The 144,179-nt window shown below is 43.8% G+C and overlaps 3 protein-coding genes across 4 annotated transcripts; 1 reads left to right on the top strand and 2 right to left on the bottom strand.

Annotated features, from left to right (window-relative positions):
• Window positions 1-40,203: 40,203 nt before the first annotated feature.
• LOC138803064 (transcription initiation factor TFIID subunit 9-like) lies at window positions 40,204-49,450 on the bottom strand. The gene is made up of 7 exons (XM_069986894.1): window positions 49,375-49,450; window positions 48,659-48,740; window positions 45,813-45,949; window positions 44,757-44,891; window positions 43,234-43,315; window positions 41,816-41,929; window positions 40,204-40,620 (listed from the first exon to the last, which is right to left on the bottom strand). Exons 1-7 carry the CDS (start codon window positions 49,435-49,437, stop codon window positions 40,454-40,456), a joined length of 780 nt encoding a protein of 259 aa, XP_069842995.1. The 5' UTR covers window positions 49,438-49,450; the 3' UTR covers window positions 40,204-40,453.
• Window positions 49,451-52,280: 2,830 nt separating this feature from the next.
• Window positions 52,281-56,540, top strand: LOC138766456 (growth hormone secretagogue receptor type 1-like). The gene is made up of 2 exons (XM_069944049.1): window positions 52,281-53,079; window positions 55,847-56,540. The coding sequence occupies exons 1-2, from the start codon at window positions 52,281-52,283 to the stop codon at window positions 56,146-56,148; spliced, it is 1,101 nt and encodes a 366-aa protein (XP_069800150.1). The 3' UTR covers window positions 56,149-56,540.
• Window positions 56,541-66,161: 9,621 nt separating this feature from the next.
• On the bottom strand, window positions 66,162-142,369 carry LOC138766222 (fibronectin type-III domain-containing protein 3A-like). Of its 2 annotated transcripts, none has more exons than XM_069943641.1 (26): window positions 142,235-142,369; window positions 102,816-102,953; window positions 92,928-93,018; window positions 92,450-92,526; window positions 91,331-91,556; window positions 90,269-90,541; window positions 87,122-87,180; window positions 84,974-85,131; window positions 83,985-84,044; window positions 82,586-82,724; window positions 82,448-82,501; window positions 80,947-81,068; window positions 80,187-80,361; window positions 79,440-79,526; window positions 78,869-79,007; window positions 78,711-78,779; window positions 77,208-77,326; window positions 76,623-76,728; window positions 75,523-75,698; window positions 73,096-73,209; window positions 70,743-70,892; window positions 70,381-70,664; window positions 68,824-69,036; window positions 68,312-68,478; window positions 67,410-67,531; window positions 66,162-67,292 (listed from the first exon to the last, which is right to left on the bottom strand). In XM_069943641.1, the coding sequence occupies exons 2-26, from the start codon at window positions 102,924-102,926 to the stop codon at window positions 66,975-66,977; spliced, it is 3,609 nt and encodes a 1,202-aa protein (XP_069799742.1). In that variant the 5' UTR covers window positions 102,927-102,953; window positions 142,235-142,369; the 3' UTR covers window positions 66,162-66,974. The 2 variants fall into 2 exon arrangements, with proteins under 2 accessions (XP_069799742.1, XP_069799743.1); XM_069943642.1 differs by having other exon boundaries at window positions 92,928-93,003.
• Window positions 142,370-144,179: the final 1,810 nt, after the last annotated feature.

The raw sequence follows: 144,179 nt of genomic DNA, 5'->3' as shown, positions 1-144,179 counted from the left end.
TTTATAACACTTAGGAAGCCACTGTATGTGTTTTGGGTTAATTATTCTAATTTTATGAAATACTGACTTTTGAGTTTTTCTTGGCGGTAATCCATAATCATTAACTTTAACAGAAATAAACGCTTGAAAAAGTTCACCCTGTATGTAATGGCTCTATAGAATATATGAGGTCACTTTTTGAATTGAATTACTGAAAAAAAAAAAACTTTTTGTTGATATTATAATTTATTGCAAACCACTAAAGATGTAGCCAGGAGCCTATTCTGTGATGTTAGGGCCCATCAGCTTTTTGTCTATGAAGCCCCCCTACCCAGGAAAAGAGCAGCGCAGCCGAGGCCATGTATTCTCAGATAGTCCCTGCTAATCTGCAAGTTTAGGACGGAATAGACCTGGTTTCCTGCAGCAGAGACAATACAGACCGTGTATCAGAAATCCTGCCTGGCTGTTAAGGACACATCCCACCTCTATTTGTAAGGCTGTATCAGGAACTGTAGGGGACAGGGAACTTCCTACTGCTACTCATCAGAAGTATAATAGATTAAAAAAATATATATTTGGCATTAGGCCATGGTCCTGAGCCTAGGACGAGCAGTGTTTAAGGGGCAGCATTTCAGGGAGTTAAAAAGAAAAAAAAAATTGGTAGAATCTGCTAGATCGCTTACTGTCATGGCCGCAGCGGCGTCCCGTGCTCCGGGACGCCGCCGCAACCGCCATCCAGGTCAGGCAGCCGCCGGGGTCCTGGTGCAGGGACCCGGCGCTGCTGTGTGTTCGGCCCCTGGGGGCGCCTCACCTCGTCCCGCTCCTCCTTCCGTCTGTGCCGGCCGGCGCGCGCGTCCCCGCCTCCTAGGGCGCGCGCGCGCCGGCTGTCTCAGATTTAAAGGGCCAGTCCGCCCCTAATTGGTAGTTGCACACAATCACTCCCTATAAATCCCAGCATGCCCTGTCCCCTGTGTTGGAGCCTCTACATGCTTCCCATAGCGTTTGGCCCAGCTCCCTGTTGTTCCTGTTACCTGTCCGCTACCTGGTCCCTAGTCCTTGTCCCTGATTCCTGTCCGCTACCCGGTCCCTACTCCTAGTCCCTGGTTCCTGCTTCCCGTCTCTCTGCTGTTCCTGTGTCCAGCCTGTCACCTGCGGTACGCTTACACGCCACTGTCAGTACCTGCTCCTGTCACGCCTCGCCTGCCGTCACCAGCAACCAAGCCAGGGGTAGCGACCTGGGGGTCGCCTGCCGCAGCAAGTCCATCCCGCCTTGCGGCGGGCTCTGGTGAAAACCAGCGGCCCCTTAGACTCCGCTCCCTGGTGAGGTTTGTGCCATCGCTGGTGCCGGTCCAGTGGATCCACTACTCCGGGCGTTACAGTAGGCTCCAACCATGGATCCCGGCGAGGTGCCTGATCTCCGTGACGTCGCCAGAGTGGTCGCTCAACAGGCTCAACAGATCCAGCAGCAGTCGCAGCAAATCCAGCAATTGACTGCCGCCCTACAGCAGCATACTACAGGCCAGCGCCCACCACCACCTGCAACCACCTCGGGACTTCGATTGGCCCTCCCGAATAAATATGGAGGTGATCCCAAGTTGTGCAGGGGATTCCTGACTCAATGCACAATGCATATTGAACTGTTAAGTAGTCAGTTTCCCACCGAGCGCTCTAAAGTGGCCTTTATCATCAGCCTATTGGAGGGTAGAGCTCTGGCCTGGGCCACGCCACTGTGGGACCGTGATGATCCTGTTGCTGCCAATCTCCGGGCCTTCCTGGCCGAGTTTCGCTCCGTCTTTGAGGAACCTGCCCGTGCCACCTCAGCCGAGACTGCTCTTCTCAACCTATCACAAGGGAGCTCCTCTGTCGGTGACTACGCCATCCAGTTCCGCACCCTGGCAGCTGAATTGGACTGGAATGAGGCCGCCCTAATAGCCACCTTCAAGAAGGGTCTCTCCAGCCGAGTGAAAGACGTACTCTCCGCCCGCGATCTTCCTCCTTCTCTAAACGATCTTATCCTACTGGCTACCAGAGTCGACAACCGGTTTTCCGAGAGAGAGGAGGAGGTTCGGCAGGAACGACGACTGAGCCTGCCCCGTCGCCTTCCTCGGCTGGCACCGGTGTTCCAGAGTCCCGTTGCTCCCATACTGCAGTCGCCTCCAGAAGTCCCTATGCAGGTGGAACGAGCTCGCCTGACTGCTGATGAGAGAGCCCGCCGCATGGAGCTGAATCTCTGTCTCTATTGCGGTGGTGCAGATCATTACCGGCAGAGATGTCCCCAACGTCCTCAGCGTCCGGGAAACGCTCGCACCTAGGTCCGGTGGGAGAGGCCTCCCTAGGTGTGAATGCCACCTCTCCAAGGTTGACTATACCCGTCTCCATCCAGACACCTACAGGGCAAGTTTTCCAGACTTCTGCCCTCATCGACTCTGGCTCTGCTGGCAGTTTCATCTCTGCTTCTTTGGTCCAAAGATGGCGGCTACCCGTGATCCAGCTAGCCCAACCCCGGTCCATCTCTTCGGTTACGGGGGAGATTCTTACCGAAACTGTGCACTGCCAGACGGCACCCCTAGCCCTCCGGGTGGGCGCCTTACATCAGGAGAGGATCTCCTTCTATGTCTTGAGCCATTCCTCCTCTAACATCCTGCTGGGCCTTCCTTGGCTGCAATTTCATGCCCCTAAGCTGGACTGGAGAACTGGGGAGGTTCTCAGCTGGGGCCAGGACTGTCATAACCGGTGTCTGAGATCTCCTCAACCCAAGTGCTCTACGAGGTCTCCTGCTAATGACAAGCCTCTAGCCGGCCTACCAGAGGACTACCAAGATTTCGGTGATGTTTTCTCGGCCAAGGAGGCGGACTCTCTACCACCTCATCGGGTCTATGATTGCCCTATAGACCTTCTTCCCGGGGCATCTCCTCCACGTGGTCGGGTATACCCTCTCTCTGTGCCCGAGACTGAAGCCATGTCCTCCTACATCCGGGAGCACTTACAAAAGGGCTTCATTCGTAAATCCACGTCTCCCGCTGGCGCAGGATTCTTCTTTGTCCAGAAGAAGGACGGTTCCCTTCGCCCATGCATAGACTACCGGGGCTTGAATAAGGTGACTGTTAAAAACCGCTATCCTCTTCCACTTATTCCTGAACTATTCGACCGTCTTCGTGGAGCTAAGATCTTCTCCAAGCTGGATCTCAGGGGAGCGTATAACTTGATCCGTATTCGTAAAGGAGACGAATGGAAGACCGCTTTCAACACCAGAGATGGGCACTACGAATACCTGGTCATGCCATTCGGCCTATGTAATGCTCCAGCGGTCTTCCAGGAATTCGTGAACGACATCTTCCGAGACCTCCTCTATGTCTGCGTCATTGTCTATTTGGACGACATTTTGGTCTTCTCCCCGGATCAGCAGACTCATGTGGCACAAGTGCGTCAGGTCCTCCGAAGACTACGGGCCAACCATTTATACGCCAAGCTTGAAAAGTGTGTTTTCCATCAGCGCAGTCTTCCATTTCTTGGCTATATCGTCTCCGACCAGGGTCTACAAATGGACCCGGCCAAGCTCTCAGCTGTCCTCCAATGGCCACGCCCTGTGGGACTTAGAGCAATCCAGCGTTTCCTTGGATTCGCCAACTATTATCGGCAATTCATCCCTCACTTTTCTACCCTGGTCGCACCCATCGTGGCTCTCACTAAAAAGAAGGCGGACCCCAGACGTTGGCCTCCTGAGGCCGAACAAGCCTTCAATAGCCTCAAGTCTGCCTTTGCCTCTGCTCCTGCCCTAGTCCGCCCGGATGTCTCCAGGCCGTTTTCTCTCGAGGTCGATGCTTCTTCTGTGGGCGCAGGAGCCGTTCTCTCGCAAAGGGACACAGCAGGCAAGACCAGAACCTGCGGGTTCTTTTCTAGGACTTTCTCCCCTGCCGAGAGGAACTATACTATTGGGGACCGTGAACTCCTGGCCATTAAGTTGGCACTGGAGGAGTGGCGTCATCTACTAGAGGGGGCTAAACACCCCGTTAACATCTACACGGACCACAAGAACCTCCTCTACCTCCAGTCGGCTCAACGCCTCAATCCCCGGCAGGCCAGGTGGTCTCTCTTCTTCTCTCGGTTTAACTTTACCATCCATTTTCGTCCAGCCGAGAGGAACCTAAAGGCCGATGCATTATCCCGAGCATCCGATGTCATGGGGCATGAGGAATCTCCTCGTCACATAATACCTCCCGACCGCCTAGTACCAGTTGCTACTTCTGCTCTGCAGAGACTGCCCCCCGGGAAGACTTATGTGCGCCCCGCGCTCCGTAGACGCATCTTGAAGTGGGGGCATTCCTCTTTGGTGGCCGGGCATCCAGGAACTCAAAAGACTGGGCAATTGATCACCCGTCACTACTGGTGGCCCAATCTCCTCCAGGATGTCAAGGATTTTGTGGCTTCCTGTGCAGTCTGTGCCAGGAATAAGTCTCCCCGTCAAAGACCTGCCGGCCTACTTTTGCCCTTGCCAGTCCCGGACCATCCCTGGCACCACATTGGGATGGATTTCATCACCGACCTACCACCATCTGCGGGCAATACTGTTATTTGGGTGGTGACGGACCGCTTCTCTAAAATGGCTCACTTCGTGGCTCTTCCTGGCCTACCCTCTGCTCCTCGTCTGGCTCAGTTGTTCTTCCGACACATCTTCCGCCTGCATGGACTTCCTCTTCACATTGTGTCCGACCGAGGCTCTCAATTTGTCTCTAAGTTTTGGCGTGCCCTCTGCTCGCAGCTCCAAGTAAAACTGGACTTCTCATCAGCCTACCATCCCCAGTCTAACGGGCAAGTGGAGAGAGTCAATCAGATCCTGGGTAACTACCTACGGCATTTTGTGTCCAGCCGCCAAGACAACTGGTCCGACCTCCTTCCATGGGCGGAATTCTCCTATAACCATCTGGACTCGAGTTCCACAGGCAAGTCTCCTTTCTATGTGGTCTACGGGCATCATCCTCGTCCTCCTCTGCCTCTCTCTCCATCCTCTGGGGTCCCAGCCGTGGAGGAGCTGTTATCTGACCTGCAGTCGATCTGGGAACAAACTCGACAGTCCTTACTCAAAGCCTCAGAACGCATGAAGGACCAGGCTGACAAGAAGAGAAGACCTGCCACGAATTTTCGTCCAGGTGACAAAGTCTGGCTCTCGGCCAAATATGTTCGACTCAAGATTCCCAGCTACAAGTTGGGTCCCCGATTCCTTGGTCCTTTTTCGGTGCTGAAACGCATAAACCCTGTCACCTACAAACTCCGCCTGCCCCCTACTATGCGGATTCCGAACACCTTCCATGTCTCCCTCTTGAAGCCTGTGGTCCTCAACCGGTTCTCCGATCAGTCTCCGTTCTCTGTTCCACAAGCCGTCTCAGACGACGTCTACGTTGTTAAAGATATTCTGGCCATGAAAACTGTCAGAGGGAGACGTTTCTTCCTGGTGGACTGGAGAGGATTTGGTCCGGAGGAGAGGTCCTGGGAACCCGAGGCTAACATCCTGGATAAAGATCTCATCAAGGGGTTCCTGCAGGCAAGAAAGAGGGGGAGGCCAAAGGGGGGGGGTACTGTCATGGCCGCAGCGGCGTCCCGTGCTCCGGGACGCCGCCGCAACCGCCATCCAGGTCAGGCAGCCGCCGGGGTCCTGGTGCAGGGACCCGGCGCTGCTGTGTGTTCGGCCCCTGGGGGCGCCTCACCTCGTCCCGCTCCTCCTTCCGTCTGTGCCGGCCGGCGCGCGCGCCCCCGCCTCCTAGGGCGCGCGCGCGCCGGCTGTCTCAGATTTAAAGGGCCAGTCCGCCCCTAATTGGTAGTTGCACACAATCACTCCCTATAAATCCCAGCATGCCCTGTCCCCTGTGTTGGAGCCTCTACATGCTTCCCATAGCGTTTGGCCCAGCTCCCTGTTGTTCCTGTTACCTGTCCGCTACCTGGTCCCTAGTCCTTGTCCCTGATTCCTGTCCGCTACCCGGTCCCTACTCCTAGTCCCTGGTTCCTGCTTCCCGTCTCTCTGCTGTTCCTGTGTCCAGCCTGTCACCTGCGGTACGCTTACACGCCACTGTCAGTACCTGCTCCTGTCACGCCTCGCCTGCCGTCACCAGCAACCAAGCCAGGGGTAGCGACCTGGGGGTCGCCTGCCGCAGCAAGTCCATCCCGCCTTGCGGCGGGCTCTGGTGAAAACCAGCGGCCCCTTAGACTCCGCTCCCTGGTGAGGTTTGTGCCATCGCTGGTGCCGGTCCAGTGGATCCACTACTCCGGGCGTTACACTTACAGATCCTATTAAACACAGCATTTGCTAATATAGAACTGCCACCTCTGTCCATGACAGCATATGTAAAGAGTAGTAAAGTTCCTGACATGGACAGAGGTGGCAGCAGAGAGCACTGTGTCATTCTGGAAAGAATAACTACTTCCTGCAGGACGTACAGCACCTGATAACTACTGAAGACTTTTAAATAGAAGCAAATTACAGATCTATTGAAAGATTATTATTTTTTGCCAGAGTATCCCTTTAATACATGCACTTAATTTTTGAATTTTATGCAAAAATTTATGCAATTGTCCCATTCATCATGAATACGGCTGTCAACAATCTATGTCCATGCTGCATAATTAACCCCATTGGAATGAATGGAGCTGATATCCAGTTACCAGAACTTGGCAAAAAAAACTGTCACATTACCAGACGTTACAATGAAATTCACAAGCCGGTGTCTTTCTAGTGTTAACTCCAGCCATTAACTCTGTTTACACATCTTGTTCTTCTCTTTTTTTTCAGAACAGATTGTTTGTAGAAGATCCCAGCTACTAAAACATAAATGCTACTGGCAACAGCTCCAAGCCGCACGTTTCTTGCCTTCTGTCTTGGAATATGGTAACCTTCATGGGAAATAGGTTCTGTGCGCCACGCTGCATCCCAGCCCGATGCTTGGCAGATGCAAAACACAGCAGACTGAGCTCTCGTATAGTGAAGGCCTCGGAAAAGGAGACAAACATATGCCTCACAGGAAGGGCGGAGGGGACTTGAGCGTGCCATTGTTTGATCGCTTATATAACACACTGTAATACATTAATATTGGCGTATATTATGTCAATCAGTGTCTTTGCAATATTTGAAAAAGAGCAGTAGATCAATGTAAAACATGTGGTTGTGCGACTATACTGACCATGTCCGCAATTCGTCCACAATCCTCAAAACTTCATCCTCAGTGCATCCATAGTGTCATCCATATTGCCATTCGGATCATCCAGATCTGTAAAAAAGGAAAGTACTTGTTAGGGTGGGTTCACACATAACGGAATCGCAGCAGATTTCATCCGCTGTGATTCCTGGTACTGTCAGTTTGAATAGGATTGCGTACTCGCAGAGGAATTTTCATCCCGCTGTGAGTATGTAAATGCCTTCCCCCTTAACTAGGGCCGTATTTACCACTAGGCACCCGTGGTCTGGTGCCTAGGGCAGCACCTTGTAGGGGGGCATTACCAGGGAGCAGGGGGAAGGAAACAACTTTTTTTTTGTTTTTATTTTTTTAAGTCTCCCACCTCCTGTTCAGACTTCCCAGTAAATGTGATGACTTTTTGAGGTAGGGCAGGTGAGTGGGGGTATATGGTGGTATTGGTCAGGTCTGGTGTGGCGGTGTTGTCCAGTCACAGTATGGCAGTATTGGTCAGGTCTGGTATGGCGGTGTTATCCAGTCGCAGTATAGCGGTTTTGGTCAGGTCTGGTGTCGCTGTGTTATCCAGTCACAGTATGGCAGTATTGGTCAGGTTCAGGTCTGGTATGGTGGTGTTATCCAGTCACAGTATGGTAGTATTGGTCAGGTCTGGTATGGGGTGTTACCCAGTCACAGTATGGTGGTATTGGTCAGGTCTGGTATGGCGGTGTTATCCAGTCACAGTATGGTGGTATCGGTCAGGTCTGGTATGGCGGTGTTATCCAGTCACAGTATGGTGGTATTGGTCAGGTCTGGTATGGTGGTGTTATCCAGTCACAGTATTACGGTATTGGTCAGGTCTGGTATAGCGGTGTTATCCAGTCACAGTATGGTGGTATTGGTCAGGTCTGGTATGGCGGTGTTATCCAGTCACAGTATGGTGGTATTGGTCTGGTCTGGTATGGCGGTGTTATCCAGTCACAGTATGGCGGTATTGGTCAGGTCTGGTATGGCGGTGTTATCCAGTCACAGTATGGTGGTATTGGTCAGGTCTGGTATGGCGGTGTTATCCAGTCACAGTATGGTGGTATTGGTCAGGTCTGGTATAGCGGTGTTATCCAGTCACAGTATGGTAGTATTGGCCAGGTCTGGTATGGCGGTGTTATCCAGTCACAGTATGGTGGTATTGGTCAGGTCTGGTATTGCAGTGTTATCCAGTCAGAGTATGGTGTACTTGCAGCCCTCGCTAAACAATCGTCGGGCTGTGGAATAGGCCCAGTAAACAAGCGCTCGTTTACATTGTTGATCGGTCCCTGCTCGGCCCTTGGAATAGGACCCTAAGACTGATCAGGTATCAATATGATGTTCAGAAACTAGAAAATCATGATGCTAATTGGTGAGTGAAGAAAGGGCGTCTGCAGGTGTAGTGCCTAGGGCAGCAGCAGATGGTAATACGGCCCTTAACCTGCTAGCCACCGCAGGTTAAGGGGGCGGCGTTTACATGCTCACAGCGGGGTGAAAATTTGTGGCATGGATACACAAAAAGAAAAAAAAGGACCTGTCCTAGTACAGACTATAATTGTGTCACTAATTTACCCTTAGAAGTCGATGGGAACAGCAGTAATTCTGTAATTTCTACAGAAGAAAAATCTGTAACATCCGCAAAAAATACGAATCACCTTCCCATTTTTGCAGATTGTAAAGATGAGGATTACGGATGCACTACGAACAATTTTCTTTGTGGTTCTAATGACAGCCAACCTATGAGAGCCTTTAAAGGGCCCAGCTCTATCTGAACAGTGCACCTATCTAGGAATGATATTATATCCCATTAGCAGGGTAACTATACAAAGATATAGTAGATCTATATTGTACAGATGGTCTTTATTCATTGTTTATATAGCACCAACATATGTGGAGCTATAGTTGCCTGATGTTGTTGGTTGTTATTTTTACATCTACATTTCTCTTTGATACCCAGGACAGGACTGAGATCACCGTGGCAAAAAGTGTTAGATAGTGGTTGTTTGCCTAAACAGGTTGGGGGAGATTTATCAAACTGGTGTAAAGCAGAAGTGTCTCAGTTGCCCCTAGAAAACCAATCAGATTCCACCTTTCACTTTTCAAAGACTCTGTCAGGAATGAAAAGTGGAATCTGATTGGTTGCTAGGGGAAACTGCGCCAGTTCTACTTTACACCAGTTTGCTAAATCTCCCCCATTGTATCTTGATCAATGGATGGATGGATGGATGGATAGATAGATAGATAGATAGATAGATAGATAGATAGATAGATAGATAGGAGATAGATAGATAGATAGATAGGAGATAGATAGATAGATAGATAGATAGATAGATAGATAGATAGATAGATAGATAGATAGACAGATGATATGAGATAGATAGATAGATAGATAGATAGATAGATAGATAGGAGATAGATAGATAGATAGATAGATAGATAGATAGATAGATAGGAGATAGATAGATAGATAGATAGATAGATAGATAGATAGATAGACAGATGATATGAGATAGATAGATAATAGATAGATAGGAGATTGATAGATAGATGAACAGGTCTAGAGATGAGCGAATCGTGTTCGGGTTCGAGTCCATCCGAACCCGAACGTTCGGCATTTGATTAGCTGGGGCTGCTGAACTTGGATAAAGCTCTAAGGTTGTCTGGAAAACATGGATACAGCCAATGACTATATTCATGTTTTCCACATAGCCTTAGGGCTTTATCCAACTTCAGCAGCCACCGCTAATCAAATGCCGAAAGTTCGGGTTCGGATGGACTCGAGCATGCTCCAGGTTCTCTCATCTCTAAACAGGTCATAAAGGAAAGACTGAGATTTCTCCTTTTTTCAAATCCATTCCTGGCTTTGGCTTCCAAAATCTGTCAGATAAATCTCTCTGTGTAAACGCACCAATATAGATACATAGATTGGAGATAGATAGATAGATAGATAGATAGATAGATAGATAGATAGGAGATAGATAGATAGATAGATAGATAGATAGATAGATAGATAGATAGATAGATAGATAGGAGATAAATAGATAGATAGGAGATAGATAGATAGATAGATAGATAGATAGATAGATAGATAGATAGATAGGAGATAAATAGATAGATAGATAGATAGATAGATAGATAGATAGATAGATAGGAGATAGATAGATAGATAGATAGATAGATAGAAGATAGATAGATAGATAGATAGATAGATAGATAGATAGATAGATAGATAGATAGATAGTTGAGTGAAGGAAACACTCTGGTTACACACAGTCTATACGTAAAGCCATCTATGGGTTATTTTCTACCACATAGCGCAATAAAGACCATCATATATTAGGCCAAGACCTTTATTAAATGTATTCTTTATTATAGAGTTAATTCCTATATAAACATCCTGTCTGTATATAAACCAAGAGCCCCCCCCCCCCCTTCCGGGGCTAATAATTCATCTAATTAAACTCCCGCTAAGTTACACAATCTAAGTTTCCTCTAAATATTCTTATTTGTTAATGTTTTATCAATATCTCCATGAACACCATCCCCAACCCAGTGAGAAGGGAGAGCGGATCCCAGTCCTTTCATAGTGTCATCTGCCTCCTTAGAATGTCACGGATGATTTCCATAATAATTATTCCGATAAGTGACAAGCAGAACGCAGCGAGAGGCTTCCTGGCGGCCGCTACAATCTCGTGTTTGTGCTTCCAGCTGGGATAAGGATTAGGGAAATCTCTAGTAGGGAAAATGGCAAGAAACAAAACACTTGTGTACAAGAGGTCCGGTCACACTGTGTCCTGGAGGAGCTGATCTCCGAGGATCTCATGGCTATGGCAGACTATATGGACGAAGGAAACAGCATAGCATATGAGTCATAGAAGAAAGTATATAGCAATTTTCCTGATAGGATGCCCCCCGGGGGACACTGGTGTATTGCGTAATATCATAAAGCCACACTCTACGCTTTAGGATTAGTCATCACTATTGGTGGGGTCTGACTCTTGGCAGTGTTCATCATTCAGAGATAGATTTAAAGTGTTATTGTCATATAAAATAAAACATTTTTACTTCTCGGAAAAACCTGTCAAAAGTGTCGAGACCTCCATCAATTTTTATAACAAGTCAGGAGAAGCACTCCTCTCCCTATCACTCTCCTTGCTGCAGCAGATAGATTCCACAGAAAGTGTATGGAGTGTATGGATCTACCGTAGAGAAGGAGAGAGAAGAGCTGAGATAAGTGCTTCTCCCTAACCAGATGCCATCAGTTCTGTAAGTTCTGATTAGTCTAAAAGTTCTGATTAATTTTGCTATAGTCTCCCCCAGTTTTTTCATGGTACACACCCTTAAAGAGAATGTATTGCCTTTCTTTTTTTTCTTTTTTTTTTTGTTTACAGATTATAGTCAGATACTGAAACACATTCTTTTTTCTAAGCCCCATAGACAATATAGACAGGACACTTCCTGTTGACATAAATGGTAGACATCACTGAGCATTCTCTTTGACCTTTAAAGAAGTCATTCCACAGGGGGGGGGGAGGCTAAACTGTGATCTTCATCTTCTAGTGTCACCATTTGCTGTAATTCTGTACAGATCACTTTCCAGCTGCCTCCTCCTTATCAACACAGACAGAACAAGAAATCTCAGCTTTTGATTTTGGGGATTGTGTGATACACTGGAAAATCATGTCTGATTCATCGAGCCGCATAACTTACAGGACTTAAAGGCGTTATCCAGGCTTAGAAAACATGGATACATTCTTCCAAAGACTGTGCCACTCTTCTCTCCAGTTTTGGTGCGGGTTTGCAATTAGGTTTAAGAGAAAGAAACAAGTGCGTCCCACCACTATTGTTACTTCTTGCATAGAATGTTGTCTATGGCACGGGCGGAGAGGTGCATGGCCGTGAATGGGCACGAGCTACGGAATCCATTGGAAATTCTCCGTAGTGTGAACCCAGCCTTTAATCTCTGAGTAACATGTTTGTTAGCAGAGTAGCATTCTGTGGCCACAGCGCTCATGATCAGCAGCAGATGGTAGCAGAGTCCGCAACTAGAAGAGGTCTGTATGCGGAGGCAGTGGATTGTAGTTGCTGGGATGTAGTTGATGCTAAGTGTAGTAGTAGCTTCTGTCTTAAAATTCTATACGCGTTTCGGAAAGAACTCTTTCCCCCAGAACTCTTTGCAATTAGGTTTTTTCACAATAGAACTAAGCGGCAAAATACCAGCCATACTGGAGAGCAGAGTGGTGCTGTTTCTGGGAGAAAGCAGCCATGGACAACCAAATTGAAGGATTTGTTGCCTTGGTACCAGATATCACTGGACATATCCTAGGTTTTATGGAGTCATTGGCTAGACAAAGAGGAATTGTTTAAAGGGACCCGGACGCATACCCGAGGTGCTGCCAGTGTAGTATAGGTGTGTGTCCCCTTGTGTGCATGGTCCCTGTCTTCAAAGCATCCGTTCAGTAGATTTTTTACACTCTTTACAAACACACTCAACCCAAGTGTCAAAGAGGAGTAGTGGCTTGGTGTTGGAGCAGCCCCTCGGGACGCCTCACCAATACTTCCTCCTCCTCGTTTTCCTACATATTTACCCTTTGGCCTTCCTCCTCCTCCCCGTTTTTACCATGTTGTTGCACCCATGCGCCATTTCTAGCAAGGGTCGCACATGCCAACTTGTCAGCCTGCGCCGAAGATTCCCTCGGCAGTGCACTCCAGATAACGTTGTTCGCGCATGGTCCATAGGGCATGCACGCCCACACGCTGACAGCCATAAGCCAATACCCTCAATTGGAATGCTCGCCACTTGTCCGCCCTACAGCACATGCGTGAATGGTGTTGCTGGAGCATGCTGTTGAGGGAGTCATCGGCGCAGGTGCAAACTGGCAAGTCGGCATGTGTGGCCCTTGCCAGCAAAGGCGCATGTTGACAACAACATAGCGACAATGGGGAGCAGGAGGCCGGCCAATGGAAAAATAGGCAGGAAAGCGAGGAGGAGGAAGTAGTGGTGAGGCGTGCTGAGGTGCGGCACAAACGCCAAGCCACTACTCCTCTATCACACTGAAAAGTGTGTAAAGAATCTACTGCACGGAGACTATGAAGACAGAGACCATGCACATAAGGGGACACACACCTATACTACACTGGCAGCACCTCGGGTCCGGTCTGGGTGCTGAGAGATTCCCTTTAATATTAGGCTGCGTGGTATATATAACGATATACGACGTACATACTGTAGAATTGTACGACTTTGGCCGCTTATTTTATTTAGCAGCATTTCATCGCATTGTGCACCCGACATCAGACCTTCTTACTTCCTGAGAAGATTAGGAGAGAGAACTGATGCCTGTCTATGTCATGTGCATCACACTACACCTACCAGATCTCCTCCTTTTGTTTTAAATAACCTCTCCCCCCATAATTACTGTGTGCAGGCAATAATAACGCTGACAGCCCTGATGGAAACCACCTTGAGTTTTCGAGTAATGGAATTCAGTGATTAAATGGAACTGGAATAAATCTATTATTTCTCTATGATCTGATCTATGGCAGAAGGAAACTAAGAACATTCAGGAAAAATGCCCCTTTAAGGATTTACCCTCTGTATTTTAAGGCTTTTATCCTAACACCAGAGATTTTTATTTACTCTCATTGATGTTATTTTTTTTCCTTATTGATGTATGGTATTGTTACATTATTTTATTTTTATCACATTTTTTTTTAATTTTTGCTAATTTATATTAAAATAACAGGAAAAGGACAAGAGAAACAACTAAGGCTGGGTTCACACTGTGTTTTTGCAGACCGTTTAACGTATGCATTTTATGGGTAAGAAACGGATGTTAAAACAGATGCAATTGTGTGCATCTGTTTAGATCCGTTTTTCAAAAAAAAAAAAAAAAACGGTATGAAACGGATCGTTTTTTTTTAACATACACAAATATGTGATTGACCATGTTTTTCTGTACGTTAAACGTAACCATTTAAAAAAGGAATACATTAAATGGTCTGGAAAAGTGTGGTGCAGTGTGAACCTAAGTATACAGCGCATATAATACTGTAGTGTCCCTCTATGGGTGGTTCAGGTGTCACGCCAAGTCATTTTAGCTGCATTCTTCACTGTAGCCACTAGGGGGAGATTTATCAAACATGGTGTAAAGTGAAACTGGCTCAGTTGCCCCTAGCAACCAATCAGATTCCACCTTTCATTTTCCAAAGAGTCTGTGAGGAATGAAAGGTGGAATCTGATTGGTTGCTAGGGGCAACTAGATCAGTTGCCCCTAGCAACCAATCAGATTCCACCTTTCATTTTCCAAAGAGTCTGTGAGGAATGAAAGGTGGAATCTGATTGGTTGCTAGGGGCAACTGGGCCAGTTTCACTTTACACCATGTTGGATAAAGCTCCCCCTAGGTGTCTCACTCCTCCTGTGCACAGCTGCAGTACATGTAAAAGATTATGCTATGTTATGTGTATTGTTTTATTGAGCAGACACTCTATACACTTCTTTGCTCTCCTCTCTCACACTTCCTGTCACACCACCCTATATGGAGATTTCCTGTAAGGTGGGTACTGTATTTTTAGCAAAGTTAAACACTGCTTTAGTCGGGCCTCTGTCACCTTTGTCGCCGCACCCGGTCCCTCACTCGCACCTCACAATAGTCCGGTGCCCGTGTGTCCGGGGGTGGGTATGACCACTCCTGGCCACCGTGACAATTTGCTGGGTCTGCTGATACGTCCAGAAGAAGGAAAAGCTTTAAGTGGAAAATTAGAATCCAATTATTTGTCTTCTTCTGACTGCAATAATCTCCCCTCACAGCCTCTTTGCTTTTATTCACCGGCCAGTTCTTATATCCATAAAATGTCTCTGAAAATATAGACGGCCTGGACAATATGTTCTAATCAGTCATTTATTACTCCATGATATGGATGGTGGTCACGTTACTTTACCGGAACAATTATTTACATTTTTTTCCTTCAATTAAAACTATTGAAAACCAAAATTCCATAATCTTGTGATAAATAAATCATAGTTGTAAAAATGATGAGAATGATTTTATTTATATATATATATATATATATATATATATATATATATATATATATACACTGTATATCATGAGAGTACAGCATCTGCATCAGATGTAATTATACTAAAGAGGTGAGAACTGGTTTTGGCAGGAAAAAGGGGTACTCCGGCAGGGAAAAAAATCTTTCAAATCAACTGGTTCCAGAAAATTATATAGAATTGTAAATTACCTTTATTTAAAAATCTTAAGTCTTCCAATACTTATCAGCTGCTGTACGTCCTGCAGGAAATGTTTTCTTTTCAGTCTGACACAGTGCTTTCTGCTGCCACCTCTGTCTGGAGCAGCAGCAAATTTTCATAGAAAACCTCTTCTACTCTGGACAGTTCCTGACATGGACAGAGGTGGCAGCAGAGAGCTGTGTCAGACTGCAAAGAATACACCGCTTCCTGCAGGACATACAGCAGCTGATATGTACTGGAAGACTGGAGATTTTTTTTAAATAGAATTAAATGACAAATCTATATAACTTTCTGAAACCAGTTGATTTGAAAGAAAAATATTTCGCTGGCTAACCCCTTCAAAGGCACATCCAAAAAAAAGGGAATATCGGTGCAGATTCTCTATACAAGCAATGTGATGTTATAGAAGTAGGAATATGAAAGGTGAGTGTGCTGTCTAAGCAGGTAGGCAAGAAATCCACACTCTGGGGAGTCAGAGTGGCAAATGTTTTTTTTTTCTTTTTTACCCTTACATTTACATTTTTACATTGAGTGACAGCAGTATGGGGCGGCACAGCATCTCTGCTGCCACCAATGGCTGTGTCAGGAACTGCAGGAATACGCAAGGCCCAGTTACATACCACTAGCTCTGCAGCTTTCATTGTTACCAATACTGAGCTTTCCCTTATATCTATTCTAATACATATAAACACAACGCTGAAGTGAATTTTCTCCCAGTCTTTCCTGATTCTTCTGTCGTTCAGTAGGGAGAGTGACACAAGCAGGGACAGCATCTGAAGTTAGTTAGGCAGCAATATTCACAGTGGTAGTCAGTCAGTGTAGGGAGGGAGAGCTGACCGAGTAGGGCTTAGAACGTTGGGAAATTGTTAGTGTAGGGAGGGGGACAGAATCCAGAGTTTTAGCACTATAAGGAGTCATTTCTTAACCCTGTAGTGACCAGGCGTCCTCTGTGGAAAAAAACTTAAGAACCCAACAGTCCTTTTTAGGGCTAGTTTATTTATTTATTTTTATTAATCTCTCTGTCTGACTCTGATGATTGCGAGAACGTAACCAACACTACTTTTGTGTCCGTTAAAAAAACGGATCCGTTTTGATCCGTTTTTTTTTACAATGGAAGTCAATGGAAAAACGGATCAAAACGGATGCACACTAATGCATCCGTTTTTTTCCATATGTTTATCATCCGTTTTTTGCAAGAAACGGATGAAAAAAAACGGATTGCAAAAACGCAGTGTGAACCTAGCCTTATACTATGCACCTGTAATTCCTCCGCTACTACGTAATTTACGCTTTGCACCTGATAATCTGTACGCATGTGCGCTTCTACTGTACGTTCGTTATTTGTTGGTGAATGTTCGGCGAACATGAATCGATCACAATCTTTTTTTTTTATGTTCATCTTCGGGATCCGAACTGAAAATCGGGATGTTTACTTTATAACAAACCTGCAGTACAATACATAGAGCAATAGTTTCATTATTAGTATCTTTAGACGGCTAATGAAATCGAAAAAGTCGGGGAGATCAGGACAATATATAGAAGGTGATTGAAAGGTGGGAGGGGACGGGACTTTGTAGTTGTCCGATGTCAGTGTCAGAGTGACGTTATTTGATTAACGGTAAATAATTTCTATTTCCTCGGAGCGGTGAACAGTTCTATTCTGCACGGATGATTCATTTTATTTCCCATGCATTTATTATAACAGTGCAGGCATAATAACATATCTGCTTAAATTATAGACACCTTCAAAATAGGCTTAAAAAAGATAAAATACAGCTTCAGACTTTGGCAATACTTAAAGGGAAAAAAGGAACTATTCCCTGGTTAACATGCGGCTGAGAAGAGTATGACAAGGAGCAATCTTCTCCATGATCTATTAAAGGGTCCAGAACTGGTGTCAGAGTTATGTAAATCACTTACATTTAAAAAATCTTAAGTCTTCCAGTACTTATCAGCTGCTTTATGCCCTGCAGGAAGTGGTGTATTCTTTCCAGTCTGACACAGTGCTCTCTGCTGCCACCTCTGTCCATGTCATGAAGTGTCCAAAGCAGTAGAGGTTTTCTATGGGGATTTGCTGCTGCTCTGGACAGTTCCTGTCATGGACAGAGGTGGCAGCAGAGAGCACTGTGTCAGACTGGAAAGAATACACCACCTCCTGCGGGACATACAGCAGCTGATAAATACTGGACGACATGAGATTTTTAAATAGAAGTAATTTACAAATCTGTATAATTTACTGACACCTATTGATTTGAAATGAAAAGCATTTCACTGGAGTACCTCTTTAAACTTTAAGTGAATGCGTAACATGGAAGGTGCTAAAAAACTCAAGGAGGAATTGCTTCATAGAGGAAGATGTTGCCAACTAGGTGATTGCTTAAGACTAATGTTGAGAAGAGAGGCCAAACTGTTCGGGTTCGGCAAAGTTCTCCGAACCTGAACAGTTTGTTAATTGACTCCCTGTGGCTGCAGAGATTACAGTCCTAGAGAGTTCTAGAAACATGGATACGGCCGTAGGAAATAACTCGATGGAGATCAATGCAGTGTCCATCTGCATGCATTGATCCAATATCTCAGTACTCACCTAGTCAGGCAGCCATGGGAGGCCTAACAAAGGCCTCGGGCCGCCATGACAATGGATCAGCTCCATGCTATCTCATTATGGGAAGCCAATCTGGCAATTGCTCTGTTAGCTATTACTGGAAGCCCCTAACTGCTGAAAGCTCTTGAATCTGAAGCCCTCTCCATAACCTCTTAATGGCCCCATGTTATGGGTTGTTAAGGGGTTAATATTAAAGGACTAAAGAATTAAAAAAAATTACTAAAAGAATCTTAAAAAATATGTCCCCAGACAACCCCTTTAAATTTCTGAGAAACAGAACATCTTGAGAATTTCTCTCCAACACATCTATTTTCAGGTTTTGGGATTTTTTTTTCGCATAGTAAATCTATTTCCTGTTTATTTCCCACCATCTTGACGGAGATAGACTTTACTTTTCATCAGAGGAGAAGCCTTTGATGACCTTGAAGTCACGTCTGGGAGTGAATTGGCAGACATTACCTCTGAAGTTCCTCATATCTGAAATTCTGAATAAATAAAGAAGAAGCCGGAGATGATTTATATTGTTTACAATTCTAAACACTTTGAATCTGTGAGATTTCACTAGTCCGCCACCCGTGCCGTAATTCTGATAAACTATAACCGGGCATGATACCATTTTAAGGTGAGGCCGAGGAAAGAGTTTCCGAAAACATTACCATCTCACATAACGGCTCAACCGGAAGGAAAGATCATTCAATGGGGAATATTTATCAAACAAGGTGTAAAGTGAAACTGGCTCCGTTGCCCCTAGCAACCAATCAGATTCCACCTTTCATTTTCCAAAGAGTCTGTGAGGAATGAAAGGTGGAATCTGATTGGTTGCTAGGGGCAACTGAGCCAGTGTCACTTTACACCCTGTTTGATAAATTTTGATAAATGTTTTTCTTTCAAATCAACTGTTGTTACAAAGTTTTATAGCTTTGTAATGTACTTTTATTTTAAAAAAAGAAATCTCCAGCATTCTAGTACTTATCAGCTGCTTTATGTCCTGCAGGAAGTGGTGCATTCTTTCCAGTCTGTCTGTCTGTGACTGGAACTGTCCAGAGCAGGAGAAGTTTTGTATGGGGATTTGCTGCTGCTCTGGACAGTTCCTGACATGGACAGAGGTGGCAGCAGAGAGCACTGTGTCATACTGGAAAAAATACACCACTTCCTGCAGGACATACAGCAGCTGATATGTACTTGAATACTTGAGATTTTAAAATTAGAAGTAAATTACAAATGTAACTGTAACTTTCTGACACCAGTTTATTTGATACAAAGCTGGAATACCCCTTTAACACCTTAGGAGCCAATCAGTAAAGACCTCTTGAATGAAGTTAATACACAGGACAAGCACCTACATCAGAAAGGCTAAAAGGCAGAGTAGACTGGGCATAATACCCACACACATCCTAATGCACTTTACTAAAGGGGTACCTGATCAGCTATTGCTATGTTCTGTATACAACAGGAATTGTCCCTCCAACTACTGTGGAGATAGTTTGTTCAGTATTAGGCTATGTTCACACAACGTGCAGTCAGTGCCTGCAGAGGTGTCCTGCCTCAGTTGCACAGTATCTATGCCGGGTTGTGACAATGTAAGAGTTGGTATGTAGTAGAGAAGACCCGGCACTCACCAAGTTAGTTCTGCTGTTTTATTGAAGTGCAGGTAACATCAGGTACATACAGGACTCGTTTCGGTAGTACCACTGAGCTGATGACAGCCATGCTTGGCAGGAAACGCGTCCTTGTATGTACCTGATGTTTCCTGCACTTTAATAAAAAAGCAGAACTAACTTGGTGAGTGCCGGGTCTTCTCTACCACATATCTGGCTAATACCACCTCTACTACATACCCACTCTACCACCTCTACTACATACCCACTCTTGTCATTACGCGATATTTCGGAGGGGGCTCCTCCTTTTTCCTCCTTAGGCTGGGTTCACACTACGTTTTTTTCATCCATTTTTTGCAAAAAAAAGGATGAATGTGTGTGATCCGTTTTTCCATTGGATTCCATTATTTAAAAAAAAGATGAAAACGGATGCACACACATGCATCCGATTTTTCCATCCGTTTTTTGCAAAAAACAAATGATAAAATCGGATTGCAAAAACGTAGTGTAAACCCAGCCTTAGTATACGCTTGAAAAAGGAGGAGCCACCTCCGAAATGTTGCGTAATGACGCTTCCACCTGGCCTCCCAGCTGCAATGGATGTCTCTGCCATCTAGCCGGTACTTGGAAACTAAGAAACATTCCAAACGCAATTTTTGTGTCAGTATCTTCATTATTGGAAAGTTTTTGTTCTTTGGTGCCGGAACTCCCCATTGTGCCCATGATCTGCCATATGGTGTGGAAGGATGTTGCGTTACAAAACGATGACCTTAAACTTTTGTGACTATAATCTTTCTAAAATGACTTTCTCCGCTTGGCAAAGTGTTACCCACCAGGTACTTATCCTCGGAAACATGTTCAATCAGCGCCATAAAGTGCACGGCTTCACACTTGGAAATAATTACTCCTCTATACAGATTAATTCCTTTTTAATTAAAGCCGCGCTTGTTTTTTTTTTCTTGGTGAGGATAGCTGGATAGCATCTCCGCAACAAATAACCGGGGGGCTGAATCCTCTCTATGGGATCACCCATCTTCATAGAGTCAAATGGCGGTATAAAAGAAATGCATTTAATTCACGCTTTGTGTATAAAATAATTCTATAATTAACGGGTTTCATTTCCCGATGCGGAATATCCTCATTTCTAATCTGTTTTCCTTTGCTGATTGTCGGATATCAAGCTAAAGTGGATTATAAGTAATTATATATCATGTACTGTTTACAGATATTACAAATGACCTTAGAGCCCTAGAATAACAAAAGAGATGTGTATATATCGAGTAACCTTACAATCTACAGTAAGTGATATACTGAAGGCTGGGAGTTCTGGAAACACTTTCAATAAACAGTTAGGAAATACTCTGATATTCTATACATAATAAAAACAATTTGTCTGACCAGCTTTTAGAGCATATTGAAAGATGGCCTAGCCCCCTTACTATCTACCTTAAAGGGAATATGTCACTAGGTTTATGCTGCCTTAAATTAAATCGGTGTATTACTTACATCATTTTGTTCAGCCGTTCTCCTAATATGCAGGAGAATAGGAATAGGATTAGGATAGGGAATTAGAATTAGGAATAGGATTCTTGCCACACCCCCTCCCCCCGCCCTCCAGCTGCTGATAGACAGCATTGATGGATAACTACCAATCAGCAGCTGGTGGGCGGAGTTCACTGCTCCTCATGAATATCCAGGACTACTGGGTTCACTCACATAATAGAGAGGAATACATCGTGTCCATGTTATTCAGGAGGAGATCTCTGGATCAGCTGCACAGAACAATGTAAGTGATACATCATTCTGTTCAGCTTCTCTGTCCCTAGTTTATGTTACCCTGAGATAGGACAGCATAAACCTACCGACAGAGTCTCTTTAAACTTCTCTCTTCTTCTCTCTTTTCTCCATGAGTCCTGGTGACAAGAATGGTGCTGTCTCTGGAAGAAAGTGGATATAGATGCATAAAAAAGATTCATAGATTTTATAGGTTCATAGGTGCACTTTCTGTTTTCTGTATGTCATAGAGAAATTGATTGTGAGAACGAGGGGAAGGAGACAGCGCTAAGCGTGATCCTCTCCTGGCTCTGCGTCTGGGAGTTGGGTTCCTAATGTAAGCTCCTAATGGAGCCCGACTGACGCAAAGCGAGGGTCGGACGGTGCTGCTGCTCGTTCTCATGATCAGTATGGGTCTGAACACTGATCAAAAACTTTGACATGTCTCTATGACTTGAGTGTGACAGCTTGCAGGTAAATATTTTTCAAAGCTTTGTTGCCCATCCAGGTACATATAGCACGTGACGTTTTGACCAGTATGGTCTTTATCTAGCATAACATACTGGTCGAAATGATGAGGGCTTTATGTACCTGGATGTGCCAACAAGGCAATAATAAATGGAAAATCAGCTCACCTCCTAGGTTCTTGAGGCTGCGGCACATCCAGGAGGGTGGAGAAGTCTGGCAGCAGCCAGCCGCAATCCCAATGTAACATAAAATAAAAGTGATGGTTTCTGCACAACTGTCAGGACTCTTGCTCGGCGCTCCTCAGTTCAGACTGTGCGGCCAAGAAGGCGCTGAGTTTGTGTTTCTGTGCAGTTTCCTGAACCCTGTCTGAACACAGTTGTATATCAGGTTTGTTCAGCCCCACCCGTCTTGCTTGTTATGCCTTGGCAGCTGCAGGGTTAACCTGCTGCTGTGCAGGTAAGCTGTGTTGCGGATCAGGGGCCGGTCCAATCAGTCCCTGATCCTCCATAAATAGTATTTAGCTCCAGCAATCCTTGCTGGTTATTGTAGTTCTATTACTCTTGTTCAGCTTAGTATTGATTCTCTTTCTGTGTTTGACCTTTGGCTTTGTCTGCTTTGACTATCCTCGTTTGCTGCCTGCCCTGAACCTTGTGCCTGTATCTGGACCTTCCTCTTGCCTGACACTTTGTACTTCGCTGCCCGCTGCTGCCGACCCAGACCGTATACTTTGATTACATTGTGTTTGTTTGTCTGTCCTGTTACGTGTTATCCAGCTATTTCAGTGCAGGAACCGGCACCGTGGTTTCCCACAGTCGCCTAGGGCTGTCTTGTGGCAAGTAGGCAGGGACAGTGAACAGGCTCAGCTTACTGCTCACTGTTCTTGTCTTGTCTGCCTAGCTTGTCAGTGTCCCGGTGCTAACAACAACAAAGAATAATTAAAAAGTGATGTCTTTGTTTCAGATCCAAAAAACATTAAAAGTTCATGTTCGCTGCAAGGAACCTACGTGTTTTGCGCACATGCATGCTTAGTCATGGTGTAATACACACAAGTTAAAAACAGGTAGTGTTTAATGCTTCTAAATTATTATTATTATTATTATTATTATTATCATCATCATCATCATCAGGGTAAATGTAAATTTAACAAAAGTTAAAGTGTCTCTGTCATTTAAATTTTTTTGCAGAAATCAATAGTACAGGCGATTTTAAGAAACTTTGCAATTGGGTTTATTAGCTGAAAAATACAATTTTATCATGAAAAAGCAGTTTGAAGCTCTCCCCCTTGTATTCATGGTTCTCTCATAAAGAGGGAAGGGGTGGAGGGAGATGAGGCACCAAAACAGGACAACAAAGAGTTAATTTACAGCTACATCACCGGGCTATCACCTCTGAAGTCAGCACTGACCTCTCTGACCTCTGAATACCGACTTTTACACAGGTCCCACTGTATAATCCTTTGTTCTCTGCTCTCTGCTGGTGACTAATCTCCCTCCTCCCCTCTCCAAAGAATAGACAGGGCTGGACTGATGTAAAAGAGTCGAGATTTCCTGATAATGAGCAGTGAATGAGAGAGAGGAGGGAGGGGGGGGGGACCTGGGGAAAGGCTTTTTGAATACAGATAATGGCATATTTGCCTAATAAACCCAATTACAAAGTTTCTTAATAACATCTGTACTATTGATTTCTAAAAAAAAAAAAAATGACAGTGACACTTTAAAAAGAAATTCAGATTGTCAGGTACATCCAGCCTGGACGGACACAACAGTTATCTGAACAATTTACAAGCCGAGGGATAGAGAAACTGTAGATATGACCTGATGAAAGAGAAGACAAGCCGATGTAATCAGCCAGACAAGCCAAACATATGTGCCCAGCGATTGTATCACCAAAGCCAAGGGGATTCCTGTACTAACAATGCATGTACAAGAATGTTTAACAATGAAGGAATAAAAAAAAAATACCAAAAGAAGTTAAAAAAAGAAAAAACAATATGACTTGTATGTGCCAGGAAAACAGGAAAACAGAATATAGATTCAGTTTAAGACTCGGTTTATACACAGTAATATAAAAGCTAAGTAATGCAGGGGTAATTTTAAAGCAAATTTACCATCAGGTGCATTGCTTCAGTTTTTTTACATTAATGAATCGCCAGAGGCGCGGTCCTATTTTTGAACCACCGCTAGGTTCCCACGCAGGGCACTGGTCTTTTTGAGAATACCAGCGCATCCCGACACACTAGGGGCAGGCCTGCCAGCCCCCAGTGTGACAATCTCTGTGACATGCCTCCATTGATTCTAATGGAGCCACGTCACAGAGGGGAGGGGGTTTCATCCCACTGGGGGTCAGCAGGTCTGCCCCTAGTGCTCCGGGCAGGAACGGGTGTTCCAGGCCGGCACCATGAGCAGGAATCGGGCTGCCATTCAAAAAAGGACCGCGCCACCGGCATCCCCGCACCGATTCGTTAATGTACAAGAACTGAAGCAATGTTTCTAAAGGTAAATTCACTTTAAGTGAAAATAAAACAGTAAACAGGAGAAAAAAAAGGCCGTATTTTGCAAAAGCCAGTTGTAAATAGTGAAATTAATGCTTACTAGAGTTGAGTAAACTAAACTTTATAAACTGAGATTCGTTACGAGCTTTGCAAAAGGTTCGGTTTGTTATAGAACAAAACTTTTTGCAAGGTTTGTAATGGCTTCGTAAAGATGGCGGCCACACATTTTAATACCCATAGAAAACCAAAAAAAGAGCCTATGCTTACCTTTTTGCGTTCTCCTGATGTCCTCCTATGGGTCTCCCATGTCCCCTGCTGATTGCAGCCACCTTCTACCCGCTCAGCCAAGCACCAATTGAGACGCGACAGCTTTGTGGCCAGTGATTGGCTCAGTGGGTTGTTACCAAGTAAAGAGTGACAGCCCCCATAGCCAATCGCTAACTAGGATGAGACAGCGCCACGGCCAGTGATTGGCTAAGCAGTCTGTCACTCTTATTTCAGTCAGGAAGTGGAGGCTGCTGCGATCAGTGGGGAACACCGAGGAAGTGCAGACAGGTAAGTATTAATGAACCGCACTAAAAAGCTAAAAGCCTGCAATCCTTTAGCTATTTTAGTTCTGTTTAGCTGAACCTGAACTTTTCTAATGCCTACTAATCTTAGGAACTGAAACAAGAGGGCCTCCAATCCATTTGTTTTTCTGGAGATAAGCCACCATAAAAGATGCCAGGCCTCAGCCTTCTTCCCTTCCCTCATTCAAAACACAAGCATTTGGCCAACAGCTATCTCACCTGCACACCCTATTCAGTCAGCTTAACGTTCGTGTGTTCAGTATAGGCAAGATGAGACACTAGCAGGCACCTCTGGTGGTGGCTTATCTCCCTTAGAACAAAATGATTGGGTGCTTAAAATCCAATGTACCCGATCTTTGTCACTGATCAAACCGGGCAGGAAACGTGGTGCAATGAGGGCGATGGGACCATCTCCAGCGTACAATATTAGCAATATTTCTAATAACTCATGGAGCGGGACTTGGATTCTATTATGCAGAACATAACTGGATTCTGCATCGTGGGGCTGATCTGCCCATCTCGCATTGGCTTCACTGGATTTCTGTTGTCATGTGACATCTAATATTCCATTGTTCATCTCTCCTATTTGACAGGTACGTATGACTATACTCCTAAGAAAAATTTGCAGTGAAATCTTTTTGTTCGAGTTGCATAGCTCTAATGAGACTACAATTTCTTCCTATGGCTGGGGACAGCTGAAGAGTGTTATATATTCCAGTTCCATATAGCTACACATGCTCTTGGGGTGTTCTTGGGGGGGGTGAAAACCTATTTTCTGAGCAAAAATGATTATATCCTACAAGTACAATTATGTGAGGAAGCAAAACGATGCGGGAACATGCAAACTATTTATAGCCAAAAATGTGTTCTGTTAAATGAAATGCAAAATTAATACTCACTATAGAATTTACAGAATCCTTATGTCGGAAAAAAAAGTTAATGTTGCCTTGGAAGTACTGTTCTATTTATTTCCCATGGGTTTGCAATGAAAGTTTTTTTTCTGTAATGTTCCCTAATAAGTAGTCTTTTGTCAACAGCTTGTTCTTATCACCTCCTCGGGGAATATGGTACAGTAGGTGTGGACACTTTAGTTCTGCTCAACCTATAGAAAATAGAACAGATGGTAACCAACATATCATTTTTGAATGTGTCACCTCACATGTGTCACCCTGCGGCTGCGTTATGTCAACCACACTTAGCCGATCACGTTTAGTGGAAATTATTAAGACAAAACAGAGCACTACGAGTCCTGTTCAGAACTGACATCATAGATCCTGGGGCCTAAACATATATGTTATGCATACAGTATGATGTCCCCCCCCCATATGAGTTATGAAGAGATGGTATATGGAACACAGGCAAAAAGAAAAATTTGGTCAGCTCTCCTACAACAGTATTCACACTAGGCAGGAGCACGTTAGTACATTTGCACAATACATTTTCAAATAGTGTGAACCATCCCACCACGTTAAGGTGGCCCTTATGCCCGGGATGGACCCTACACTGTACTTTGGCCTCTCCATGGCATGTAATATGCCTATGTTCTGGGCATGCAGGATCCAACTAATACTGGCAAAAATAATAACCACCTGGGTGGGATGGGTTAAGTGCGCGACCAAGTAAAGGCAGCCACTTCCCCCATCTGAAACACAAATTTGGTCAGCTCTCCTACAACACCATTGACACTAGGCAGGAGCACATTGCTATGGCTGAAATTGCAAACACAAAAAGTGCAACAGCTCACAACTAATGGCAAGATAGAGACCCAATGAAGATATAAAAAAAAAAATCCATAAAAATAATGAGGCTCTTGGCATACCATTTGAAAATAGTGTAAACCATCCCACCATGATAAGGTGGCCTCATGCCCGGGATGGACCCTACACTGCACTTCATGGCCTCTGCATGGTATATGGAACATATGCCCACAGTGAATAGGAATAAAACCACCCTATTCTGTTGAGAGATCATAAAATATCAAGGAAGGAAAACCCTTTTAAAATTCATTCTAAGATGTTACACCATTGAATCGTGGTGGACTACCAAAGAAGTAGACCTTGTGGTTGCTTTGGGCCACTTGGAAGGAATTAGCCCATCTCGTTTGTGATCGTTTATCAACTGTTTATCGTTAAAAATCGATTCGTTTAATAGGACCTTTAAAAGGAGAATTAGCCATACTGAGGTGGGTAGGCAAAAGGCTTGTTTAGCTGGGTCTCTGTGAAAGTGACCCCCAGAGTCAAGCATTACCCTAGAACAGGGGCAGATTAACTTTACCATAGGCCCCGGGCTGTTCACCAAGCCTGGGCCCCCCCCACCCCACTGTAACTATGGCAGCACTAGCCTGTCGTTCATAGTACAGGATAGATAATGTCATGATGTCCTGATTTGTGAAAAATTGCCATAAAAAAAAACTGTGATTTTTGCAAATCATGGCGGAAGTGTAGCCAGGAGACAGTACACCGCTGAAAGTATAAGTCTTTTGGGTGGTCATGGGCCCCCCAGGAGCTCAGGGCCCCGGGCTGCCGCCCAAAACGCCCCATTATAATCCACTACTGCCCTAGAATAGTCATTAGAGAAGCATTGAAACTCACCTCAGTCATGTAAGAAACATATGAATAGGGCATCTCTCATACACTGAACCATATTTAAAATAAATCAAACTGTCCCTGTCACTTAAAAAAAAAAAATGTTGTTCTAGTAGATAAGTGATGCAATGCTGATCACAGTAATACTATTGTTATGAAAATCCTTTGTACCATCCACAATATATAAAAAAAAAAGAAAAGGGATTTCCTAATCAGATAGTTTGGTGCACTGGGGGTGGTCCCAAGCCCCTCCCCCCAGTACACTGGGAAGGATTCTTGCGACAATTTGGCAAAACCAGGACCTACAAATGCTGCAGTCATGTACGTCTATGAGAAGGCGTACACAATGAGCAGCCGTAGCCGTACAATGGGGGCTTCGAAACACCCCACCCCACCCGCACCAAACTAGCTCATGAATGGCAAAACATAATTTTATAATTATAACATCACTGTGATCAGCGTCACAGTATCTACACATTCTAAAAGGTCCGTTTCGAGACCTGCGGTGCCACTATCCCTTTAACTGTTGGCATGAAATGACTTCTGCCGAGCTGTTCTCCCAGTTTCATTCCAGGCTATGGCATGAATCAGATTTTACAACCAATGCCCGATTAAAACTTTCCTTAACTTCAAGCGTATCGCAATTGAAAAGCCAATTTCAGGGGGAATACGAGAACATAAAACTTCCTGTTCCAGTTGGTTCTCCCCTAGTTGGATATATGACTTCTTTTACACCTAGATACAATTGGCTCCAATACAGTCGAACGTTACGACTCTCTTGCATCAAAATCCAGCCAATGTCTTGTTGTCATGTCCGCCTCTTCTGCTATATTTCCAGTGTTACCAGCCTTCCCCAATATGACAGGTTGTTAATACGTTCCGAGATTTACGCCTCCGTTCACCGGGATGCTCCAGTAGCACAATGCAGGAGCCTGAGGATAAACCCGTAAATTTCACTGGACGCCAGATTCCTTGGGAGGTATATATCATGCTGACTAAAATGAGATCACCTTGTAATAAAATCATCCCGTCCAGACTATCTTTGCCAAATTATGGGACATGATAATATCTGTTAGAGATACTGCAGTCCTGCATCCTCCCGATGAACGCTTCGTCCTGTGCTCCTCTTTTTTTTTCTTTATTAACTGAGCTCAGCTGAGCAAAAATCATTTTGGCAGACAACACCACTGCTGAAAAACTGCAGACCGTATTACCCTATGACACGGTAGATTAAACAAGGTTTGGAAAAGAGGAAAGTGATAGAAAAATGAAGACTTGCTAAAATAAAATGTAGAATTCTAAGGGCATGTGATTGCTATGGGGCCCATTGTGGAAGGGGGTCCATACTGTCACATTGTCTGCGGCCTTGCTGCACACAGATCTGTACAGGATGGATATCCTCCATTCATTGCAGAGTCCTCTCGTTCTCTGGATTCTTAGGGCTAGTCCAGGCAGTTGGACCACCAGTAACCAGCTTGTTATCCGCTTGACCAGGGATGGGCAATTTATTTTCCTATGGGGCCACATTACACATTTTCCACCTCAGGGCACCTCTACCAAATAATGTTCTACAAAATTCAAAAACTTCATTCAGTGACTCACAGGAGACATCTTTTTTCTCTCCATCCGGCCCAGGCCTCCATGACGATTTCTTCCAGCAACAATTCATCTCTTTAGAACCTTCCAAACACCTTAGGCTTCACATTTTTCCTTCAACTTTCTACCCTTTTTCCTATCTATAAGGTCCCATACAGTAGTAATCTCGCTGTTTGGTGTCTTGCGCAGTAAATTGAGTAGGTATGTGGGTTGCCCCGATAAGTAGGATCCCCCATATAGTAGTAATATCCCCTTCTAAGACCCTCCATATAGTAATAATGGCCTCTGCTGTGCCCCCATATAGTAATAATGTACCCTGCTGTGTACCCCACATAGTAATAATGCCACCTACTATGCACCCCCACACAGTAATAATGCCCCCTGCTATGCCCCCATAGTAGTAATGCCCCTACTCTGTCCCCATAGTAATAAGGCCCCTGCTATGCCCCATAGTAAGCACCTGATGTGCCCCATAGTAATAATGAACCTGCTGTGTCCCCCACCAACATAGTATTAATGCCCCCTGCTGTGCCCCCAAAGTAATAATGCCCCTGATGTGACCCTATAGTAATAATTCTCCCTGTTATATACCCCCGACTAGAGATGAGTGAACCATACGGATTTCTGGTTCGTATGAATCAGAAATCTCGGTGGCTGACTCCCGCTCTCTGTTCCCTCCGTGCATCGGGTGGATACATCGCAAGGAACGCCTAAAAAACTGGGATACAGCCAATGCCAATGGCTGTATCCCAGTTTTCCAGGCGTTCCTTACGATGTATCCACCTGCTGCACAGAGGGAACAGAGAGCGGGAGTCAGCCACCGAGATTTCTGATTCATACGAACCAGAAATCCAGCTGGTTCGATCATCTCTACCGACGACCACCACAGGAGGCCGACAGGTCCTGCTGCACTATTTTGTGCCATATGTGCAGCCCGCTCACCCTGCACTGAGTGCACCGAACATAACAGTGGCGGCACATCCCTACAAGCTGCACGGCTGCTGCAGCTTCTAGGGATGCTGAAAGGGGGACACGGGCTGGGCAGAGTAGTTCAGCGGTTCACATGTGGTCCCCAGGTGGTACGAGGCCTAGGTCTGCTCTTGACAATGGATAGGGAATGACAAGGCCAGAAGGGAATATGTCTTTATGTTTTTATATTATAATTTTTGTTTCTCATATTCAAAAAACTATCACTGTAAACCCATCATTATGAAAAGATAGGAAAAAAGAAATGCAAAACTGTGCTGTGAACCCGGTCTAAGGCTTGGTTCACACTTGTGTCGAGCTCTGTTTGGGTTCTGTTTATTTTGAAAGAACGAAAAACCCAGCGGACTTCAATAAACTCATTGAGATCTTTCAGGATCCATCAGCCTTTGTTGGTGTCCATTCTTGAACAGACCATCCGGCTCTCTTATGTGGTTCCAATCGGAACCTGCAATGGACATAAGTGAGAACCTAGCCTTAATTTCTCTATCCAGCATTGCCGTTTGGGCCTACATTATATATTCCTCCTTTGAGTTAATTATATACACTTCGAGAAGCCTGGATCACTTTTTCCATGATGCCCGTAAAGATAAGATGTCAGATACTTGATTGGTATCTATATTGATCGAAACTTTATATTCAACATCCTCGGATGATAAAGAGGAGTAAGACTCTGCTTTATTGATTCCTGAATAATAAAAAAAACTATTTGAGGACCATTTGGGTTTATGTTGAATGACAGGAAAATCTGAAAATGGGCTTTGACTCCGTCTACCTCTATTGCTCTTGCTATAATGAAGTGCAGCGGGCCAGAGGAGTGTGTGAATTAAGCTGTGATTGCATAAAGCCAATGGGTGAATTTATTATGTCATGCTTCACCACCACATTCTATTAAATGCTGCTTTCTTTCAGCCATTGTTCATATGTTAACTATAAAAACCACTACTACATTTCAGACAGGTGATATTTCATGATGAGCTGCAGAAATCCCTTAATACTGGACCCTGGCATTATAGATGTATTATTTTATCACTTTTTTTTTTCTTCTTCGAAATCTACCAATATAGTATTTAATCACTTATTTACTACTAATCATATGTTGAACAAAAAGTAGCTTCTAGGGCAGGAATCCTTCGGCCCTCCAGCTGATGCGAAACTATAATTCCCATCATGCCTGGACAGCCGAAGAAAAGCTTTGTAAAAACTTTACAAACTTACAAACTCAATCTATGTGTTTTTTTTTTTAAATAAGATATTGCCTATGGTCCAAAACATGTAGTCCCTCACTCACCAAAGATCCACCGGAGCCAACTAAGGGCCCTATTCCACCGGACGATTATCGTTTGCATAATCGTTAACGATTAACGATCTCAAACGACCGCTATTGCGAAAGACCTGAAAACGTTCACTCATTTCCATGAAACGATAATCGAATGATCGTAGTTGCGATCGTTTTTTCTTTGCTATTGCGTTCGTATCTATGATGTCTTATTTAATGCGAACAATTTGCGAACGTTTTGCGAACGAGCAACGATAAAAATAGGTCCAGGTCTTATAAAGCGATCAACGATTTCTCGTTCGGTCGTTAATCATTAACTGCATTTCAACCGAACGATTATCATTTAGATTCGAACGATTTAACAATAATCGTCCGGTGGAATAGGGCCCATAGAATGTTTAAGTTCTTTAACTTTTTACAGGCCTTATGTTTGGCTATGGACGTTAAGTCCCACCTGACAATTCCCCAATGCTCATTTTACTTGTGGTATAGAGAGTGCAATACAGACAAGCATCCGGTGAAGGACTTAATCTAGATCATCTGCCACCAAACCAAAGCTCCTTCAGCAGACGATGCCAGCTTCATCCTGTCAGAGACAATTACAGGGCCGGCTTATAGTCCCACTGTAACATGTAATTACATTTTCCTTTAGTTTCTCAGAAAAAGGCATTTGTTATTTTGCCTCCTTGTTACATTCCGCTCTTGCAGAACCAGCAGACTGTCTCAGAATGCAGATGACCACGGCGAGAACATTCTAATGTGAATCTATCACGAGCGGGAGACTTGTAATTATAGAACAGATGAACATGGTGAATGCTAAATACATTGGTGGCTGATCATTCAGTGTCATCATTTTTATGCGATTATTATGCCATTACGGCCAGAGAAAGTCATTGGAATACATGAATACTAGGCAAACCTAACAAGACATCTGTTCTGTGTAATGACCGAGAACGAGGATGAAGGTAGGCAATGGATAAGGCCCTTTTACATGGCCTGACGCAGAGCCACAAAGGAGCGTCGATCAGTGAGATCAGCGTTTGTTTGATGCGCCTTTACAAGGCTCGATCAATCATGCAGCCAGGCTATTATTTTTATCATTGGATCATTTGTATAGCTCTTTAACTTTATCATAGTCTGGGCCAGTCTGTGCAGAACAGAAAGACATCACTTCCTGCGTTTGGTCTTCTTTTTTTTGCTGTTACTAAAGACTAAATGGCCTTAGTGACGGACGCTCGACTGCAGCTTCCAGTAAGTGAGACACCTAGTGGCCATCTATAGAAAAAAATAAATGAAGAAGATTGCAAAGATGTAGTATATCCCTCTGATTTACTACTATTTATTGGTAATGACCGTGTCCATTATGGCTTAAACATATAAGGGTATAAGTTATTATGTCATTTATGTTAGTATAAGAGACCTGGACCAACTCATCTGAATACATAGATCTGATTGCTTATAGTCCAGATAACCAGACGTACAAGAGATAAGTGACTTGGTAATATCTGTCCAGTCCCTAGCTGTAACTCTTACCTACAGTGTATTATACCTGCAACTAAACTCCCCATACCACTTTACAGAGGCTCCTTGGCCCAATGACAGGGGTGGGCTGGCCCAGCCACCAGCATCAGGACCCGGCCCAGGACCCCTGCTCCAGGGAGGGCCCACTTGGCTGCCAGGTGATGTCACTCATGCACTCTCAGAATGGGGAGAAAAACCAGATGCTGAAGGACTTCATCGCTGTGCAGCTGGTGTATAGCTTTTTTTAAAAACTAAATTACACAGGTTGATGCCTTTATGAGGGTAGATAGTGTGTGGGGGGTGCTAACTAATGCCTAATGGGGATGCTATCTACTGGGGTGAGGCTAGGAGCTCTGGTTAACTAGCACATGGATTACCTTCAACAGGGGTTCCTAATTTGGGGGATACAGTCTACTGGGATGGGAAGGGGACCCCAACTACCAGGAGGATGACTACTGGGGTAAACTACTTACTGGGGTGGGATTAAATACAAGGAGGATGCCTGTCTACCAAAGGGACTACCAACTAGGAGAGGAGTAGCGTCATGGGGGATACTACCTACTGGAAGTCTACCTGCACAGAGGGGGTCTTACTACTATAGTGGGTACAGAGGGGCCCAACTACTACATGGAGACAGAGGTACCTAAGTACTATATTGGGGCTCAGAGGCGGCCTAAATACTATGTGAGGGTACAGGGGAACCATACTACTATATTAGGCCACAAAGAGCACTTATAATAAATAGAGGCACAGAGTGGGGTAAAATCACAGGGGAGGCCTAAATACTATATAGGGAGACAGAGGGGACATCAAATAGGCACTGTTACAGCGGTGAGAAATACAGATGGGAACTTTGTATAGTGGTAAGGATTGTGCTTAGGCCAAGAGCCTAAAATGTTTGGCAGAATCTGCAGAAACAAGGCATCCCCAGGAGGAGTCTTCATGTTGGGCCAAATGGAGAGAAAAAGGAAAAGCGAGCAACTCCAATCACAGTAATTACCCCCTTAGTCACACTGGATGTAACTGCACTGTTATCACTGTTATCACTGTTATCAAGGGGTTATCTAGGTTTAGCACAACATGGCCACTTTCCCCCACAAAAAAACAGCACAACACTGACTGTGCCAATTTTCGTTTTTGCGTTTTTGTTTTTTCCTCCTTGTGTTTAAAAGGCCAGAGCACTTGCATTTTTCCACCTAGAAACACACATGAGCCCTTATTGTTTGCGTCACTAATTGTACTTTGCAATGACAGGCTGAATTTTTGCATAAAGCACACTGCGAAACCAGCAAAAAATTCAATGTGTGGTGAAATTGAACAAAAAAACGCATTTCTTTTATTTGGGGGGAGGGGAAGGGTATTTGTTTTTACGCCATTCGCCCTGGGGAAAAACTGACTTGTTAAATATGTTCCTCAAGTTGTTACAAACGATATCTAACATGTATAACTTTTCTTGTATCTGATGGCCTGTAAAAAATTCTAACCATTGTTAACAAATATATGTTCCTTAAAATCGCTCCATTCCCAGGCTTATAACGCTTTTATCCTTTGGTCTATGGGGCTGTGTGAGATGTCATTTTTTGCGCCATGATGTGTTCTTTCTATCGGTACCTTGATTGCGCATATACGACTTTTTACTAATAACACTTTTTTTTTTTTTTTTACACTTATACTAGAAGCCCCCCTGTGGTTAGGGCTATTCCCCCTGGGGGACTTCTAGTATATACACTCTGATCTCTCATTGAGATCTATGCTGCATAGATATGCAGCATAGATCAATGAGATTGGCACTCTGCAGCTGCAGCCGAAAACAAACGAGTGCAAAGCCGGGATCAGCGCCATCTAGGCGGAGACCCCGGCCGGCACCAGACACGGAGATCGCTCCTCCTGGACAACGTCCCGGGGGGGGGGGGGCCACTAGACACCAGGGAACGGCTGCAGAAGGTAATCGGATGCAGCTGTCAACTTTGACAGCTGCATCCGATTACCTGATTAGTGGGAACGGCGATCGGACCATGCCCGCTAATAGCCGCGGTCCCGGGCTACACGCAGCACCCGGGATCGCAGCAGTTCAGAGCGGGGTCGCCGCGCCATGTACGGGTATGTCATGCGTCCTTAACCCTTTAAGGACATGGCCCATTTTCGTTTTTACGTTTTCGGTTTTTCCTCCTTGTGTTTAAAAGGTCATAGCACTTGCATTTTTCCACCTAGAAACCCGCATGAGCCCTTATTTTTTGCGTCTCTAATTGTACTTTGCAATTACAGGCTGAATTTTTGCATAAAGTACACTGCGAAACCAGAAAAAAATTCAAAGTGTGGTGAAATTGAAAAAAAAAACGCATTTCTTTTATTTGGGGGAAATGTGTTTTTACGCCATTCGCCCTGGGGTAAAACTGACTTGTTATGCATGTTCCTCAAGTCGTTACGATTAAAACGATATATAACATGTATAACTTATATTGTATCTGATGGCCTGTAAAAAATTCAAACCGTTGTTAACCAATATACGTTCCTTAAAATCGCTCCATTCCCAGGCTTATAGCGCTTTTATCCTTTGGTCTATGGGGCTGTGCGAGGTGTCATTTTTTGCGCCATGATTTGATCTTTCTATCGGTACCTTGATTGCCCATATACGTCTTTTTGATCGCTTTTTATTAAATTTTTTCTGGATTTGATGCGACCAAAAATGCGCAATTTTGCACTTTGGGATTTTTTTGCGCTGACGCCGTTTACCGTACGAGATCAGGAATGTGATTAATTAATAGTTCGGGCGATTACGCACGCGGCGATAGCAAACATGTTTATTTATTTATTTTTTTGTTTACTTTTATTTAAAACCTGGGAAAAGGGGGGTGATTCAGACTTTTATTAGGGGAGGGGGCTTTTTACTATTAACAACACTTTTTTTTTTTTTTTTACACATATACTAGAAGTCCCCCAGGGGGGCTTCTAGTATATACACTTGGATCTCTCATTGAGATCTCTGCAGCATAGATATGCTGCAGAGATCCATGAGATCGGCACTCGTTTGCTTTCGGCTGCTGCAGCCGGAAGTAAACGAGTGCCGAGCCGAGGACGGCGCCATCTTGGACGCGTCCCCGGCCGGCATCAGTAACGGAGATCGCTCCTCCGGGACAAGGTCCCGGAGGAGCGATCTCCCCCACTAGACACCAGGGAAACGTTGCCTCCGGTAATCGGAGGCAGCTGTCAACTTTGACAGCTGCCTCCGATTAGCTAATTAGCGGGCACGGCGATCAGACCGTGCCCGCTAATAGCGGCGGTCCCGGGCTACACGCGGCACCCGGGATCGCGGCACTTCAAAGCGGGGCCGCCGCGCGGCCCCGCTTTGAAGTGCAAGTGAGGACATAGGACGTACCGGTACGTCCTATGTCCTTAAGAGGTTAAGAGGTTAAAGTGTCACTGTCGTATTTTTTTTTTCTTTAGAAATCAATAGTACGGGCGATTTTAAGAAATTTTGTAATTGGGTTTATTAGGCAAATATCATGCCATTATCTGCATTCAAAAAGACTTTCCCCAGCTCTCCCCCCTCCTCTCTCATTCACTGCTCATGATCACAAAATCTCGACTCTTTTATATAAGTTTAACCCTGTGTAACCTATGGAGAGGGGAGGGGGGAGGAGGGAGATGAATCGGCACTAGAGAGCAGAGGACAAAGGATTACACAGTGGGATCTGTGTGAAAGCCGCTATTCAGAGGTCAGAGAGGTCAGTGCTGACTTCAGAGGAGATAGCCTGGTGATGTAGCTGTAAATTAACGGTTTGTTATCCTGTTTTGGTGTCTCATCTCCCTCCACCCCTCCCATCTCCATAAGAGAACCATGAAGACAGGGGGAGAGTTTTAAACTGCTTTTTCACGATAAAAATGCATTTTTTTTTTCGGCTAATAAACTCAATTACAAAGTTTTTTAAAATCACCTGTACTATTAATTTCTGCAAAAAAAAATAAAAAATTAAATGACAGGGACACTTTAAGTGGAATTGAGCTTCAATACCACACAAAACCTGAGGGCAGGGGTGGTGCTGTTTCTGGAAGAAGGCAGACTTGTTTTCCTAATCCTGAATAACCCCTTTAATTTTTTTAATGGTTATATATGTGAAATGTAGAAAGCACATTGCTCTCAATCCTTATTCACTATGAGTATTGTAGCAGAATATACAGTATCTTTTAATATTCAGAAAGCATTGTCGTCTACTGCGGTTCCCTATGGTTAATATAATTAGTTGGGGGCCCACTCACACTCACTCGCCCCCACTAGGCTGAACCCCTAGCTATGCCTCTGCCATCACATCAATATTCATGACAGCGGAAAGAGCTGGGGCCATAAGGATTCTAGTTTTTTTTTTTCAAGAATCCAACTTGAAATGTAGTAAAGGGGAATAAAGAAAGTGAATATTACTGAGGGCATCAGGATAAGGCAGGGACATTATATCAATCTGACAATGTATTCATCCGCTATGATCAGAAACACGGACACAAGTCTCCTCTCCATGTAACCCAATAGTTATCTGCTGGTCATATCCATGGAATAATACTGCCACCTAGTGTTAGAATATGAGATACCATGATAAGAAATGAGGAATATATTAACAGTTATAATGACTAGTGACCATTATACTTTATAGGGAATGAGAGATTTACATATCTGACAATGATCCCAATAATCTGGTTATGTGATACCGTAAGGTTTATGAGAACCGCTCTTAGATTGTTGCATCAAGTACATGTCACTTACAGCCTCTTATGCTGCGTTTACACGGAACGATTATCGTGCGAATGTGCACGATAACGATCAAATTCGAACAATAATGGTACGTGTAAACGCAGCGAACGATCAAGCGACGAGCGAGAAAGCGTTCATTTTGATCTTACGTGTTCTAAAATCGTCGTTCGCAAAAAATTTGTTCACCGATTTTACCTATGTGCGAGATAGGCTTAAGCGATCGCAAAACGATTTTTCCGTACGATATATCGTTACGTCTAAACGCTGATTGTTCTAAAAAAAAACATCGTTCTTTCGATATCGTTAATCGTACGATCGGGCGAATTATCGCTCCGTGTAAACGCAGCATTACTCCAGGTTATCTGCAGGTTGTCAGGGATCAATGATCTACAACAGGGATGGTGAACCCTCGGCCCTTCAGCTGTTGCAAAACTACAATTCCCATCATGCCTGGACAGCGAAGCTTTGGCTGTTTAGGCATGATGGGAATTGTAATTTTACAACAGCTGGGGGGCCGAGGGTTTCCCATCCCTGATCTACAACATGGAAGTAGTGACACCGTCTCAGAGCTGCTACATGACAATACTGCTGTCCTCTACCCATCCCGAGGAATCACTTGCCTCTCCTGGGCTCTGGTATATTAGGGCACTTTAAAAAATTTTGATTGGTCCAATCGCAAGAAGGAGCAGGGAGGGGCAGGTGGCTAAGCACCTCACTCCCTGCTCTTTGTGAGTGCGAGACAAGATGGTCCCATATACCTAAATGGGCATTGTCTCAAAAGAAAAAAAAAAAATTTTTTATAACACTCAGACCACGACCCATAATAACTTTTGACATGTATCTGTAACATGCCAAAAGTTTCTTTCCATGACAGGTACTCTTTACATTTGGAGTACCTCTAATTTAGAGCTAGGAAGAAAAAACATTTAAAGCGAAACAATCAGCAGGTTAGACAAATGTAACCTGAGGATGACGTCTCTTACCTTCATCCTCGGCGTTGTTCCCGTGCAGTTAGTAGTTAGCTCCTTATGATAATCAGGTGGTTTGGAGCACTGAGGCGTTGATTTATGAGAGGCGGGCCCGCAGGGGGAGGATCAGTGATCGGTAGCCCCGCCCCCAGTGCTTCAAACCACCCAACTAAGTGCACGGGAACAGTGCCGAGGATGAAGGTAAGAGACATAACTCCGTGCACAGAAGGGTTAGGGTGCCTTTACATAGAGACAGATTTTTGAAGCCAAAGCCAGGAATGGATTTAAAAAGAGGCGAAATCTCAGTCTTTCCTTTATGACTTGTTCTCTGTTTATAGTCTGTTCCTGGCTTTGGCTTTAAAAATCTGTCAAATAAATCTCTGTGTAAAGGCACCCTTGGAAAAAAAAAAGACTGATACACTAGCATGGAATTTACTTAGACGTGCGCCAGTCCTAAAGCCCCTATTACACGGGGGGTGACATTTACAATGTCGCTAGATCATCCGGGCAGCCCATAGAGGATAGCGTCGGTCTGCTGCCGCCGCTCCTATTCCACAGAGCTACGGCAGCAGATCTCTGCTATCACTGTCGTTTGTCTTTCAAACAGCAGCAACGATCAACCGACATCGTTTATATTGACTGATCGTTGCCTTCTATTACACAAGATTATTATCGGCCGATAATTACGTGTAATAGGGCCTTAAAGCGAATGTACCATCAGGTACATTCGCTTTAACCTGACCCACGGATAGATCGTCGCCGACAAGCCAGTGCCGCGGTCCATTTTTTTGAACCGTGGCCTGGTTCCAGTGTATGCCGCCGTTCTATCCAAGGGTACCAGGCCGGGGCTGAGGCACTGGAGGCGGGCCAGGCCGCTCCCAGTGCTTCAGCCCCGGCCCAGTACCCATGGATAGAACAGCGCCGTACACGGGAACCAGGCCACGGTTCAAAAAAATGGACCGCGGCACTGGCTTCCCTGCGCCGGAGCTGTTCTATCCGTGGGTCAGGTTAAAGCAAACGTACCTGATAGTACATTTGCTTTAAAGAGACCTGTCACCCCCCGTGCCGGGGTGACAGGCTCCCGACCCCGTTAGATCCCCCTATACTCACGTGATCCCGCTTCCTGATCCGGTCGGGTCACGAAGATATGAGCGCCCGAAGCCCGGCACACGCTGACAGGAGAGTCTGATGCCCATAGAGAATGACGGAGCATCGGACTCCCCATTCATTCTCTATGGGCATCTGACTCTGCTGTCAGCGCGCGCGCCGGGCTTCGGGCGCTGAAATCTCCGTGACCCGACCGGCTTAGAAAACGGGACCCGGCGGGATCACGTGAGTATAGGGGGATCTAACAGGGGGTCGGGAGCCTTTCACCCCGGCACGGGGGGTGATAGGTGTCCTTTAAGGAAACTCACTAGTGTACAATGGTGCCCAATTTATCAGGTGTACAACACTATAAATCCAGCACATCCAATGTTGACTGTGTAGGCATCAAATCTACATCAGCTCCGAGTCAGAACAGGTTTCAGCTCACACCTACTTGAAGGCCTAGATTCTAATAAATTTTCCATATTGAGAAAACTTTGAGAATGATACCACTTGTCCCATATTATACTCTTTAATATCTCGGATCTCTGTTATCACCAGAAACACTTGTCCATATTCATATATTACTTACAGCAAATTAAAAAAGAAATTGTGAAGGTTTAGATGAGGTTTATCTTAATCCGTGTTTCAGTCTTTATATATATTTAAAAAAAAAAAAAAAAAAAAAGGGCCATGATTTGTCACAAAAAGTTAAAAAAAGTTCTTCCACCTTTCACTGCACACTGTACAGATTGTTCACAAATACAATGTTCATATGGCATCATAGTCCTCGTCATCTTCGTGCTTCCGTTTTAAGGCGTTGGATTCAATGCCTGCGTTCTGGGAGGACACCATGTTAGTCGTAATGAGAATGTTTTTAGAGCCGATCAGCGATGGGTTGATCAGGACGTTCTGCACCGTGGGAGTTGTAGGTGTTGCTGGAAGATAGAAAAGAAAAAAAGTTATACTTTGATAGAAAACAGCCAAATGGCTATAAGGTGATCCTAATATATCCAATGTAAGGACTGAGGATTTTAAGAAGCTGTAGATAATAAAGGGGCCGCCAACGCACTAAATACTAAATATTGCATTACTCTGCTCACACAAGCAACATTTTAGATTTTGAAAGGTTTACAAATGATTCTCTTGCTGTAACAGACTTGTTATGGCGCCCCCTGGTGTTCAGCTAATTTATAGAACATACACTGTAAAAGCAACATGTTACAGCGCACCAGGCTCACTCCTGAGAACTCATACCATCAGGAAATACAGCTGGGTGAAGCACATTACATCGCGCTTCCCTCCCAGTCAGTCCCTCGGACATGTCAAAAGCTTTTTTTTCGCTTTTATGTCATCGCACATTTACCAAGTGCAAAGGGTCTTACAGACTTTGTGAGTTTATAAAAGTACATTAAATGTCCATAATGTGAAAAGCCATACAACAAGACACACGTTCCAATTGTTTTGGTAATTTCTGCCCCTTAAAGTGTCACTGTAGTTTTGTTTTTTTTGTAGAAATCACTAGTACAGGTGATTTTAAGAAACTTTGTAATTGGGTTTATCAGGCAAATCTGCCATTATCTGCATTTAAAAAGACTTTTCCCAGGTCCCCTCCCTCCTCTCTCTCAGTCACTGCTCATTATCAGGAAATCTCGACTCTTACATCAGTCGGGCCCTGTATGTTCTATGGAGAGGGAAGGGGGAGATTAGTCGGCAGCAGGGAACACAGGATTACACAGCGGGAACTGTGTGAAAGCCAGTATTCAGAGGTCAGAAAGGTCAGTACTGCCTTTAGAGGAGATAGCCCGGTGATGTAGCTGTAAATTAACTCTTTGTTGTCCTGTTTTGGTGCCTCATCTCCCTCCACCCCTCCCCTCTCCATAGAGAATCATGAAGACAGGGGGGAGAGCTTCAAACTGCTTTGTCGCGATAAAAATGCATTTTTCGGCTAATAAACCCAATTACAAAGTTTCTTAAAATCGCCTGTACTACTGATTTCTGCAAAAAAAAAATTTAAACGACTTTAACAATTCTAGTATTAATACACAGCCTGACATGATGCTTCTTAAAGCCTAGCACGATGCAATCCATGTTACTATGATGATATATTGGAGTTACAGAATGTATACTAACCTGTTTTAACTGTAGTCTGTGAAGTCGGGATCTGGACTGTGAATCTTTGGCCAGTAAGAGCCACGGGGGTGCCGCCAACTTTAGAGACGGACACTGTCTGAGCTGCAGGGGTGCCTGAGGTGACAACAACCAAGTAACTCAGAATAATAATAAAAGATTGCCATGAAATGAGATAATAGATTAGAGTGCAAAGCTCGGAAACATTTAGCGGCATCATAGAGAATGAGGTAAGCACTCCATTCCTTGCGGAGTAAGGCTACGTTCACACAACGTTTTGCAACAACGGCCATGATTAATACTTAACTAACATAGTACTGGAGCTAGAGGGAATCCTGGCCGGAGTGTATACACATAGTATAAACTCAGCCCAGATATACTCAGCCCAGAGTCGCTAGCGGTCGCACAAAGAACTGACAGGTCAGTTTTCTGCGGCCGCAGAGTCATGTCAGTGCACACAATGGAGCGCACGGCTCCAGCCACATGCTCCATTGTGTTCAGCGGTGAATTTGGATTGTGCCGGCATCCCAATTCATCGCAAATAAAAAACATCCGGCCGGTACTGCGGTACCGGCTGGAATGATCTTCTCAAACACTGGCCGTTCTGTGACCCGTCCAGGTCACAGAACGGCCGGTGTTTTACAAAGTGTAAACATGGCCTAAGACTGCATATCTGTCCTTGGGATCAGTGCTGATCCCATCGGTCAGACCCCCAGTGAACAGCCTTATCTTATGAATATGGGATAACAAGCTGAGATGGCAATACCACCTTTAAAGTGGTAGTTCACCAAAAAAAAAAAAAAAGTTTTCTTTCAGATCAACTGGTGCCAGAAAGTGCCAGAGAGTAGTAATTTACTTCTATTAAAAAAATCTCACATCTCCCTGTATGTATTAGATGCTGTATGTCCTGCAGGAAGTAGTGTATTCTTTCCAGTCTGACATATTGCTCTCAGCTGCCACCTCTGTCCATGTCAGGAACTGTCCAGAGCAGCAGCAAATCCCCATAGAAAACTTCTCCTACTCTCCAGACTGGAAGGAATACACCACTCCCTGTAGGACATACAGCAGCTGATAAGTACTGGAAGACTTGAAATTTTTTTATTGGAAGTAAATTGCAAATCTCTGGCACTTTCTGGCGCAAGTTGATTTAAAGGATTTTTTTTTTTTTCTAAACTACCCCTTTAATAGAACAGCATTTGAGCATGCATGCTGCTGCTTCATTCACTTGAGACACAAAGGACACACTGGAAGCCCACAATCAGCTAGTTATTCCCTAGTTTGTGGGTAGGGGATAACTCCAAAACCATGGACCTACACACAGACTACACCACACTACAATACGAACTATAATGTCGCAGATTTGTTTTGTTTCACCCCTTAAAATCAATCTTAAAAGGGCAGCGGCCAGCTGTAATACTCACCTATCGTAGGTGTACTGGGTCTGCTTGACACGGCTCCCACACTCAATCTTGGGACAGTTATTCTGCTCGCCGATGATGGGATCTGTTACAGAGAAAAGCAATATAAACATAAAACCTACACAACAATACACCAACCATCTACAGTCTTCTACAAGTTCTTCTGGGTGGAAATAACTACAAGTTTACTGCCGTATGAAGACGGACCTTGCAGACATACTTTTCTGGGAAGATAGTAGAAGTGGCTAACTTGTCCTTAAAGTGTCACTGTCGTATTTAATTTATTTATTTATTTTGCAGAAATCAATAGTACAGACGATTTTAAGAAACTTTGTTATTGGTTTATTAGGTAAATATGCCATTATCTGCATTCAAAAAGCCTTTCCCCAGGTCCCCCCCCCCCCCCCCCCCCCCCCGCTGCCTCATCTCTCTCATTCACTGCTCATTATCAGGAAATCTCGAGTCCTTTACATCAGTCGAGCCCAGTGTAACCTATTGAGAGGGGAGGGGGGAGGAGAGAACAGAGGGCAGAGAGCAGAGACCAAAGGATTACACAGTGGGAACTGTGTGAAAGCCGGTATTCAGAGGTCAGAGAGGTCAGTGCTGACTTCAAAGGAGATAGCCCAGTGATGTACCTATAAAATAACTCTTTGTTGTCCTGTTTTGGTGCCTCATCTCCCTCCAACCCTCCCCTCTCCATAAGAGAACCATGAAGAGAGGGGGGAGAGCTTCAAACTGCTTTTTCATGATTTAAATGCATTTCGGCTAATAAACCCAATTACAAAGTTTCTTAAAATCGCCTGTACTATTGATTTCTGCAAAAAAAAATGTAAACGACAGAAACACTTTAAATACAGCAACTTACTAATCCAGACTTCAGTGTAAAGCATGAGGGATGGATAGAGCCGTCTCTATATTGGTCTACCGCAGGGGCACTTATTCTCATACACGTATAGTTATTCTCCTAACCATTCTTCAGTGCGAGATGCAGGTTCCCGCTGGGCAGCACAGTTGCCAAAGCAATTATATGAGACCCAATGAGTGTTGTGCATAGACCCATTTCTAACTAACATGACTTCTATATGCAAAGCATCGTACCGTGGCACAAAACGTATGGACCTGGGTTTTTTTTTTTTTTTTTTTTTTAAGTCTGGCGTGAGGAAGGAACTCAAGCTCAGAGTTAAAGGGAACCAGTTATCACGACCATACTGATTGAGGTCGCAGCGGCAGCTGTTTCATCATACACATCACTCTGTGTCCTGTCTATGGCTCAGACAGGTGAGATCCTCAATAGTGTGGAGTAGACGTCTTCAGGAAGTCCGCTCAACACTAATCCTCACCCCTGCCCTAATACCAGGACACTATTTCTTACAAGTGAGGAACTTAAATTAATTGTAGAATAAGTATAAGAAGAACAACTTCTTCCAAATGCAATACAATTTCTAATATACAAGATAGGTTCCCAGAAGGAATCCCTGTGCTGTTAATGTTCAGATCTCGGCAGATGACCGTTCCCATACACATACCTTCTTCTGTATATTTTTCAGTCTGTAGTTTGGAGCAGTCAGGCAGTATCTATCTGGCGGCAGCCTGGGTCCAGCATATGGTTTTATTAATGGTAAAGGTGTCTGGTTCTTTTGTCTTGAGATTTCTAGTAAAAACTGAGGAAGGAAAAACAGAATTTCAAATTCAGCTTTAGGCAGAATTCCACATTAATTTTAACCGTAAAACAAAAATACTTTGCGTTACTCTTTTTTTGGACGATGGCAAATATAACCTGTATCTCTCTAATGCGAAGGTGTCAAACCTTGGCTCTCCAGCTGATGCAAAACTACAATTCCCGTCATGCCTGGACAGCTAAACCCTAAGCTTTGGCCGCTCAGGCATGATGGGAATCGTAGTTTTGCAGTGGCTGAAGGGTCGAGGTTTGAACCCTGTGTTCTAATGATAATAGACGGTCGACTGCTCCTGCACCAACAGCTCCAGGGATCCCCGCCGGTCAGTATACTACACTAATGTGATGACAAATCATACTCAACTTGTGACTACAACAATCACTGCATGCAATAGTGACAAGCTGGTTACGTTCATAGTCGTGCGTCACATCAACACAGACTGGATGCTGTCCATAAGTCACAAAATAAACAACAGCAGGGAATGTGTAAGGTAAGAAACTTGTTATATTAAGCAAGTATGGCTGTCCAGGCATGATGGGAATTATAGTTTGCAACAGGGGGAGGGCTGAAGGTTCCCCATCCCTTTACTAAGCATAACCACTAATATACTGAAATAAAAAGCTGCACTCCTTACGATGGCTATACAACTTCAATAACAGTCAAACGTGCCTGTGTTCTGTGTAGGAGCGGTAAGCCACAACCAGACATCTCTACTGGTGGCTTATCGTTCTGAGAACAAAGGGTTCAGGCAGTGAAATTCCATTACACTTGACCCCCAACCTCCACAGAAATCAGCGTCAGTGATAACACGAGTGTAGACTGTAAATGATAGAACACAATAAAGGTAGACTACCGATTCATCCTGGATGCTCAGCTACACAGAGAGATATAAAATCGGCTACTCACGTCTCTTGGAGGAGGAGAGGTGAATGACTGGTCTGTCCTACACTGGATTGCTAGTCTGACATCATCGGCGTCAATATTATTTTTCTTGGCGTGACTGGAGTAAATCTTGGCATCCTCCAGAATTGTGGTCACATATCCTGAATAATATAAGCAAATATTGTGTTACAAGAGGACACATCCAAATATCACATCAAGGGGAGAATGCTGTACCCCAGAAACCCTAGTACAGGCAGACGTGCTACCGCATACACTTAAGTGATGTGTGTACACAAAGACAGTGGGGTCAGGAACAAATCTCATGTCCAAAAAATACTTTGCCTATAGTCTTACAGAAACGAGAAGCTGCCAGAAACATATGGCACCTGCTCAGACAATGTGTATGGAATGGTTCTTAATGGGGTATTCCAACCTCAACTTAAGTTGATCAGTGGGAGTCCAACCACTGGGGCCCCCCACCAATCCTGAGAACAGGATCACACTTGTCTCCACCACTGCCTTCACTCCATTCATCCCCTATGAGACCACTGAGCATTTGCTTTCATCACTCAAACGTTCTGTGGCCCATAGACAATGAAAGAAGAGCAGTCCACGGTAAGACGTTATAAAACAATGGAGAGGTCGCCCATGACTTCCCATGTGGTAATTTGCGATTTGTTCACAACTAGAGATGAGCGAACCTGGAGCATGCTCGAGTCGATCCGAACCCGAACTTTCGGCATTTGATTAGCGGTGGCTGCTGAAGTTGGATAAAGCCCTAAGGCTATGTGGAAATCATGGATATAGTCATTGGCTGTATCCATGTTTTCCAGACAACCTTAGAGCTTTATCCAAGTTCAGCAGCCCCCGCTATCTAAATGCCGATTGTTCGGGTTCGGATAAACTCAAACCCGAAGCCTGATATCAATGTTATATAGATTTGTAATTTACTTCTATTAAAAAATCTAAACTATTCCCATACTTATTAGCTGCTGTGTGTCATGCAGGAAATGTTTTATTTTCAGTCTGACACAGTGCTCTCTGCTGACATCTCTGGCCGAGACAGGAACTCTGTCTGGGTTTTCTATAAATCCCCATAGAAAACCTCTCCTGCTCTGGACAGTTCCTGTTTTGGCCAGAGATGTCAGCAGTGAGCACTGTGTCAGACTGAAAATAAAACACCACTTCCTGCAGGACATAAAGCAGGGTAGTGTCTAAATCCCATACCACAAAGGGACCTCACTGGGTGCGCGCACACAGCTCCCAGGCAAGCCCCGCCCCGGCCGGATTTCATTGGCTGCTCCACTCAGGGCTTCCTATCAGTTAAAATCAGACCCTGCCGGACCCCAACCCTAATCCGAGCGTTTAGTATTAGGGTTAGGGTTGAGGGTCGGATTAGGGTTACGTCCCACTGATTCTCATGTCTAACCCTCCCCACAGCCCCAACCCTAACCGTCCTGATTAGCACCAACCCCGAGGGTTAGGGTTGTTGTGTGGGAAGGGGATCGTTAGATGATTTTAGTAACCCTAATCTGACCCCTAACCCTAATACTAAACGCTCGGATTAGGGTCGGGGGTCCGGCAGGGTCTGATTTTAACTGATAAGAAGCCCGGAGTGGAGCAGCCAATGAATTCCGGCCGGGGCGGGGCTTGCCTGGGAGCTGTGTGCGCGCACCCAGTGAAGTCCCTTTGCGGTATGGGATTTAGTCACTACCCATAAAGCAGCTGATAAGTATGGGAAGACTTGAGATTTTTAAATAGAAGTAAATTACAATTCTATATAACTTTCTGAAAGCAGTTGATGTGAAAGAAAAAGATTTTAAAACCCCTTTAAAACGTCCCTGTCATTAGAACAAACTTCTGACATGTTATAGCCACATGTCAGAGGGTTGTATTGGTGGATGTCTGGGTGTTAGGACCTCTGCCGATCTGTCCCTTTACCTTTGCTCTCACTGCTAATGCAGCACTGGACAGAATTATAATGGAGACTGTAGAACTGCTGGCAATCACGTCTACCAAAACTTACATGGCCTCCATTATAATTCTATCAATTGCAACATTAGCAATGAGAGCGGAGTATGCTAAGCGCTTCTGATCCTTTGTTCTAGTGATCGGTGGCAGTCCTAGCACACAGACATCCACCAACACAAACCTCTGACATGTGGATAGAACATGTCAGAAGTTTGTTCTAATGACAGGTACACTAAGGGTAAACTCACACGGGCGGATCCGCCAGGAGTCTCACGCACAAAATCCGCAATACACGTATTATTCTTACTATTATTATTAATATGTGTATTGCAGATTAGCTGCGGATTTTGTGCGTGAGACTCCCGGCAGATCTGCCCGCGTGAATTTATCCTTAAAGGGACTTTACTTGACGTATTGGGCCAAGATGTATGCAAAAAGGTCACTTCTTTCATATATATTGGCCTCATAGGCGCATACGTTAAAGAGGTACTTCGGGCTGGGGTTATTTTTATTGTACGGCCAGGGAAGGGTTGGATATAAAGGTCACCGGTCACATACCTCCCCAGTTCCAGCGCCGGGTCCCGGATCGCACCGCCCCGTTCTCCTGTGCGGCTGCCGCTTCCTGGTTTGAGCTGTGATTAGAGACGTGACGTCTGAAGCCACAGATCAGCCATTCAGCGGTCGTAGCGGAGTCCCGCCTCAGCCGCTGAATGGCTGAGCTGCCTTGAGACGTCACGTCTTTAATCACAGCTCAGACCAGGAAGCGGCAGTGGGACGGGAGAACGAGGCGGCTGGAACTGGAGAGGTAAGTGACCGGCGGCCATACACTGAAAATAACCCCACCTTGGAGTACCCCTTTAAGCAGATAAGACAGAGCACAACTACTAAGATTTACTTACTGTATGTGAACTCCAGCATCTGGTTAATAACCCGAGGTTCGTACTCTGTGATGCCCATATCCTTTAGAATCTGCGCCATCACCTGTAAGGAGAAGATGGAGTAAATATGACATATTATTAGGTGACGTCCCTATTGTCCTCATTCACACTGTTCTGGTTTGGTGACCCGTTCTCCTCTTACACGATGCTAGAAACATGTTGTATCCATGTAATACATACACAAATAGTCCAGGTCCGCGGGCTCTCAGTGCATGCTGGGAAGGTTACATCTACACAGTCACAGGCTGGAGCCCACGGCTTTGCATGGACGGACAGGCGTCGCCCACTAGTGTCGCTCTGGTCCTGAGTGGACACAGTGTTTTGTGGGACTCCAAAGTGTCTACAATACTGATGAATAACACAATATTCTCATAAATGGACTGAACAGGGGTCACCTGATGGCTATACGCTGTCTATTGAACTTAATGGAGCCGCCCCTGCAGTATAACATGTAAAGACGTGAAAGTAACCTGATGAGCACAGCTATCCAGGCATGCTGGGAGTTGTAGTTCTGCACCACATAGGTGAACAGTGCTGATACTGAACCAGACTGCCCATCACCTGGGAGAAATAATCATCATATGGACAAGCCCTCTAAGCAGTGACTACTAGGGAAAGAGGTGGAGTTAACTCCAGTGCTCCCAGGATGCATAACACCCCCTCCCCAGCCCCTGCACCTGAGCATCCTTGGGCGCACTCTTCGGAGACGCCATCTTCGCCTGCTCCATAGCGTCTATCATTGAGACTGAGCGACTTCCGGCACAGACGAGAAGGAAACACAAGAGTGAGGCGGCACAGAGCGACTTCCGTCAGGAGATGGGCGCCATCTTTGTACAGGAAGGCTGACGATTCCCTGTACAGAGCGCCACCTGCTGGTCAGCAAAGCTTAGTGGAGTTGCCGGTCACGTGATCGCTTGGCGCCCGTCCACCTCTCGTCAGAGCTTTGGTGCCGGGAGTTGTCACGGCCGGAGCTCCTATACATGTATATGCTTCTTACCACTCTGTTCACACCTGATATATTGAAGTAGTGTTCAAAGCTGTTTTTTAACCCGTAAATAGCTGGGGGGGGAATTAAATATTTTAGCTATTTATTGTTAATTCTTTGGTTTATATTGTTATATTATGTTGTAATATAACTTTATTAAAATAAATTTATTGATTTTCTTCATATGCAGCATCTACACTTCCACAGTGTGACAGCAGTAATAGCTACATGGACCCCTCTGCTGCCACCAGTGGTTGTGTTGGGAACTGCAGGGTTGTCTAAGCTGTACCCGGACCCCTGCACTGATCCATTCCCTTCATGTACTGTATTTTATATATATATATAAATATATATATATATATATATAAAAATTATATATATATGTATAAAAATTAAGTCTGCCATTGCAAAGTACAATTAGTGGTACAAAAAAAAATAAAAAAAAAAAAAAAAAAATTAATATATATATATATATATATATATATATATATATATATATATATTTTTTTTTTTTTTTTTTTTTTTTTTTTTTGTACCACTAATTGTACTTTGCAATGGCAGACTTAGTTTTTCCATAAAGTATGCTGTGAAATAAAAAAAAAAATATTTGTGCAGTGAAATTGAAAAAAAAAAAAAAGGAATTTGTTTTCACTTTGGGGGGGGTTTCGTGTGTACGCCATTCGTTTGATAGTAAAATTGACATGTTATATATGTTCATCAAGTCGGTACGATTACAACGATATGTAATTTATATCACTTTTCTTTTATATGACAGCTTTTAAAAAAATTAAAACCTTTTTTAAAAAAAACTAAGTGTGTTCAAAATTGCTCTAATCCCAGCCTTATAGCGCTTTTATCCTTTGGTCTATGGGGCTGTGTGAGGTGTCATTTTTGCGCCATGATGTGTTCTTTCTATCGGTACCTTACTTGCATATATGCCACTTTTTGATAATTTTTATTACAATTTTTCTGGATTTGATGTCACTTTGGTGGGTTTTTGCGCTAACGTTTACCGTGCGAGATCCAGAATGTAATAATTTAACATTGCAGGGATTACGCACGCGGCGATACCAAACATGTTTGTTTATTTATTTATTTTTATTTATAAAATGGGAAAAGGGGTGATTCAAACTTTTATTCAGGGAGGGGATTTTTTATTAATAATTTTTTTTACAGTATACATTAACTTTTAGTCGCCCTGGGGGACTTTCAGTATTACTGCAGTGATCTCCCATAGAGATCACTGCAGTATACTTTATACAGCATTGATCGATCAGATCATTACTGTATTACTCTGGTCTGCAGCAGCCCAGATAGATGGATTGCCGAGCCGAGATCAGCATCAGTGCGACACTGAGCGCTGTCCTGGTAAGTAGAAGGGATCTCCGCGATCGCATCGCACTAGACACCAGAGATAGGGGAAAATAATATTTAAATGCAGCTGTCAGTTTTCACAGCTTCATTTAAATGTATAATTAGCAGGTTTTAAATCGGACTGCGCCTGCAAACAGCCGAGGTCCCGAGTTGCACATAGCACCCGGGATTGCGGCGGTTCAGAGTACAGTTACGCCCTGATGCAGGAAGGAGTTAAAGGGGTACTCCAGTGAAAAATATTTCTTTTAAATCAACTGGTTATAGGAACTTATACAGATTTGTCATTTACTTTTGCTGTATGCCCTGCAGGAAGTGTTGTATTCTTTCCAGTCTGACACAGTGCTCTCTGCTGCCACCTCTGTCCATGTCAGGAACTGTCCAGAGCAGCAGCAAATCCCCATAGAAATCCTCTTCTGAATTGTACAGTTCCTGTCACAGACAGAGGTGGCAGCAGAGAGCGCCGTGTCAGACTGAAAAGAATATACTACTTCCTGCAGTGAGACTTTTAAACAGAGGTAAATTACAAATCTATATAACTTTCTGACACCAGTGTATTTGAAAGCAAACATTTTATGGCGGAGTACCCCTTTAACTCTATGTCTATGAGAGTAAAATTACATTAAGAAATTCACCATCTCAGGATATTCGACCTAAATACAATATGATGCCAATAGTCAGACAATGACCACAACTTCATTGTTTCACAAAGTTCTCTTTTATTACAATATATAGAAACATGACTAAAGTGTCACCAACTAATGGCTATGACTTACCCTTCTTACTCGCGGGTGATGTATAACTAAAGCTTTTTGTGGTGACGGTGTCATGAGACTCTCCCGGGGCCGGAGGGATAGAACAGATGACTAAATATGCATATTTATCTTTCATGCTTCATGTAAAGTGTAATAAAGACTTGTTCAAAAATGGTGACAAATGTGATTTTGCTGAGGGTAATGGACTGTTAAAGCACAGAAGGGCATGTTTTTAATCTACTAATTGAACATTAAAGTGCATTACTATCAAATAAGGTCAGATACTCTCTCAGTCCTGCGGGGCTTTCTGTGTGAGAACGGTTCTCAAGACTCACAAAGAAAAAAATGACTTTGAAAGGATAAATCCAAACAGCCTACAACTAGATGGACCTGCAGAAAATATCGACAAGAATATTTTGTTGCTTTGTCTTTTTTTCAATGGGAACTGTATCTGAGAATATAGGCGGACTCTATGAGAACTCTTTGTGGACTCTATCAGGATAGTAGCCAAAAGATGGGAGCAAACCAGACCGACGATGGACCTGGAAGCAACGCAACCGATATTCTGGATCAGACAACTGCAATTTTTGAAATTCAAATTTTGGTTCCGGTCACGATCATTTGTATTGTTCTCTTTTTGTTGGGTATGACGGGAAATCTGATAACCATTTTGATCTTCAAGAGGTATCGAGACATGAGGTCCACAGTGAACATGTACCTCTCCAGTATGGCGGTGTCGGACATTCTGATTTTCCTCGGCCTTCCCTCCGATTTGTACAGAATTTGGAAATATAAACCTTATATTTTTGGCACCTTTGTCTGCAAATTTTTTGTATACCTGAGCGAGGCCTGCACCTACTGCACCATCCTTCACATCACCACTGTAAGCGTAGAGAGGTATCTCGCCATTTGTTTCCCTTTGAAGGCCAAAATCATGATCACCAAGAAGAGAGTGAAGATCATCATCGTCGTCTTGTGGACCCTCGCCTTCATCACCGCCGGACCAATTTTTTTTCTGTTCGGTGTGGAACACCCGCAGGGTAGTCATCCGGAGGAGAGCAAGGAATGCAAGTACATCAAGAGTACCGCCCAAAATGGCCTCCTTCGAATTATGACTTGGGTCTCGACCATGTATTTTTTCATCCCTGTCTGCTTCCTGACGCTGCTCTATGGTCTAATCTGCAAAAAACTTTGGAAGAACAAAGATGCAATACAGGGCCCTACCGCAGCTAGTAGAGGGAAGCAGCACAAACAGACGGTAAAAATGTTGGGTAAGTCACAACTTTTCTGTTAGACAATCACAGAATACAACATGTAATCCCATTTATTGCCACTAGTTTCTACTAATTTTGGAATTTTTTAGAACGTAGTTGGCTATTTACACACTTTTAGCATATACCTCCAAGATACAAAAATAAGAGATACCTGCATCGATGACCTCATAACCCTATGCTCTCATTAAGCCATTCCACCATTTTACCAAATATATTTATAGGTAATGAGGAGTGACTGACTTTTTAAAATTTAGGAACATAAAGCAAAACTCAACTCTAATATGCTAGAACACAGCCCAATAGACGTTTTTGAATGTTGCAATGACAAATGGTTAGCTTACAGGGGTTATCCAGCACTACAAAAACATGGCTGCTTTCTTCCAGAAACGGCACCACTCTTGTCTCCAGTTTGGGTGCAGATTTTGTTACTCAGTTCCATTAAAGTGAATGGAGCTTAAAGGGGTTATCCAGCGCTACAAAAACATGACCACTTTTCCCCCTCTCTTGTCTCCAGTTCAGGTGCGGTTTGCAATTAAGCTCCATTTACTTCAATGGAACTGAGTCCCAAACCCCACCCAATCTGGAGACAAGAGAGGGGGAAAAGTGGCCATGTTTTTGTAGTGCTGGATAACCCCTTTAATTGCAAACCGCACCTGAACTGGAGACAAGAGTCATGTTGTCTTTGGAAGAAAGTGGCCATGTTTTTGTAGCACTTTAAGCACAGATTCCTCCAGCACTGACCATGGGAAAGCTGCGACTAAGCCATGCACACAGGCGGGCATGGGAACTCAGCGCCAAGGCTCTTACCGAAGATGGAAGAAATTTGGAAAAATGATGGGCACCCTTAGATAACGGCTATAGGCCCCTATTGATTGATCGGGGGCAAATAGTTACCCATTAGAGATGAGCGAACGTCGAGCATGCTCGAGTCCATCCGAACCCGAACGATCGGCATTTGATTAGCGGTGGCTGCTGAAGTTGGATAAAGCCCTAAGGCTATGTGGAAATCATGGATATAGTCATTGGCTGTATCCATGTTTTCCAGACAACCTTAGAGCTTTATCCAAGTTCAGCAGCCCCAGCTAATCAAATGCCGAACGTTCGGGTTCGGATCGACTCGAACCCGAACCCGGTTCGCTCATCTCTATTACCCATTCATTCACGCATTACTAAATATGGTAATGTGTGTGCAATCTTTTCTTCTAAAGAAAACCTCTAAAGGATACGCTGGGTCTTATCAGGTCTCCTTGGTGTTCCGTACGAGCCCCCACAGTATCCGGCAATACCAAGAATATTTATGGCGGAAAGAAAAGAAATAAAGATAAAAGCTTTATCCCAGTCTTGTTCTACAACCAGGTCATTGCGTAGGTTTGGAGAGAGTCCCGTCCAGAACACACTGTTACCAGATGATCAAAGCCCCTCACAGCACAGTGTGTTATGCCAGCTGGGGAGCCGGGACTGTTCATTCTTCTCCTGCCCAAACCTTCTTCTCGTAATCCATCCCAGTCTACTAATAAAGGGAGACACTCACACATCCCTTCATGGGTTCAGGCAGAGACACTGATGTCATCGTAAGGTGAGGGACAGGGTGATGTTCGGGGAGTGCTACATGCTGAGCGATATACTTGAGATACTGTACAAATGAAGCAGAGCTGAGTGCGTGATTTAACTCTTTGTGGCAGGAGGTGCCATAAAGCCTGTGTGTACAGTCAAGCCAACTCTTTATTCATACACATATTACAGGGGTTATTCAGAAATAGAAAGACATGGCAGCTTTCTCTGAAAAACAGCACCACCCCTGTCCTCAGGTTGTGTGTGGTATTACAATTCAGCTCCATTCACTTCAGCAGAACTGAGCAGCAATACCACATTCAAACTGAGGGCAAGAGTGGTGCTGTGTCTGGAAGATAGTGGCCATGTTTTTGTAATCCCAGATAATCCCTGTAGACTTCTGTCAGACAATTTTCGCAATGCATTTTTTTTTGGCTGAAAAATCTAAACTCAAAAACAGCAGCAGTTTTTGCAGTTTTTTGGCACTTTTTGTATTTTTTTTTACATTTGTGTATATAAGTATAGTCATTGATTACTTCATCTTGAGACTCTAGGATTACTATTGAATAACTGGGGGGAAACATCATAAAAAGCACTATTATGCATAAAGCCATGGCATTTTTTTCTGTTGTTTTTCCCCGTTATAGAAGTTTATGGGAGGAAAAACACTATTATTTCTTGGAAATAAAAAATAAAAAAAAAAGGATGTGGCTATGGTATTTCTCCACTGGTCTGGCTGTAGTGTTTTTGCGCCAGAAAAACACCATGCACCAATTTTGCCATTTTTATTGGCTTTTTTTTAACAACATTTTAGACACATTTTTATTGCCATTAAAAAAGGTGTTTGGCCTCTTTACAACCCAAATACGGCTGGGTTTTTTTTTTAGCTGTATTCTGGCATATATTTTGGGTAAAAAACAAAAGTAGCCATTTTTTGAATTATAGCTTTTGCTGTAGCATAAAAATTGCTAAAACTATGGCCAAAAAAAGCACAAAAATAGAAAATGGGACAAAAATATCCCTTCAGCTTGGCAATGTCTTCTTGACACTTGAGCTCTGAGCATAATAAAGGGCTGACCGATTTTCTTTAAGATGGCGGCTGCCTTGGACTAGTAAAGTTACCCAGTGATGTCACAGCGGCAGCATTTTTAAGCACAATGCAATCTTTTCCCATTACGGACCCAGGTGTATATAATGCTTTTGTGTCTTTCAGCTGTTGTTGTCATGTCCTTTGTGTTCTGCTGGCTGCCCTTCCACATCGGTCGGATCTTGTTTGCCTGGGCCGGAGTAGTAGAAGCCGAGTTCTATCACCTCACGCAGTACTTCAACCTCATCTCCATGGTTCTTTTTTACCTGGAGGCTTCTATCAACCCCGTTCTGTACAACATCATGTCTCAAAAGTACAGGGCCGCCATGAGTAAGATCTTCAGTCCAAGAGAAGATCCGCAATCCAGGAACATACAACGGAGCGAGCAGTCCTCTCTGGAAGGAACAGAGATTATTTCTTTCATGTAGTAAAGATTCATCCAAAAAGAGAAAAATCTGTAACGCCTTCGTTAAAGGGAAACATTGATACTTTAAGACCCAATCAAATCCATCAACATTGGTGCCTATTAGAGTTGAGCAATTGTCCGCTCACTCGGTATTTGATTACCGTTGGTTGATGAAGTTGGATACAGCCCTCGGGAGTCCTAGAAAACATGGATACAGTCATAGACATGCTCTAGTCGCAATAATCTCTAGCGCCTGTCATAAAATCTTACAGCCGTTTATACTGGAGAATATACACTATGGGGTATCATATGTTCCAAATCCCTGGAGAAGGAGAATAAGACTCTCTTATTCCAGGCCTCTCTGGGGAACCACAAGTGGCAAGGATAAGAACTAGCGATGAGAAAATTTACAGTGCAATCGGCTCATTAGCCGGCTGCCTTTGTCTCGGAGGTTGGCTTATTAGCCTGCTGCCTTTGTCTTGGAGGTTGGCTTATTAGCCGGCTGCCTTTGTCTTAGCGGTTGGCTTATTAGCCGCTGCCTTTGTCTTAGCGGTTGGCTTATTAGCCGCTGCCTTTGTCTCAGCGGTTGGCTTATTAGCCGGCTGCCTTTGAACTGCAGCTCCACTTCAGGTCCCGGGAAAAGCTGGATCCAATCCTGGGAAACTCTAAAAAGTTTCCCAAGACTGAATCTAGGTTTTCCAGTCACCCGGAGCAGAGCTGCATTCAAAGGCAGACGGCTAATAAGTCAACCGCCAAGACAAAGGCAGCCGGCTAATAAGCCAACCGCCAAGACAAAGGCAGCCGGCTAATAAGCCAACTGCCAAGACAAAAGCCAACGGCTAATAAGCCAACCGCCAAGACAAAGGCAGCCGGCTAATAAGCCAACTGCCAAGACAAAAGCTAACGGCTAATAAGCCAACCGCCGAGACAAAGGCAGCCGGTTAATAAGCCATCCGCCAAGACAAAGGCAGCCGGCTAATAAGCCAACCGCCAAGACAAAAGCCGACGGCTAATAAGCCAACCGCCGAGACAAAGGCAGCCGGTTAATAAGCCATCCGCCAAGACAAAGGCAGCCGGCTAATAAGCCAACCGCCAAGACAAAAGCCGACGGCTAATAAGCCAACCGCCAAGACAAAGGCAGGCGGCTAATGAGCCAACCTCCGAGACTAGGGAAGCGCTTCACTTCCCTCAGTTTGTAAATACAACAGAAGCAACTTTATTCAAGGGAAGTGTCATACAAGTCAAATGACGTGTTTGTGGGATAGAATTTCCTACCCTAAAGCCCCAATTACACGCGCCGATTTGGAGGAGCAAGCAAGCACCGACCTGTCAGATCAGTTTCCCACCTTGTTCCCCATTTGCTGGCGTCTCTATTACACACGTTGACAGCAAGCAGGTAAGAGTGGGGGGGAGGGGGGTCAGGTTGCTGCAGGAGGAGCTCCCCGGATGATCTTTAGATTGTCCGGGGAGCCCATAGGAGATAGTGGCAGTCTGCTATCGCCGCTCATATCTTTTATCATTGATACGTTTGATCCTGATAAGGGCTTGGACCCCGTTCATGACAAAGCTGCCTCACTGCAATCACTGCAGGCCACCCTACCATTGGGGTGGAATCATGTTAATTGGGACGTGGTATGACACACAGCGATGTCCTCCTGCCCTTCTGTTTTACTTTGTCCTCTTTTCGGAATTGTATTACATGGAAAGTGCAAAGACGTTAGCTAGACTTATTGATTCTACAATATATTGAATTTGAGTTCGGCGAAATTTTCTGTATCCTTGTTTAACTCTAGGTATTAACTCTTCATTTTCCCTTTACCATCTGTTCACGGACAAAATAAATTGTATTTGGTCTTTTCCAATCCAGGCTAGAAAATAAAAGATTGACATGCTTTAAATTTAAAATTTTCATTCGTTTTTAGCCAAACTCATCATTTATCTCTCCCACCCGCCCTGCCCACACGCAGGAACATTCAGCATGGCCGAGGGTTCCTGTGTTCTCTATGGGTAGGGGTAAGCTGCAGCCAGGTCTCCCTCTGACCAAAGGGGTCGGCCATTGACATAAGTCTAAGATGCAAACCTTTAAAAAACAAACAATTAAAAGAAAAAACAAAAGAATAGCATTTTATGATTAATTTTCGAGTACTCACTGAGACAGCTGGATACCATAAATCACACTTCCTTGTGGGTTTAACGTTATCATCTGTGCTTTGTACAGCGTGTAATTTAGTAAAATATATTATGCTCACACCATCTGTCTTGTTTTCTAGCGTAGACGCCATCGGGTCTAATATTACAGGGGTTTTGCCGCTGTACATAGCAAACGTTTTACTGGTAAAGCCAATTATTGGCTCTGTGATCATTGCCACCCCACCACCAATCCAAAGAACAGAAGTCTTTGGACCTCTTCTAAAGGGGGATAAAGAAGCATGGCAACCAAAACTTAAGTAAAAAGGAAATACAGACAGAGCAGAATGAAATCACTTGGCTAATTCTGTATTTCTCATAGACTTAGAGAGGTGTGGGCTTAACTCTGTTACACGTCCATGTTCCATGTGAATGCAGCCTTACCCAGACTAGATATCCTGTGATTTATTTTCATACTATGCACTGCATTATCTATACTGGCCAAAGACCACCACTAGAAGACCGCTGTCTTTTTTTAGTTATTCTGGCAAAAATATATAAATACACAATACTCACCCCTCCTCTGTTCCCCCTATAGCTCCCAGTCCTGCATTGGTCTACACTTATTCTGGGTTGTGTGCTGTCCCAACCAAACAGGATCTGCCCACTCAGCCCACTCCATTGAATTCTTTAAAAGTGGTTGTCCAGACAGCTGAAGCCTTTTGCTCCCCAAAACTTACCACGTCTCATGCGGCAGCTCAACACCAGGAAGCGGCCGCAAGACGGGTGTAGCGGGCAGCGCGATCCGGGACCCGGCGCTGGAACCGGGTACGTAAGTGACCTCCGTCGTCCATAACCACTCCATCTCCGGCCATAACTGGAAACCCCCCCTTGGGCCGGAGTAACCCTTTAAGTTCCAATCATTGCACTCTTGTGAAACCATGCCTCCAATATTGCTTTAGCAGTCTTCTGCTCCCCAGGCAACCCCTTTAAGTAAACTGTCCTCAGAACTTCTTCTACGGTCCCCACGGTTGCCTTGTCAGACCCAAACTTGGGATCCTAAAGATGGGCCAGCTAACCCATAAATGGCAGTGCTCAATATTAGACTCTTCATGAATCCCCACCAGTCGCTTATATATCAGAGTGGGTGTCCTGAGACTTTTGACTCCTTATAAAGAGGGGGGGGGGGAAACGTAAACAAATACAGAAGAGGCAGACTCTCCTACAATCGTTTTTATACTTTTTATTAGACATTAAATATATTATCTATTTCAAAGTAACAATTTAGTAATACATATGCAAGGTCATCTTATATTGTAGAAGATACCTCCGATAACAATGAAATACAAAGCAACAGATTTCTTACAAGAACACCACTAGTACTTAAGACTGGAATGTATATTCATTTGTAAAATGGTAAAATAATAGGAAGGAAACCGAATCTAGGAAGAGCAAAATGGGAAGATGTCAGGGTCCATGGTTACGATGACGAAACTACAGAACCGATATGTCCCCATAGTTCCCTTCCTAAATATAGCTAGTTCAATGTGCTAAATTATTAGTGCATTGAAAAGCTCTGAACAACCGAGTATGGAGTGTAGTGGGGATAGAATAAAAAATGGTATAGGTTTCTAAAAAAAATAAAACCCCAAAAAGTCTTAATCCTTCAGGTGCGATCTAAATTTGTGTTTTGGAAAAATAATAATCCTTTGGCAATGGATAAAGTATTTATTTTTTCCTAAGATGGAAAATATCTCTATATTATATATATATAAAAAAAAAAATCAGAGTAAAATGTAAACATGCCTGTAGCCTAGAGAGACCGGTGTGTACAAAAACATATGCATAGACATACACACACACACAGACACATACGAAATGCATTGAACCCGTTCCTTGCAAGAAGGATCATCATGGGGGGAGTAGTAAGGGGGGTAACATGGTGGGATGTGATATTCAGACATTTTATTTATTTTTTTATCCTTTTTTGGTACAGGTAAAAACAGAACATTCACACTTTTACACTTTTTATGACTTTTAAAAATCAAAATAAATAAAATACACAAAGACTATACGTGTGGGGAAAAAAAATGTACATTTTGTTTAGATTGCACCATGTAGCTACTGTAAAGAAAGTGGCAATACACGTCTCTATAAAATATTTATAAATGAAATTATACGCGGAGGGCGTCCTAGATGATTGACACCGATTAGAACCGTACATAGAATGTCTAATATGCAGTATCGCTCTTATACATGAATACAGAATCTTCTCTAGAGTACTGATAATTCAACTCAATTCATAAAAAAACAAATATATCTCACATTAAATCTTAACGCTACGATATCCTCTACAATTTTTTTTTAATCTTAATTGTAGAATTTTTTTTCTATTTTAATTTGAGATAAAAGTGACTTGAGGAGGTTTAAGAACCATACTATAATTTCTCGCCGTATGACATTATCCTAGCACAGCGGTGAACCGTGCGAAAACGCATAGAAACTATTCTAAATAAAAAAAAGTGAGATAAAAAAAAAATCTCAAATATAAAGTGATGGAATGTAAATTTATATATTTATATTTTCAGCATGATAATTTCTTACAAAAAAAAAAAAAAATCTTACATGTAAAAATATTTTGGTTAGTAGATAATACATTATATGGGCATCTCATAAAAAAACCAAAAACGTGCACATTATTTTTTTCATATTTTTTTTTGTTTAAGGTTATAGACAGTATAAAAACATTTGCTCAGTTTGAGCCAAATAGTGTAACATTTATAATAAATGCACTTTTTTTTTTAAACTCCTCCATAAAAGACAAATCTGTGCTTTTTCAGAAAGTGCTGCAATATATTCTTGAGAAGCACAGAAAATAGTTTTTTTTTTGTAACACATAAATGAAATGCAAAGCAGGTCAACATATGAATACAGATACGACGTCCGAATACGCAGAAAAAGGGGGTGGGGATGTTAGGTCTCTGTATACTGCAGTGGTAAAAGCATCACTAGGAATAAGATTTTCATATCGAAACAACACAAATGGTCTAACGCTTAGATGGCGACTATACGAGTAATCGGCTGGGGGGGTGAAAGCGGCTAAAGCCATGCAATGTGTTACTCAGATGACCAAATATAAAAAAATTAAAAAAAAAGACTATGGTATTAGCATCAAACGTTAACATATATCCTCTACACATGGTGGAGATGGATAATGTCCTCACTAGACCAACTTTTGCAATACCAATCCGCTACAAACTAACGCCATCATAGAGGTCACTAATGAATGGACAGACCCCATTCTTCTAAATGTTGTTGTCTATTCAAACTTTTTTTCAGGAAACAGCGCCACCCTTGCCTACAGGCTGTGTTTGGTATTGCAGCACTGGCTAAGCTGCAACAACATACACCACCACCAGTTGTACCATTTTGAAAAAAAAAAAGTAGACAACCCATTTAAGAGACAGGCACATATTGTACTTTCTATCCGTTATCTATAAAGATATGGGCTTCATGGCAGTGGGAAACAGACAATCACTGGCGTGCAAAACTATATGGATAGAGGCCAAATTTTTGGATAGCAAGGGTTAGGTTTGAAGGAACAAATCTAGTAAAAACTACAATCTTTATACATCGCATTATTTGGGATATATATATAGTGTACTATAATATATTATAAAGTATATCATTTCAGTTTTCATGAAGATTTAGCCAGATTCGGCTACGAGAGGCACATACATTGTAGCAATTTGTTTTCTTTCAACCTAAAAGCGAATCTAACAGTCGATTGAATAAAAGTATAAAGGTAATCATATATTACCAGACGATACAATACAAAAAGTAACCAAAACCTACACCGAATAACAACCCCCCTGTAAAACTGGCCATACTATGGAAGATGACGCCGCTAACAGCTAGTAAGATATTTGTTAATCTTCATACGGCCTTGAGGCGGATCAAACCCTTATTTTGGTTCGAGAATACAATTTTCTCCAACAACATATAAAGTTCGGGTTCGCGAAGCCCCAAGCACACTGATTCCTGATAGCTGAAGCCCTAGGGCTACCCAGATACAACCTATGGCCTTGTATAATCTCTTGAGCCATTGACCTAATATTGGCGCTACTACAACATGGGGTTGAATTACCAGACCGCAAGTAGTGACTTTATTGGCAGAGGAATTACTGAAGATCACATTAGAAATGGAACTAGACCACAATAGAGTAGCAAAAGGGAGGCAAAGGGCAAGTGCCCAGTAGGGCATTGACAAGATGATCAGCTTTGGCTCTGTCATCACTTTCAAGTGGCCTGAACCATGAACCCATGGCAGTCCCCCATGGCTGCCCCATTAGCCTTGATTTATTGATCTCTCCTTGTTGGATATAGGAAATATCTATTGATCAAGGCTTGGGAAGCAGGGAAAGGCCACCAGGGACCACGCCGATGGTGCATTTCCCATAGAGAACGGAAAACCTAGCTACGCGTCTGACGACCAGTATATCATCATCCCTATATCTGTCTGGAAGTATCTTAATACCTTTTCATACTTTATTATACGTTATTATTGTTTATTTCACAAAGGGGAAGCTGGGTACATTTAAAGTTCACAACATCCACTGTATCACGTACAAGGCACCTATGTCTACAAGGAATACGTGCCCTGCCGAAGTAGCAATATCTTACGTTTCTCATTTTTGGTGTCAGGATTTTTCTATATATTTGATTCTAACATATAAAAGGCAACATCATATATGATATATATACTGTGTCGGTTACTAATAAACATGGCAGCCATTATCCATGCAATGGACTAAAAGATGGAAGCGCTCTATTTACCTAACCAAAAAGCTTAGTGGACTACCTCTATAAAACCGTTCTGGTATATAGATCTATAGCAAAAAAAAATTATATATATAGTATGTACAAAAAAAATATACATTCAAAGCTTAGCAGCCGGCAAGAAATAGCGTTCAGGCTGCAGATTACAACACAATTAACTAGGCCTCATGACTCACAACAGCCAATAGGATATGACCATGTTGCCAATGGCAACCAGAGATTTCATCTTATTTTTTTTCCAGTGCTGTTTAGAAAATGAAAGCTAATCTCTGATTGGTTGCTAGGGTCTGCACGACCACTTTCCCTTAGAAACAGTTAGGACGCAAGGCTTGGGAAAGATGAAACTGTTTGAAGCATTAACAGTCTTTGTTGCCCACAGCAACCAATAACAACGCAGCTTTCACTTTGACAAATCAAAAAGCCGCGCTGTGATTGGAAGTAGTTTTTCGTAAATCGCCTTTTTTAACATACAAAATCTCACGGGCAACATTAAGCAGATATACTAGACCTATTGGTTACAGTGTTATCCCAGAAAGTGCTTTCACAGTGATTTTTATTATTTATTTTAAAAAAAAACTCCATGAAAGGCTTTAAAGAGGTTCACAATTTTTTTTTTTTGGTTAGGCAAATAATTTTTTTTTATTTTTAGGATTCATTTTTATGTTGCTTTTTCCTCCGTTTTATGGGATGGCTATATCTCTTCGCCATGTATAATAGCAGCTACACATCCATAAATCCTACCTACGAAAATAGAGATATATTTCCATAAAATCACCTATGTAATAAAATTCTGATACAAAAACGATGATATAGTCTATGAGAAACTAATGATTTTATTTTTTTTTTTTTAAAGAGAACCTTAACCTTTATGATAGATACTTTAAAGGGGGTTTTCAGGCAGCCATGTTTTATTCTAATCCTGTACAACCCCTGTTATAAGTTTAAGCTCCATCTAAAAGCATTGGTGGAAGTAAAACGGACAACGGGAGGCGCTCTAACATATTCTGCCTCCCCTGCAGTGTCTATTACTCTCAATTTTAAATGTCAGAAGGGGTCGGCCTTCATATAGTAATAATTTTAGCTTCTCTGTATATAATAGGGTATCATCACTTTCATGCTACCCGAAACAAGTCATAAGGGGGATCCCTGGCAGCTTTTCAGCCTTGACTAACAGATCTTTCCCTGTTCGGGTATACTGAAAGATCAAACATCAAGGTTGACGGGCAGGCAGAAGCCATCGGGCTCTGTCCTGATAATTTGTGGTTCGGGCAGCATGAGAGTGATTGACAGATACCCTTTATTAATGCTAAACAATTGGGGTTCAATTGGATCTAAGTAACGGCAAAGATAGGAGAATACTCCACCAAAAAGAACCTTCTCAGCCAATCATCAAAGTTAAAAAGAGTCACATGACATTTTGAACCTTAAAGGCTTCCATGCACATTAGAAAAGAGGCAAGAACGGCCAATTTTTTAATGTGTATGGGATCTCCAGACTCTCTCCTAACGGATCATGTCAGGTGAGAGAAGGATCGGGCAAGTCGTATTCTAACTTCCCGATCCTTTAGTTCTTGGAGAGATAAGCTGCTGGCCAAACATATAAAAATTAATGTTTATGAAGGGATAAGGAGTGACCGCTAGCTGACAGCTATAGGTACCCTAAAAAGTAAAGTCTGGGAAGCGTACTCCTTCTTGGCCATTAGAAATTAAGAGCGGGATGTGACATTAAAATCTGAACGCCTGAACTATTGGTTGCCGCCATATTAAACCGAAACCGTTCTCCCTGTAGGTATATAGTATACTTGGCTCTCGACAAATGCAACGTTGAACATAAATTGACTACTATTGCCAATATAAAAAACTATAAATGACCTTTGTCACTATTTCCAATATATATATATCTCTCTATATACCAAACCACAAAAGTATCTTGCAAGATATTCGCTCCTGTGAGTGGAAACGTGACGGCGATGATGAGTTCAGTGTAATATCTTACAGATACTTGGCTGGTTCCTGACTATAGACTCACCCTGTATAAACGTTAATATTCCGACAATTTATCTCCTTTTCTTAAAGGGAGGCATAGATTATAATAAATCGGAGATTCTCTTTTACGAATAGTAACCAACACTATGAACGATTTACAGCACCGGCTGCTAGAGTACACAGCGCTTATAGCTTCCATACATATCCCTCCATTTTTTTTTTTTTACCCCCAGCTGTCTCAAAACAATACACGCCACTCACTAGAGCTCACTTTCCACAGCTTTTCCTACTCTGAAATAATCACAGTGCTTTGTATTGATCTCAAAATCTTCCTGAAAGCCTCTTATGATTTCCATGGACTCTTACGATTTCACAGACAGAAACCCCAGAGTTGGAGGAGTAGACCGCGCTGCTACATGGAACAAGATTTGGTTTTCATTCTGCATTTACCAGAACTTCATTCTTTATATAGTTGGATTACCAAAAGCTGAAACATATAAAATATACCAGGACAATAGAAGAGGATCATTTTAAACATCTGGGCTTATTCGAGAAATTTCCCAAAATGCATTTTTTTTTTTAAGATGTCATGCGGCCATGCAGCAAGCTAAGCCCCCCTATGATCTCTAGAAGAAATTGGTCCAGTTTTAATGAAGTGAGGGCCACTACGCTGTAATTAATAGGACAGGATAGGGGTAAGTATGATAGCAGGTGGTTGGACCACTTGGATCCTCTGCGACTCCATACTCCAATAGGAATACAGCAGCAATGCACATATTTGACCACAGCACCATCCGTTGTCTGTGTTAAAAATAGCCGGGCACTGTACTTGACTATCGGAGTCACTCCATAGACAATGAATGAAGCGGCCATTGAGTCTCAAGAGTCCCGTTCTTCAGATTGTGTTTATTGGGACAAAAGTCCTTTAAGGATATTTAGGAGTGTGAGGATACTTCTCCACTCATTAGGGTTTACCATTTATTGAGATCAGAAGGGGTCTTAGCTCCTGGTCCATCATAACATGCCACTATGAGAGAGAGAGAGAGAGAGAGAGGGAGAGAGTGTATATATATATATATATATATATATATATATATATATATATATATATATATATATATATACACATATACATACACACTCTATAGGTCCTAGCACTTCTTGGACCGCCCTATAATTGATACAATTACCAATCTGCATTTCTAAATGACAAGTTCCATATAAACATATTTTTATGTTGAAATTTAATTAAAAATAAAAATCTCAGTCTTGGTCTACACCACTCGTCTCTGTTCTGTGCCGTAATATACAGATATACAGTCAATGAAGAGATGAGGAGAAACGGCAGACATCTCAACACATCATATACCCCTAAGATATAAAAAAAAAACAAAAACAAAAAAAAACAACTGTGTAGATGCCACCAAATCTTATTTCACAACAGCGCCACTTCTGATATTAGATATGCTTCTCCGCGAAGGCCACAAGTCAGTGGAAAAAAAACAGACACTTGTGTAACAAACATCATCCATTTGTGAGCAACCACATGCAAAGCTGAACATTTAAAAGGGACACGCTTTTAAAGCAAATGGTCCATTACATAAACGAACAGCACCGTCTTGACCTTTAAGAATGTATTAAGGCATTTAACACCACGGCCCTAGAAACACAGGATTGAAGTTCCCTTTCTAAGAGTTGCATGATGTCTTATGTTCCACATACAGGAGGATTCTACTAATCCAGCCTCTTGATGAATGAGCAGCAAGAATGGAAATGCACTTATATATAATACAATCATTTCCATCTATAAATTTAATTAGAATAATTAAACATAAATATTGAAAAAAAAATGTACGGAAAATCTCAGGAACAGGGCACTTAAAAAAAAAAAAAAAAACTACTTAATGACAAAGTACTGGATGACGACGGCAAAGAGGAAGGCCACCACCGCGAACATCATGAGGAGCAGGATGGCAAACTGCTCGTCGCTGAGAGACTTCCTTTTGCTTTTCGTGGCCTCCAATGCAGCATTGACACACGGTAAATCCAACTCCGCTCTTTGAGATGAGAAGGTGGTGCTGGGGCTGTAAGGGCCAAACAATTCTTGTAATCCATTGGCATCTTGGTATTGCCGTCCAGCACAAACTCGGAACCGGTATTCACAGTTTGTTTGAAAGTTTGCAAAAGTGAATGAGGTGTCTGTTCCTTTGTATACCTGGTCAGGGGAAAAAGAGAAGAGCAATTAACACAGTCATGTTATAGGTGTATTATTTTGGCAGATGAAATTATGAGATTATAAAAGTAAGAGTATACATCATTATAACCTTCTCACCTGATCGAACTCTCTCCCATTGGTAAGTTGAAGGATGTAAACAATTGAATCTCCCCTCATTGGCGGCACAGTCTCCCAAGATACTTCACACAAATTGCTATCAATCTGTTGTACTTTGGGTGCTACAATAAAAGAGGAAGATTGTTTAGCAAGTTACCACATAGGATGACTCATGGGATAATGATATTACAGGGGTACTCAAGCAAAAAAATTATTTTGAATCAACTGGTATCAGAAAGCTATATAGATTTATAATTTTCTTCAATTTACAGATCTAAAGTCTTCTAATGCTTATAAGCTGCTGTATGTCCTGCAGGAAGTGGTGTATTCTTTCCAGTCTGACAGTGCTCTCTGCTGCCACCTCTGTCCATGACAGGAACTGTCCAGAGCAGCACAGGTTTCCTATGGGGATTTGCTACTGCTCTACAAGGGTGGGTTCAGACTACGGAATTCTGTCACCTGTACGCGCTCACGGCCGCACGCCTTTTTGCCGGCTCCATAGACACCATTCTATGGGCCGGCTGATTCCGCTGAAAGAATTGTCATACAGGCCAGACAGGCCCCATTAAAGTCAATGAGGTTTGTTGGGTGCTGTTAATGCAGATCTGTGGGCATTTGATTATCGGTGGCTGAAGAAGTTGGATGCAGCCCTAAAGCTGCCTGGAAAACATGGATAGAGCTATTGGCCATAGACTGTATCCATTTTTTCCAAGACTTCCTAGGGCTTCATCCAAGTTCCTCAGCCACCAGTAATCAAATGTAGAGTGTTCAGATGAACCCAAGAGTGCTATAGGTTTGCTCATATCTAGTGTTCTCCTACAATGATGGATCAGCCAAAAAGACAACATAGATGTGAACCTACACTGTGCAGTTCAGCGGGCAGTGCCCTCGCTACTACCCACCTTTCAATGCAGCTGGCAGAGATTTGGTTGTAGCAAAACTGTAGACTTCAGAAAATGGCCCTTCCCCTGCGTCGTTGTACGCCTGGATTCTGAAGTTGTACGTTGTTGATTCGTTCAATCGTTGCACCTTATACGTATGACATGGTCCATTGTAGATTGTAAGAAACCTGTACCAGAAACAAGCAAAAATAAATAAATAAATGAATGAACTCCTCCATTCTTGCCACCTTACAGACTATTGGACGTATTGCCGGAGAACCCATTCTCTGCGGACCTGGCCTGTTCTACTGCCATGTGGACTTTCTACCGCTGGGACCGAAAGGCACAAATCCAGCAAACTGCAACTAATGAGCAAACAGGACGGGATCTTTCCAACATTAATTCTCCATTAAATGAGATTATGTTGCCACCTGGTACCTGTTAAACAGTAACCGCAACCAGGTATAAAACTAATGGAGGCCTGAGGGAGGAGGGGAAGGATGAAGGACACATTAATCTCATGTCATGCTCACCTGCTGAGCTTATCTTCCATCTGGAGGTTGTACAGCGATGTTTCTGTGGCTAAAGCTTTACTTGTCCCATCCCCCCATTTTAACTTAAGGCTCTGGTGACTGAAGACCACACATTCCAGATGTGGAGGATTGGGTGGAGGCGGCTTGGTTTTGGCTTTGATAGATGGACTAAAAGGACCTGCTCCTAAGCTGTTTATGGCCTGAATTCGTATCCTAGAGGGAAAAAAAAGCATATTCTATTCAATTCTTCTATAAATGGCATCACAGACATATTAACATTAACATGAAACATGTTGTATGCACTCATAACAGAGATTCATTTGTTGTTAAATGGGCACTGTCACTTTAAAAAACTTTAGAGGGGAAGTCTGTGTGTTCAGGTCCTGACCAGTGTTGAGCAGAGAGGTCAAACTGTTCGAGTTCGGCAGCGTTCTTCAAACTTGAACGCTCTGCATTTGACTCCCTCCGGCTGCAGAAGTTTGATGCAGCCCAGAGTGTCCTGAACATGGAGTCTATGGCTGTATCAGTGGTTTCCAAGACTCCCTAAGGCAGCATCCAACTTCTACAGATGCCAGGAGTCAAATGCAGAGGGTTCAGGTTCGGAGACTGTTGCCAAACCCAAAACAGCTTGGCTAGTTATAGTCCTAATACTAGTCCTGACCGACCAATCTAGAAATTGGCCACGATTTAAACACTCAGACCCCAGCCGATCAAATCTTTTGACCTGTCTCTAACATTTCCAAAGTTTTTTAAACTAGTACCCTGTTTCCCTAAAAATAAGACAGTGTCTTCTATCAATTTTTGCTCCCAAAGATGAGCTAGGTTTTATTTTCAGAGGGTGTCGTATTTTTCCATGAAGAATAATTCTTATTTATGGTTGAAAAACCAAAACAAAATAACAACAACAAACAAACAAAAAAAGGAACATTTATTATATACTGTACAGTCTGGAGACTCGAATGATCTCCCACAGCAGTTTCTGGACCACTTGTACAGCAGGGACAGAATTGCAGCTTCCAGCCACCAGGGGGAACTCAACACAGCACACTTGTACAGCACAGCAGGGACAGTGTACTGTATGGCGGCAGGCAACGGGATATAAGCAGACTGTGTGCAGCACTACGTCTGGTGGTAGGGGACAACGGGCCTCTCAATGCCTTGCTTGCACATTTATAAGTGACAGCCGAAGGGAACATTGGGGTTGTCAGGAAGTGACAGCAGTCATATCCTACATGCAGCTGCTCTGCAACGGACGGTGAAGGTAGAAGACAAAGTCGGCGGGCTAAAAAGAGCCCAGTTGCATGGCCTGGTGCTCTGTTCGGCAGGCATGCTTCCAAACAAGGGGTGGGGGGGGGGGGGGGGGCTTTGTATTTAGCAATTTAGCAAAACCTCTACCTGGTCTTATTTTCAGGGAAACAGGGTAATATCTTTGAGGCTGCATTTCTATATAAACCACATATTACACAGCTTAGTGTCATGGTGGATTGTGCTGAATGAGAAACTTTTCTAAACTCTCTGTCTGTCTGTCTATGTATATATGTCATCACAGCATTGTACCTGTAAGTGCGGTCAGGGATCAGATTTGTAAGGACACAGCTAGTGGCAGAGTCTACTGTAATCTGCTGCTTCTCCCCATACTCTATGGTGTACCCAGTGATCTCTGCCCCGTTGCAGCATGGCTCCTTCCACTGAAGAGCAAGGCACTCTGACGGTGAAGATAAAGGAGTTTCCAGGAGCTCTTCATCCACAGCCTGCAGTATGGTTACCGCTGCGGGTACAGAGGCTGGCGTGGTGATGGCTGCAGTGTCTCCGAACATCCCAGAGCCGGCAATATTTACTGCCTGCAAAGGAAAGCAAACTGGGTCATGTCTGCAAATACAACTTCTTTTACAATTCATACACCAGATGAGCGTACATACCTGAACTCTACAGAAATACGTAGTCGCGGGCGTAAGCCCCTTGATCTCATAGCTGGAGGATGAGCCTGTATAGATGACCTGCATGCATCCTTCCACCCTGCCCCACTCTAAGCGATACTCTGTGATTTCTGCTCCATTACATCCAGGAACCTGAAAACAGATGACTATATTTATTGTCTATCAAAGAGCAAACAGGAAAAGGACTATAAAAAGATCCGAATGGCGATCAAAGGAACCAAACAAAAATCAGGCCTCTGAAATGGTAGAGACAACCAGAGATAAACAGGGCCTGGGATCAATTTAACCAAAGCTATGAGTAGCCTGTGGGCACAGGAGCAGCCGGCAGACCCCCACATACAGCATTAGCAGATGGTTTTATCTCACATGGCTGCCAGGCATCGGCCCACCGGTGGGATCTGCCCACTGCATCCTCCTAGATTTACTGCAGGCTTCTCTGTTCCCAGGAGACGGCCCAGAAACCGAGACAAAGTGCATTCTGCAAACCACTTCCATAAGCGTGGTCACGAGTTTGCTGCCTCCAAGTGCTGAGCAAGAAGTCGGCTGGAAGCTTACTCACACCACAGGAAAGCATGAGAGCTGCTCTATGTAAATATCACGGCACGAGAAGGGCACCCTCCACATGAGAAGATAAAAACCTGATAGGACTGATAAAAACTACAATTCCCATCATGCCTGGCCAGCCAAAGCCTTAGCTTTGGCTGTCCAGGCATGATAGGAATTGTAGTTTTGCAACAGCTGGAGGGCTGAAGGTTCCCCCTCTCTGCAATACGGCTTCCCTGACTGTTACGGACACTGTGTAACAACACTTAAAGGGGTATTCCAATAGGAGATAAGAGGGGCTCCTCTGATCCTTAGAACGTAACTGTCCCTGGAAGGAACAAAGAGCGCTGTGCATGTGTAACCACTACTCTATTGATTATCTATCTATGGGACTGCCGAATATTCCCAAAATCTTCAACGGCCGTACAGTGAATGAACGGCTATGTGCTATGGAACAGGGTTCAGGACTGCCATTATCATTCACTATGATGCCCAGAGCTCCCAAATAGTTTAAATCTCGGCACTGCTGTACAGTTCCATCTTTGGAATTGTGGACCGTGCACGGAATGTGTGAACGAACCCCTAAATTTTCCTCTATCGTGATAGGGGCACATTCATCACTGCTCCATATAGCTCTAGATGTTACTACCGTGTTTTCCGACGTATAAGACAACTTTTTAACCCCTAAAATTCTTCTTAGAAGTCGGGGGTCGTCTTATACGCCAGGTATGGTCGCCCAATATGGTGGGGGAGTTCAAAAATGGCCGCATCCCCACCGTATGGGGTGTATGGTGACCACTACAAAAAACAAAACAAAAAAAAAAAAAACAGTTAACGCACATGGGGTACCCGAAGCCTCTGTCATTCTTCCGAAGCTCTTCTGGCAGCCAAATGTCTCCGAACTTCACTGAGACACTCGGCTGCTTGGGAAAGCTTCAGGGTTCCCTGATGCAGTCAGTATACGTCACACTGCCTGTGCCGGGAACGGGACAGGAGGCGCGTGGAGGCCGGGAACGGGCCCCAGGTGAGTTAACGCTTTGTTTTTTTAAATTTAGCTGCACTGCGGTCAGGCAGGGGTTAACATTTTCCGGCGTATAAGGCAAATCCCTGACAATCTTCCTGAAAGTCAGGGGTCGTCTTATACGACGGAAAATACGGTAATCCTCCTTGAAAAGATCCAGCTAGTGACTGGAGTCTTATAAGCTCCGTTAGCGCAACTTTGTGTTTCAAAGCTTTTTTATGAGTCAGATATAGGGCTGTTGTGCCAAGGTGGCACTGGAAAGGCAATGATCTTTAACTGTTGCAAAACTACCACCACCTCCCTCTGCCGCGTCATAACTGTGCTCAGCCACGATTGGCTGAGCATAATGTGCTGAGCCAATCGCGGCTGAGCACAGTTATGACGCAGCAGAGTGGGGCCGGCACGAGGGACGGCAGGAGCAGGTCGGCCGGCCTCCCGAAGATTACATCAATGTCAGAAGAAATGTGGACGGGGGTCGACACGAATCAGGTATGTATAATGCACTACACTTCCGGGTACAAGGGCGGGGGTCGGGGAACACGGGGAAGGGGGCCATTCACATACATAACATACATTACAAAGTTGTATAACTTTGTAATGTGTGTTATTTTGTGAATTATTTCTTAGCGCCGCACTACCCCTTAAAGTAAAGCGACATGATTCCTCATCCACCCTATTGGAATCTACTAGTATACATACAGTACAATGTAAAAGATTATCTAGCACTTACTCAGAACTGAACAAACAGCACTAAGTGTCTCCCTTACTCACCTCCCAGGTTGCTAGCACACAGTTTGCGCTCTTACATATTAACAGTGGTATTTTGCATCTTTCAGGAGGGCCGGGTGCCGTGCAGAACTCGGATACTTCTGAATAAGGTCCACACTAGACAAGGAGATTAGAAAAAAATACTTATTGCAAATGACCTATAATACAATACATTTAGTTGCTTTCTACTCAGTTCCTTTTATTTGCAATATGTATATGATATATACTATACAGGGCCTGGGCCCGATTGGTTTAGGACAGGAATATGGATTACTTGTAAGGTGTGTGACCCGAGGCCTTCCAGCTGTTACAAAACTACAACTCCCATCATGCCTGGACAGTCCAAGCTTTGACTCTCCAGGCATGATGGGAAGTGTATTTCTCCAACAGCTGGAGGGCGGCAGGTTTTATACTGTATCTGCTCTGCTCCTAATCCTTCATATTAATGTTCCATTTAAAGGAGTACTCCAGCGAAACTAATTATATATAAATATATATATATATATATATATATATATATATATATATATATATATATATATATATATATATATATACACACACACACACATATATATACACTCACCGGCCACTTTATTAGGTACACCTGTCCAACTGCACGTTACCACTTAATTTCTAATCAGCCAATCACATGGCGGCAACTCAGTGCATTTAGGCATGTAGACATGGTCAAGACAATCTCCTGCAGTTCAAACCGAGCATCAGTATGGGGAAGAAAGGTGATTTGAGGGCCTTTGAACGTGGCATGGTTGTTGGTGTCAGAAGGGCTGGTCTGAGTATTTCAGAAACTGCTGATCTACTGGAATTTTCACGCACAACCATCTCTAGGGTTTACAGAGAATGGGCCGAAAAAGAAAAAACATCCAGTGAGCGGCAGTTCTGTGGGCGGAAATGCCTTGTTGATGCCAGAGGTCAGAGGAGGATGGGCAGACTGGTTCGAGCTGATAGAAAGGCAACAGTGACTCAAATAGCCAATGGTTACAACCAAGGTAGGCAGAAGAGCATCTCTGAACGCACAGTACGTCCAACTTTGAGGCAGATGGGCTACAGCAGCAGAAGACCACACCGGGTGCCACTCCTTTCAGCCAAGAACAGGAAACTGAGGCTACAATTTGCACAAGCTCATCGAAATTGGACAGTAGAAGATTGGAAAAACGTTGCCTGGTCTGATGAGTCTCGATTTCTGCTGCGACATTCGGATGGTAGGGTCAGAATTTGGTGTCAACAACATGAAAGCATGGATCCATCCTGCCTTGTATCAACGGTTCAGGCTGGTGGTGGTGGTGTCATGGTGTGGGGAATATTTTATTGGCACTCTTTGGGCCCCTTGGTACCAATTGAGCATCGTTGCAACGCCACAGCATACCTGAGCCTACCCATGTCCATCCCTTTATGACCACAATGTACCCAACATCTGATGGCTACTTTCAGCAGGATAATGCGCCATGTCATAAAGCTAGAATCATCTCAGACTGGTTTCTTGAACATGACAATGAGTTCACTGTACTCAAATGGCCTCCACAGTCACCAGATCTCAATCCAATAGAGCATCTCTGGGATGTGGTGGAACGGGAGATTCTCATCATGGATGTGCAGCCGACAAGTCTGCGGCAACTGTGTGATGCCATCATGTCAATATGGACCCAAATCTCTGAGAAATGCTTCCAGCACCTTGTTGTATCTATGCCACGAAGAATTGAGGCAGTTCTGAAGGCAAAAGGGGGTCCAACCCGTTACTAGCATGGTGTACCTAATAAAGTGGCTGGTGAGTGTGTGTATGTATGTATGTATGTATGTATGTATGTATGTATGTATGTATATATATATATATATATATATATATATATATATATATATATATTATATATATACATACACACATACATTTAAACACACACACATACATTTATATATATTTATTTATTTTAAATGAACCAGCGAATTTACTTTTATGTGAAAAATTGCAGTCTTCCAGTACTTATCAGCTGCTGTATGTCCTGCAGGAAGTGGTGTATTCTTTCTAGTCTGACACAGTGCTCTCTGCTGCCACCTCTGTCCATGTCAGGAACTGTCCAGAGCAGGAGAGGTTTTCTATGAAGATTTCTTACTACTCTGGACAGTTCCTGACATGGACAGAGGTAGCAGCAGAGAGCACTGTGTCAGACTGGAAAGAATACACCACCACAGGACATACAGCAACTGATAAGTACTGGAAGACTGTAGATTTTTAAATAGAAGTAAATAACAAATCTATAGAACTGTCTGACACCAGTTCATTTTAAAAAATCGCTGGAGTAACACTTTAATGGCTTGGAATCCATAGACTTCTCTCTTTTCTATCAGTACATTCTGCACCATCAGCTATGTGTGAATGTAGCCTAGTGATGCCCTGCACAATAAGCCACGTACCCCAGCTTTATTGGAAGCCCTAATCCAGAAGCAGTAGGTCTGGCCAGGCAGCAGATTGCTCACGGTACATTCCAGGTCAGGACCTTGATAGACAGGACCTCGATCTTCTTGCTCGGATTTCGCCATCTCTACTGTGTACGATGTTACTGCAGAGCCGCCATCTACACCCGGAGCATCTACAAACAAAGCAACAACAACAGTCCTGTAAGACATATCAGTATAGTGTCCCTGTTACAATCACACCGCGACCAATCAAAACTTTTACATGTCTGAATGTGAAAAGTTTTAAGGGACTTCAATGCATTAAAGGCGTTATCCAGAATAAGAGAAACACAGCATTTTTTTCTATTCCAGAAACAGCGCCAGCCCTAGTTGTCTGTGGTAATACAGCTTTGTTCCAGTCACTTTAATGGAACTAAGCTGCAATATCCCACACAAACTGAGGACAAAGGTGGTGCTGTTTCTGAAAGAAAGTAGCTTTGGAAAACCCCTTACAGAAAGAAAAAAATCTTTTTAAATGTTTACCTGGCACATTGTTCGAATCGAATAGATGCAGCAAGTTTATATCCTGACATCATACATTGCTGTGACCTTTATATCGTCTCATCGTATAATTTAACTGTATATTGTACTGTAAACACTTGTGTATTTTCAATGCAAAACACACAAACAAATGAGCAAAAGTCTGAACACGGCCTAACAGTAACCAGATGTAATCCAATGTATAAGGAAAAGTTAACTAAAGACAGTTATAGCATGAGAAGTCAGACGTCACTGGCCTCTCTTCTCTCAGCACAGACTGCACGCTGACAAACCTGCCATATAACCGCCAACTTATAATGCTTGTGCTTTAAAGGAATTATCCAGGCTAAGAAAAACATGGCAGCTTTCTACCAGAAACAGCACCACTCCTGTCCTCAGTTTAGCTGTAGTACTGCAGCATAATTCCATTGCTGAATGTGCAATACCACACACAACCTGAGGACAGGGGTGGCGTGTTTTTTTTTAATTTATTTATTTATTTTTTTAAAGTTGTGTTTTTTTTTCCTAATCCTTGATCACCTCTATAATGTCACCTACTCTTTATAGATGAAACGTACCCCACTGCAGGTTCAGCTCCTTGGATTTGGCTTTTCCAGCTAAACGTGGGGGGTGGCAGGGACCTGGAGGAACAATGCCTGTCTGCACTGTTAATACATCAGAAACCTAAATGGGGAAGAAAATAAGCATTACTAAATATTCAGAATATCTCTTAAAGGGCTTGTCTATGATCACAGACAGAAGTCCAGAAACCCTGCTGATAGCGACAGCCTGTATCTGATATTGCAGCGCAGTCCCATTCACTTTAATAGGATCGTGCTGCAATACCAAACACATCTCTGCTTAGCTACACAGAAATGCTATAGTCATAAAGCCAGACTGTCATCTCATAGCTGGGAAAATACACATATAGGGGGAGATTTATCAAACATGGTGTAAAGTGAAACTGGCCCAGTTGCCCCTAGCAACCAATCAGATTCCCCCTTTCATTCCTCACAGACTTTTTGGAAAATGAAAGGTGGAATCTGATTGGTTACTAGGGGCAACTGAGCCAGTTTCTCTATACACCATGTTTGATAAATCTCCCCGATGGGATATTCCCTCTTCCTTATGGGTATTTGATGCACTAATCAAACTCCACTTACCTGACTGGATCCCACTACGTTGGCACAATACACCCTGAACCTATAGGAAGTACCAGGCTTGAGATGATCGCACACGTGTTCTTTACATGATCCGCTGTACACAGTCTCCCATTTACTCCCTGTAAGAGAAGAAGAGACTATTCAGCTTTGTAACATATCCCTACCACATTAGCTATACATTCACTTATCTATGTTCACACCCAAAAACACACCTGTTTTACAAGGAGAATGGGCCTCATTTTTTCACGTGTCTTTTCTTACTTTTTATGCACTTTTTTGTTTTGGTGTTTTATAAAAAAAAATCTGGCACATTTTTAAAGGGGTTATCCAGACTTAGAAAAAACATGGCTGAACTGTAAAACCGTACACAACCTGAGGACAGGGGGTGGTGCTGGTTTCATGCAAGAAATGCACCAAAAACAGTGCAAAATACTTGACTTCCTCTGGGTATGATGGGAGTTGTATGTCTGCAATAAGTTAAAGGGGTACTACAGGCAGGACCCTTTTTTTTTTTTTTAAATACATACCCGGGGACAGGTCATCTGAAAATAATAAAGTGCAATTACCTTCCTGGCTCCAGCGGTGGCGCCACGAACCGGCCGTGGAATAGAGACAACGATCAGCCGATGATCGTGTCATTGGCTGATCGTTTATTTAGGTTCACACCTAAAATCATCGGGCACCGACTGAGCATCGCTACATGGATGCGTGGCGGGCGACCGAGGATTTCACAAGCACCATGCTTTACCTAAGCATGTTGCAGGTCTTCTCCTGCGCTCCTTCTTCCTCCCAGTCCCGCACACAGCAGCAGCTTCGGAGCAGCCTGTCTTAGCTGACAGACCGCTCAGCCAATCACTTGGCAGGACCACCGCGGCCAGTGATTGGCTAAACAGTCTGTCAGCTCTGACAGGCTGCACCGAAACTACTGCTGCTGCGCGGGGGATCGGGAGGAAGAAGGTGCACAGGAGAAGATCTGCAACATGCTTAGGTAAAGTATGGTGTTTAAACAAGGGCTGCAAGGACATCGGTAACAAGGGCTGCAAGGACATCGGTAACAATGTCCCTGCAGCCCTCGCTTAACAATTATCGGCCAGTGTAATAGGCCCAGTAAATGAGCGCTGATCTAGGAGATCGGTGCTCGTTTACATTATTGATCAGGCCGCCATCGGCCCGTGGAATAGGACCCTTACATATCGTCCAGGCTTAGAAAAACATGGCATCCAGAAACAGCTTCACTCTTGCCCTCAGTTTGGGTTTTTGCGGCTCAGTTCCACTGAAGAGCATAGAGCTGTATTGTAATACCACACACAACCTGAGAACAGGGGTGGTGCTGTTCTAGCAAGAGATTATTTTTTTTTTTTTAACCCTTGAGAACCCCTTTAACTACATGTTTTTGGAGCACAATGGAGATGGAAGAAAATCCACCCTAGCCCAGTACGTTGGAGAGTTTCAAGCCTGTGGCTTCAGTACATATATACATTAACAAAGTTCTGATTCACTCACCATTGATATTTTCTGCCATTTCAAGGAAGTATTTAAGAACTTCAGAACCTCCATTGTCTTTCGGGGAATCTGCAATGAAATATAATTATTAGAATAACATAAAAACAAACAAAAAGGTATAAAAAAAAAGTGCGAAAAATCTAATGATTCAGACTTACCCCACATGACCTTTACGCTGTGTGCATGGATTTTGCCCTTTGCACTTGGCTTACATGGGGGTCCAGGTTTATCAGGGGACGTAGTGTACTCTACGATATCGCTCGGACTACTTCTGCCTTCACTGTTTACTGCAAAGACCTGCAAGGCAAAGAGTCTCATAAAACAGGGAATAGACGAAAATTATTTTTCTGTTCACTAAATTGTCCGCACCACCTACGTGCCTGACTTTTCGGAGGTCTGAATTATCTACATTTTATATAGTTCCCATATAGGGGGAGATTTATCAAATATGGTGTAAAGTGAAACTGGCTCAGTTGCCCCTAGCAACCAATCAGATTCCACCTTTCATTCCTCACAGACTCTTTGGAAAATGAAAGGTGGAATCTGATTGGTTGCTAGGGGCAACTGAGCCAGTTTCACTTTACACCATGTTTGATAAATCTCCCACATATTCCACATATTGTGGACTCCCCTTTAAGAGTGTACAAAAAAACATAAAAATACAATACAAACCAGACCAACAAAAGAAATTTCCTTCTGCAATGACACACATTAAATAGAGCGGCATACCCTAAACTTGTATGAAGTATTCCTTCTCAGGTTTCTTAAAGTGCATGTGAGGTCTTCACTGTTCTGCTTAGGTTTGAAACCATAACCCTAAGAAAAAGAATAGAAAAAAAGATGGCGTGAGATGTCTTTTATCTTGTATCTAACACTGGTTTTCAAACCAAAACCGCCACATGTGCAATGAGTGAGATACTCAACAAATAACTGGACACTGTCACGTTAAAATTTTCCCATTCATGATAAGTTAATTAATAAGTGTGTATATGAGGAATAGCACTAATCCTGGCCATCATATAACTCTTATATAGCATTTTCGCTGGTTTGCAGGGTCCATCTCTAATTATCAGGTGTCCCTGTGTTAGACTCTGTGCAGACTCTCTGCTGTCATGTCTCCCATGTACTGTACACACATAAAAAGGAGATTCTGTAAAACCTGTGTCTCTGCATCAAATGCTCAGAAGCAGCAGCAGCACAGAGGACATTACAGAGCAGTGGAAGCTGTGAATCCATTAGGGTGAAATTTAACACTCACTACAAGCTCCTGCAGCTCCCCCTCCATAGACCTCTATGGGCAGCTGTAACCTGATACTTTAGTGAGTTGAAGAAGGGGAAGGAGAGGTGTTTAAGGAAAGGAGCCTGATAGGTGGAGAAGGAAAATTTTTCTCTAATGAAATATATTACAAAGCTTCTTACATTTGCTCGCCCTATTGAACGTGTAATGACCATTTAATTCAAAGACGTGCAACTCACCGAGCCTTCCTCTTCCATTTCCAGGATATAAGTTAGTGTTTCATCTGAGGGCATTTCATTGGGTGGACTCCATTCTAAACAGAGCCAGTTAATACCAGCCTGCCTAAGCCTTGGCGGTGAGGGGGCAGGCGGTACGCTCCCTGCTGTGTAGTATATCACTGTATCACTGAAACCACTGAAAAAAGGAAAAAATTATAATACACTATCTGCAATGGGTCCCACATCAAACAGACTACAAGCACTAAATTATGTCCCTAAACACATAGTGGGAGATTTATCAAACATGGTGTAAAGTGAAACTGGCTCAGATGCCCTTAGCAACCAATCAGATTCCACCTTTCATTTTCTAAAGCGTCTGTGAGCAATGAAAGGTGGAATCTGATTGGTTGCTAGGGGCAACTGAGCCAGTTTCACTTTACACCATGTTTAACTAATCTCCCCCATAATATACACTACATACAGAGGCTATATATAATATTACAGGAGTGAAATAACAGTATAAATGTCAGAATTCTTAGGCTATGCTCCTGTATTGTTATTCCATTGGATATAGAAGGCGAACTTAGAGGGTTAACTCTAAGCAAACAGGCCCAATATAAGAGTGCAGGGAAGGAGAGCAAGTAAAGCAGTAAAATAAAGCATTACACAGTGTTTTGTCTCTCCGCTCTCAGCAGGGCTTATAAAACGCATTTCTTGTATAAAAGAACAGCACAGGATGCACTTAAGAGCCGGCGAGACATCAGCGTGCACTCGCTCTTACCTCATTCCAATGTCATTTTTGGCTGCTATTCTAAAGGCATACTTTGTGGATGGAGACAGCTTGGTTAACTTATATTGCTTAAGGTGACCGAAGTAGCATTCTGTAAAGGGTCCGTGTTTCCCCTGAAGAAGAAGAACTAATGTTACAGATGCTTCACATTAAGATATCTGAAAAAACAATAGCTTTTCTTTATTCATAGGTTTTCCCTATGTGAGTGCAATAACATTCATAAGGATTTCCTTAAAGGGGCACTCCAGCAAAAAAAACAAAAAAAAAACCCCATCTTTCAAATCAACTGGTGTGATAAAGATATTTAGATTTGTAATTTATTCTCAAGTATTCCAGTATGTATCAGCTGCCATATGTCCTGCAGGAAGTGATATATTCTTTCCAGTCTGACACAGTGCTCTCTGCTGCCACCTCTATCTGTGACAGGAACTGTCCAGAGCAGGAGAGGTTTTCTATGGGGATCTGCTACTGCTTTGGACAGAGGTGGCAGCAGAGAGCACTGTGTCAGACTGGAAAGAATGAACCACTTCCTGCAGGACATACAGCAGCTGATAAGTACTGGAAGACTGGAGATTTTTTTTAAATAGAAATAAATTATGAATCTGTATAACTTTCTTAAACCAGTCAAATAATAATAATAATAATAATAATAATAATAATAATTCCGTAGTACCCCCTTAATCCTAGCTGAAATGCCCTGTACTCCCTGCACATATAATCCCTGATAACATAGATATCCAATAGTCTAAGATACATAAAATATTATAAGCTTGGGTACGTTTAACAGTATGTAGCAATTCTGGGTGATCAAAGGCAGATGATGTTCCCTCCTCTAACATGACTGACAAGTTACCGTTTCCTGTTCCTGCTGCGCAACAGCTCTGGAGCACAAACTCCTGCTCTAATAAGTAAAATACTATGAAAAGCATATACAAGTTTTATTATTTAGACAGAGGGGTTTTCTTTACTGGTCTTAAAGGGATTATCCAGCATTAGAAAAACTACCAATGTCCAATGGATCGTAGCTGAACGGAGCAGAAGCGCACATGTCCGACAGCGACTCCATTTAACCAAGAGGGGTGTGGGACTCCTTTTCCAGAGATCGGTAGGGTGACCCCCCCCCACCAACTACACTTTCATTTCCTACCTTCTGTTTTGTGGAAAAAGCCCTTTAAAGGGGTTATCCAGCCCTACAAAAACATGGCAACTTTCTTCCAGAGACAGCACCACTCTTGTCTCCAACTTGGGTGGGGTTTTTCTGCTCAGTTCCATTGAAGTGAATGGAGCTTAATTGCAAACCGCACCTGAACTAGAGACAAGAGTCGTGATGTCTCTGAAAGAAAGTGGCCATGTTTTTGTAGCACTGGATAATCCCTTTAAGGATACAACAATGGGTCTCCAAAGACCCTGTGTAATATAGGATTCAGCATAGAATAACCTATGACCTAGACCCAGAAAGATGGTAGGTAACATTAAACACACGGTCAAGTACCTCATCCCATTCCAGAAGGTAGCCGTTGATTTTGGATCCATTATCATTAGATGACTAAAAGAAAGAACAGAGAATATATATTACAAAACGATCAATGTGTAACCTACAGGATACCGGAGAGGACCGCGGTATACAGACCTTCCACTGCAGGTTCAGGCAGTTCCGACTCCTATTGGTGAGTTTCGGCGGCGCTGGTGAATCCGGCTCACAGCTTTCCGTAGTAAAACTCACTAATTCAGAGATGGCTCCCTCTAGGGGTGGACACGTGGCAGTAACTCTGGAGGATGGAAAAGATTATCATTATTATCAGTCCTATTCGAGAACCCGAGGATTTAGAGAACATAGCAAGCAAATTAATGATCCCCAAAAATGTCAGAAATTAAATAAAAAACTGAATAAAAAATATACACACACACACACACACACACTGTATATATATATATATATTTTTTTATAATAGTAATACAGTGGTACCTTGGTTTGAGAGCAACTTGGACTGAGAGCGTTTTGCAAGAAGAGCTCACAGTTTTTCAAAATTATAACTTGGTTTAAGAGCTCCCTGTACTGGGTTGGAGGGGGAGTGGGAGAGGGGCATTGTCTGCATATTGGGGTCTACAGCACTGTACTTTGACCCAGGAAGTCTCCATCACCTTCCAAATCATAGCACATCCACTTCAGGCTGGGGCTTGCATCAGGGGACAGGACTGTGGAAGTAATCTCTCCACATATGTAACCCCTCTATATGCCGACATATGCCCTGCTTATTCCTTCAGGCTCTCTGCAGTCTCTGTCCACCCTTGTGTTTCCCATCCTCTCCATTCCTGTTATAATGCGCCTGCACTTACACTCAGCTATACACACTGCTGCTATAATGTGCTTGCACTTACACTCAGCTATACACACTGCTACTATAATGAGCCTGCACTTACCCTTAGTTATACACACTGCTGCTATAATCTGCCTGCACTTACACTCAGCCATTCACACTGATGTATAGGAAAGTTTGTCACTATCCTACTGCACAGCTATGTGATCTTCACTTCCTGATTGACCCATGCTGAGCGCACCTCTTCCCTATTGCTGTCATGTGACCACACAGACCTCTGACAGCAGCCCTGTTTCTCTATTCTAGCCTGTTGTACTACATTACTGCATAATAGGAATCTGCAGTTCCATCCTGTATCTACAAACTGCTGCTGTATTTCCAGGTTTATGCATTTACTATACATTATACTCCACATGCTGATTGCTATACTGTACAGTAACCTAAAATATGACATTCAGCTGTTTTTGAATATTTGTTTCATGTTATTCAGAATAAAAAAATCATTATTTTTGGGGTGTGGAACAAATTTTCTGCATTTCAATGATTCCTTATGGGAAAATTTGCTTTGGTTTAAGAGTAGATTTGGCTTACAAGCACAGTCCCGGAATGTAATCCAATGCACCGCTTTAATAATAAAAAAAAATTATAATATAAAAAATTAAGGCTAGCTCCATAGATGATATGAGACAGTCCTAGTCGCACTGCACATACCGTACGTGGTAGTCTGTAGCTGGTCGCAGGTCGGTGAGCGTGCACGTTGTAGCGTCTCCTCTGAAAGAAACAAACGCATGCTTATGGTTAGGGCAAGACCGTTATTTAAAGGGACGTTCCAACCATGTAAAGTGACATCTAATACTACTATTTGACCTCTAGGATCCCCCCACCTAGGATCTCAGAGGAGGGTTCTCAGAGGAGGAAAAGAATTTAAATGAGAACGCAAGCGAATATTTTTATTACAGTATTGTATTGCCCCCCAAAAGTTATACAAATCACCAATATACACTTATTACGGGAAATGCACATAAAGTGCTTTTTTCCCTGCACTTACTACTGCATCAAGGCTTCACTTCCTGGATAACATGGTGATGTCACTTCCTGGATAACATGGTGATGTCACTTCCTGGATAACATGGTGATGTCACTTCCTGGATAACATGGTGATGTCACTTCCTGGATAACATGGTGATGTCACTTCCTGGATAACATGGTGATGTCACTTCCTGGATAACATGGTGGTGATGTCACTTCCTGAATAACATGGTGATGTCACTTCCTGAATAACATAGTGATGTCACAACCCGACTCCCAGAGCTGTGCGGGCTGTGGCTGCTGGAGAGGATGATGGCAGGGGGACACTGAGGGACACAGGGCACTGGAGGGACACTGAGCATCCCTCTGCCATCATCCTCTCCAGCAGCCACAGCCCGCACAGCTATGGGAGTCGGGTTGTGACATCACCATGTTATCCAGGAAGTGACATCACCATGTTATCCAGGAAGTGAAGCCTTAAAGCAGTATAAGTGCAGAAAAAAGCACTTTATAAGCATTTCCCGTAATAAGTGTATATTGGTGATTTGTACAACTTTTGGGGCAATACAATACTTTAATAAAAAATTTTTGTTGGACTTCTGGATGCACAGCAGGCAGCAAACCTATTACTTCCCATAATCCCCCATTCTCAAGGATGAGTGACTACTCACGAGTAAGCAGGCTTGAACTTTCCATTTTTGCCACTGTTGGACACGGTCACCTCATACATGAAGGCCCCTGTTAAATGGCTTGTGGGACTCTCACGGTTCTGGGAGGTGATTTGCACGCTCCAGGACAACACAGCAGACCTTGCCTCCAAGTTGGTAACCTATATAAAAAGGATTTCACGGAACACATTAGGCATGTCAAGTGAAATAGTCCCACAGGGATCAGTACATATAACGTTTCCTTGGTGTGGCCCTTATTGGGTGTATAGATACACCCAGGCGATAGAACAGGGATAATAAACCTTGGCTCTCCAGCTGTTACAAAACTACAACTCCCATCATGCCTGGACAGTCAAAGCTAAAGCTTTGGCTGTCCAGGCATGATGGGAGTTGTAGTTTTGCAACAGCTGGAGATCTAAGGTTTCCTACCACTTCGATAGAACATCAAAATGTTCTAGAAATAGAAGGTTCCGGTATAGTGAATTCTCTGCAGCTTTTAGTTCTTCTTAGACTGCACACAAAATGTAAGCTAAGGAATGGCGGCTACATTAGAGCGAGAGAAACCCCGATGAGAATGAAAGAGTCATTATTCAGGAAGTGTCAGTCAAGTATGCATTGTTAATGAAGTGATGTCATGTGATTAGAATGAACTATGTGTCCTCGATTACCCTCATATCATACAAAGAGGAAGGCGGCCCCCCCCTCGCTGGGTCAGATTGCAGAGCATATAAAGCCGCAACATACCCAGGAGCGAGCCACGCTCAATACCCAGGGATGTACTCAGCACTGTGCACACACCATCCCCCTGTAAGAGGGGAATATACAATGTATATGGGGGATGTACTCAGCACTGTGCACACACCATCCCCCTGTAAGAGGGGAATATACACTGTATATGGGGGATGTACTCAGCACTGTGCACACACCATCCCCCTGTAAGAGGGGGATATACAATGTATATGGGGGATGTACTCAGCACTGTACACAAACTATCCCCTGTAAGAGGGGAATATACACTGTATATGGGGGATGTACTCAGCACTGTGCACACACCATCCCCCTGTAAGAGGGGGATATACAATGTATACGGGGGGATGTACTCAGCACTTTGCACAAACCATCCCCCTGTAAGAGGGGAATATACACTGTATATGGGGGATGTACTCAGCACTGTACACAAACTATCCCCTGTAAGAGGGGAATATACACTGTATATGGGGGATGTACTCAGCACTGTACACAAACTATCCCCTGTAAGAGGGGAATATACACTGTATATGGGGGATGTACTCAGCACTGTGCACAAACTATCCCCTGTAAGAGGGGAATATACACTGTATATGGGGGATGTACTCAGCACTGTGCACAAACCATCCCCCTGTAAGAGGGGAATATACACTGTATATGGGGGATGTACTCAGCACTGTGCACACACCATCCCCCTGTAAGAGGGGGATATACAATGTACATGGTGGGATGTACTCAGCACTGTACACAAACTATCCCCTGTAAGAGGGGAATATACACTGTATATGGGGGATGTACTCAGCACTGTACACAAACCATCCCCCTGTAAGAGGGGAATATACACTGTATATGGGGGATGTACTCAGCACTGTGCACAAACCATCCCCCTGTAAGAGGGGGATATACAATGTATACGGTGGGATGTACTCAGCACTGTGCACAAATCCACCTGAACGCTCTGCATTTGATTACCGGTGGCTGCAGAAGTTGAAAGCAGCCCTAGGGAGCCTTGGAAAACACGGATACAGCCTATGACTGCATCCAACTTCTACAGCCACCCATTACCAAATGCATAGCGCTGGGGTGTGGACGAACCCCCGGCGTGCTTGAGGTTCGCTTATCACTAGTCACATGACAATGTATGCAAATGAGGAGTTATAGAACCACATCTGTCTATGGATGGGACTTGCACAGGAATGCCAGGATTCAATGCTCTTTCACTGTGTTAGAAGTCGCCCACCACCTAAGCGTACGTTCACCCCGGTTAACCCTTCACATATACAGATAGTGATCTATGTGACGCATGCTTCTATTTATACCAGAGGAACAGAGCACATTCCGCTATTGTAGAAATCCTTAGATGGGCCGCGCCAAGTACCTGCATACAGATTACGGTATACTTACAACCGGCTTGGCCATGCTGGGACTTAAATCTTGTAGCTTTTTCGGTTCTGCTTCTCCATCTAACAAAGGGAGAGAAAAAAAAAAGTGAAAATCTGCTGTAAGCCCCCCCTCCCCGCACGCACGGTAGGCCCACCAGCCAAAAATTGTTCTCTAGGTTTATTTTTATCTAAAGCTTTTAAGAAAAACGCCAACTGGTATTGATTTGAGAGTCAGGGGAGCCGCACACGGCACAGATGTTAGCCTGTAATCTGTGGGGAGCTGGGACTGGCATACTCCGTCAGTACACCATCTGAGAATAGGAATGATGCAAGCAACAGGGTATTGCACAACCTGGAGAATTATTCATCCGGAAAATCCTATTCCACACTTCCTCCTGGGCCGCTGCAATGGCCGGACCAGTGTCCTGTTGCATATCCTGGATTAGCGTTGCCAAGTGTTCTGCATTAAAATGTCATTCGCCAGTTTACAGGACGCAAACAAGTACAGGTCATGTTTATAGGCAATAAAGGCTCATTTTTATTCTAGATAAGAATACAATATGGCTGCCATGACCATTCTCAGCTTGTCTACCCACACTTAAAGGGGTATTCCACTTAAACATAACTTTTGATATGTTCCTGCCCATGGTGAGACTAACAATTCATTCCATACTCGTTATTATCTATTTAGTCTCCTTCCCTCTGTTCTGAGCTGTTGCTTTCTCCTGAAGACACAAAAATGCTAAGAGGGTTATTCTGAAGTCAAGTTTCTGATTAACCCGCTGTGATTAACCCTCCCAGTATTACAAAAGAAGCTACAATGTTGCAGATAAAGCCTGTCAGGGACTTGTTTACATCAGCTGTCTCAGAAGGGAGGGGGGAGGGAGGAAGGGGGGGCAGAGAGAAAGGCTCACACACAGTTTTTTGTGTCTTCAGCCAAAAGCAGCAGTTCAGAATTGGGGGAAGGAGACTGAATAGATAATAAGTATGGAAGGAATTGTTAGTCTCACCATGGGCAGCAACATATCAAAAGTTATGTTTGAATGGAATACCCCTTTAAATGGAACCTGTTACACTGAACATTCCATCCTATCTTTAGATTCAGTAAAACAAATAATTTACTCATTTAAAACTTTACTCACACTGGGCTTAGGTGTCAAAGGGGCGGTCCTAATCAGTGATTGACAACTAAGGCTGAGGATCACTTATTGGGATGGCCTACTATTTTCTATCAACTGGGTATTCAAAAGATTTTCAAATAAATGATGATTCTTATTACAGAGATCAGCATCAAGTGCATGGGGTAAGCAGGACTAAGCTGCACGCTTAAATGACGAGAGGGCGACAAGAAACACTACACTTTTATTCACGTTTGAAAAATCTCCTCCATGGTATTTCCGTCAGTCTTTTTTTTCCAACCAAAACCAGGAGTGGAACTGACAGGGAGAAACTATAAAAATGTAGTCCAGTTTCTGTGTTTTCAACCTACTCCTGCTTTTGGTTGGCTCAGCTGCAGGGAGGGTGTTTATAGACGTGTCCATATGGATGGGATCCATACAAAGATCTCCTTGGAACATATCCTGCGCTCAAGGATGATGGATTCTCATCTTAATCTCCCATCTGTTTGTAATTTAATCTAAAAAATAGACCATTCCAGGAATATTTTTAATCTGCTGTCAACAGACATGATGTCTTCCCACCCAATTATTTACATCCACCCCACTGCTAACAAAACCACATGGGGACCAAGCAATGCAGCCAACAGCGGCAGGGAAGGTGATAGCAAAGTAACAGTCCCCATAGAAGTCCCATGTGTAGGTCCGTTCAGGTGTTAATGGGAAGTCACTAGAGATGACTCAGCATTTGATTACATTGGATGTAGCCCTGGGGAGTCCTGGAAAACATGGATACAGCCTATGGCCTGAGGCTGTATCCGTATTTTCCAGGCATACTTAGGGCTGCATCCAACTTCTTCAGCCACCAGTAATCAGATGCCGCACAATTAGGTTTGTATGAACCCGAGCATGCTTGAGATTCAATCATCTCTACAAGTTACCTCTGCATCTAAACTTGGCCACTTGACTTAGTAGAAGTAATGAAACTGCCCCATGAAGATACCATATTTTACATGCTCCAACTTACAGCAAATGTACCAATTCTCTTACACTACCTTACAGGCGCAGGGAGTCAGGTTCATTTTGCAAAACGACACCTGGTTCTGTGTACTTCGGCGACCCAGCGCCCGCAGAGTAACGGTATCCCCTCCCTCGGTGACGCAACTTGATTGTAATCAAGTCTGGACGCCTCACCGAGTGGGCCCATCTCCAATGCATACAGCAGGCTGAAGTGCACATGAAGAAACAAGTGCTGATTGCCTGAATCGTGCGGCGTTTTGGAAAATGTACCGCACTACTGTGATATATTCGTTTGTGCCGACCAGGCAGTGTAAAAAAATAAATAAATGAAAATCAGTAAGTGAATTGGTATATTTGCTTTGGGGAGAAAAAGCACAGCTACTTTCATGCAAAAACAGCACTACCCCTGTCCTCAGGTTGTGTGTGGTATTACAAATCAGTTCCATTCACTTCAATGGTACAGAGCTGCAAACCCCCCAGCATCAAACTGAGGACAAGAGAGGTGCCGTTCAGTCCTCAAAAAGTGGCCATGTTTGCGTAAACACGGAAATCCTTAAATAGGTTATGCCGAAAAAGCAAAATACAGCAGCTTTCTTGCAGGAAAAGTGCCACTCTAGTCCTTAGTTTGGGTGTGGTATTGCAGCTCCGTTCCACTAAAGTCAATGGAGCTAAGTTGCAATACTACACCCAAGGAGTGGCGCTGTTCTTAGGAAAAATTCTGCTTCTCCCTTCCTGGATAAGCCCATTAGATATGTGTTGGCTGAAATAGCCAATTTCAGCAGGACCTGCTGACCACCTAATGTGCAAAGAGAAGACGGCAGATTGGTTGATCAGATACATTGGATTTCGACTGCCTCATAAGCCAAAATGTTTGGGCTGAACTCACATAATCCAAATGTGGCCCTATAACCGCTACAAGTCCCAACCATGGGCTATGAGACCTTTGGTCAGGATGGGACTTGCAGCGGTAATACAGCCATATTAATAAGATCACGTGGCCCCTGTAAAGTGATTAGACAGCGACCCTGACCTACCTCCAGCTTCACACTCTGCAGGCGGACTACCCCGTATCCTAGCTGCTTGCTTGAGTTTAATAGGCCCCCCTGTGAGGTGCTTGGTGTATCCATTCTGCATGTGTGAATTGGCGGCAATGTGAGCTTTGTGCGGGGAGGAGGGCGGGCTGTGCAGCTTGTTGTTGTTGTGGGTGCTGATCTGACGGTCTTTTAACTTTTTCCGGAGTTGCTCTTGCACTTTCATGCTTCTCTCGTCTCTCTGTGGAAAGTTCATCCTCCCGTGCGACCGCAGCTCTGAAGCGGCAAAAGAAAGTGGACGATCAAAACCGCAACCATAAAACTCGCCAATAAAAGACAACCCAACGTCAGTAGCGTCGTAAAATAAAACGCTTTTTTTTTCGCCTCCTTTTATTGCCCCAAGGAACGGTCATGATTTGGACTATTCTCATTTTACTGGAAAGCGCGGGCGAGTTTTATTTCACAATCCTGTCACAAGCTAAAAGGAACTACATGGAGATGTCTAGGATATTTGCTGCTCACTCACTTGTGAGCACTACTGTTCACCAGGCTCAGCTCTGAGAAGACACTGAACCTGCAGGGAATGCTGGGAGATTTCCCCAAATATAGATGCTATTCAACAGAGGATTGGGCATGTTAAATACAACATGGCTGATGCTACATTTCAAAAAGCAGATAGTGCTCAGTAAGAGATATCTGGCAGAGGCTTATTCCTCTCTCTCTCTGCTGAGAACAGATGTGCACTTTGCCGATCTGAGGATGGACGGATGAATAGATAGATAGACTATCACAACCCGGCAGGAACTACCCGCTCAGCCAATCAGCTATGGAAGAGATGTCCCCGCCTAAGTCTCTGACTGGCTGAGCGGGCATTTCTGAGCCGGGTCGTGAAGTCACAATCGTGGAGACTGGTAGGGGACCATGAGCAGTGGCACGAAGATAGGTAAGTATCCTTTGATTGTTATGTCCCCACTAGCTCCTGTCCTCTGTGGGTTATTTTTTTTACATTTCCCCAGAGTACCCCTTTAAGTGTATCACAAGTTCATAAAATAGAAAAACCCATACCTTGTTCCTGGAAAATGTGAGGTGGGGGAGGTGGATGCATAAACTGAGGAGGCAACTCTCCTGTGCCAGGCACTGGTGGGTAGACGTGATGAGGGGGGTGAGGGAGTAGGGCGGGGTGATGGTGCATAAAATGGGTTACGTGAGGGGGCGGGGGGTGCATTGACGGGTGGAACTCTGTTGAATGAGGCAAGACCAACACTTTGCGCACTCCATTTTCTTCCACGACCTGTAAGGATATAAAGGATATAAAGTCAGTTCTCACTGCTGGGTAATGTTATGGTTCTGTGCTGCACTGACATGCGGGCCCTTTAAAACCTAGCATGCTGCCCAAAGTGATGACAAGTTCCCTTTAAGGGTAGTAAGAAGAAAAAAAAAAAAAAAAATTTAAGTGACCAGCACCTATACTACCTCCAGATTCGGAGAGATGACTGTATGCTGTACAATAGGAAGCTTGTCAATATTAATACTGGGAAAGCACATTCCAGTAACTGTTCCCCTTTAAGAACACCTCCATATTGTGAAGATTACTAAATCTCATCTCAGCGTTTCCTCCTCAGCCCAAGTGAGTATGACGAACAAGAACTTGGCTTTTATGCCAAAAGTCTTTGCAAAGTTCCCGTCAGGGAAGATAAAGAGAAGGATTGAGTCAGTGACCGTAATACGTATCACAGAGCTACAAGAAGGCCTTGACAGATGATAAGTTATTGGCCTTTACACAACTCCTCCTGCACATCGTCTAGTAGGTACAGACGATAGAGCCTTTACTTTACAGGAACTCGGGAAGATAGTAGAGGCCTCATAGACAGCCTATGCTGCTGCTGTCCATAGGGGCCATGCTGCTGTCCCCACTGAAGTGAACAAAATGAGTTGCAGTAACTTAACACTGCCACTACACAGTGTACGGCGCTGTCTGCCCTTGACTCATTTCTCTGAATATGCCCATGCCACAGCTCTGAGAGACAACTGACCAGAATGGGTGGCAGGTGTCGAGCCCCCACTGATCAGATAGTGATGGCCTATCTTCAGCCATGAATAAAAGTACTGAACGTAATAGATTTTTTAAAATAAACTTCACAAACATTATTTTCTTTAACATATTTTTAAACAGAATTTTTATACCTGAGACACATAACCAGGCGGCACAAATATAGGAGGCATGGACCCATTTGGCGACATCATGGGAACATGTGCTGGACCTATATGAGGAAATAAAAAAAAAATAATAATAAATTAAAAAAAAAAGTTACAATATAATTTATTATGGTTCACCAAATTGTGATCTCTCATGGAAACCACTGGTTTAGTGCAAATGCCCTTCTGGCCCCGATCTCAGTTACCTGAACAGCTCCTGCTTTATAGTTAAAAAAAAAAAAAAAATTTTGTACAGCTGGTTTTATGAAGAAAACCATGGGTGGTTAAATGACCCCGCTATACAGCTCAGTATCCGATAATACACGGCACTGCTGTGATAACCCAGCCTGCACTTACAGGAAGCTCGGGTGTATCAGGCCTTGTGGTCGCTCTATAGACGACGTCTTATTCAGAGGGGAAACCCCAGGACAGACTGGAGAATGTGAGGGGCAGATGCTCTGCTTACCTTGGATACACTGGAAGTGTCCATCTTCTGTGCGGATGGTGAAGGTCTCCCCGGGGTTCACTTGCACTACGATCACCTGCAAGTACAGAGGCTGTTTGGAAGAGTTCGGGTTTTACCAGTGTCAATAATACAGGTGACTTTAAAGGTACAAATACTTTAAAGGGAAACGATCAGCAGGTTAAAGCATCTTATCTGCGGATATTTCCCTATAGAGCATGGGGCACCAAGGATAAAAGTAAAGTTCTTACTGTAATCCTCAGCACTGTTTTGGGGAACTTTATAGTATTTTGGATATGTAAATGAGGTGGCATGGCGCAATGGGGGGGGGCGGGGTTAAAACCTCTGTGCACTAATCCGCCCCTTCTAATGAATACTGGGGCTGCGCTAAGCAGTAATGAACGCTGTAGTGACGTCAGTGCAAAGCAACACCCCAATATTATTTAGAAGGGGAGGGGGGTAAATCGGTGCTCCAAGGATGGTGGTCCCCCCTAATTTACATATCTTATAAACTTCAAAGTTGATTAAAAAAAAAAACAGTGCTGAGGATCAAGATAAGAAAAATGCCTTCATCTTCAGTGCCCTATGCGCTATAGGGACATATCAACAAGTTAGATGCTTTTAACCTGACGATGGTTTCCCTTTAAGGGATTTACAGAAGAAAAAAAAAAAAACAAACTGCAATGCACTCGTCCATTGGTTGTCTCTAGTACTGCAGCTAAGTTCTTTAGAAGTTGATCGGGTTGGGCTGCAATACCACAAACAACCTGTTGGCAGGAGTGCTACAGTTTATTAAAGTTGAACTTTAAAGCAGCCGCCACGTTTTTCTAATTGTACTGAGAAAATCAACACAGGGAAAGAAGACCTGGCCAATAGGGTGCTAACAATAGTTTACCAAAAAAAAAGTCACACCCAGTTTCCTTGTTCCATTGTTTAAGGTCCCTATGGTAAATTTCTGGACCTTTTTGCTGGACCTTGCCATAGATTATTCGTTTTAGCTATGAAAAGTGAACAGTGACCAATGTTACTAATAAGGGGATAAGCAGACCGCGCCAATATAGTAAGAACCTTTAGCAAATTCTGAGAAGAACTCCTAAAATCTTATGGTGTGAGGTGAATTAAAGTTCGGCGAAAAATTTTATTAAAGTATTGTATTGTCCCCCAAAAGTTATACAAATCCCCAATATACACTTATTACGGGAAATGCCCATAAAGTTCTTTTTTTCCCTGCACTTACAACTGCATAAAGGCTTCACTTCCTGGATAACATGGTTAACATGGTGATGTCACTTCCTGGATAACATGGTGATGTCACTTCCTGGATCACATGGTGATGTCACTTCCTGGATCACATGGTGATGTCACTTCCTGGATCACATGGTGATGTCACTTCCTGGATCACATGGTGATGTCACTTACTGGATCAAATGGTGATGTCACTTACTGGATCAAATGGTGATGTCACTTCCTGGATCAAATGGTGATGTCACTTACTGGATCAAATGGTGATGTCACTTACTGGATCAAATGGTGATGTCACTTACTGGATCAAATGGTGATGTCAACTTACTGGATCAAATGGTAATGTCATGACCCGACTCCGAGGGCTGTGCGTTCTGTGGCTGCTGGAGAGGATGATGACAGAGGGATGCTCAGTGTCCCTCCAGTGCCCTGTGTCCCTCAGTGTCCCCCTGCCATCATCCTCTCCAGCAGCCACAGCCTGCACAGCTCTGGGAGTCGGGTTGTGACATCAGCATGTTATTCAGGTCGTGACATCACCACGTTATCCAGGAAGTGACATCACCATGTTATCCAGGAAGTGAAGCCTTGATGCAGTAGTAAGTGCAGGGGAAAAAAGCACTTTATGTGCATTTCCCATAGTAGGTCTATATTGGTAATTTGTATAACTTTTGGGGGGCAATACAATACTTTAATAAAAATTTTCGCCAGACTTTTTTAAGTCAAGGACCTTATCAAACTATGTCAAAGAGAAACAGGTGTAAAGTGCCCACACCAACCAATCAGAGCCCAGCTTTAATTTAACTACAGCTAAAAGCTGCGCTGTGATTGGTTGCTGTGGGCAGATTACACCAGTTTCTGTTTCACACAGTTTGATAAATCCTGTCCTAACATTCCATCACATTGCAAACCAGGTACACAAAGATATATTGGTGACTGATCTTGCCGTAACACTTTTGTGTGGTGCCAAGAAAACATCTGAATCATTTGAAGTGATTTAAAAGATCAAAGAAGCGACCGAGTACCAAGTGACGGATAAGCGCCGGCCCCGGTATCATGGTCTGCTAGTCTGATTGAAAGAATGTAAACCAGGAGCTCGCCAGACAGCACACGGCCCTGTACATCATCATATCTACCGGGGACCGTGCCAGGAGACCCGACTGCTACGCATATATCACCGGTACCATGCTACACTCCTACTAGAACGGCATGGACTCATCTTTTTAGGATACGGACACATCTCCCCCTGGCCTATGACAAATACAAAAAGGCAAACCATGCAATACAAAGGGGTAGAAGGGTCATACAACAAGAGGATAACAGTATCAAGGCGTCAATGGAGCCAAGGTTAATCCGGACTCAAAATAGTGTCAGGTGAACCACTTATGGCCATGCAATACCCATAAAATCAGGCCCCCTCCTCCAGGCGGTGCTGCCCTGCTCTGTGAGGAGTCTGTTCATAAGATGGCCGACATGGAGGAGCAAGTGACACTGGGAGGCGGGGCAAGGTCACATGCTTCCACATGTCGGCCATCTTATGGACAGACTTACCACAGAGCAGGTCAGCCCAGCCAGGAGGAGAGGAGTCTGATTTTAGCTATGAGGTACACAGGAAGCTGCTGTCAGTAAGAAATGTGAAAACACTTACCTATACTACACACAAAACAATTTTACTATAAAAGTGGCCAACCCCTTTAAGTTGCCATATGTCATTGTGCCAGCAGCAGCTATCAGACTGTGTGATGCAGAAGCAATTTTACAATTTGCCAAAATTTGTATATATTAAACATAAAGAGCCCTGGGATATATGGCAAATATACTCTTCCCATCACGTTTGTTCAGGCATGCTGGGAATTTTAGTTTTGCAACAGCTGGAGGGCAGAAGGTTCCCTATCCCTGTTCTAGGGATTATAGCATCATAAAAAATCATAAAAAAAAAATAAAAATAAATATGCCAAAAGTATAGGACCAAACATAAAATTTTAGTTTACTTATACTTTTTTTGTTGTTGTTTAGCAGTTACACAGTTGTGTAATATTAAGTGAAAACCGCCCAGTCAGTGAATGATAATACGGTATTACACATAATGTACCAGGAATACACCGCCTGCTGATAATTCCAGAACAAAAGCCTAAATGCATTATCTTGGCGTTCCCGCTCCTGACTAGGGCTGACCATAGTTACACAGTCATCCGGGCTCAATCGTAGAAACAATAAAGGTAATCTGTCAGCTCCATGAGACTCAGAGTACTGTACACATTGCTGGCAGCTGTAAGGGCTGAGACACACTCCACCTGTACAACACTTTAAAGGGGGTACTCCGGAGGAGAAAATATTTTTTACTTCTGTCAGAAAGTTATACAGATTTGCAATTTCCCCCTCACGTTCCCCATTACTTATCAGCTGCTGTATGTCCTGCAGGAAGTGGTGTATTCTTTACAGTCTGACACAGTGCTCTCTGCTGCCACCTCTGTCCATGTCAGGAACTGCCCACAACAATAGCAAATGCCCTCAGAAAACCTCTCCTGAATTGGACAGTTCCTATCAGGGACAGAGGTGGCAGCAGAGAACACTGTCAGAATCGACAGAATATGCCACTTCCTGCAGGACATACAGCAGCTCATAAGTACTAGAAGACTTTTTTTTTAAATAGAAGTAATCTGTATAACTTTCTGACACTAGCTGATTTAAAAATATATATATTCCGGAGTAATGTGGAAGACCTCACAAAACCCCCACATCACTGGCCTGGTGACATCATTTTATGGCAGGGATGGGCTGTAATGTTGGCAGAATGTAAACAATGACCTGCAGAGACCGTCAGAACATGTGTGCCGGATCGGTGGGGGATTGAAGAAAAAAGATGGTTTTAAACATTTTATCTCAGCTCTATTTGTTTTTTGTTTTTTTAAACCATGCAACCCATAAGACGCCCCCTTTATGGGAACATGAGAAAGAGGGAAACCCTGTGTACTGAACCTCAATTGCACACTCTTATGACTGGGGGGGTGCTAAAACATAAAAATTATGTTGTACTCCCCTTCCCTGATCCCCCACGACTCCTGGAAGTTCCCTATCCCATGTGGACTGGGGGCCATCAGAATGAGAGCTGCGGGGGATCGGGTTAGGAGAGTATGACCTCTTTTTCATGTTAAACACATCAGTACCTAAATGTAAAATTTTTCTATTCATGGACAATCCTTTTAACAGATCAGTGCAGGTCAATCCAGGGATTTATTCTGATTGCCATTTTGGAGTTGGAAAGGAGTTTTTCTCTTTTTCTTCTGCGATGGGGAAATTGGCATGTGCCTCATAAGGGTCTTTCTCTGGATCCACACAGTAGGATTTCAGTAGGTTGAACTTGATGGACTATGGGCCCATTTACACAGAAAGATTATCTGACAGATTATCTGCCAAAGATTTGAAGCCAAAGCCAGGAACAGACTATAAACAGAGATCAGGTCAGAAAGGAAAGCCTGAGATTTCTCCTCTTTTCAAATCCATTCCTGGCTTTGGCTTCAAATCTTTGGCAGATAATCTGTCAGATAATCTGTGTAAATGGACCCTATGTTCGTGAGGGTGGTAGTCCTGCCCCGTTGCACCAAAACATCTAATTAGCATATTGATTACATTGATAATATCACGAAAACGGCCACGGGGACGAATATAAAGTTCATCTCCGGCCGGGTACACTATAGAGAGAGATCAGCAGGTTAGATTCTTCTAACTTGCTGATAGTTTCCCTTTAACTAAACCCTTAGGGGGACATTTATTAAGGCCAGCTTTTTCTGCGTCAGGCTTAAAAATGTCCCCGCAGCACAGACAGTACGCTGATTTATGTAGAGGTGCACTGCCTCTACATAAATCCCGTGCGCACCAGCGCGTGCGCCGAGGAAACCTACGCCAGCTCAGAGCCGACGTAGGTTTCCTTATTTTTCGTTGAGGAAAATGATAAATTAAGCGGCCAAAAATCCGTGCCCCCCGTTCCACTCCCTTCTCGCCCCCCTGGCAAAGCATGTGGGAAAACGTCCAGATGCGGAAAAATTTTCGCAAAACGGCCATTTGCGAATAAATTTATTCGCATCAGGCCATTTCCCGCCGAAAAATACAACTTTTTGGGATGATAAATGTCCCCCTTAGTCTTCAATTGTGCCAAATTTAGCAAAGTGGTTCAGACTATTTAAAAAAAAAAAATCTTTATACTGCCCCCCTTTTCTTATAGGAGGCACATTAAAAAAAGTCTAATACACATAATAAATGTCTATCATGTAAGCCAGTGTTTTTGGCACAAAAACAGCAGAACTCACATCTGCAGTAATACGTCTGCGCCAATGTATCACTTTTGGCTGGAGTGCTCCTACGAGGCTTAACCCCTTAACTCATAGCTAGACCTTCCTCGCACCCAGCTGTAAGTTGTTGATACCCTTCGCACGCAGCTTGAACTTTCAATGTAAATAACAGCATAAACTGCATGGGTGGATGTTTTCTGCACCTGCAGATCATTACGGAGCAGAGTGTCAGGGGGGAATGAAGCCCCGAGGCCCCACAGTTCTATAAGCCGGGTCTACGAGACAGGCCTGCACCCCTGCCACTGCAAGGTAATACTGGCAACAGGATTTCACCGAAAAAAACAAAAACATCCCTTCCAAACCAACGGTACTCGTAGTTTCTAGCAGCTGCTGGTTTCGGAGTGCGGGCCGTCTGTCACTGGCGGGTATTTCAGAGAGACGCTAAAAAATTAGAAGCTTATTTCAGCTGTACTCTTGCGCAACTGGAGGCTTTAAAAACAAGAAAACATCTGTTCCACAGTTGCAGAGGAGAAATTTGTCCATTCGAGCTGCCAATGCGAGTTTATTTGCGTGGAAATTCATTTCAGACTCGCTCGTACAATCAGCAGTCACTTTTTTTTCTTTTTTTTTTATATAAATTTTGACGAAGAAGAATGAAAGAGTCGGAGGCGAGCTATAAATTCCAACAATGTAACTGTGAGATTTATGGCATTGTTCCTGGCTGCCGCTACCCATATGTAATTAGTGGCGTGAAGTCATGGAAAATAATACGGAGGGAGCCAATACAAGCAGGGAGAAAATGCTATTTAGTCTTCAGCCATCATCCTAGATTACGGCTCATGCCGCAGTGAGAAACGGAATGACGTCTTAAACGTCTTAAACATAGTGAAACTATGCTGCCCGACTACAGTTATCGCACCGTATCTAACAGGAGGCAGTCTATTAAATAATACCGCATTTACCTATGTAAGTTGTAAAATTTAGGTATTATTTGATCCAGCAGCCCTACAATACCACTCATGGACCCAATGTCAACATCCATGTATTTGAAAATATAAATTTAAAAGAACCTGTTGTGACTTTCATGCTGCCTGAACAGAGTGGCCGCTGGTGGCTTCTCTCTGCCCAAATATGCTAAACCACAACATGTAGGGATTAGAGATGAGCGAACCTGGAGCATGCTCGAGTCCATCCGAACCCGAACTTTCGGCATTTGATTAGCGGTGGCTGCTGAAGTTGGATAAAGCCCTAAGGCTATGTGGAAAACATGGATATAGTCATTGGCTGTATCCATGTTTTCCAGACAACAGAGCTTTATCCAAGTTCAGCAGCCCCAGCTAATCAAATGCTGAAAGTTCGGGTTCGGATCGACTCGAACCCGGTTCACTCATCTCTAGTAGGGATCTATTAAAAAGGCCTGTGGGGTGGGAAAAAGCCCCGATAACGGGTGGTGGTAGCATGAAAGTGATAAATGGTTCCCTTTAATTCGACATTGACTGTACTGAAAATCATCCATTTAGACAATGATATATAATAATGAAGTCCATGTCTACTCAATGTCTGAATCCAAGACATGAAATATCAAGTTTGCTTGAGGTGCTTTGTCGAGCCTTTACTGCAGTTGCCGTCTATTGCTGGTCTCTCTCCGTTCAGTTTTGGAGCATCAGTTTGAGGTCAGATGAGTCAGCCATTAAAGATTATTCTGTCTCTTTGTCTTACAAAGCTCCTTTCGTGTGTTTTTTTCGGATCACTATCCTTCTATACTATAAAGCGTCTTCCTAGATTTTTTGCCGAATTTCACCGAATTCATCCTGCATATCCAAATTCATATACAGATACACCTTCAATAAACACCAGTGACCCAGTTCAAGAGGTGCCATACACACCTCTGCCGTAACATTGCCCCCTTCATGACAGACAGATGATGCGCTATGCTTCAGACTATGACCTCCTCCCTTCTTCATATCGTTCTCTTTATATCATACTGGTACTTTTGTGATTTTTTATATGTTTTTCAGGCTTTTTTGTTGTTCCTTAGTGTTACCAATAATTTGTAGCTCGAGAAAAACCCAATGGATTTAGATCCAAGGTGGTGTCTCTTGACAGTAGACTTGGCAATGATGGGTTGACCTCCTTGAGAGCCTACTTGGCTCGACTTAACTCCCGATATCTTCCTTCTTTATAAGAAAGTCCAAAATTATTAATTTGGTTGCTCCTAAGGTTACCTGTAGTTCTTGATAAGATTTGTTTTAATGATGACCTCCTATACTTGTATTGACCAGTCTTGGTAGCTGTTCATGGGAACGCTCAGTATGTGGTTCCAAGTGCCAAAACAACATTTTAAATCTGTTCCAAACCTTGTATTTACTTAACCTGTCATGAAATAATAAAGTTACCGGCCACACCAGTCCCCGAAAGTGCTGACCAGTCCGTTGCTCAGTACTTCTGAGCTTGGGAAAGTCGAAGGACTACACTGAAAAAGGCTGGAGTTCCTAACCAGTTAATACAACATGCTTGTTAATCATTTTAAATAATTTTGCAGAAATCAAACAAATATAAGTCTGTAATAGATCTTATTAGGTTAAAAAGCTTCCTTCTGTGCTTACAAGGTTGCCTTCTATCCTCCCCCTTCACGTCTTACTTGTTTATCACTAAAGCAGCCAATACATCTCCAATAACGGTCAGCCAAACGATTGTCCAGCCAACAGTTATCTCTCTCGTCTTCCCCATACACATGGGGGTTCAGCATGGCTGAATGTTTCTGGTGGTGACTTCTCTTAGAGAACAAAGGGGTTGGGCAGTGAAATTCCTTCACGCCCGACCCAATCTCTACCAAAATCATCTGTTGGTGGAAACTCAGGATGCCCCCCCCCCCCCAAAAAAAATACACTTTATACTGACAGAGGTGGGTTTGGCCGACATTAATGTTAAGTGTATGGGGACCTCATCTGGTTCTTCAGTCAGGGCCCGGAGGTGTTGTATGGCTAGGGCGCCTTTTTTCACTCCGGTCCCCACGCACACCGCTTCCAGGTGTTGAGACGTGATGAAGCAGGCCAGCTTAGCCAAACAGAGGTTGTACCGGTGTAGTCGCCTCTGCCGGAAGCAGTTCCACACCAGGGATCGGGGCAGTGGAATCCGGGCGGCATCCACGGAGGAAACTGGTTGCTATTTTTCCACCATCCCAAAAATTTCAAAAAAAGGACCCAACTGTAGATAAAATGGAAGGGTCTGACTGGCACCAATCACATACTGTGACGCGTCCATATCTAAGGTATGGAGATTTCCATTGGCGGACATGACCTGGGTGTGTACGCTGCATGACTGATCTCTGTGACATCTGGGCCAGGGTTCTCACTCTCGTGTACACTCATCTCTTGGTTTTCTAAGAATAAATTTGAATCTGAAACCACTGAACAGTTGTGAGAGCTGCGGACGGTTGCACTTCAGTGACTATGAGAACAGAATGCCACTGATCGGTGGAGTGGAAGGAAGTGATACCACTTCATAAGGCACTGGGCCGACCTCAGCTAAAACAATACCGCATGGTTCTATTGGACAATCGGTAAAAATAACTGGGTGAGAAATGACATTTCTTTTATTTTTTAACCAATAAACCAAAGGTCATTGGGTCCCTGTGATGCCACATCACAAAACGCTGTCATGTCAGCTTATTCTGCTTAATGGGAGGCCATTAATCTGACTGTATACATCGGAATAAAGGGTGAGTTATAAGGCTGTGTTCACACATTGCAGTACTGCATCATTTCTGTTAAGATGCTGCAGTACCGCAACAGTACTGAAATGAAATTCTGTGTGTGAACACAGCCTAAGAAGAAACAAATAAAGTTGCAATTGTAACAAGTACCGGCAGAAATTGTAGAGAAGATCATGCGGCACTCACCAGATCTTCGTGCATATTCTTTTATTTATAACATGGTAACAAGAAAATAACCTCAAGTGTTGAATAGGTTACATAGCAGGTTCAGGTGTGCTCCACTAAAGCGACGGCCATTTCACCGTCATACGCGTCAACAGGCTTAGTGGTACCAAGTACCGGAACATTCCAATATCAAGGCATTAAGAAAACACTACTTTTTACCACCATAGCTGCCCATGCACGTTAATAGTTGGGCAAACTGACCAATTTTGATGGGATCCTCTCAATTGATGGCACATATTAAGGGAAAGGAAGATCAAGCATGTTGGAATTCAATTGCCTGATCCTTGTATTCTCTAAAGCCACAAGAGGGCTCTGGTAGCAGCCTATCCCTTCTTTCTCCATTGAACCAACATAAGCAAAGCCAGTTCACCCAAAAACTGCAATACTATATAAAAGCTAGCAAACTATATAAACTCCATTTACCTGTTGGGTGCTGTCGCCATTCACCATGTGAGGTACAAGCGAAACTTCATTCATTAAGGGCGTAGCTTCCAATGGAGGAGGCTGGTCGGCCATCATGGCTGAAATGATCATTCATCGACAGATGTTCACATCCACCTCCTGGAGATAAACAAATATAATACAATGTTAACACTCCTTTTTTACTGTAATAAGGTGAGCAATCTATAAAAAAAAAAAAAAAAAATAGTATATAATAATATTTTATACCTTGGTCTGTATCAGGAACTTTCCAGACCAGGAGAGGTTTACTCTCCTTCTCTGGATAGTTCCTGTCTCAGACAGAGGTGGCAGCAGAGAGCATTGTGTCAGACTGAAACAAATACAACACTTCCAACAGGGCATACAGCAGCTGATAAGACTTTTATATAAAGGTAAATTACAAAAATATATAACTTTCAAACACCAGTTGATTTGAAAGAAGAAAAATTGCAGAAGTACCCCTTTAAGTAAAGTAAGAAAACACTGCACTAATGTAGTTTTTTTTTTAACAAAGTTTGTTCGCATAAGAAGTAATTTTTACATTTTTACAATTTCCTAATACTGTCAGTCATTATATATATATATATATATATATATACACACACACACTCATTGTCTACTTAAGAGGATTAACCCAAGTATGCACGAGTTAAAGGCAATGCGCATTCCCATGAAAAAAAAAAAGTAAAAAGAATGAGATGAGATAACAGGATACAGGAAATTTGTCATGCCATATTACGTTTATCTGGTATCTATTTTTTTCCACAGGGATAAAACAAAAAGCCTACTGTGCTGGGCGGTGAGATTTATTACACTCATTCAGCAATCTGTGATTCAGAGGACCACTACGCTTCACCACAAACTGATGCTTTTTGACCCACGTATGTATACCTCCTGTCTATACACTCAGAAGCACTTCCTTCCCGATGTGTTTAAGCCCGGCTTTTATTAGTTCCCCTTTTAGAGGGATCCCTGGAGTCCAAGCTTAACATGGGATATAACTTTACGTCATATCCAAGTGCACTACGAATGAGGAACCACTCAATAGAAGAAATAATCAGGAAAGGCATCAGGAAGTCACATACCAAGTCAACCCAGGATGGAAAATTCCTTGAAGGGTAACAGAAACAATGAATGTCCCAGCGTCATTTCAAAAGGATTGATTTGTGATTAATAATATGTGTGCCAACTTCCTTCATATTGTAGAGGCTGATAAAGCCCGATCATGTCACAGCCCGTGCCAGCATTGCCTCATACACACATCACTTCCTCTTACTCTGACTGCCTGACTGTTTAAAGGGGCAAAACCCTTATGGGAATCTCCAGAAATGAGATACGTACGCTCACAAGTTGTGACTACATCGATGACGTCTAACTTACTTTGGATACAGAGTTTCCACTTTTGAGTCACATGATTTAATCATATATAGAGAGCCCTTAATGGTTTATTATCACTTCTCTACGGTCAGATAAGTTATCCTATAGATTAATTTGAACAGTCTCTTTCCCCCCCCCCCCAATTTTATGATGAATAATGGATGTCCCCTCTGCCTCCCAGGTTCCCCAACAGGTTGCAAAAGCATGATTTCTCTGCAGCACTCCTAAAGGCCAAGTGAGGTATTACATGGCCTAAACCAATAAAAAAAAATAAGCACAATTACAAGCATATCTTGCCTCCACATTCCGAGCCTCTAAGAAATTATGTCTTCACCTAAATATGTAGGTGTATAAAGCAAGTTAAAGCTATTAGATATTCATATGTTTTAATATGAGTGGTTTTGTATGTGTGAAAATCATACGATCACCATATGTGTAAAACAGGGTTCCCGATTCCCGTGCACGGTTCCGTTCTATGCACCGGAACGGGCCGGTGCTCAAGCACTGGAGGCCGGCCGGGCAGCCCCCAATGGTAGGGAACTCCCTCCCCTGTAAGACGCGGCTCCCTTAGAATGAATGGAGCCGCGTCAGAGGGGAGGGAATTCCCTCCCACTGGGGACGGCCTGGCCCGCTTCCAGTGCTTGAGCACGTTCCGGTGCATAGAACGGCGCTGTGCACGGGAACCAGGCCTCGGTCCAGAAAACGGACAGCGGCACCGGCTTCACCGTGCCGGTGCCGTTCGATCACTGGGTTCAGGTTAAAGAGGATGTACCTGGTGGTACATCCTCTTTAAGTATTTTGGTTTATTTAGTATAGGTGGGAGGGTTACAAGGCTTAGAAAGGGGTAAGATATTAAGGCACTAATGATATGAATTCTAAAAATGTGCATGTTTATTGCCAAGGAATTCCCAGAATTCCAAGAAGGGCTCAGTTTAAAATGCAACTTTTAATATCCCCCTCTCTCTTATGTGCTAGACCTTACTATACTTGTTCCATAACCAAGTGTTCTACCCTGATTTACCCCCCCCCCCCCCCGACCACCACCACCACACACCCATTGTCTTTCTCAGAGTTTTGTTTTATGTAATCTATAGTAATTGCTGTACTACTGCCGTGAATTGAGTAGCACGGCCTACTTCCTGCTAGAACGCTCTGTAATAGAAAGCAAAGAACAGAGAGGGTGGTTCACCTCCGCACTAACAAGACATCCCTTTCTGGATAATACATATAATAAAAGGATTATCTGGCCTGGTAAAATGTATGACCCACCTAGCTAGACACTCGATAGTCGGATAAATGATCGGACTGTAAGGGCCCTATTACACGGGACGATTATTGTACGAAAAATCGTAAAGTCGTTCGAATTTAAATGATAATCGTTCTGTGTAATTGCAGACAACGATCGAAAAATCGTTCGTATGTCGTTGATTTAGATCTGAACCTAAAATTATTGGTAATCGTTCGCTAATCGTTTGCTGTAATTCCACATTCGTTCGCCCAAGTTCCGCGTTTTTTCACTAATCGTTCAGTGTAATAGCACATTGTTCATTGTTTTGCTGGGATCAAATGGATTAAACGATCATAGTAACGATTGTAGTAACGATCATAACTAACGATTATCGCTCTGTGTAATATGGTGAACGATTTCAGGTTAATGATAAACAATCTCGTTTGCGATCGTTTATTGTCCGTCGTTAATCGTTAAAAATCGCTCCGTGTAATAGTACCCTAAGACTGACTTGGTGGTTCACCCTCATCCTCCCTGGGGAAGTATGGGAACGTGCTACATTCCACTTTACGTATACACTCGAAACGTGGCATATGTAAAATGGTTCTCAACATTATCACATTGATGTTAACACCTGCAAATATAGAGAATCGATACAACCAACCTTGCCCTAATACACCCCATATAATCTGCCCCTTTTAATCTGTCCCTAACCAGGCGAACCCAATCTCCAGCCTTACCTTACCCCTAGTGTTACCCTATCTGACCCAGGAATATGACTACTAGTGTTGGGTGGAGAGGCCAAACAATTTGTGTTCAGCATCGTTCTTCGAACTAAAACTGAAGCATCCATAGGCTGTATCAATGTTTTTCAGGACTCTCTAGGCCTGTATACAGCTTCTGTATCTGCAGAGAGCAAAATGCTGAGCGCTAGGGTTCGAAGAATGTTGCCGAACCCGAACGGTTTGGCCTCTCTGCTCAACACTAGCAATAAGCAAACTAAAACTGTGACAGGTTGTCAGAATTATTAACAATAGACAGTCTATAGCAGCACCGGTCCTCACAAAATATGGGTAATGCATGTCTCACCGGGCCTGATCCAAGGTCCACGCATCATGAAGTCGTTTAGAAACAAGACTCAATCTCCTGGAACATCCCAAAATTCTCTTTCTCCAACATGTTTCCCCTCATTGTAGAGTTCATCAGGGAGTTAAAAAAAAAAAACATACCAAGATAAAAACTATGGGGGAGGATTTATCAAACATGGTGTAAAGTGAAACTGGCTCAGTTGCCCCTAGCAACCAATCAGATTCCACTTTTTATTTTCCAAAGAGCCTGTGAGGAATGAAAGGTGGAATCTGATTGGTTGCTAGGGGCAACTGAGCCAGTTCTACTTTACACCATGTTTGATAAATCTCCCCCTATAACTTTACAGATGCTATTACCAAAAATTATCACCACCCTATGGCGAAGAGTTTGGGCTTATAATATCAATGAGCCTACTAATATCCATACGTATACTGGCGTCATACATCCTGAACATGGAGTGAAGCCAGTCTAAACCTAAATACGTCACCACCTAACACTAGTGAATGGTTTATTGCAAAAGCCAAATACTACATTGTTGTTTATAAAGTCCATTAGTAGACGTGAGGTAGATAATCGATCCAGGAGGGCTGAACGCTGCCAGACACAAAGGCAACAAGGAACTGGGAAAATCCCTTCATTGTCATGACAGGAAAAAATGGTTCATATATTCAAATTGCTGAATCTAAAATAAGCCATTGTGAAAAACGAGACAAGTAACAAAGCATCTGCTGTTCCAGCATCTACCCTAGTGGTTTACATAAACCCAACAGCTTCAGTCATGAAAATTTCAGGTCGGAGACATCTGGAGAACTAAGCAGAAGAGAGAGAGAGAGTACATCGCTGAGAAAACGGGGAGGCTTACCAAGGGTGTTCAATGCTCCAACACCGGTATAAAGTCGAACACCCTATATTTTATTTATATATTTTCACTCTATTCTCTTACATTGATCGTGAATGGAGCATTGGGGGGGGGGGGCGGGTTCCTCTCTAGCTAAGCCGCTGTTGTAGACCCTTTTTTTTTTCTTATCGCAGTCAATTCTTTCCGGAAATACAACAAAATACGTAGCACTGGAAAACGAAGCCTATTCAGATCTAAATCAGTCAACCGGTGTACTGTTATGGCACAGTGACGGTGACGATCACAGTGGTTTTGCAAAGTGAGAGGGTCCCCTATGTGACTCGACTGTCTTGCAGTACAATTACGGAGTACCAACACATTGTAATGGCAGCCTTGGGTGTAAAAACGGCTGAGAGACTGCTACAACACACTGCATGAAGAAATATGGACCGGGAAGGAGGGGGGGGGGGGTCATTGTATTCCATGGAATTCAGTTCTAGAGTTACACCGATCACATCTGGAGGTAAATTTAAGCACCACTTTTCCACCCAAGATTCCAGCTATATCCTTCTGGCACTGATTTTGCAAGAAAGTGTGTGTGTTTGTTTCTATCTTTGGATAACTCCTTAAAGAACTGCTCCACTGGCATGAATTCTCCTCTTCTGCTCTCTAGGAACAGTATAACAAGCGCTCCCATGAAACAGAACTGTGAATAATGAACATTTTCCAAAAATTAAACGCTTAATAAAATGAATATATAATAGTCCATTCTTCATCTAAAGATGGGTGCGACAATGTTTCTTGTGCCAGAAAGACTGAAGATTCTGTGCAGCCATTTACTGGGTTCAATCACAGTGGGTAAAGATGGCATCACTGGGGACCAAGTGATGCCACAGTGGTGGGCCAAGACATACTTGTAGAAAGTACAAGACAACTTCATTCCGTGGTTCCTCTAAATGTTCGCTAAAACGACCAATATCAGCCGGATCGGCAGACCATTAATGTTTATGGCGGCTTTGCAGAGTCTACCCCAACAGCAGGAGGAGATGGGACCGTTTACAGTACCTTCCCTTCTAACAAGCCAAACCATGCACACACTGTATGGGAAAGCAAGCTGTGACATCTATCTACTGTGAATGGTCGGCCCAAAAGAAGCCATTTCTAGTCCCGAGTTTCCCATGTTGTAATGCACTGTGAGGACCAGTCCGCCTGAGCAGAAGGTCCTGCTACTAAACAGCTTTCCATTCTGTCTCATAAGTGAAAAGGATCTGAGGGACATCCACACACAGAGGTGTTGTCTCGAGACAACACCTCTAACATCAATGTACAAGATACCTCTGAACTTTGTAACCATGGAAACACATACATTTACAATGAAGCTGTGGACAAGACTATTAAAGGGCTTGCCCGAGCGCTGTAAAAGGTATAACATATCCGTGCTCCCCACTTGAAGTGGCATGGTTTGTCTGATCCCAAGTTGTAACCACTGCATGTGGCCGAAACCTTACCTATATGTAAGGACTAAAGGCCATGCAATGCGGCTGTATGTGGCAGATTTAACACAGGACCAGCACCGGTGTACCATCTACGCACTTCAAGCAGGAAAAAAAGGTATAGTGCATTGTCAGCACACTCCCCACAACATGGAGGCTAGGGGGCAAAGCTATACTATATACTGGACACGAATGGAGCCCAATAGAAACCACTCACTTTAACTGGGTCTGTTGGGTTTCTGGCTAGAGATGAGCGAACCTCAAGCATGCTCACGTTTGTCCGAGCCGGTATGCTCTGCATTTGATTAATGGTGGCTGAAGAAGTTGGATGCAGCCCTAGGAGGTCCTAGAAAACATGGATACAGCCATAGGCCGTAACTTCTTCAGCCAGCGGTGATCAAATGCAGATCACTCGGGTTAAGATGAACCTTAGTGTGGTCGAGGTTCCCTCATGCCTATCTTTAGAATTTTACTGGACAAAATATATATATATATTTTTTTTAATATTCGTTTTTATTTTATTTTTTCAGATAAACTGAAGCAATTAAAAAATAATGATTGTTAACTAGGATTGAGCTAAGGATAAATGACAGAAAACGGAATAATCAATGGATCGGCGATCTGTGACAGCATTTTTTCCCTTTTAAAACAGAACAGGCATTTTCCCAGCCTATTTCACAGCAATAGAATTAAACAGAGAAACAAACACTTCCCTTGAAAGAGAACAGCGTGGCGTATTCATGCTGAAATGTCAAATACATCAATAAACATCCCATCATAATGGAAACCACACAACGTTATTACTGAAGGACAAAAAAAAAAAAAAAATGCTGAAGAAATATTAGTTACAGATGTCGGTTCTATGGCCCGTACACTTCCGCTCGGAGTCACAGCCGGGAGATTATGGTAATTTCCAAAAAGACAGAGATTGATGAAAAGCACAGCGAAAGCACAAAAAGTTCCAAAATAATTTATACAATGACTTTGGGACATCATATAAGCAGGTTCTGAGCAAAGGATCTGTCAACTTAGTGGTCCACAACTCCCACCGGGCCACATAGATCTACAGTCAACCCCTGAAATATGGATATGCAAGAATTATGATATATCAGAATAAACTTATACTTTTCTTCCCCATACACCTTTATTCATCCTGTCAAATCCAAAGGAATTACCAAAGGTGGCTCCAACAGAGCGTCAGACGGTGATGTAAATGAAGGCTAACAAAGGTCCAATAGGTTAATTGTCTCTATTACATGGGGTGATATGTCTCTTATTGGGCATATAATCAGACCTTGTTAAGTGGCCCTAAGGGCCCTATTACAAGCTGGATCATTTGTGTGGCCCTCTGTGTCTATAACTCGTTGGCCGCATATGTCTTATCACATGGAGAGATGCGTGGTCAATGAAAGCCAAGCAGTGAGCACCATTTATAAAGGGTATCCTCTTTGCCGAATGATTCTAATGGAGCCGCGTCATAAAGAGATGAGGCTTTCCTCCCACTGGGGGCCTCCAGTGCTTCACCCCGGCCAGGGGCATGAGAATAGAATGACGCAATATGCAGGAACCGGGCTGTGGTTCAAATAAAAGACCATTGCACTGGCTCCGTTCTATCCATGTGCAAAACTTAAAGTGAATGTACTGAAGGTACATTTACTTTAAGCTGGCCCACGGGTTGTTGCAGTGGATTATAATATAAACAGTCTGGCCGGACTGCCCATACCATAATCTTAAATGGAGCAGGCAGTTTTAAACCTGCAGCCTAGAAGTGTTTAAATTGCGTCCTGGCGCGGGGAAGCAGGTATGTGTGTCATGGGTGGTACGTGCAGCCGTGACACTTCTCTCCTTAAACTTTCCTACCCTATGCCTTTGAGCGCCATGTGCCGGGAAAAGCTGGATCCAGTCCTTGGAGCTGAGAGAAGTTTCCCAGGACTGGATCCAGCTTTTCCAGGCACCAGGGAAGGAGCAGCACAGAGAAAAAAGGCAGCAGGCTGAAAAGCTAACAAAGTGCTCTGCTTCGTTTATACTGTAAATTTGCTCGTCTTACTATCCTAATCCACAGTAGTTGTTAGAAATCCGACCTGCAGGAGCCTCCCATAAAAAAACTCCATGCAGGCACATAACAGGCCACAGTGATCGGCTGCAATAAGAGGTTTATATTCCGGGGGAGCGGCAATTTATGCATTTGCCTCACATCCTCTGCCGGGCTCCCTTACATTCTTATCGGATTACCTCTTCAGAGAGGCCGGAGCCGTCACTGTGGTTTTCAGGCTCCATATATTTATATCAGTGTTGTCTCACGTCTGGGAATGAATCCCGGTAAACTGAATGGAAAATCAGATGCAAAGGAAAGATTATGTCAGATCCGGATAACCTGAGCTATTAGGATTACCAAATACATGGAGGGTCTGGAAACTGAATTTATCACGCTCATGTGTTTTCTCCACTAGGTGAACCGCCAATCCGATGGGTGGTCCACAATTAAAGGGTTTGAAAGAAATAATTTACCTTAAAGGCACGATCATCTAAGTCCTTCTCTGAGATTTCTGACATTATTGGAGATGTTGGTTTGAGGAGAGATAATGAAGCCCCCCTCCCCCTCCGCCATGCCACTCAACGCCTGGGGGCCAGGAATCTCCCGGCTCTAGAGCCATTCTTTGAATAGCTGCGCTCTCAAAGGCTTCAAGGAACTGGATATCCTATGAATACAGAGATTAGTCAGCACAAAACTGAGATGTACAGAAAGTGTCCTTAAGAGGAAGACAATACCATACGGGCCCGCTCAGTGCGGGGGGATGGGCAGCCCACACACGCTCATACAGGAAATCCTACAGTACTATTTAAGGTCAAAAATGCAAGAAATCCCAGCTGGAATAAAATACTTATTGGAATAAATTGCAGTGACCCTGGAAATCCAAATCAACAAACAAGCGAGCGAGCGAGGAGTGCTGGTAACCAACCACAAAAAAAAAAACAGCCACATGATTAAGGGGTCATTCACGCGTCCGTAGAATTCTATCCGTACAGGGACGGTGTTCAACGGACTGGACCTGGGAGCTCCAAGCATCATGATTAATTCTAATGACTTTCTAAACTCCTAATAACTTTAATGGGAACCATCCGCACAATGCTTAAAGAGAATGTATCAGCTTTATCGCTTTAAGTTTTTTTACATGAGTGGATCAGTAATGGCGTGGGGATGCGGGTACCTTTTTTGAACAAGCGCCTGGTTTCCACACATGGCGCTGGTCTATTCCCCAGCCAGTCCACCCCAAGTGCGTTATGCTGGGCCGTTGCCTGGGAGTAGACCAGTGCCACGTGCGGAAACTGGCCGCCGGTTGAAAAAAAAAAAAAAAAAAGTACCGGCATCCCCGCGCAAGCGCCAATCCTTTAAGGTAAAAAAAAAAAACTGGTACATTTGCTTTAAAGATCAGCATAGATGAGGCCAGGATAGGGGAGAAAAATACAAATGAACATATACCGTAGCATGTGAACAAGCCCTTAGGCTCTATATACACAAACAGCATAATAAAGCAAAAAAAATTATAATCCAGCATTAACCAAGGGTGGGATTTTGGGACGATATTCGCTGTATCCATCGGGTATCGGGATCTTGGTGGGAGGCCGGCAGGGCTAGGCAATCACTCCGGATACAAAAACCTAACAAATACTAAGGGATGTGACTATTGCATAACACAAGTGACTCTATGTGCTGCCCCCTCCCCTTCTCCACTCTATATAATGCTGCTTTACAAGTGAATGGGAATAGTCAAGTGCCTGCTATGGCCCCCATTCATTCACACATATGGCAGCATAGTTATGCGTCTGGTGTATTCACAGGTCCGGCACTCCCACACTACTCCTTATAATAATTGACATTGCTTATGTATTGGTGGCTGTCAATCACAATGAGGGGGGTGGAAGGAGGAAAGCACCGGTGTTTACCACGCTCAGGAATACTCCAGACTGAAAACAACTACAGGATTTTTTTTCTTTTGTTTGGTTATATGGAATCCGACGTCACTGTAATAGGACTAGGGGTGCACATATGACATAGGGAGACATCACCGGGGGGGGGGCAGTGTCCTTATTTTGTGATTACTTTGACTTTCTTTTTGGGTTTTCTTTCAGAAACAGTGCCACCCCTGTCTATGGGCTGTGACTGGTATTGCAGCTTATTCCAATTCAAGTGAATAGTGGCGAGCTGCAATAGAGGACCAGGGAACAAGGGTGGTCTTAGGGGCCTATTCCACGGAGCAATAATCGGCCGAATTGGCCCGATTTATCCGATTATCGCTCCGTGGAAGAGAGACAACGATCAGCAGATGACCGTGTCATCGGCTGATCCTTTATTTAGGTACAAACCTAAATTCATCGTTCAACGACCGCGCATCGTTGCGTGTAATAGCAATGGGCGGCGGGCGACCGACGATTTCACAAGTACCATACATTACCTAAGCATGTTGCAGGTCTTCTCCTGCGCTCCTGTTCCTCCTGGTCCTGCGTGCAGCAGAAGCTTCGGTGCAGCCTGTCTGAGCTGACAGACCGCTCAGCCAATCACTGGCAAGGACCGCTGCTGCCAGTGATTGGCTGAGCGGTCTGTCAGCTCAGACAGGATGCACCGAAGCTGCTGCTGCACGCGGGACCGGGAGCAAGAAGGAGTGCAGGAGACGACCTGCAACATGTTTAAGTATGGTGTTTACAAGGGCTGCAAAGACATCGGTAACGATGTCCATGCAGTACTCACCAAACAATTATCGGGCCGTGTAATAGGGCCAGTAAATGAGGGCCAATCTAGCAGATCGGTGCTCGTTTACATTATTGATCAGGCCCCCATCGACCCGTGGAATAGGACCCTTCAGGGAATTTTTTTTTTTTTAAATCGCGCCCCCCCACTCCCAAAATCCAGGGCCTTAAAGGGATATTACCATCTGAACTTGTCATAAGGGCTTGATAACAAGCTAATCGCTCGGGGTCCATGTTCAGCACTCGAAAGTGTTCGTCATCGCCCTAGGGTATGAATGAGCGGCAGTCAAGTGGCAGTCAGACCCCCACAAACAGATTGTTACCCGCTGGATTTGTGCAGGTTTATCCATAGCGTGAAAGAATGTATTCAACAATGATTTTTTTTTTTTGTCAAAAAACAATGGGGGAGATTTACAAGACTGTCTGTTGCCAATAGCAACCAATCATGGTGCAGCTTTCTTTCTTTTTTTTTAAAGGCAAAATGTGAACTGAAAGCTTTGCAGTGACTGGTTTCCATAGGCAACAAAGACGTTTTTCATGACTCTCCCGTGGTATATATGTATAACGAGTTTACTTAAATTACCTTTAATTCAATTACGTCGCCGGCAGAAAAATATCTATATCGCTGGGAGCGCAAACTGCTAAAGCAAACCACCAAGGAAAATCAAACAGGCGTGGCGCCTAAATTACACCTTATGTGCTGTTCTTTCCGAAGGAGAAAACACGTTCAACATAAACAGAATAAACTACTCAAAGACTCGCCGCACAGTGAAAGCTGTAAAGTGCCGCTACCAAAAATCCCACATCTGTAATCCGCAAGACATCGCCTGTATGGGAGGCATTAAGGAGAAAACACGGCCTACATTCTGCCACTCTCCACACACAACAATGCCATCACAGACCCTCCATTAGTCTAGACGGGAGCATATGACCGAGAAGCCGTGGGCCGGGAGTATGGCGACACACAATCTACTCGGTGGTAATTGCCGTCAACATCCTACAAGTCAGATTAGAAAAGAAGCTGAAGTTCTGGCAGGTACTGAAGGGATAAAACTAACCACATAGGGGTAATATGAGAGAATACTGGAGGGAGCCATGAAATTGAGAATCTCACGGTCTGAGGAATCCTGAGACGCGGAACTCAAGGAAATTATTTTTTTTCTCCAGTTTGAACTCTCTCATCTACAAAAAGTAATTCTGTTCTGTAAACCCTGGACTGTGCCCCACAGTGGTTCACCTTCTCTCCTGTAATGTTTTTAAGATAACTGGAACGTTGTATGTATATTTTTGGGGGTATATGCAACAAATTCTGTTGAGTGGCAGCAGTAAGGGGATGACACAGGTCTCTGTGCTGCCACCAATGTTCAAGGTTGGGAACTACAGAGCTGTGGCGAGACTATGGTCCCAGACAGCCATATCAGAGAGGAAATAGGGGGGAAAAAATGGCAGACAACCCACTTATGCCACGTGATATTAAACTCAACTCATTGGTGAGGTCCCACCACTGGGGTGTCTCTTGTCCTCCAGGGGAAGGGGGCAGTGGCATGTATGTTCGACCAGCACTCTATTGACTCTCTATAGCACTGAGATAGCTACAAAATGAAGTAGAGGCAGAGAGTGCGAACACTGGGGCTCCCTCTGGGCTAAAAGCGACCTTCGTCATCTTCGCCAATCAACTAGTCATCACCTTTGCTGTGGATAATTAATAGCAGTGGCTTAGCTACCATAAAGGGAGACCATGCCACTGCTACAGGGCTGGTGCACTAAGGGGGGCGCCCGCAGGCCCCTGGCCCTTTAACAGTGAGTGTTCATAATAACCACTCTGACTGAGGGCCCATTTACACTGAGCAAAAGTGGCAGAATTTCAAGTGGAGCCAGCGCCGTAGACGCCACTAGAAATTCCGCCTGTCCCATTGTTTTCATGTGATTTCTTGTGAACCTACGCTCTCCGCCCAAAGAATTAACATGCCAATGTGAACAGACATTGACAGAGTAAGAATCCAATGGCTTCCCGTCATGCAAGTCTCTCTTGTGGCTGGAGGCACAACCACATGAGACACCCCCCCCCCACAGAACTGTAGGGACCATGGGTGGCGCTACACAGTCCACGCATGCACCCTAAGTCAAAAAATACAATACTGATGATCATGTTACAGTCCATTAGGAAATGGTCATAAAGTGGTGTTCACTCAATATGCTTACAAGTGAAAAGCATAAGAAAATGTAACCAGTTCCAGTTGAGGAATACATCTCACTTTTCCTTATTACCAAAGTGTGATAAAACAATGCTGACAGCCAGGTCATGGGCTGGAGCGCCAACATCTGGCTGGAGAGATTTTAGTGGTATTCTCGGTACTACTTGTGCGCAAATTGTTGTCAGCGTTAGTCCGCTGATGTCAGAAATCCTGGCACCATATACAAATAAGAAGGAAAAACAGATTCTTTTTATTAACAATTCATGGGAAAAAAACATAAAATGTTATGATTCCGTGTTCGAAATCAGCAAGTTGTGGAAATCCTGACATATCAAGTGTAGTTTTGGATGCAGACTGCGCTATGTGAAATACAAATGCAACTAACAGTACCAAGTCACATGACATAAGCATTTCATATGTCCATGGCAGGTGGTGAAGGCTCTGCGGATATCGGATGAGATCACCAGAAAAATCACTAAATAACTTCATATCAAGGCCAGACCGGCCAATTAGAAATTTCACATTATGGGAGTATGCTTATAGATGGCAGATGTTTTGGAGGGGGGTGTCATCAGATCTCATGAGCAAATCTCGAGCATACTTGGGTCCGTCTAAACTTAAGAGTGCAGCATTTGAATAATTGAGGGTGAAAAGGGTTGAATGCAGCCCTAGGGAGTCCTGAAAAACATGGATATAGCCTATGGCCGTATCCATGTTTTCCAGCCAGCCTTAAGACTGCATCCAACGTCTTCAGCCACCGGTATTCCAATGCCGCACTCTTAAGTTTGGACAGAGCCAAGCGTTCTTGAGGTTCGCTCATCTCTAGCTATATGCAATAAGGGAAACCCTTAATGGGAAATGCACAGCATAGAGATTCCCTATAAATCCAGTAGAACGTCCCACAGGATCAAAAACATATGAATGTCCCAGCTTATTACGTAAGCCCCTAAAAGAGCTACTTCTTCCGAAATTCTTTCACAATTATCTAACCACAGAAAAAAAAAATGTGAAAACAAAAATTCCGCCCACGAGTTTTAGGTTGCACAATTGTGACATTGATTTGTAATCTTATACTTTATATAAAAAAAATTAAAAAAAAGAGTAAAAAATGTAAATCTGTATCGAATTAAGAGTCATGAGAAAAAGAAAAGCCACTGACTTGTGTAGAAGACGCCTACTGAGGACCTAACCGATGATCCCCATGTTAGCCCTAATGTCCTCCAAGCCCAATAATCTGGATTCCAACCAAGAACAACATGTGAATTGAGTGTTAGTTCTTACTGTATGTGCATGGGCTTCCTCTTGGTACTAAAATCCAAAAACATAAGTTGTAATAGTACACAGCAGTTATTGGGTATATTATATTGGGTATAATATATATTGTGCATATTCACGATGGGTGTACAAAAGAAATCAGAGGTATAAGTCCAAGGGCATTGGCGGTATCCAACTAGAGCCACTGACATATGCCAACATAGGTATCATGTGTCGACACCCAGTGGTACTGTTTTTGTGGGATTCCTACACTAGACTATGTTGTTCTATTTTTAAAAAAATGATGTATGTCCAAAAGAGACATAGCTACAAATGACTTGTACTCTACTTCTTCAGCCACTTTAGCCCATGTGGGTCAAACTACAGGCTGACCACCAGGGCAACAAGAGATTGAATACGGTCTTTAAAATGTAACCTGGGCCAAATGTATTCCCTATGAAAAAGGGTTAATGCTCACTTAAGGTGGTACATTAAGTAAGGCATGGTCTGTAACTACCAGTCAAGGAGGATTCTTTCGGCCATTTCCCATGTTCACAACAGTAATATAAAAGTAAACTATTTGGCACAATTCCTTTTATGTTCCACGACATGCTGAGCAAATGTCATCAGTTAACCTAGAGAACCCGGTTACCTGAGGCCCGCCAACTTTTCAGGGTGGCAAGAACTGTGAGATCTGTAAGGTAAAAGTTCATCTTTAATCTCAAAAATATATAGTCGGCAGAAATTCCACAACAATCTGGATGAAAGCCAGGAGTGAAAGTGATCAATACACAGGAAACCGCAAAACTAGTCGAGGATCTGGAAAGAGTTATAAAAACATTAAGGATGGAAGAAGTTGTACAAAGCATGGAGATGGTAAAACCAGCCAGTCTTCTTCCAAGTTTACAACAAAGGATTAACAAAGAACACCCGGGCACAATAGCTCCAGGACCTTGTTTCCGGCCCTGTGTTTGTACAGAAAAAAAAAAAAAAAGCTAGCAAAAGGTCACTTTGACCCTTTCAGCCAAGCCTGAAAAAGCCCGATGTGCCTGGGAATCCGCAGAGACTGTTTGTTTTGATGCTGATGTGAACCCTGACAGAATGCAAACGCTTTGTTACAAAGCAAACATTTGGCCAACGCGTCTCATGGAAAGATGTGGTGGTCGGGGAGCAGAGGGCCACGCTATGCACAACCATTAATCTACAAGGTTAAGACAAGAGATTTGCAAACTGAAATCTGAGGGCTACCAGTATATAAACCACCGTGGAACCTTCACGCTGACTGACGTTTAGCTCTGGTCTCATGCCAACATGGTCAATGACAGGCTAGGTGGCCCAACCAGCTAATGCTATACACGGCAAGTGGCTACAAGTGCCAGGGGCCCAAAGCATGCGTACCTTTAGGGGATTTTTCCACACCTTTAAAATCATAAATGCAACCTGAAGGACCATTATCCAGTTGGTCTACTACAAGGATAGGGAACCTCCAACCGGCTGCAAAACTACAATTCCCATCATGCCTGGCCAGCCCAAGCTTAGGCTTGTGATGAATCCATATGGCATACAAAGGACCCGTCTGATTTACAATGGAGGTCACTCGGGTTTCTGCCATGATAGGTAACAATCCAACCCATAGGTCCCTTTCACACATCTGTGGGTTCTGTGGCTACAGGCAGAATGGACCCATTCATTGGGGCCAGGTTCTATGCTGAAAAAAATTACAGACGAGCAATGGTAAAGGCTGCATTTTGACAGATCCAATTTTCTGAATTAAGAAGTCTAGCTGTTGCGGACAGGCTGCAAATGGCTGCGGGTGCACCGCCAAAGTCCTGTCCGCAGCAGGACTACAGATGTGTGAATGTGGCCCTAGACTATGTACCAGGCAAAAATCCACAGAAAAGTACAATAGAAGCAAAGCAGATGACTTTTTTTTTAACAAATATCATGCCCATGCTATGAATTTCTGCACAGACCGGTAGGCCACATTTCGAACCCTAAGTCATGTCGATCCCCAATTTTTTTATTTATTTTTTTTTACCTTGCTGTGGCGTTCAGGGTTAGTCACATGACCACTGCATCATGGGTATATGACAAAAGACGGATAATGCCAATCCTGCAATCACATTGGTATACATGAACATCAAGGCACGCAGCAATACCTGGCGGACCACCAGAGGAGCTTAATAGTTTTTCTTCTGTTACTGTATTTTATATTATTTCCATTCAGTCAGTATTCTTTCCACTTTAAGGCGGGTTCACACTCAAGAGATCCGCTGGAAAACTTTAAATAAATAAAGAATCTGCTGTAGACATCTCAATGGGATTCTTTCTACAGAACCTGCACAGAATTTTGACAATCATTAGCGAGATACACCGGACTGGATTATTCAGGTGCAGAAATTTTCTGCAGCAAATCTTCCGCACGTGAACCCTGCCTAAGGAGATCTCCCATAGGATGTCTGGCATGATTCAACACATTATTATTTTTTTTTTCTTTATACAGAAGTCGAAGGAAAGTCAAGCTCCTTCACGAAACAAGGGCAAAGGCCTGCATTTCTATGGCGTTCCATTATCTTGACACAATAAGATGAGATTTAGTTGTTTTATACAATGAACGTGTGAAATCCAAAGCTCAATTCTGCACCAAAACAAACAGCCAATGACTTTTTATGGAGGTCAATTAGTCTGAAAAGATTTTCAATGCTTCACCTAATCAGGGCCGTGATAATACGACCAGACGTTCACAGGTACAGGCTCACTATCTGAAGTGTCATGAAGCTGCCAGCTCCAGATAAGATAACAGGAAGAAATGATGAAAACGCTAATTACTTATTTTGAAAACTCTTTAACGGTAATTTAGACAGTTAAGTAGAGAGCGACAGACGGGAGAGTCAAAACACAGACTGGCCTACACGCAAGCATCGGTAACAGACACGGCTAAAAAAAGCTAAGGCAAACATCATGGGGGAGAGCAGAGAGAGTGGGGGGGGGTGGGGGGGGGGGGGGGTGGTAAGCCACTGCCAGACAGCTCCAGTGCCGCCATCTAAAAAAAAACCATAAATGTTTAGGCAGTTGATGTCAACTTTGCCGATCTTTCCCTCTTTTGAAATCTGCCATCGTGCAGAGTAACCATACGCGTTAAAAGGTTGTCTGATGTCAACAATTAGCAGGTCTGGGAAAACATGGATGCCTAGGTCATAGAGCTCCCTAGGGCTTCAACAAACTTCTTCAGATACCGGTATTCAAATACTGAATGGACTGGACCAGAACGTTCGGCATTTGATTAGCTGGGGCTGCTGAACTTGGATAAAGCTCTAAGGTTGTCTGGAAAACATGGATACAGACAATGACTATATCCATGATTTCCACATAGCCTTAGGGCTTTATCCAACTTCAGCAGCCACCGCTAATCAAATGCCGAAAGTTCAGGTTCGGATGGACTCGAGCATGCTCCAGGTTCGCTCATCTCTACCTTTAATACAAGATAAGTAGAACTTTCATAGGACAAACTGCCCCACGTAAAAAGCACTAGGATTGGCCAAGGAAAGCCAAAAAGGTGTACTCACTCAGCCAATTAGAAAAAGGAAGAGACTCCATGCACCCTCACAGTTGTATAGAGATATAACATGGGGACCATATGAGTCTAAGGGGTCTTGGAATGAACATAAAAAAGAATCATGCCATGTTCTATCCGATGAAGTATTACAGATGTGTTCGAATTTAAAAACATAACTCCTAGTGGCAGTATTTCAGAAATATCTCCCATATGGACCACCACAGTGCCTACGTAGTATGAAGCCTACACATACATGAGGCCTGAACCTATTTTCCTGGATTAGGGTTAACAGGAGATGAGTATTTTCTGACATATTACAGTGCAGACTGGGTGGGGACTGTAGTGAAAAGAACTTTCCCCGAGACGACAGATCGAGATTGTCCAAGTGATAAATGTCGAGAAGTGACCGGAGAACACCAAGTGATCTTTGTCATTGTGTAGTCTGGAAGAGAGCAGCCCACAGGCTAAAGCTCTGAGACTCTGAAAGTAAGTGAGTGGAAATAAATGACTACGATGCACAAAAAAAAAAAAAAACACAGAAGAGGAGGAGGAGGAGAAGCTGGCACATAACAGAAGATGAAGCAGAACGTCCTAAATACAATTATCCTAAGGCACTCGGTGCCAGTTCTGTACCAGGGCATGATTGATGACACAAGCACTATATTTCAGCTGGTGCGGCGGGATTAACCCTTTTATTATCCAAGAAAGGAAAATAATTTATAACCAGTAACTTGGTAACAAAAATACTTAAAGATATAGAAACAGAAAAAAAGTTTCTTATCCTCGAGAAAACACTAAGAATAGCATGAATATATGGTTTGGTGTGTGCACAGATTAGTTGAAAGTGTTATATGGCAACCAGGCATAGGAATGAATGAGACTATAAAGAGCCTATCAGTCATTCCTGATAAGAAGCGATAGGTTATCAGCACCACTTGTATTCCTGTAGATTCCGACCTGGAATGGGTAACTATGCATTCACCAACTCTCCTGGGATGTCGGGGAATCTCCATTGTGTTGAACACATTGTTGTCTGGACCTCCTGCCGATAATACATTTGATTATGGCTGAAATGGTCGATAATCGAAGCCAAAAACTTCCCCCATTTTATGTACTTTGTAAGACAACTCTGGAGCCATCTTCAGTTACTTAGGGATTAGAGATGAGCGATCCTCAAGCATGCTCGAGTCCATCCGAACCCGAACTTTCGGCATTTGATCAGCAGTGGCTGCTAGAGATGAGCGAACCGGGTTCGGGTTCGAGTCGATCCGAACCCGAACGTTCGGTATTAGATTAGCTTTGGCTTCTGAACTTGGATAAAGCTCTAAGGTTGTCTGGAAAACATGGATACAGCCAATGACTATATCCATGTTTTCCACATAGCCTTAGGGCTTTATCCAAGTTCAGCAGCCACCGCTAATCAAATGCCGAACGTTCGGGTTCGGATGGACTCGAGCATGCTCCAGGTTCGCTCATCTCTACTCATCTCTAGTAGGGATATCATACGTAATACCCGAACTGATGACCATACACAAGAGGAAGAAATGGTGGAAGAAAGCAACAACCTGAATAAATATTGACATGGGCAAGGACTGTATAAATCTGAGATATGACAGAAGTTGGGAATCGGTGCAGTAACCTTACGGAGCGCTGTTAGATCACAAGGTCTACATTACACCACCGCCCACCTGACATCAGAAAAAAAAGCAGATAACTTTTACAGCCCCAAGGGAATTTACTCTTCTCAAGTCCAGACAGACCAACTGGGTGCTGTCAAAACAATGGCTTTTACATTCCATTGGCAAAGCGGTGGATACGAAGCCAAGTAGGTCCAACACTTTGTGACATAACCCTGTCCATGTAATGGGATGACTGTAAAACACGTCACCTCAACTTAAAGTTGCAATTTGGCCATTGCTCCTTCAGGTTACGATCAGGAAAACAATGAGTTGTCCACCCATGGGCCGATACTCCTCACCCATCCGATGATCAGAACGGTATATGAACCAATCCCAAAAGATCCAAATCACTTAGCAAATGGTCTTGAATAGATTGGCGGTTCCTAAAAGAGTTATTGCCTGCCAGGATTTTCAGATAGCCAAGAGAACCTTTGTAGCTATTCTGGGCTTACCCAGAGCAAGTGCTGTCAATTTAAAGGGGTTATCCAGTGCTACAAAAACATGGCCACTTTCTTCCAGAGACAGCCCCATTCTTATCTCTAGCTTGGGTGCAGGTTTTGCTGCTCAGTTCCATTGAAGTGAATGGAGCTTAAAGAGGTTATCCAGCACTACAAAAACATGGCCACTTTCCCCCTACTGTTGTCTCCAGATTGGGCGGGGTTTTGAAACTCAGTTCCATTGAAGTAAATGGAGCTTAATTGCAAACCACACCTTAACTGGAGACAACAGTAGGGGGAAAAGTGGCCATGTTTTTGAAGCGCTGGATAACCCCTTTAATTGCAAATCGCACCTGAACTGGAGACAAGAGTCGTGTTGTCTCTGAAAGAAAATGGCCATGTTTTTGTAGCACTGGATAACCCCTTTTAGGGCACGTTTGTGTCATACATGTAATGAGTACATTGGGAAGTAGAGATGAGGAAACCTGAATGTGCAGCATTTGATTGGTGGCTGAAGTTGGATGCAGTCCTAAGGTACCCTGAAAAACATGGATACAGCCATAGGCTGTATCCATGTTTTCCAGGGCTCCCTAGGGCTACATCCAACTTCCTCAGCCACCTCTAATCAAAAGTTGCACATGCTCGAGGTTCACTCATCTCTAATGGGAAGGCTTCCAATATAAACGTTTAATGGATCTATAATTGCCAGAATTTACTTTTGACCTTCACTTGGTTGGTATATTTTAGTATGCTGAAAAAAAAAAGGAAGGATGGAAATACATAGTGCAAGAAAAAAGTATGGGAGAATAATTGCAGTGTCAGACTACACATTGGGTGTGTTTGTAGTCTGTAACCACGGAGACACATAGATCTACTTTGAAGCCATAAAAGACAAAAAGGAAGTATATGAGACGCGATTTTCAAGAGTTCTACTGAGTCCTCTATGCCACCGATCACATATACAGCACTGTAATGGTCCTGAATTGGAATCCCACTTATCAGCGACGACATCACCTAAACATTCAATTGTTTAGAGGGCATCTGTAAGCGTGCGCTGTCTCTCTTCATATGCTCAGAAGAAATCATCCATCTTGCGTTTAACCAGAAGGCTTCTAAAAAGGTCAGGAAGTTCAGGAATCCAAAATATGACAACTTTTGCTTTTTTGCAGAGATAACACTTTTAGCACAAATGACATGTCCAACGCAAGGCGCCAGATGACGGATTAGTCACAATGAATGTAGGACACCGAACGTTATTATTAAAGGGGTTGTCAAAATACAGTGTCACATACCAGAATCTTGGATTAATAGATGTGTGTCCTATGGTCAGGAACCTCAACTGTTACCCAGAACAGTCAGTGACAACTACAAGTGTCCCTCGCTCTGGGGGGACCCAGTCATAACTCCAAAAGCCCACCAACTCCAATAGGGGCTGTGTAATGCTTTATGTCTCCTGTGGTGGCGCTGCAGAGAAACTGAACACTCAAGTTTATAGTAAACCAACAGTGATCTTGTATTGATTAAAAGAACCCATTTCATGCTGCCCGAGACAACAAATCATTGGGGTGGTCCCTGGCAGTTTAAACCAGCCCTATACCTAATCAGGGAGATATCTATTGATCAGGGCTGGTGAGGGAGGTTAAAGATGCTAAGGACCGTCCTGATGATTCATAGTTCAGGCAGCATGAAAGTCAAGACAGGTTCCCTTAAAAGCGGCTGTCTAGTATCAGAAAAACATGTCTGCTTCCTTCCATAGACAGCGCCACACCTGACCTCAGTTTGGGAGTGATATTACAGCTTAGGGCCATTGAAGTGAATGGAGCTGACAAGTAATACCTCACACAACCTAAGAACGGGGTAGGTGCTGTTTTTAGAAGAAACTACCTAATCCTGGAAAACTCCTTTTTTTTTTCTAGTTAATTTTTCTTATTTTACTATGTGTACTTCTAAAATTTTTCTTTTCAGTTTCCCACTCAATAAACTGGGTTAAAGTTGACTTAAAAGGCTCTATAAGATTACCTTGGGCCTAGGACCTTGCGTTGCCTGTGGAGGCAGAATACTTACATGTTGTTCCAGTGCTGGCAGCAACATGTCTGCTAATTCCAATGTCAGGTCCTCAGGCGACCAGGTACCGGGATCAATGACCTCAGAGCTGAACTCTCTCACTGCATGAAAGTCCTTGATAGACAAAGACATTTCTAACATTTCCCATCATGGGAATATGTCTCCTTAAAGGGATTGTTCAACTAATGATACTCATAGTCTTGTGCCCTGCTACAGGAAATCTGAATTACTGGAGTGAATGGGGTCACCTGCTTAGGATATTCAAAGCAGAGAGTTGCTACAAAGAGCGTCTCTCACATTAAAGGACCTCACAATGACAGCCCCTGTTTATATGATCTAATATGGATGCAGCTCCAACGCAGACACCTAGGCCTACTGTCCCAGGTGATATTAATCGCCCTTAAAGGGTTTATCCAGCATTAGAAAAACATGTCCGCTTTTTTCCAGAGACAGCACAACTTGTCTCCAGTTTGGGTGGAGCTTTCCAACTTAGTTCCATTGAAGTGAATGGAGCTTAATTGCAAACTATACCTGAAGTGGAGAAAAGAGTGGCGCAGTCTGTGGAAGTGGTCATATTTTTCGAACGTTGGATAATCCCTTTAACCCTTAGGGGACACAGCCAGTTTTAATTTTTGCTTTTTCGTTTTTCCCTCCTCGTATATATAAGGCCATAGCGCCTGCATTTTTCCACCTAGAGACCCAAATGAGCCCTTATTTTTTGCGCAACTAATTGTACTTTGCTATGGCAGATGTAATTTTTGGTGAAATTGAAAAAAAAAAATTTTTTTTTGTATTTGGGGGGAGGTTTGTTATTACTCCGTTCGCCCTGGGGTAAAACTGACTTGTTATATATGTTCCTTAAGTTGTTACGATTACAACGATATGTAACATGTATAACTTTTATTTGATTTGATGGCTTGTAAAAAATTAAAACCTTTTAAAGAAAATATATGTTCCTTAAAATCGCTCCATTCCCAGGCTTATAGCGCTTTTATCCTTTGGTCTATGGGGCTGTGTGAGGTGTCATTTTTTGCCCCATGATGTGATCTTTCTATCGGTACCTTGATTGCGCATATACGACTTTTTGATCGCTTTTTATTACAATTATTCTGGATTTGATGTGACCAAAATGCACAATTTTGCACTTTGGAATTTTTTTACGCTGACGCCGTTTACCGTGTGAGATCAGGAATGTGATTAATTAATAGTTCAGGCGATTACGCACGCGGCGATACCAAACATGTTTATTTATTTATTTTTATTTATAAAATGGGGAAAGGGGGGTGATTCAGACTTTTATTAGGGGAGGGGATTTTGTGTTATTAAAAATACATTTTTCTTTTACTTTACACATATACTAGAAGCCGCCCTGGGGTTAGGGTTATTCCCCCTGGGGTTAGGGTTATTCCCCCTGGGGTTAGGGTTATATACCCTGGGGGACTTCTAGTATATGCACTCTGATCTCTCATAGAGATCCATGCAGTATAGTTATACTGCATGAATCCATGAGATCGGTGTTCTATTGCTTTTGGCTGCTGCAGCCAAAAGCAATAGAATGCTGAGCCGGGATCAGCGCCATTACGGCGATCCCCCCACTAGACCACCAGGGATGGATATGAGCAAGTATTTAGAAGCAGCTGTCAACTTTGACAGCTGCTTCTAAGTACTTAATTAGCGGGCATGGCGATCGGACCGTGCCCGCTAATAGCCGCGATCCCGGGCTACATGCGGCACCCGGCATCACAGCAGTTCAGAGGGGGGTCGCCGCGCGTCCTGGTGCAGCTATGGGTTAAGGGTGCGTTCACACCTACAGGATCCGCAGCAGATCTGCAGCAGATTTGATGGTGCAGATTTAATGCTGTGTTCAGTTATTTAAATGAAATCTGCTGCGGATCCGGTAAGTGTGAACGTACCCTAAGGGTTCAAACCCACTTGGCGGGTCTGCAGCGAGTCTCTTTGCTGCGTTTTTGCAGCGAGACTCGCTGCAGATCCCAGCCCTATACTTTCATTAGCAGAGAAATTTTGTCTGCTGCCCTCCCCATTAACCCCCTAGCCGCCGGACATTATACATTACCGGGTCCCCGTTCCTGCTTGCTTCGGGGCTCCCGGTGTCTTCACGGCCCGCCCGGCCAATCAGTGCGCTGCGGCAGGGCAGCGCACTGATTGGCCGGGCGGAACGTGCCGGGAGCCGCCGAAGCAAGCAGGAACGGGGATCAGGTAATGTATATCTTGCCCGCCCCCCCTGCAGCCCGATCGCCCCCAGCCGCATGATCGCCCCCCGCATCCCCCGGCCGCACGATCGACACCTTCCCCCCCCCCCCCCCCCCGGCCCGCGAACGATGCTGCAGGGGAGCAATCAGTGCTGGGGGGGGGGGGGGGGGGAAGGAGCAAGCAGGAACGGGGACCCGGTAATGTATAATGTCCGGCGGCTAGGGGGTTAATGGGGAGGGCTGCAGACAAAATCGCAGCAGGGATGTACATCCCTGCTGCGAGTTTCTCTGCTAATGAAAGTATAGGGCTGCAAAAACGCAGCAAGGAGACTCGCTGCAGATCCGGCAAGTGGGTTTGAACCCTAAAGGGGTATTCAGGCTAAAGAAAATTTATGTCCAATCGAGTGGTGTTAGAAAATAAAACAGATTTGTAAATTACTCCTGTTAAAAAAAAAAATCTTGCCTTCCAGTACTTATTAACTGCTTTATGTCCTGCAGGAAGTGGTGTATTTTTCCTAGTCTGACACAGTGCTCTCTGCTGTCACCTCTGTCTGGAGAGGTTTTCTATGGGGATTGTCATTGCTCTGCACAGTTCCAGACACAGACAGAGGTGGCAGCAGAGAGCACTGTGTCAGACTGGAAATACACCACTTCCTGCAGAACATACAGCTGCTGATAAGTACTGGAAGACTTAAGATTTTTAAATAAAAGTAATAAATCTATATAACAGTCTGAAACCAGTTGATTTGTCACTACAAAAAAAGCTGATTAAAAGACAAGGCCAAGGAGAGGGTGCAAAAACAGTGCCCTTGACTTCCCGTTCGCTGGCTAGTATTGCCACTTTCATTTCGTTACAAGTTAAAATGTGGGTTCTAGCGAATGGCTGGAGAGTGCACTGTTGCGTTGGCTGTATCTTCGTAATGCAGCAGGTCTCAGCAATGAGACCCATTGCAATCGATAACTTTTGACATGCCTCACAAACACACCAAAAGTTATTTATAATGCCAGGTACTCTGTAATGGAACTGAGCTGCAATACCACACACAAACTGAGGACAAGAGTGGCAATGTTTCTGGAAGATGAATACTGCCTATCTTACAGTGTCCGTAGAAGTTTTATCACAGTAGAATAAGAGATTGTAACAACCAGCAAGCTGTATCTCATATTGCGTCACTCAGGATATTTATATCTATGAAGATTATTCCTTCTAGGACTTGAAAGATTTTTACGGCATTCTCCGGAGATTCATTCCAGGTGCACTGTGGGTATTCTCCAGTGTATGTTCGGCAGTAGATGTATACTCTCTGAGGGTATAGATTCTGATTATGGAGACCGCCAACTGCACAGGGAGTCTTCCAAGCAAAGCTCGCTGGGAACTGGTATGCAAATTAGCTCTCCTCCACAATATGCTATTCCCCCAGATGTGACTACTCTGTAAGTCAATGCCTGAAATAATAAAGGGGTAGTTCACCAAAATATTTTTTATTTCCAATCAACTGGTGTCAGAAAATGCCAGAGATTTGTAATTTACTTCTATTAAAAAAAAAATCTGAAGTCTTCCAGTACTTATCAGCTACTGTATGTCCTACAGGAAGTGCTGTTTTCTTTCCAGTCTGGAAAGCAGTAGAGGTTTTCTATGGGGATTTGTTACTGCTCTGGACAGTTCCTGACATGGACAGAGGTGGCAGCAGAGAACACTGTGTCAGACTGTAAAGAATACACCACTTCCTGCAGGACGTGAAGCAGCTGATAAGTACTGAAGACTGGAGATTTTTTAATAGTAAATTAAATATCTGGCACCAGTTAATTTGAAAGATTTTTTTTTTTTTTTGTGAACTACCCCTTTAAGGAGCCATTTTAGCCAAACCAGAATCTCCTCTAAATGTATCTGCGTACAAAGACACCTACCTAATATCCGACACCTGATATTTCCAGCAAACAGAACTGTAGGGAAAGAAACACACACAGAACCAGCAGAGAAGAGGTAAAAGCCACCCGTATACCTGTATCGCCCATTGACGTATAAGGTTGCAGGCTGCCGCACTGTCTGACACAAAGGGAGAGAGAAAAACAAAGCAGCACTAATCCGGCTCCTTCACAAGTAACCGTATAATGTCAAGGTAATGACGTCATGAAAAATATGATTTCCCCTTGTGAATATTTCTAGACCATGGGAACGGCCGCCTGGCTCGCAGGACAGCGAGTCCTTAAGCTCAGTGTGATGTGGAAACCGGATAACAGATTAACCATAAGGCACGGTGGTGGCCGCACTCATTTACTCCTGGCAATGGTTAACTATAGGACGGGACTGCAATACTACAGTGGCGGGGAGGACGGATTTTAGGCCGGCGCTTCGTTGTGCTTGGGTACTCTATGGAAAATTGGCAAGTCCCCTCCTTATTATGTAACACTAGAAATAACTTGAAGGGGTAGCCCCATCACAAATAATATAGGACTTGTCAAGTGAAATATTTTTGCAAATACATTTAGGGTGCGTTCACACCTACAGGATCTGCAGATTTGATAGTGCAGATTTGAATCTGCATCAGATTTGATGGCCCAGAGTTAGGGGCCTATTCCACAGAGCGATAATTGGCCCGATTCGGCCGATTATCGCTCGGTGGAATAGAGAAAACGATCAGCCCATGATTGTGTCATCGGCTGATCGTTTATTTAGATCCAAACCTAAAATCATCGGTCACCCACGGCCTTGGGACCACCGCCAGAAGGCATCTCACCCACCCACGAGTTGTGAGGACGTCATGACCCGGGAAAAAGACTGTCTCAGCTGATGGACTGGCCGCTCCGCCAATCAGTGACTGGAGCAGCGTCCCTCCCCAGTCACTGACTGGTTAAGCAGCCAGTCCATCAGCCGAGTCGTGACGTGTCAGCGCCTTGGATATTGGAGCACAGAGGGGGTCCCACGGCCAGTTCTGTCCCTTACCGCGGGCACGGGGAAAAGTAAGTGTTTACCGCGTTTTAAAAATCGCTTAAAAATGGACTTTTCCTTTAGTTTAACATTCTAATATCCTGCTCTTTCCCCCCTATTGTTGACAGCTTGTTGTTTAGGTTACCGACCACCACTCTAAAAGCAGTGGTCTGGCTGGTGGTGTATATACAGCTATAATGTATAATATATAATATCTATAAACATGAACAGATTATATATATATATATATATATATATATATATATATATATATATATATATATATATACACATATATACACCAGACAGAGCACTGCTTTTAGAGCAGCGTTGTGGTCAGTCAAAAGTTTCGATCTGTTGGGGTCTAGGATCTCTACCGATCAGGAAGAGCAGGGAGAAGTGCAAGGCTTGGAGAAAGAAGTGCAAAGCCACACACTTCTCCTAGGTCTAATGATCTGAGGAGGTTAAAATACCAGACTCTGGCTGAACAAAAAATTTTTTTTTTTTTAATATGCAGGAAATGCCCACCACTCACAGTGACTGGCTGAGGTGGATGGGACAGGTGAGTATAACTTTTTTTTTTTTTTTAAATTAATTAATCAGCCAGTGCACATAACTATGCTGTGAGGCTAGACAACTATTTTAATAGCATTCCTCCACAATGAAGTCCCAAAACAGGTAAAATAATCTAAAAAAATTACAATAAAGTAACACCACAACTCAGCCATAATGCATCTGGTAAAGGGATTTTCCAAGAGTAGATTTCCAAGATTTCTTTCAGAAACATCACTCTTGTCCCCAGTTTGTGCAAGGTATTTCAGCTCAGTTGCATTAACACCAATAAAGCTGAGTTGTAATACCGCAAACAACCTGAAGACAAGAGTGGCGCTGATGTTGGAAGCAAAAACCTATTTTTTTTTTTTTTTTTTAAAACCCTGGATTAACTTAAAACTACTAAATGAATACACAAACCTGAATACATGGGAAAACTACTAAAGGATACAAGGGATGCATATTATAAGACCTTAGGCTGGGTTCACATTACCATCAACAACCAGTCAAAATGGGAAGCTGACGTATACATGCACGGACAGGCACGGGCCTCCCTGACTACGTTCGGGGGCCACATCTATAGGAGTATTATTATAGGATTATATGTGACGTTTTCCCGTCCTACAACTTTGTTAGTAAATAGGGCAGCATAAATATATGTCAGACTCCCAGGGTCGGTAACAGAGGTAGCAGCTAAAGGGTTAACCTTTGTCTTTTGACTGGGGAGGGCCCCATCCATCCCCTCCGGCCATAGTTCCCTCAGCCTCTCAGCGGGGCTTTCCCCAGTACAGAAACATGTTTAGATGTTATATAAACCATCTCCTCCTCGACTCCCAGGGGACAAGGACACGCGTATAGAAACCACTGATGCTGTAAACAAGGGGCATTGCCCCCGCACCAAGTCACAAGACGACCATCATTCTTCTAGAGCAGGTTACAAAACCTATATACAAATTAATATGGTCCTTGGGGGAGATTTATCAAACATGGTGTAAAGTGAAACTGGCTCAGTTGCCCCTAGCAACCAATCAGATTCCGCTTTTTATTTTCCAAACAGTCTGTGAGGAATGAAAGATGGAATCTGAGTGGTTGCTAGGGGCAACTGAGCCAGTTTCACTTTACACCATGTTTGATAAATCTCCTCCCTTGTGTCTAGATCAGGGATGGGAAACCTCCGGCCCTCCAGCTGTTGCAAAACTACAATTCCCATCATGCCTGGACAGCCAAAGCGAAGCTTTGGCTGTCCAGGCATGATGGGAATTGTAGTTTTGCAACAGCTGGAGAGCCAAGGTTCCCTACCCCTGCTATAACCCAGGGATTCCCTTGGTCCCAGGGAATCTACTAACAGTAAGCTAGTATTGCATAAAGCAGTCCTGGCTTATTGTTCTGTAAGTGGTGAATGAGCAACCCTAGTAACAATATATTTCTGGGCCCTTTATAATCTATGGCCTCACTCAAATCTAATACACAGAACATGCTATGCATGCTGTAGTACATGGTGGCTGCTAGAAGCATTACTACTGAGAGATGATATTATGCATCACAAAATGCACCATATGGCGGCACATGGAGCGCCTACAGGTCTGCGATAGGGATCAATGGATGCACCATGTGCCACATCTGTGCGTAAAGGAAGAAAACATAATGTAACTCCAAACCTGAATGAGTAAAGCAAAGTTATTCTTTTTATGTGATCCATCAGATACTACTGTGTTCGGGATGGGGAGAAAAGATGTTGCCAGATTTCCTTGGTAACCGATTATCTCCCCTAGAACAAACTAATGAGGCTATTGAAAGCCAAGAGCCTTAAGGAGTTATCCAGCAAAAATCTTTTTCTTTCTAATCAACTGGTTTCAGAAAGTTATATAGATTTGTAATTTACTTCTATTTAAAAATCTCAAGCCTTCCCATACTTATCAGCTGCTGTATGTCCTGCAGATAATGTATTCTTTTCAGTCTGACACAGTGCTCTCTGCTGCCACCTGAACTGTCCAGAGCAGGAGAAGTTTTCTATGGGGATCTGCTGCTGCTCTGGACAGTTTCTGACGTGGACAGAGATGTCAGTAGAGAGCACTGTGTCAGACTGGAAAGAACTCATCACTTCCTGCAGGACATTCAGCAGCTGATAAGTATGGGAAGACATAAGATTTTTAAATATAAGTAAATTACAAATCTATATAACTTTCTGAAACCAGTTGATTTGAAAGAAAAAGATTTCCACCAGAGTACCCCTTTAAAGATTCAGCTGGTCCTGCAAAAATTGTCAGGTTTGGCTGACACATCTAACGTGTATGCTGTGCGTTATGCCTGTGTAAGTTCCTCCTGTAACAGATCACGTTTAAAGGAAAGTAAAGCGAAGCATGCATTGCTAGCCCTTCAGTCAAAATGATGGACAGCAGGACAGAGCCCAACAAGCCCCCTCATAAGTCACTTTGGTCCATCAATCACCATTGCGTCCATCTTGTGACAGATCCATTACAGTCTGGACCATAAAAACACAACTCCCAACGCAACCAATGGCTGGTCTCACATGGCAGTATTTGGCTCAGTATCCGTAAGCCAAAACCACGAAACAGCAGAATCTTTTCCATCACATTTTTTTTTTATTCTCCATAGTTTCCACTGATTTTGGCTACTGGTGTGAAGACATCCTATGACACAGGGGTAGGGAACCTTGGCCCTCCAGCTGTTGCAAAACTATAACTCCCATCATGCCTGGACAGCCAAAGCTAAAGCTTTGGCTGTCCAGGCATGATGGGAGCTGTAGTTTTGCAACAGCTGGAGAGCCAAGGTTCCCTACCCCTGCTATAACCCAGGGATTCCCTCGGTCCCAGGGAATCTACTAACAGTAAGCTAGCATTGCATAAAGCAGCCCTGGCTTATTGTTCTGTAAGTGTTGAATGAGCAACCCTAGTAACAATATATTTCTTCCTATTGGTCTTTTTGAATACAACAATATAAATGGAAAACAAAAATGGTGAAAAATGTTGATGGTTGACGGGCACTTCTAAGGCTCTGGATTTACAATGAGCATAATAACCAATTAAAGGATCAACTATGATCCATTAAGATGACTAGACTGTACATGATAGATCCAGTCTCGTATGTCATGACTAATTTAATGGGTCAAATATGAACCTGTGTCGCAAACTTTGTTAGGATTCTTCTTACTAGTTAGAATAAGGTCACATGCTACCCCACTGTGACCAGCTACCTGATGGAAAACAATGTAAGTGTGAACACAGCCTAAGGCTCTCCTTGTCTGTCTGATTTTATTCTATAAAGATCTTTAAAGGAAAAGATGAATCTACCCTATTGCCGAGGAGACGCAGAGGATGAGGGTATGTCTCTTACCTTCCTCCTGCACGCTGTTCCTATGCAGTTAGTCATTTGTTCCACGGTTAGGTGAGACCGTTAGGAGCACTACCCGTCCCCATGGTGTCGATCCGGCTTGCTCCATTCATCCATCGTTGTCATCGGCTGATCGTTGATATAGGTTCTGACCTATAATAGTCGGGCGCCGACCGCGCACCGCTATGTGTAATAGCGGTGCCTGGCCGATGCTGACAATATGCAAAGAGGAACACATACCTATCCAGGCTGCAGGGCTTCTCTTCCTCTGTGCTTCTCACCGAGTCCCGTGTGCTCGGCTTCAGAGCGGCCTGTCTCAGCTCGCAGGCCGCTCGGCCAATCACAGGCCGGGACCGCCGCGGCCAGTGATTGGCTGAGCGGCCTGTCAGCTGAGACAAGCCGCTGTGAAGCTGCAGTGCGCGGGACCTGGGGAGAAGCATAGAGAAAGAGGAGCCTGCAGCCTGGATAGATATGTATACAGTTTAAACAAGGGCTGCAAGGACATTGGTAACGATGTCCCTACAGTCCTTGTTAAACGATTATCGGGCCATGTAATAGGCCCAGTAAACGAGCTCCTGTGTAATAGTACCCTTACTGGATCATGGGGCACACGACTAACTGCTCCGGAACATCGCTAACGAGGACAGTAAGAAACTTACCTTCATCCTCTGCGTCTCTTGTGCAATAAGGACATATCTGCAGGTTAGATATTCATATTTTTCTTGTCTCTATTCTGGCTTCTTAGGAGACATAATCCACAAGAAGCCTAAATTGAATCTTGGTCAGAACCCAGGCTGTTAGCTGCCCATTAATGTGTAACTATAGGGAAAGCCATCTACTCTTCCTGCCGAGACTTAAGGCCCATTGTTCTCCAGTCATCTTAAGATCCACTTTGCATTGCAGAGCGGCGAGCTAATCACCGAACATCGCAACGACAGGTAAAGGAGATCTGATATCTGCGGGAGAACAAGGAAATCTCTGTTCTTCTATGGGAAAGAGAGAGTATCTATAGGAGCAAAAATAAAGCCAACCCAGCAAAGTATTAGCTTACTCATTTTTTGAAAAGGCTATTTATAGGCGAGCAGAAGGTCTGCCAGGAAACACTTCTAGACGTTCATTATTCAATGTCATTGCCAAGGTATTGCCTGGAAAGAGCCTAGGCCAAGAGAACCAATGCGGGTGGGTGAGGGGTGGGCCAGCTTGTTACAACACTACATGAGCAGGTACACCTAGGTGTTGCACTTGTGACAGATTGTCCTGTGAAATCATATGGAAAGAAACACAAGGTGGAAAGAAAAAAAAAAAAAGTTTGCTCATCTGAGCAACAGGCGGCCGACGTAGCCGGCGGCGCACATTCACTCCGTGCTACAGATTTTAAGAAGGATCGGGATTCATTGTTATGGAATTCAACCCAGACGCCCTGGGACGGCTTAGAGAATGGAGAACTTGAGGCTGCATCATATGGAAGAGAAGGAGCCGATTGCCAACGACACAGCTGTTTTACTGAAAACGGCCATACTCGCCAAAAAAATGAGAACATATCATAGGTGGGAACAGCTGGAGAGCAACGCATCCAGTTCTGGAGAATGGCAGGTCTTAAAGGGGAAGTTTAATTTATAAGATTGTTAAAGTGACACTCCAGCAAAATCTTATTTTATGTTCCCAGCATTGTGCTGGTACAAGTACCTGACTACCCTGCTTAGTGGCCGTTTCCTTATTACGCTGCAGCCCCAATTCACAAAGACCAGAAGTAACTTTCCCAATGTAATCGTATAAGACGCTCATAGATTTGCGTTAAAGTGACACTTCTGATGCATATGTTAACCCCAGTGTCAACTGTATGGTCACACTGAGCAGCAGCAAGAACCAGAGGTGGGCACTCTATCAGGGAACCAGAGCACCCCGTAACATTTTGATGGATGTTAAGATTTTTTTTAAATATATATATAAAAAAAAAGTATTTCCCAGAAACTGCGCCACTCTTATCCTCAGTTTATGACTAGTATTGCAGCTCATATCAACTGAAGGGGACAAACAGAGTAATATCGTATATTGTATATCGTATATTGTATATTGTAATATCACACACAACCTGGGGACAGGGGTGGCGCTGTATTTGTTTTCCCTTTTTTCTCTCCTAACTGATCCAACATCGGACATGGAGAGATGTAGCAGGCTAGCAGCAAGTTTGGCAGTATAGTTAGGGAGGCAACGGTAGTACAACTGGTGGGTATTGTGCACACTCCTATTAATCATAGAATTCATAGGCACCCAGTGTAATATGGATGCCGCCAAACCTGGGCATAACTATAGGGGGTGTAGAAGTAGCACTTGCACCTCGGCCCTATGCCAACTACCTTATAAGAAGACACCAATTTATAGATATACAGTATATATAACATGATAGGTTGATACCTCTGCCGCCTGGCACATGTGTACAGAATCTGTATTAAATGATATCATATATTACATCTCTTAATGTCCTATGTCAGGTCAAATAGGAGAGTATAAGCCAGGGGTAGGGAACCTTGACTCTCCAGCTGTTGCAAAACTACAACTCCCATCATGCCTGGACAGCCAAAGCTTTAGCTTTGGCTGTCCAGGCATGATGGGAGTTGTAGTTTTGCAACAGCTGAAGAGCCGAGGTTCCCTACCCTTGATATAAACAGAGCTATGCTTAAACTTAATGTAGACATTACTACGACAGGGCACGATGAGAGTTGCAGTCCCACCATGGCTTGTAGACCACTTTCCTATACAAACCAACTAGGTTACTCTAGATATGTTTTCAGCCAGTTTTTTTTTTTTTATCTAATGTTTTCCTGGAGTTACAGCTTGATGTCTGCCGACAGCGATGTACAAGACTCATTACAGAAGAGGCCTTAAAGGGATATTATTAACTGTGGACCCCACAGCCCCCCGGCTTCTATGTCACAAAGCTGCTGGACGGGTTTCTCTTTTTCCCCTGAACCGTGATGCTAGCGTCAGGCGGCCTCACGCGGCTGATAAAGCCTATATTTGGATAAACTGTTGAGTCAGGCATTTCCTCTGCTTGTCATTACCAGCATTCTGAGAAGGACACTCATTTCCAGATAAGTGTCAATAAGGAAATTACAGCAATAATAATGTGCAATATGCTATATAAGCATCACGCTATGTAAAGGAATCAACTAAAAAAAAAAAAAAAAAGGCAAAAAAAAGCCACTCCAGGACACAACGACTACAGCAGACTCATACATACATCACTATATATAGCTTCAAGCCAGACGCCGTGCACGGGTAGACTAAGTTGTGGACATTGTATTAGTCCGACATATTTCTGCCATACAGTGATGAAGCCGAGTTCATCAACCAGCATTCACCTATAATATGGGTACACAGTAGACTCAAGCCTGGCGTACAGCGTGGCAGCATGCCAGTTTTATTAACTATGCCCCATTAAATTCGTGTTCATGTGCAGCACAGAACTGAATAAACCCATAAGACGCAAGAGATCAGATCAATACACAGATCTCTTAAAGGGGTTATCCAGTGCTACAAAAACATGGCCACTTTCTTCCAGAGACAACCCTACTCTTGTCTCCAGTTCGCGGTTTGCAATTAAGCTCCATTCACTTCAATGGAACTGAGCAGCAAAACCCGCTCAAGCTGGAGACAAGAGTGGGGCTGTCTCTGGAAAAAAGTGGCCATGTTTTTGTAGCACTGGATAACCCCTTTAAGGTGTTTTTACACAGGCTGATCTATACCTGTAAACAAGCACCAATCTAGCAGATCAACGCTGGAGTCTTTACATGGCCAGATTAGTCAAAGGTCAGGCTACATGAACATTTAACATTCAATCACATAACGGCAATCACTGTCCGCCATACTGGGCAACGTGCGTCCGCCAATGAAGATTTAAATTACCACACAAACAAGCTGATCACTGGCCTTTCTACACCAAACAAGTATCCTAAAAATCGGCCCATGGAACCGAGTTTTAATTTTATGTTGACACAAAGGGGGAGATTTATCAAACTGGTGTAAAGTAGAATTGGCTCAGTTGCCCCTAGCAACCAATCAGATTCCACTTCTCATTTTCCAAAGAGTCTGTGAGGAATGAAAGGTGGAATCTGATTGGTTGCTAGGGGCAACTGAGCCGGCTTCACTTTACACCATGTTTGATTAATCTCCCCCTAAATGCACGGGAACGGCACAGAGGATAAACAGACATACCTTTACCCTCGGCGCCTCCTGCGCCTTAGGGAGATATCAGCAGGTTAGATTCGTCTAACCTGCTGATAGTTCCCCTTTAAAAAGGACAATTTACAGTTCAAATAATTACCCAAAAAAGTATTTTTTTTTTGTAGATTCTATCAAGTGCAAAGGAAAAAAATGGAAGAATGACATCAAACTGAACGCAACGTCCTCTTTTCACATGTTATCTGGGCTGTGCTTTTGACCCCAAAATGGCCGATTTGGAAACTGCCTAATAGCATTAAAAAAAAACAAAAACAAAAACATTGAAATGCAATAAAAGGCACAAGATGGACCAAGTGACAGAAACATATTAATATTTTTAAGGCTGATAGAAGAGTGTGTACATGGTCTTACAATGTGCCAGCAGCCTACAGTTCATGAGCACAGGGCTGCAGAGCATTCCTCCTCCTCCTTCCTCCAGACATCTCACCTGTCTGGTCTCCATTACCACAAAGCATTCCTGAAGGGGGGGTGCTGAAATGGTGCAAAAATCCAAGTGTGCTCATCCAGCTACCTCCATTGTCTCTATACAGGAGAATAAGATGTATAGCGACCACCTAGAGGCTATTTCCAGCCTCCACAGATTCTGTCAGAAGTCATGGAAGAAGGATTATGGGACTAACTACTACTACTATGGGACACTACTACTTCTATAGCGGTTGTAGCAGAGTTGTGCAGTGGATGGAAGATCTCTGTGTAAACTCAGTGAATGGAGCTATCCATCCCATGAGCGCACAGTCCGTCATTGTATGAACAGTCCGTGAGCCATGCTTTCATCACGTACAATTATTATCAATTATCCTCATTGGGATCTAAGGAATAGTTACTTCATACAAAAGCTCAATAGTGGCCTATGGCGACTTCACAACCCAGGGTCAGGCTCTGCCTACAGAAGATCCGGCCCATAGGTCGCAAACATTTGACGATCTGGCCGTCCCATTCTATTTAGGCAGATAGAATGGAGCCTATGGGACGTCCAGATGTTCAAGCGGGAGTGCACACGGAATCTGCGCAGATTGCATAGTGTGCCCAGGCCATTACACCACGATTCGTGCAATGTAGACCGTAATTGGTGTATCCTTATCTACATCCGCTTAAGATGTTAAACTGGTAAAAAAACAAAATAGTTTGCTTTGATTTGATTCACGTTTTTTACAGACGTCACGGATCTGACATCCGTGAAAAACACAGATCCCATAGACTTCTATTGGCTAATCCGGGCCGTGATCACGCCCGTGTATTTTTCCCAGGTACGGATCGTCTGAGTAGACTCATAAAGTTCAATGGTCCTTAAAATTGTCCGTGGTCGTGGACAATTTCACGGAACGTGCAAATGCAGCCTTAGTCTGGACATAGGCTTTTAGAATTCTCATGGACCCATCCAGCATTACTGAACTGTATGGGCCAAACATGAGCACACAGACATATACTTTATGCCCATTGAAGGAATACCATGCTACATTCTTTTCCTTATCCATGGGATACTACTATACTGCACCTTCTTCTATATGAGGCTCAGCAGCAATACCACAACCAACCTGTGGATAGGTGTGGCGCTGTTTCTGGAGAAAACACAGATGTGTTGTACGCTCCAGGGATAATGGTGCTGTGATGTCACCCTAATCCACTCAATAATAAGTATATTTCCAGGTGTTCTTATAGCACTTGTTTTAAGCCCAAGAATACCTTTAAACCAAACTGCCAATAGGATGAAAGCCTGGTCCAATGATATCACCAAAACAATCAGCGATCCCAAATATGTGGCTCTCCAGATGTTGCAAAACTACAACTCCCAGCATGCCCAGCAGGCTGCCAAGGAATGCTGGAGGTTGTAGTTTTGCCACTGCTGGAGGACCCCAGGTTGGACACAGCTGTGAAATGTTTGGTCATTTTATTATTACTGGGGACTATAACTTACAGCAGTGATCTCCATCCTGTAACCCTCTAGATGCTACAAAACTACAACTCCCAGCATGCCCTGATAGCTGCACTAAAGCTAAAGCTTCATCTACTGACAATACCAGAGAACCCTGGGAGTCAATGATACATGCAGCTCTTCAATGCTGCAAAACTACAAGCGGCATGCCCTGACAGCTGCACTAACCACAGCATCACCATCAAGAGTAAGACCCAAAACTACAACTCCCAGCATGCCCTGACAGGTGCACTAACCACAACATTACCATCAAGAGTAAGACCCAAAACTACAACTCCCAGCATGCCCTGACAGGTGCACTAACCACAGCATCACCATCAAGAGTAAGACCCAAAACTACAACTCCCAGCATGCTCTGACTGCTGCACTAACCACAACATCACTGAAAGTCCCAACCTGTGGGGAAAACCAAAACCCCCAGCATGACCTAGGAGCCACAGGCTGCCGGGACATGTTGGGAGGTGTCGTTCTACAACAGCTGGAGAGTTGGAAATTTTTTTTTATTTTTTTTTTTAAACTTAACTGTGGCTCTCCAGCTGGAGTAAAACTACAACTCCCAGCATACCCTGACAGCTGCACTAACCACCACATCAGGAGAAGACGACAAAGTTTGATTTACCAGAACCCCAATCTATGGCATTTCAGCTGATGGAAAACTACTACTCCCAGCATGCCCTGACAGCCACAAATCTACCATCAGGACAAAGAAAACTAACTAATGATACCAAAGTCTACTGAAGCCATTGATCCTCACTATGACAAAACTACAACTCCCAGCATTCCCTGCCAGCCTGGCTTCCTATGAGCTCCAGGATGAAGAGTCCTGCTGTGTTATAGCCCCCAGCACTGGGACAACCACAAGATACTGGGAACATCAACAGACACTAAACTTTGTTACTTTTATACAACTGTATACAGTGTATCCCCACATCTCCCACAGTGTACCCCCACAACTGTATACAGTGTATCCCCACATCTCCCACAGTGTACCCCACAACTGTATACAATGTATCCCCACAACTGTATACAGTGTATCCCCGCATCTCCCACAGTGTATCCCCACAACTGTATACAAATGCATCCCCACAACTGTATACAAATGTATCCCCACATCTCCCACAGTGTACCCCCACAACTGTATACAAATGTATCCCCACATCTGTATACAGTGTATATCCCCACATCTCCCACAGTGTATGCCCACAACTGTATACAGTGTATGCCCACAACTGTATACAGTGTATGCCCACAACTGTATACAGTGTATGCCCACAACTGTATACAGTGTATGCCCACAACTGTATACAGTGTATGCCCACAACTGTATCCCCACATCTGTATACAGTGTATATCCCCACATCTCCCACAGTGTATCCCCACAACTGTATACAAGTGTATCCCCACAACTGTATACAAGTGTATGCCCACAACTGTATACAATGTATCCCCACATCTCCCACAGTATATCCATCCATAAGGAGACCAGTGAGTTCCTGAATAGCCACAATCCACCACTCTGCCCCCCATAGCCCTCTCCCCTGCCCCCCATAGCCCTCTCCCCTGCCCACCCCCCTGGTGCTGACATTGGAGCCCGCCCGCAACAAGTAACTGTCCATAGAGGTGACGTCAACCATAAAGTCAATAGCCCTTTGTTATGACTTGGACTATGGGGGGGGGGGGCTGAATGAGGAAAAGGACACTAAATAGTTCCTAAAATAAAGAGCCCCAAGTAACACGAAAGATTCCAAACTAATGTGAGAAAGAAGTGAAAGAGAAGAAAAAAAGAGGAGGAGGAGGAGGGGGAGAGAAGAAAGTGAGCAGGGAGGGCGCAGGAACCTCTCCATCTGCAGTCACTGAAGCCTACGTGGCATTTCCAGGAGGCAAAGACAAGAGGGAGGGGGGCTTCAGCCTGAGAGGGCACCGAGGGGGCAAATCCCAGAGTCTGCCCTCAGCCCTAACCCAGTGCCCGGCTCTTAACCCCTTCCACCCCGGCAGATCAATGCAAACCTTCCATTAACTCCCTCCTCCCAGTGCAATGCAAATAATAAAATCCCAGCATGGCATGATGGGGGCTGGTGATGCCCAGGCTGGGTGGGGGGCTGGTGGTGCCCAGGCCGGGGGTGCGTGTCTGAGATGCAGCTGTGGGTGACCCCCCTGTTGCCCTGGATGGGGCAGATGCAGCCGGGTGGGTGGAGGGTGATGCACCGGGTAGGGGCGGCAGGGCTTACCTGTGTGCAGTGGGTAGGGGAGGCGGGGGGGAGAGCCGATCGCCCGGTGGCCGCTTCTTCCCTTGCTCCGTGCTGTGTCCCCCGGGGCCGCTACAATCTCAGTGCGCAGCTCCTCCACTGCCGGGCTGCAGCGCCATGCTGGAATGCGGGGAGTGCGCAGGCGCAGAGGGGGCCGGGCACAGGCAGCCCAGACAGGACCTGCCCACTCCCTGGCAGAGACATTACACTACATCCCCCTCCTCTGTGCACCGGGGACAAGCCAGCTGACCCCCTCCTCCTCCTCCTCCCCTGTGCAAATAGTTTCACTGCATGGGAAATCCACACACACAGCCCCCTCATTGTGCACACACTGCTGAGGCCTGGCTCTGGGCTCTGCATGGACAGGGTGGCCCTTAAAGGGGAGAGGGGGGGGGGTCCAGGATTAAAAAACCTCTAAGGGGGGGGTCTGATTATAGTAGATATACCCTCCTGTGGGGGGAAAGGAAGTGTTCCCCAATCTGGGCCTTTCCAGCTGTTGTGAAACTACAACTCCCAGCATGCCCTAAGAGCAGCTCTCCAGCTGTTGTAGAACTACAACTCCCAGCATGCCCTAAAAGCAGCTCTCCAGCTGTTGTAGAACTACAACTCCCAGCATGCCCTAAAAGCAGCTCGCCAGCTATTGTAGAACTACAACTCCCAGCATGCCCTAAGAGCAGCTCTCCAACTGTTGCAGAACTACTACTCTCAGCATGCCTTACCATCTGCACTAAGCCTCACCTACTGACAGGACCAGACAGTGATCAATGTGGCTCTCCAGCTGTTGCAAAACTACAACTCCCAGCATGTCCTGACAAGGAAAGATGGAACTTGTAGTTATGCAACAGCTGGAGAGCTGCAGGTTGGAAAATACTAATTTAAAGGGGTACTCCGGTGATTTATTTTTTCTTTCAAATCAACTGGTGTCAGAAAGTTATATAAATTTGTAATTTACTTCAATTTCTTCTAAAATCTTCAGTCTTCAAGTACTTATCAGCTGCTGTATGTCCTGCAGGAAGTGGTGTATCCTTTTAGTCTGACACAGTGCTCTCTGCTGCCACCTCTGTCCCTGTCAGGAACTGTCCAGAGCAGCAGCAAATCCCCATAGAAAACCTCTCCTGCTCTTGACAGTTCCTGACATGGACAGAGGTGGCAGCAGAGAGCCCTGTGTCAGGCTGGAAAGAAAACACCACTTCCTGCAGGACATACAGCAGCTGATAAGTATAGGAAAACTGGAGTTTTTTTTCTAATAGGGGTAATATTTTACGGTACAGCTGGGAGACCCCCATAGACTTAAGATTTTTTGCTTTTCTGACCACATTTAGTTTCATTTCACCGAATTAGCAAAACAAAGCCTACTTACTGTACATAGTGTATATACTGCACTGTACTTCCTGCTGATAAGGCTACAAATAGCTCTGAAAAGCAAAAGGTCAGTGCAAGTATTTCTTATATATGAACCGGTTGTTCTGGTTTGGCGGGGGATTCCGTGCACCTGTAGTGGCCCTAGTGTTTCCCTATCGGCCTAAGAGCCTTTGATGTGCTGGTACTTCAGATACTGGACAGCCCCATGCTGGGTTCAGTCACATACAGTACACTGGGATATCTGTAGGGGAACAGGGCAGCTTTGTTCTCTTGTACACAGTATTCTATACCTTATATAGATATTATCTACATTACAGGTGAATTTAAAAAACTGGTGCCAGAAATTTATAATTTACTTTTATTAAAAAAATCTCAAGTCTTTCAGTACTTATCAGCTGCTGTATGTCCATATCAGGAACTGTCTAGAGCAGTAGCAAATCCCAACAGACAACCTCTCTTACATGCTTTCCAGACTGGAAATACCATTTAATGCAGGACATACAGCAGGTGATAAGTACTAGACAACTTAATTTTTAATAGAAGTAAATCTCTGGCACTTTCTGGC

Source organism: Dendropsophus ebraccatus, chromosome 10 (assembly GCF_027789765.1).
Source record: "Dendropsophus ebraccatus isolate aDenEbr1 chromosome 10, aDenEbr1.pat, whole genome shotgun sequence".
NCBI lineage: Eukaryota > Metazoa > Chordata > Amphibia > Anura > Hylidae > Dendropsophus > Dendropsophus ebraccatus.
Note: the sequence above shows the minus strand (reverse complement) of the source record. Positions and strands in the feature narration are given on the sequence as shown.

Coding starts and splice junctions, on each gene's coding strand:
- LOC138803064 (XM_069986894.1), bottom strand. CDS start 49,437: ATGATAGACGCTATGGAGCAGGCGAAGATGGCGTCTCCGAAGAGTGCG. Junction 45,950..48,658: donor GATGCTGGAGTTCACATACA/GTAAGTAAATCT, acceptor TATATTATTCAG/GATATGTGACCACAATTCTG. Junction 40,621..41,815: donor ACAGACTACAGTTAAAACAG/GTTAGTATACAT, acceptor TCTATCTTCCAG/CAACACCTACAACTCCCACG.
- LOC138766456 (XM_069944049.1), top strand. CDS start 52,281: ATGAGAACTCTTTGTGGACTCTATCAGGATAGTAGCCAAAAGATGGGA. Junction 53,080..55,846: donor ACAGACGGTAAAAATGTTGG/GTAAGTCACAAC, acceptor TGTGTCTTTCAG/CTGTTGTTGTCATGTCCTTT.
- LOC138766222 (XM_069943641.1), bottom strand. CDS start 102,926: ATGATCATTTCAGCCATGATGGCCGACCAGCCTCCTCCATTGGAAGCT. Junction 92,527..92,927: donor ACACTTCCAGTGTATCCAAG/GTAAGCAGAGCA, acceptor TTCCTCATATAG/GTCCAGCACATGTTCCCATG. Junction 73,210..75,522: donor GGGCTTCCAATAAAGCTGGG/GTACGTGGCTTA, acceptor CTCCTTGTCTAG/TGTGGACCTTATTCAGAAGT.